Source organism: Panulirus ornatus, chromosome 14, assembly GCF_036320965.1.
Source record: "Panulirus ornatus isolate Po-2019 chromosome 14, ASM3632096v1, whole genome shotgun sequence".
In the NCBI taxonomy this organism is placed as follows: Eukaryota; Metazoa; Arthropoda; class Malacostraca; order Decapoda; family Palinuridae; genus Panulirus; species Panulirus ornatus.
In genome coordinates, this window is record NC_092237.1 from 62834600 (window position 1) to 62978778 (window position 144179).

Genomic DNA, 144179 nt, shown 5'->3' on the forward strand with positions numbered 1-144179 from the left:
ATGTTGATCAGAAGAGGTGCCGAGATTCCATGGCTGTAATGGTTTCACTGGAAGAGACGCTCTTACTGATGGTCTGGCCAGTGTATAAGACTTGGTCTAAAGAGCTCTTGAAATGTCCTGATCAAGCTGACGTAAGGGCGTGATGCGCTCACTGGTTGGCCTCCTGTGACGATGTGCTCTCATTACTGGGTTCATGAAACGGCGCTGTCCCTGTGCCGAGGTTAGACTGACGGACCTCTGTTCATCAGGTCATAAACGAGGTCATCTATTGAGGTGTCAAGAGCCACACTATCTGGTGATGTGGCCGATCTGGATGACTGATGACTGGACAAACATATCTAGTGTAAGTCGTGTAAAATCAGACAAAGATGACTTATCGCTCATCGCAGAAATAAAGCCATGAAGTCTCCTAGCATTCCAGACAGGTTCCTGATTGTCACACCTGTGAATCTGAATTGACAATGAAATATATTTCAATGAAATGTTTTCTTTTAATCACGAGTCGCAGAGCAAAATCATTGCATGGATGGTCCATGAATGAACTGCTCGGCGACGACTCTCATATTGACAGGTTAATGGCATTTTTAAACAACTTAATCTTGATTATAAGTCTTGAAATCCAAACTATATTTTGAATTTTATAATCCAATCCAATCCTAGCTTCGCACAGCTAAAATGATACTGTGAAGATTTTTCGAAAATGTTGAGAATTAATGCTGTGTTCCTACATACCGTCACGTAATCTGGTCGAGAACAGTATCAACATAATCCCAATTATTTAAGTTTACTTGTGAGCATTTCTACCCACTTCAGCACGGCACTCCAAACACTGAACGCGATGGTCCGTTTTTAACAGATGGCCTTTTTTCTGAACATAGTATTAAACCAGGTACGACACAGAACTCTCTTAGGGTAAGGTCCACGACTCCTCTAACCTCTTCATCCCTCACTTCTGCAGCTATGGAGACGTGTGCTGTTAAGTACCGAGCGGCGGTGGGGACACTACTGGTGTTGCCGTGGGCTCTCGGGTACATGTTGGTTCCTGGGATCGCCTACCTTGTGCGTCAGTGGAAATGGCTCCAATTCACCTACTCTATTCCAGGCCTGTCAGCTATTGTCTACTTCTGGTGAGTCTCATACATCCTATCAATATCTGGCTGGCCAGCTCGTTAAGTCTTCAATCAAGAAATATGAGTTCTGTTGGTCCTGGATGAGTCGAACAATCATTCTTTTTCTTTGATGACATTCAGGAGGTAAATCCTTCGTATCTCTTTCAGAAATGCTTTTGATTATTACATGATATCTTTCGAGCACAGCGGGTGTCACATCCTGACATAATAAGTAACATAATCACGGCACATGAAACAAATGAATGAATCCCAAGGTGTGACTCTCGAGTTAAATTAGTTATATTTATCACTTAACAGGGTAATAAAACTGCCTTCTGTAGGATTTCATCTATTCCCATGCCACCTAAACAAGGATTGTATCCAACGCCTTGGTCTTGATCACTGTGCGATACCTCAGACGTAATTATGAGTATAATGAGATGAAATCACATGTGTCCCAGCAATGGTGAATGATAGCTGTTGACATATTCACGTCATCCCTAAGAAAACATGAAACATATACCTACCACTATACGGCAGGTGGTTTCCGGAGTCTCCTCGTTGGCTCATTGTTCACGGCCGCAACCAAGAGGCCCTGAAGGTCATGACCTGGTCAGCCAAAATCAACCGGAACACGCTGCCCCCCGACCACGTCCTCCTTGCTTCCATGAAGAAAATGGAACGTCAGGTCAGCTTAGAGATTACAAGTTTTTGTCTTATGTAACTTTTGTATATCCTTAAGATATTCTAATTTGTATCGGAATTTTCGATTCTATAACATATTCCATTATTCTAGGGATCCTTGAAGAAGGGTGAGATGGCCAGTAGTGGCGGGAACAACTTCTTATCTCTCGTCTTCTCTAAGCTTAAACACATCATCATATTGTGTATCATTCCTCAGCTGCGAGCAAGAACTCTGGTTTCCATGTTTTGTTGGCTTTCTGCCGGTATGGTTTACTACGGTGTTTCCCTCAATGCCACCAACCTCAGGTATGTTATCCTGTGAGTTATGGTTGTTCATCTAGTTATTCCATTCTCCAATATATGGACAAATTTTCATGCTCGAGGTTCCATTTCATTACTTTTTACTCCCTACCAGTAACTCATAACTCATTCTTTCTTTTTCAGAGGTGAACTTTATATCAGCTACTGTCATTCCAGCATCGACCACTTCCTTTCTCTTTTTGTTTTAGCTCTAAATTCAATCTTTGCTTACGTCGTTCCTTGTTTGAATCCTGCCGTTGCCCATCTAAAGTAACCAGTCAGCTGTTTTCACGACAGTAGAAACATCTGACTCTACCCTCGTTATTCAGGAATTAACCTTTTCTTATGTTACATTTATTATGAAATTGACCTCATTTTGTTTTTCTTTTGTTCCGGCGATGACCTCAAACAAGGACTGTTTTGTTTTGATTCGAACCCCTTATCTCTCGCCTTACGACTGACTTGCAACTTGTGATTCAAACCTGATCCATGCCATAATTTTTGTTATCTTAGTGCTGACCTCTGTCTTGTTATTATCATTCAAGCATGCCACGCTATCAGTCTTGATTACCTCTACTGTTATCAATGCGGCACTGAACTCAGAATTAGCTGTGTCATTCACTGATTTTTCCCCTTCCTGTCTCAGCACTAATCCATGCGTTAGTTTCTGTCACTTTAACGTTAGCCTCTTGTTCCTTCATTAGCCTTTTCTCTTTCTCTTCTTTCAGCACTGACCCTTACTTGTACATATTCTTGGGAGGGCTGTTGGAGGTACCAACGTACCTCCTCCTGTGGCTAGCCCTTATGTTCATAGGGAGGAAGAAGTCTCTTGTTGCACTGTACCTGGTGTGTGGCTTCTTCGTCATACTTGTCATGGCACTAATGCTCCTCTACGCTGCTGGTAAGGATCTTACGTTTCAACAGTGATGATTGGCCATGTTTAATGATAATAGTAGGCTGCGATCAGAGTGATGCCTTTTAAACCACAAGCCTACTGATAAGGCAAGTATATCATTCTAGTTTTTTTTCGAATTAATGTTTAAATGATAGTTGCTAATGATATCCATTAATTGTTAACATCATTATCACCATTATCATAAATGTTCTCATTATCATAGCACCATCATCATCAATGTTGTCCTCATCCGTGTCACCATTATCATAAATGTTATCATTATCATTATCACCATTATCATCAATGTTATCATTATCGTTACCACCATTATCATAAATGTTATCATTATCATTATCACCATTATCATCAGTGTTACCATTATCCTTACCACCATTATCATAAATGTTATCATTATCATTATCACCATTATCATCAATGTTATCATTATCCTTACTACCATTATCATAAATGTTATCATTATCATCGTGTTATCCTCTTTCCATCGGTGAACATGACCAGTATGGTCTGGTCTTTGACCTGGAGTATAAAGGTCAACTCAAAAGTTAACGTTACTGAGGATGTAGTGAAGACAAGTTTGTCGAGGTGGGAGTTAAATGTGCGTTCTCTAGAGAGTGGTAATTATGCGTTTGTCGAGGGTTAAGTCAAAATGCATTTGATGGAGGGACACAAAATGCATTCGCTAGCGAATACTTGAGTCTCTGGTTATGATTGTATGTATCATTTTTGTTGCTATCGTTATGATTACAGTTACATTTTCCATCTGAATTTCATTAACTCTTCCTATTATGAATATTTCATTCGCTTGACACATGTGATACTGCAGATGCTGAGGGCGTCAGGGTATTCCTGTCTCTGGTTGGCAAAGTAGCGGTGACGGCAGCATACCAAGTCATCTGGATGTACACAGCTGAGCTCTACCCGACAGAGTACCGCTCCCTGGCGGTGGGCGAAGGCAACTCCTGGTCCAGGATGGGCAGCACCTTCTCCTCATTCATCAACGACATCCTGGTGAGTGGTGATCGCAAAGGGACTGTTGAGGGCAAGGTACTGTGTACAGCTTCTCAAAAAAAAAAGAAAAAAATAATAGTAATAAAGTAACAAAACTAATTTTCTTTAATCATATCTCTGTCTGTCTGTCTGTCTCTCTCTCCCTCCAGGGTCAGTCACCTGTTGATGTTACTTCACTAATGCGGGAAGTGGCAAATATGTATGGAATATATATAATTGCCTTCCTCGTTGTAGGGAAGTAACGTCAGAAACAAACTAACAATAGCCTCATTTGCAGACAGTCAGTCTGTGGCAGGGGCCTATCTAGGGGAAATGGCAAGCACTGAAACTGCTCCCCTGGCTTGATTGAAAATATACATACAGTGGATGTATATAAGAATATATACGGTGTAATTATGAAATGTTGAAGAGTTAGGCCAAACTTGAATTTCATAAACTCTTGAAGACTTAAAGTTAAAGACTTATTTGATCAAAATTGTAACGTAGAAGTGGTAATGCAACTGATAGTGGCAAAATACTACTATAGTTGAAAAGTAGGCGAGTTTCTTTTTTATCTCACAAAACCAAACCGTTAAAAATATCACTAGGGTAGCATATGTCAAAAATATCAATAGGGTAGCATATGTCAAAAATATCAATAGAGTAGCATATGTCAAAAATATCAATAGGGTAGCATAAGTTAAAAATATCAATAGGGTAGCATATGTCAAAAATATCAATAGGGTAGCATATGTCAAAAATATCAATAGGGTAGCATATGTCAAAAATATCAATAGGGTAGCATATGTCAAAAATATCAATAGGGTAGCATATGTCAAAAAACAGACCTGTTGAGTGGTGTCCCCCTTCAAGTGGCGCCCAGGGCACCTGCTTTACCTGCCATACCCTAGATACACCACTGTAACTATTACCTTCAATTTTCGGTATTTTTCTCAGAAAATAAGATTTCCTTTAAAAACTCATTATAAGAAGTATTTTTCATGATGAATATAAATCTGGTGTTAAAATAACGTTTAGTCCTCTTAATGACACCTAATTAAGCTGTTAAATGGTCAATTTTGAAATATTTCTGTTTCTTTGCATCTTATTTACTGAATATGTATCGGTAACAAAAAATGTTTCCTTTAAAAACTCATTATAAGAAGTATTTTTCATGCTGAATACTTAATTAAGCTGTTAAATGAAGTCAATTTCAAAATATTTCTGCTCCATTGGATCGTATCTAATGAGTATGTATCGGTAAATGAGAGCATTATGATATATTCTCCATGATTATTTCAAGTATAAAAGTGTTTGGATATCTTATCTTTTAGTTTTGAAGCAAAATGTATTTTGAGATAAAAAATACTCCTAACTATTCAGAGGCGTATCTAAGGGAAATAGCGGTTATGGCAAGCACTGAATTTGCGCCCCTGGCTTGATTGAAAATGTATGTACATTGGATATATATATATATATATATATATATATATATATATATATATATATATATATATATATATATATATATAAATATATAAGAAATATAACTTGAAGAGTTAGGCCAAACTTGAATTTATATAAACTCTTAAAAACTTAAAGACTTGTTTTATCAAAATTGTAACGTAGAAGCGGTACTGCAACTGATAGTACCGAAATATTACTATAGTTGAGAAGTAGGCGAGTTTCTTTTTTATCTCAAAAAACCAAACCGCTAAAAATGTCAGTCTGGTAGCATGTCAAAAAACAAACCTGTTGAGTGGCGGCCCTCCTTCAAGTGGTGATCAGGGCACCTATTTGATTGCAGTGCTCTCGTCATGAGCACGACGATACAACTATTAGTCTCAGAGAGAGAGAGAGAGAGAGAGAGAGAGAGAGAGAGAGAGAGAGAGAGAGAGAGAGAGAGAGAGAGAGAGAGAGAGAGAGAGAGAGAGAGAGAGATTTCAAAGGATACCGTTTCTTCTGTGCGCTTCTAGTTCTACCAAAGAAAATCGTCTTACCCCAAGAGAGTTCAAGGGCTACCTATAATAAATAGAACACCGGCAAATTCTTTGATAGTTTTCTAACTTCAACAAATATTTAAAATCTTACACTGGTACGCCCTTTAGTTCACCTTAGTATATAGAAAAAGTTTCAAGTTTTTAGCCGTTATCGTAACTGATTTATGGTCGTGACAAGCCCCATTAGAACCATGAGCAATGAACGGCTGAAGGTCCTCCAGCAGTTTGTTTATCATTTCCAGTAATTTCAGAGTTTTTTCAAGACCTCCTTCTCATTCCATCTCACTGGTGCTTTCCACTGTGAAACTGATTTTCAACTCGTCATTCTTCTCCTTGCATATCTTTATGTGACCGTGTACAACTCTTCCCTCTGAATTCCTTTGCATGCTTAGCTGCTCTTTAACTGACTATCTAGTACTGACGACTTTGTAAAAAGGTTTTGGATTTTTCCTATGTCAACAGTGTTCTTGTCATAGTCACTCTGTTCCTCCTTTATTATCCTGCTATACTCATTCCTTGCTCTTTTTTTATACCTTTTCAATGATGGCTGGCTATAATGTCGCCTATGTCTCCGTTGCAGTGCATTCTTAAGGGCTTTCTTTCTTTGTGTGTGTGTGTGTGTGTGTGTGTGTGTGTGTGTGTGTGTGTGTGTGTGTGTGTGTGTATGTGTGTGTGTGTGTGTGTGTGTGTGTGTTTTGTGTGTGTGAGTGCGTGTGTTATGGGATATATGGGGCAAACCCATGCAGAAGGTGGGGGACGCGACTTTATGGAGCATGTGTGCGAGAGAAGCACAAGGTATTGACGGACACTTTTGATGAGTCGGTCCGAGGTCGTGTTTTCCGTGTAGACTGACGCAATGTGCATTCCCTTTTTACGAGCTGTGTTGTACCTTGCAGGGGGAACACTTTATATGGGCACCGTCAGCACTCTTTGGTTTGATGTCCCTAGTGTCTGCGGCGCTGACCCTGCTGCTACCAGAGACCAGGCACTGCGAGATGCCTGAATCTAATGACTTCATTTAGAAAGAAGGAACGCCGGATGTCAGCATGAACGAAGTGAGTCAGGATGTCATCAGTAGTCTGTTAGTAATGCAGGGACAGAAGAGCCGCAGACCACAAGAGCCATATGTCTTAGATTATATTGCTTCAAGGCCAAAGAAAGAAAGAATAAGAAGAATTCACCAACTTATGACATTGCACGAAGCGCAAATAAACCAGAACGTAAGAAGTTCAGGGTCTTTAATCTGAACACCAGTGTGGTTGTGTAAGACAATATTCATCGATGAAATCTTTTACTAAAGTTTGGTCATAAGGATCCGATTTCCAGCTTCTCTTTTTTGACTTTCTGCTTTCACTCTGTTCTCTTCTAGCCAGATTACTCTGTGATCAGTTCTTTCCCATGTTGAAGGATTATTTTTTCTTACTTTCTGTATCACCAGAGACGTTCCTCATAGCTCTGTCTTTCTTTTACCCTCTTCATTTTAGCAGCAGCTGTTTATCTTTGATATACGTATAACACAGTCCACATATGTGCTGATGGAACAACTCTAAACTCGTGGTACAACAAGATAACTTGCTGTACATTATACCTTATACTGGATTTATAGATATTACTATGGGGATACAGGGTGAGGTATGGAAAAAGTATCAATGAACGTAACACATACAGGATATGGAATGCGGCTGCAAGGCCACTAACCAAGGTGGTAAAGAAGTGAAATGAAGTATGGGAACTGAACAATCGAATGGAAAGGGCCTTGATAGTGGCTCTCATTTGCATAGGACATGAGACTATAACCGTGTTTGTTTCGCACGATGGGCTACAGCAGCTACGAAAATGGCGGTGCTGGATTGTAGGGACACAGGGCCGGGGGCTGGGGGAGCTGGAAGAATGGGGAAGAACAGGATGCGACTTCCAGCGAGGTGAGGATCGGCCTCTGGGTATTCAGTCTTATGTTTTTGCATTTCAGTCATTCCCTCTCAGGAAAGCTTCTGCGCAAGCCGATATGTTAGAATAAGATTAAAGCTCTCACCTGTTTACTGATCACCCGAGTCCGCATGCTCACCGTGATTAATTATACGCACATGCACACACACAAACACCCACACGCATATACATAATTTTTTTTTTTTAAACTATTCGCCATTTCCCGCGTTAGCGAGGTAGCGTTAAGAACAGAGGACTGGGCCTTTTTTGGAATATCCTCACCTGGCCCCCTCTGTTCCTTCTTTTGGAAAATTAAAAAAAAAAAGAGAGGGGAGGATTTCCAGCCCCCCGCTCCCTCCCCTTTTAGTCGCCTTCTACGACACGGAGGGAATACGTGGGAAGTATTCTTAATCCCCTATCCCCAGGGATATATATATATATATATATATATATATATATATATATATATATATATATATATATATATATATATATATAGGCTAAGGTGAAGATTTGTATGGGTTTTCAGAAAAGAAGAGTGAATGTTGGGGTGAAGAGGGTGGTGAGAGTAAGTGAGCTTGAGAAGGAGACCTGTGTGAGGAAGTACCAGGAGAGACTGAGTACAGAATGGAAAAAGGTGAGAACAATGGAAGTAAGGGGAGTGGGGGAGGAATGGGATGTATTTAGGGAATCAGTGATGGATTGCGCAAAAGATGCTTGTGGCATGAGAAGAGTGGGAGGTGGGTTGATTAGAAAGGGTAGTGAGTGGTGGGATGAAGAAGTAAGAGTATTAGTGAAAGAGAAGAGAGAGGCATTTGGACGATTTTTGCAGGGAAAAAATGCAATTGAGTGGGAGATGTATAAAAGAAAGAGACAGGAGGTCAAGAGAAAGGTGCAAGAGGTGAAAAAAAGGGCAAATGAGAGTTGGGGTGAGAGAGTATCATTAAATTTTAGGGAGAATAAAAAGATGTTCTGGAAGGAGGTAAATAAAGTGCGTAAGACAAGGGAGCAAATGGGAACTTCAGTGAAGGGCGCAAATGGGGAGGTGATAACAAGTAGTGGTGATGTGAGAAGGAGATGGAGTGAGTATTTCGAAGGTTTGTTGAATGTGTTTGATGATAGAGTGGCAGATATAGGGTGTTTTGGTCGAGGTGGTGTGCAAAGTGAGAGGGTTAGGGAAAATGATTTGGTAAACAGAGAAGAGGTAGTGAAAGCTTTGCGGAAGATGAAAGCCGGCAAGGCAGCAGGTTTGGATGGTATTGCAGTGGAATTTATTAAAAAAGGGGGTGACTGTATTGTTGACTGGTTGGTAAGGTTATTTAATGTATGTATGACTCATGGTGAGGTGCCTGAGGATTGGCGGAATGCGTGCATAGTGCCATTGTACAAAGGCAAAGGGGATAAGAGTGAGTGCTCAAATTACAGAGGTATAAGTTTGTTGAGTATTCCTGGTAAATTATATGGGAGGGTATTGATTGAGAGGGTGAAGGCATGTACAGAGCATCAGATTGGGGAAGAGCAGTGTGGTTTCAGAAGTGGTAGAGGATGTGTGGATCAGGTGTTTGCTTTGAAGAATGTATGTGAGAAATACTTAGAAAAGCAAATGGATTTGTATGTAGCATTTATGGATCTGGAGAAGGCATATGATAGAGTTGATAGAGATGCTCTGTGGAAGGTATTAAGAATATATGGTGTGGGAGGAAAGTTGTTAGAAGCAGTGAAAAGTTTTTATCGAGGATGTAAGGCATGTGTACGTGTAGGAAGGCAGGAAAGTGATTGGTTCTCAGTGAATGTAGGTTTGCGGCAGGGGTGTGTGATGTCTCCATGGTTGTTTAATTTGTTTATGGATGGGGTTGTTAGGGAGGTAAATGCAAGAGTTTTGGAAAGAGGAGCAAGTATGAAGTCTGTTGGGGATGAGAGAGCTTGGGAAGTGAGTCAGTTGTTGTTCGCTGATGACACAGCACTGGTGGCTGATTCATGTGAGAAACTGCAGAAGCTGGTGACTGAGTTTGGTAAAGTGTGTGGAAGAAGAAAGTTAAGAGTAAATGTGAATAAGAGCAAGGTTATTAGGTACAGTAGGGTTGAGGGTCAAGTCAATTGGGAGGTGAGTTTGAATGGAGAAAAACTGGAGGAAGTGAAGTGTTTTAGGTATCTGGGAGTGGATCTGGCAGCGGATGGAACCATGGAAGCGGAAGTGGATCATAGGGTGGGGGAGGGGGCGAAAATTCTGGGGGCCTTGAAGAATGTGTGGAAGTTGAGAACATTATCTCGGAAAGCAAAAATGGGTATGTTTGAAGGAATAGTGGTTCCAACAATGTTGTATGGTTGCGAGGCGTGGGCTATGGATAGAGTTGTGCGCAGAAGGATGGATGTGCTGGAAATGAGATGTTTGAGGACAATGTGTGGTGTGAGGTGGTTTGATCGAGTGAGTAACGTAAGGGTAAGAGAGATGTGTGGAAATAAAAAGAGCGTGGTTGAGAGAGCAGAAGAGGGTGTTTTGAAGTGGTTTGGGCACATGGAGAGGATGAGTGAGGAAAGATTGACCAAGAGGATATATGTGTCGGAGGTGGAGGGAACAAGGAGAAGAGGGAGACCAAATTGGAGGTGGAAAGATGGAGTGAAAAAGATTTTGTGTGATCGGGGCCTGAACATGCAGGAGGGTGAAAGGAGGGCAAGGAATAGAGTGAATTGGAGCGATGTGGTATACCGGGGCTGACGTGCTGTCAGTGGATTGAATCAAGGCATGTGAAGCGTCTGGGGTAAACCATGGAAAGCTGTGTAGGTATGTATATTTGCATGTGTGGACGTATGTATATACATGTGTATGGGGGGGGGGGGGTTGGGCCATTTCTTTCGTCTGTTTCCTTGCGCTACCTCGCAAACGCGGGAGACAGCGACAAAGTATAAAAATATATATATATATATATATATATATATATATATATATATATATATATATATATATATATATATATATATATATATATATATTCCTATGAGTCCACAGGGAAAATGAAACACGTTAAGTTCCCAAGTGCACTTTCGTGTAATAATCACAACATCAGGGGAGACACAAGAGAGAATATAACAGTCAGTTGACATACAACGAAGAGACGTAGCAAGGACGTCATTTGGTAAACATGTGTTGTCCAAGACAGACAGCGAGCGTATCATACACTTATTATGTGGACAAGAAGGTGAATTGTTTTCAAATTTCATCAACAATAAGGTTATCCAATTTGTATAGACCATCACTAATATTAAGGTTATCATTTTTTGTGTGTTTAATTATAGAAGATTCAATGATTTTCTCGTGGTACTGTGTATATGTTATTCACGCCGAAGAAAATACAAAGATCATAACACTAACGTAATGTTTTGTCATTAAACGACATAGGATGAATGATAAACCTCCTTGTGTCTTCTCCAACGGTTGTCTCCCTGTATTGATTTGATCCTATGCATCCTAATTGCTAAGAGTCTTTAGTATTAACTCCCTGCATCTTTATTACCTACGGTTTGACTCTATCTATATCAAGTACTCTAGGTCTGATCCCCGCGTTCATTAACTACTTTGTGACTGATCCTCTGTATCTGTGGTGGTGGTAGTACTGATGGGCATATTCGATCAAGCAAACTTTGAAACTGATTGATGACTTGAGTCGGCCGCACCACTAATGTCACTCGGGTGAATAGCGGAGACCTCAAGGCCAGCTCTTCAACAACAACAATGAACAATGGCGGAAGACGCGCAGCAGCAAACCGTAAGGGTGCATCCACACGGTCGAACAAGTGTCCGTCAGACAAACACTGTTACCAGTTAACGCTGAAAGCGGAAAGGGTCGCTGATGACGTCAGAAGCGAGCACCTAGAGGTGTGCCGGACACTATCCATGTTCGTAGTATCGGAACTTCGGACACTGTCTGGTGGGACAGAGGCGTGGAAGTATACGGTACAGCTAGGCACACGATGAACAAAGTTACTTGGTTACCGGATTTTCTGAGTCTGTTTGTTGATTAGTTTTCATCATGGCATTCAGCCTCAAACGACTCGAGGGGGGGAAAAGATCTTTAGTCACTGCCGAGAGGCATGAAGTGCTTCAAGAAGCGCTTCATCAACTGAGACAATTATCTCGATCGGAGAAAGAGGATAGCGATGATGAAAGTGCTTTTGGTGATGTTGTTACCAATGATTTACGAAAGATGCATGAAGAAAATAAAATCCAGGGACAAAAACTAATTTCTGAGGTGCTTTTTCTAGGAAAATTAGGCAAGCTCTCCTATTCATCAAAGGTTGTTGAATAATTATTCCTATTTTCAACATGACGATATGTTTGTGCTATAGAATAGTCATTTCTATTGTTAATATGATGATATGGTACGAACATAATTACAAGTGTCTGTGTATTCAAAATTACATGCAAATATACTCTCTGAATCATTTGAATTAAAGCTTAGCAAGAAACAACAGTCGTAGTTTGTCTATATCCCATGTTTAGAAACAATATTCATCAACAACTTTACATATGTGTAAAGATTATCTCGTTTTATCTGCCAGATCGCCCCTCAAGTTGAGTAATGTCTAAGCACCAAACTCCAAGCAAAACAAAGTGTCTTTTCCGATACAGTTGACAGGAACTATACTGTGTATAATATCAATCTCAGGTCTATGTGCTCAGTAGTGGGACTGTCCTTCACACTATGCATGTCATTATTATTACCTGCCTTTAACCTGTCACAAAGAAGCATTGCTTACGTTTAAGTATGGATCCTGAAGCACATCATAGATGGTTTGGCACGTATCAGGAATAATTGCAGACAGACTATGTTTAGATGTTCTTGTTCTGTATTGAAGGGAAGTGTAGGAGTACCCGGTGGAAAGGTAAATCAACATTGCCTCTAGACGTGCTTCTGGTGAAATGCTCTCTCTCATACAGGTGTCCTGCTTCGTTATAAAAGGTTTTACCTTCTCAAAAAAGTCTTAGAAGCTGTTTGGGTCCATCCCCATATAGTTTGTGAAGTCTGATTCATAACCAATTCGCAGTTCATGTAAAATGGTTGCATGGCTTCCCCTTTCGCTTCGTTTCTGTAACCAGTCCTTGCACCATTCCCTTCTTGTCACCTCCTTGTCCTCACATAGTGTAGCAATTATCATGCCGCATAGTGCAATTTTCTTGGTTTTGTTTTTTATCTTCTTTTGCACCATGGTAATGATGTACCACACTAGACGCTGGCAACGACCACCTGTCGCCCAAGTCCACACTAACACTGATTTGAATACCTGTGTGTTGCCAGCGCACATCAGCTCCGAACATCGTCTGCCGGTCTTTGCCTTGTGAACACAGTAGACACTGTGGTATACAACTTCATATGGTACCACTGCTTGTGCCATATCAAGTTCCCTCGTTTCGACGCTTATGACGTCATCCTGCTTCGCCTTATGATATGGTAACAGTGATTGTCCGACACACTGATCGACCGTGTGGACGTAACCTTAGTAAAGGGAACTCAATCCGTCCTTCAGCTAGCCGGACCTGGAGTCTCCCCAGTCCCTCAGCTTGCCGGCCGGGAGCTTCCTCAGTCCTTCATCTGGCCGGCCTGGGAGTCTACCTAGTCCCTCAGCTGGCCGGACTTGAGTCCGCTGAGGATAAAACGAAAAAGTCTGGAAGCAAGAGAAAGTACAAAGGCACTTATATGGTTGGTCGTCACCTACGTACATGGACGACGTTAAAGCTAGAAATCCTTCACATCAAGCGCATTAAACACAAGGTCAATTAATTCCTCGCAGTATTGTAAGCAATACGAAAGACTTGTTTACAACAACAACAGAGGTGACTTTCTTCAGGTTACTTATCGGTTGTCAGTATAATATGGAAGCTCACGTGTAAAGTGGTCCTTGGCAGTTAACTTATTCCACAACAAGAATGACGACATTTACAGAAATGCTTTATAGGAATGGAGAAAATATTTCTTTTAATCACTCACCTGACCAACAATATATAATCATCAATACTGAGGCTCAATGTGATGCAAAGCATAAATTGAACATAAAAAAACAGTTTAAATCCTTTGGACTTAATGTCTGTATCGTCTTACTATTGAATCAATTCTCGCGACAGAAGCTCCTGTTTGGGTCCTTTTATGTTCTGCGAAAAAACTCACAGGAAAATATCATATAATCGAGCATTTCTTGGAGTTTCATGTATTCAGCTGGAGCATCGTGCCTCCAACATGCACTCCCGCTTTGTATGATCTGAAGTTACGGAAATTTCGACACCCCTTGATTTACTAACATTATCACAGAAATATCGGCATTTACATAGTATTCTGTGCATTGGGTTAGGATCCAAGCCTCAAATAAGTGCAATCATGCTAATGCTTTATTGACCATTGTAACTTCTAATTAGGACCGTACACTATAATGCAATACAAAAATCTATTGCGTTGATTGTTTATAGTTACGATGCTTACTAGACTTCTGATAATAAAATCAATGCATAATCAAAGTAAGAAATTTTATGTTTAATTTTGTTTTATATTCGACGTTTCCACTCGAATCCTCTCTCTACGCGGATTGAAATCTCTGGTGACCACAGCTTGATTTTTAAGGTGGCAGCAAAACTGTGATGCCAGACGCATGGAGCAATGTAGTCGTATAATACGAAAAGTTTATGTTAATCTTAACTAATAAATTTATCTACAATTGAAGAAATATTCTACAATGTTCATATCAGAGAAAGACACGATTAATGTGTATGGGTTCCGTTGACACTTAAGTGAATAGCTCGTACGATAACTTCATGAACGGTTTGGTTATGTAGCGCTTACAAATGAACTCGCACAGTGTATTTACATCACCCCCAGGATTGTGAGGCTCAGAAGATTGTGCGGTGCAACATAGCGAAAAGAACGGTAAAGGTAGGGTTATGTAATAGCAGAGACGATGTTTTCTTAGTGTGTTTCCGACGATTCAACATAATTAGATGATTACGTAGTACCTATATTGTGACTCGGAGACGTTATGTATTTTTAGGATTCTAGTGGATCCTTTTGGAATGTCTGGACCGTATTTCTTAACCCTTCTTTTAGAATATAGATGATTTTCTTTCCATGAACATGAAATCTCTGTTGCCTGTATATTGACTTATGAAATGTGAATATGGAACTGCTAGTGAGTCATGAAATCATACAATTACGTGTTGCAAATAGACGTTTCTATCAGGCGGGGTTTGACCTGGGTAGCTGGTTGTGTCTTGGACAACTTTTTTATGTTTTTGTGTTTTGTTAGTTCTCTCATAATGATTTGATTAATGCTAGGATGGGCTTTAAAATTGCCAGGAGGCAAATTAAAGTTCTAAGTATTAGCAATTAAGACATTAAATGACGTTGCGAGTGGCATAATCAGAAGAGGGGTATAAGATAAAGGGATTTTTCAAGACCTATGAGCTGATCATTTTCACGACAATGTTTAGCGATCGCATTTTTGTGGTCATCCTGCGTACTGATTGACGGTGCCAATAACGCCTATCCGTTACAGTTTTGCCTGCCTGATCTCCATAGATATATTTACATGCCTTGCATTTGACGGCGTAAACGCTCCAATTGTTGCATGATGTGGCCTACTATGTAGGCATACTTGTTGTGGATGAGAGAGCTTGGGAAGTGAGTCAGTTGTTGTTCGCTGATGATACAGCGCTGGTTGCTGATTCATGTGAGAAACTGCAGAAGCTGGTGACTGAGTTTGGTAAAGTGTGTGAAAGAGGAAAGTTGAGAGTAAATGTGAATAAGAGTAAGGTTATTAGGTACAGTAGGGTTGAGGGCCAAGTCAATTGGGAGGCAAGTTTGAATGGAGAAAAACTGGAGGAAGTGAAGTGTTTCAGATATCTGGGAGTGGATTTGGCAGAGGATGGAACCATGGAAGCGGAAGTGGATCATAGGTTGGGGGAGGGGGCGAAAATTCTGGGAGCCTTGAAGAATGTGTGGAAGTCGAGAACATTATCTCGGAAAACAAAAATGGGTATGTTTGAAGAAATAGTGGTTCCAACAATGTTGTATGGTTGCGAGGCGTGGGCTATGGATAGAGTTGTGCGCAGGAGGGTGGATGTGCTGGAAATGAGATGTTTGAGGACAATACGTGGTGTGAGGTGGTTTGATCGAGTAAGTAATAATAGGGTAAGAGAGATGTGTGGTAATAAAAAGATTGTGGTTGAGAGAGCAGAAGAGGGTGTTTTGAAATGGTTTGGTCACATGGAGAGAATTAGTGAGGAAAGATTGACCAAGAGGATATAGATGTCAGAGGTGGAGGGAACGAGAAGTGGGAGACCAGATTGGAGGTGGAAAGATGGAGTGAAAAAGATTTTGAGCGATCGGGGCCTGAACATGCAGGAGGGTGAAAGGCGTGCAAGGAATAGAGTGAATTGGAACGATGTGGTATACCGGGGTCGACGTGGTGTCAATATATATATATATATATATATATATATATATATATATATATATATATATATATATATATATATATATATATATATATATATATTTCTTTCAAACTATTCGCCATTTCCCGTGTTAGCAAGGTAGCGTTAAGAACAGAGGACTGGGCCTCTGAGGGAATATCCTCACCTGGCCCCCTTCTCTGTTCCTTCTTTTGGAAAATTAAAAAAAAAAAAAAGGGGAGGATTTCCAGCCCCCCAATCCCTCCCCTTTTAGTCGCCTTCTACGACACGCAAGGAATACGTGGGGAGTATTCTTTCTCCCCTATCTCCTATATATATATATATATATATATATATATATATATATATATATATATATATATATATTTTTTTTTTTTTTTTTTTATACTTTGTCGCTGTCTCCCGCGTTTGCGAGGTAGCGCGAGGAAACAGACGAAAGAAATGGCCCAACCCCCATACACACGTACATACACACGTCCACACACGCAAATATACATACCTACACAGCTTTCCATGGTTTACCCCAGACGCTTCACATGCCTTGATTCAATCCACTGACAGCACGTCAACCCCTGTATACCACATCGCTCCAATTCACTCTATTCCTTGCCCTCCTTTCACCCTCCTGCATGTTCAGGCCCCGATCACACAAAATCTTTTTCACTCCATCTTTCCACCTCCAATTTGGTCTCCCTCTTCTCCTCGTTCCCTCCACCTCCGACACATATATCCTCTTGGTCAATCTTTCCTCACTCATTCTCTCCATGTGCCCAAACCATTTCAAAACACCCTCTTCTGCTCTCTCAACCACGCTCTTTTTATTTCCACACATCTCTCTTACCCTTACGTTACTTACTCGATCAAACCACCTCACACCACACATTGTCCTCAAACATCTCATTTCCAGCACATCCATCCTCCTGCGCACAACTCTATCCATAGCCCACGCCTCGCAACCATACAACATTGTTGGAACCACTATTCCTTCAAACATACCCATTTTTGCTTTCCGAGATAATGTTCTCGACTTCCACACATTTTTCAAGGCTCCCAAAATTTTCGCCCCCTCCCCCACCCTATGATCCACTTCCGCTTCCATGGTTCCATCCGCTGACAGATCCACTCCCAGATATCTAAAACACTTCACTTCCTCCAGTTTTTCTCCATTCAAACTCACCTCCCAATTGACTTGACCCTCAACCCTACTGTACCTAATAACCTTGCTCTTATTCACATTTACTCTTAACTTTCTTCTTCCACACACTTTACCAAACTCAGTCACCAGCTTCTGCAGTTTCTCACATGAATCAGCCACCAGCGCTGTATCATCAGCGAACAACAACTGACTCACTTCCCAAGCTCTCTCATCCCCAACAGACTTCATACTTGCCCCTCTTTCCAGGACTCTTGCATTTACCTCCCTAACAACCCCATCCATAAACAAATTAAACAACCATGGAGACATCACACACCCCTGCCGCAAACCTACATTCACTGAGAACCAATCACTTTCCTCTCTTCCTACACGTACACATGCCTTACATCCTCGATAAAAACTTTTCACTGCTTCTAACAACTTGCCTCCCACACCATATATTCTTAATACCTTCCACAGAGCATCTCTATCAACTCTATCATATGCCTTCTCCAGATCCATAAATGCTACATACAAATCCATTTGCTTTTCTAAGTATTTCTCACATACATTCTTCAAAGCAAACACCTGATCCACACATCCTCTACCACTTCTGAAACCGCACTGCTCTTCCCCAATCTGATGCTCTGTACATGCCTTCACCCTCTCAATCAATACCCTCCCATATAGTTTACCAGGAATACTCAACAAACTTATACCTCTGTAATTTGAGCACTCACTCTTATCCCCTTTGCCTTTGTACAATGGCACTATGCACGCATTCCGCCAATCCTCAGGCACCTCACCATGAGTCATACATACATTAAATAACCTTACCAACCAGTCAACAATACAGTCACCCCCTTTTTTAATAAATTCCACTGCAATACCATCCAAACCTGCTGCCTTGCCGGCTTTCATCTTCCGCAAAGCTTTTACTACCTCTTCTCTGTTTACCAAATCATTTTCCCTAACCCTCTCACTTTGCACACCACCTCGACCAAAACACCCTATATCTGCCACTCTGTCATCAGACACATTCAACAAACCTTCAAAATACTCATTCCATCTCCTTCTCACATCACCACTACTTGTTATCACCTCCCCATTTACGCCCTTCACTGAAGTTCCCATTTGCTCCCTTGTCTTACGCACCCTATTTACCTCCTTCCAGAACATCTTTTTATTCTCCCTAAAATTTACTGATAGTCTCTCACCCCAACTCTCATTTGCCCTTTTTTTCACCTCTTGCACCTTTCTCTTGACCTCCTGTCTCTTTCTTTTATACTTCTCCCACTCAATTGCATTTTTTCCCTGCAAAAATCGTCCAAATGCCTCTCTCTTCTCTTTCACTAATACTCTTACTTCTTCATCCCACCACTCACTACCCTTTCTAAACAGCCCACCTCCCACTCTTCTCATGCCACAAGCATCTTTTGCGCAATCCATCACTGATTCCCTAAATACATCCCATTCCTCCCCCACTCCCCTTACTTCCATTGTTCTCACCTTTTTCCATTCTGTACACAGTCTCTCCTGGTACTTCCCCACACAGGTCTCCTTCCCAAGCTCACTTACTCTCACCACCTTCTTCACCCCAACATTCACTCCTCTTTTCTGAAAACCCATACTAATCTTCACCTTAGCCTCCACAAGATAATGATCAGACATCCCTCCAGTTGCACCTCTCAGCACATTAACATCCAAAAGTCTCTCTTTCGCACGCCTGTCAATTAACACGTAATCCAATAACGCTCTCTGGCCATCTCTCCTGCTTACATAAGTATACTTATGTATATCTCGCTTTTTAAACCAGGTATTCCCAATCATCAGTCCTTTTTCAGCACATAAATCTACAAGCTCTTCACCATTTCCATTTACAACACTGAACACCCATGCATACCAATTATTCCCTCAACTGCCACATTACTCACCTTTGCATTCAAATCACCCATCACTATAACCCGGTCTCGTGCATCAAAACCGCTAACACACTCATTCAGCTGCTCCCAAAACACTTGCCTCTCATGATCTTTCTTCTCATGCCCAGGTGCATATGCACCAATAATCACCCACCTCTCTCCATCAACTTTCAATTTTACCCATATTAATCGAGAATTTACTTTCTTACATTCTATCACATACTCCCACAACTCCTGTTTCAGGAGTATTGCTACTCCTTCCCTTGCTCTTGTCCTCTCACTAACCCCTGACTTCACTCCCCAGACATTTCCAAACCACTCTTCCCCTTTACCCTTGAGCTTCGTTTCACTCAGAGCCAAAACATCCAGGTTCCTTTCCTCAAACATACTACCTATCTCTCCTTTTTTCACATCTTGGTTACATCCACACACATTTAGGCACCCCACTCTGAGCCTTCGAGGAGGATGATCACTCCCCGCGTGACTCCTTCTTCTGTTTCCCATTTTAGAAAGTTAATACAAGGAGGGGAGGATTTCCGGCCCCCCGCTCCCGTCCCCTCTAGTCGCTTTCTACGACACGCGAGGAATACGTGGGAAGTATTCTTTCACCCCTATCCCCAGGGATAATATACATATATATATACATACACACACACACACACATACACACACATACGCACATACACACACACACACACACATACATATATATACATATGAAAATGTAAGAAACAATTTAGAAAACAAACTTTTAGCTTAAAATGAATGAAAAAATGAATGTCACATAATGGTTCAACCTCTGGCTATGGAAAAGGAAATGTACAATTTATTCACACAAACGTCAATAGCAGTTCTCATCAATTTCACCACTGTATCAATAAGCTTCAATGTCTAAGCTACATTTTTCTCCAACTTCACTATTTTCTTGTCAAAAACACCATGCATGAAAACTATCACTCCAGTAACACAACTATAAACATTTACTTCCCCTTTATATATATATATATATATATATATATATATATATATATATATATATATATATATAAAACCAACCACCAACTCTCTCGGGGAAAGAAGGCACTGGCCTTTGCCTTGCGTTTCAACAACCAATACTCATAAATACCTCCTCTCTCAATAAACACGATAATGACAAGATATGTGACACTGAAATAACTCTGACAAGCAGTTAACACAAGCCCTCCAAACCCAGTCTTAATCAATACCTTAGCAAATGTAAGCCTATCTTAAGACTACGCTCCCCAGGCATGTAAGGGTTACACTTTCTCGTCGGCCTTTGAACAACATTCATCTTTTCAACATTACAAACACCATTTCAACATATCACGAGACCTCTTGCCCAATATGCAACTTCCACACTGGTAGGCACTGAACGCTGACCCCTTCCTTAGTCGCCCTGTGTTCAACCAACAGTGACTTACACATCAGCACACTGTAGGACCTGTGGTTCCGGCCTGAGCGCAGCACGAACCCCACAGAGGAGGTATCCTGGGGCAGCAGAGTAACCTACCGTTGGAAATATGGAAGACTTAGACATAATACCGTTCTTCCTGCGTGTCGTAGACGTCAACAAAGGAAGTGGTACCTGCGGGTGATAATTCTCCTCCTCAATTCTATCAGATATTTAATAATTCTCCTCCCCAATTCTATCGGTATTTAGAACAGGGAACAGGAGCGAAGAGAGGATTTTCCTATATGGACTGAGTATTCTGGTGTTCCTCACTATGGCGGGTAAAGGCGAATAGGTATGATTCATATATTATCTTCATGTAACCGTAAGACCTCTTCTCCAGGGACATCTGTAGCTTCAAGGCTGCGCTACCATCAGTAGAAGGAAGGGACGGATTCCTCAGAGGTGGGAAGTTTTTCGACGATTGTACTCCCATGGCACAGTACGAACGAAATATATATATATATTTTTTTTTTTGTCGCTGTCTCCCGCGTTTGCGAGGTAGCGCAAGGAAACAGACGAAAGAAATGGCCCAACCCACCCCCATACACATGTAATACATACGTCCACACACGCAAATATACATACCTACACAGCTTTCCATGGTTTACCCAGACGCCTCACATGCCTTGATTCAATCCACTGACAGCACGTCAACCCCGTATACCACATCGCTCCAATTCACTCTATTCCTTGCCCTCCTTTCACCCTCCTGCATGTTCAGGCCCCGATCACACAAAATCTTTTTCACTCCATCTTTCCACCTCCAATTTGGTCTCCCTCTTCTCCTCGTTCCCTCCACCTCCGACACATATATCCTCTTGGTCAATCTTTCCTCACTCATTCTCTCCATGTGCCCAAACCATTTCAAAACACCCTCTTCTGCTCTCTCAACCACGCTCTTTTTATTTCCACACATCTCTCTTACCCTTACGTTACTTACTCGATCAAACCACCTCACACCACACATTGTCCTCAAACATCTCATTTCCAGCACATCCATCCTCCTGCGCACAACTCTATCCATAGCCCACGCCTCGCAACCATACAACATTGTTGGAACCACTATTCCTTCAAACATACCCATTTTTGCTTTCCGAGATAATGTTCTCGACTTCCACACATTTTTCAAGGCTCCCAAAATTTTCGCCCCCTCCCCCACCCTATGATCCACTTCCGCTTCCATGGTTCCATCCGCTGACAGATCCACTCCCAGATATCTAAAACACTTCACTTCCTCCAGTTTTTCTCCATTCAAACTCACCTCCCAATTGACTTGACCCTCAACCCTACTGTACCTAATAACCTTGCTCTTATTCACATTTACTCTTAACTTTCTTCTTCCACACACTTTACCAAACTCAGTCACCAGCTTCTGCAGTTTCTCACATGAATCAGCCACCAGCGCTGTATCATCAGCGAACAACAACTGACTCACTTCCCAAGCTCTCTCATCCCCAACAGACTTCATACTTGCCCCTCTTTCCAGGACTCTTGCATTTACCTCCCTAACAACCCCATCCATAAACAAATTAAACAACCATGGAGACATCACACACCCCTGCCGCAAACCTACATTCACTGAGAACCAATCACTTTCCTCTCTTCCTACACGTACACATGCCTTACATCCTCGATAAAAACTTTTCACTGCTTCTAACAACTTGCCTCCCACACCATATATTCTTAATACCTTCCACAGAGCATCTCTATCAACTCTATCATATGCCTTCTCCAGATCCATAAATGCTACATACAAATCCATTTGCTTTTCTAAGTATTTCTCACATACATTCTTCAAAGCAAACACCTGATCCACACATCCTCTACCACTTCTGAAACCGCACTGCTCTTCCCCAATCTGATGCTCTGTACATGCCTTCACCCTCTCAATCAATACCCTCCCATATAGTTTACCAGGAATACTCAACAAACTTATACCTCTGTAATTTGAGCACTCACTCTTATCCCCTTTGCCTTTGTACAATGGCACTATGCACGCATTCCGCCAATCCTCAGGCACCTCACCATGAGTCATACATACATTAAATAACCTTACCAACCAGTCAACAATACAGTCACCCCCTTTTTTAATAAATTCCACTGCAATACCATCCAAACCTGCTGCCTTGCCGGCTTTCATCTTCCGCAAAGCTTTTACTACCTCTTCTCTGTTTACCAAATCATTTTCCCTAACCCTCTCACTTTGCACACCACCTCGACCAAAACACCCTATATCTGCCACTCTGTCATCAGACACATTCAACAAACCTTCAAAATACTCATTCCATCTCCTTCTCACATCACCACTACTTGTTATCACCTCCCCATTTACGCCCTTCACTGAAGTTCCCATTTGCTCCCTTGTCTTACGCACCCTATTTACCTCCTTCCAGAACATCTTTTTATTCTCCCTAAAATTTACTGATAGTCTCTCACCCCAACTCTCATTTGCCCTTTTTTTCACCTCTTGCACCTTTCTCTTGACCTCCTGTCTCTTTCTTTTATACTTCTCCCACTCAATTGCATTTTTTCCCTGCAAAAATCGTCCAAATGCCTCTCTCTTCTCTTTCACTAATACTCTTACTTCTTCATCCCACCACTCACTACCCTTTCTAAACAGCCCACCTCCCACTCTTCTCATGCCACAAGCATCTTTTGCGCAATCCATCACTGATTCCCTAAATACATCCCATTCCTCCCCCACTCCCCTTACTTCCATTGTTCTCACCTTTTTCCATTCTGTACACAGTCTCTCCTGGTACTTCCCCACACAGGTCTCCTTCCCAAGCTCACTTACTCTCACCACCTTCTTCACCCCAACATTCACTCCTCTTTTCTGAAAACCCATACTAATCTTCACCTTAGCCTCCACAAGATAATGATCAGACATCCCTCCAGTTGCACCTCTCAGCACATTAACATCCAAAAGTCTCTCTTTCGCACGCCTGTCAATTAACACGTAATCCAATAACGCTCTCTGGCCATCTCTCCTGCTTACATAAGTATACTTATGTATATCTCGCTTTTTAAACCAGGTATTCCCAATCATCAGTCCTTTTTCAGCACATAAATCTACAAGCTCTTCACCATTTCCATTTACAACACTGAACACCCCATGCATACCAATTATTCCCTCAACTGCCACATTACTCACCTTTGCATTCAAATCACCCATCACTATAACCCGGTCTCGTGCATCAAAACCGCTAACACACTCATTCAGCTGCTCCCAAAACACTTGCCTCTCATGATCTTTCTTCTCATGCCCAGGTGCATATGCACCAATAATCACCCACCTCTCTCCATCAACTTTCAATTTTACCCATATTAATCGAGAATTTACTTTCTTACATTCTATCACATACTCCCACAACTCCTGTTTCAGGAGTATTGCTACTCCTTCCCTTGCTCTTGTCCTCTCACTAACCCCTGACTTCACTCCCCAGACATTTCCAAACCACTCTTCCCCTTTACCCTTGAGCTTCGTTTCACTCAGAGCCAAAACATCCAGGTTCCTTTCCTCAAACATACTACCTATCTCTCCTTTTTTCACATCTTGGTTACATCCACACACATTTAGGCACCCCACTCTGAGCCTTCGAGGAGGATGATCACTCCCCGCGTGACTCCTTCTTCTGTTTCCCATTTTAGAAAGTTAATACAAGGAGGGGAGGATTTCCGGCCCCCCGCTCCCGTCCCCTCTAGTCGCTTTCTACGACACGCGAGGAATACGTGGGAAGTATTCTTTCACCCCTATCCCCAGGGATAATATACATATATATATACATACACACACACACACACATACACACACATACGCACATACACACACACACACACACACATACATATATATACATATGAAAAATGTAAGAAACAATTTAGAAAACAAACTTTTAGCTTAAAATGAATGAAAAAATGAATGTCACATAATGGTTCAACCTCTGGCTATGGAAAAGGAAATGTACAATTTATTCACACAAACGTCAATAGCAGTTCTCATCAATTTCACCACTGTATCAATAAGCTTCAATGTCTAAGCTACATTTTTCTCCAACTTCACTATTTTCTTGTCAAAAACACCATGCATGAAAACTATCACTCCAGTAACACAACTATAAACATTTACTTCCCCTTTATATATATATATATATATATATATATATATATATATATATATATATATAAAACCAACCACCAACCCTCTCGGGGAAAGAAGGCACTGGCCTTTGCCTTGCGTTTCAACAACCAATACTCATAAATACCTCCTCTCTCAATAAACACGATAATGACAAGATATGTGACACTGAAATAACTCTGACAAGCAGTTAACACAAGCCCTCCAAACCCAGTCTTAATCAATACCTTAGCAAATGTAAGCCTATCTTAAGACTACGCTCCCCAGGCATGTAAGGGTTACACTTTCTCGTCGGCCTTTGAACAACATTCATCTTTTCAACATTACAAACACCATTTCAACATATCACGAGACCTCTTGCCCAATATGCAACTTCCACACTGGTAGGCACTGAACGCTGACCCCTTCCTTAGTCGCCCTGTGTTCAACCAACAGTGACTTACACATCAGCACACTGTAGGACCTGTGGTTCCGGCCTGAGCGCAGCACGAACCCCACAGAGGAGGTATCCTGGGGCAGCAGAGTAACCTACCGTTGGAAATATGGAAGACTTAGACATAATACCGTTCTTCCTGCGTGTCGTAGACGTCAACAAAGGAAGTGGTACCTGCGGGTGATAATTCTCCTCCTCAATTCTATCAGATATTTAATAATTCTCCTCCCCAATTCTATCGGTATTTAGAACAGGGAACAGGAGCGAAGAGAGGATTTTCCTATATGGACTGAGTATTCTGGTGTTCCTCACTATGGCGGGTAAAGGCGAATAGGTATGATTCATATATTATCTTCATGTAACCGTAAGACCTCTTCTCCAGGGACATCTGTAGCTTCAAGGCTGCGCTACCATCAGTAGAAGGGAAGGGACGGATTCCTCAGAGGTGGGAAGTTTTTCGACGATTGTACTCCCATGGCACAGTACGAACGAAATATATATATATATTTTTTTTTTTGTCGCTGTCTCCCGCGTTTGCGAGGTAGCGCAAGGAAACAGACGAAAGAAATGGCCCAACCCACCCCCATACACATGTATATACATACGTCCACACACGCAAATATACATACCTACACAGCTTTCCATGGTTTACCCCAGACGCCTCACATGCCTTGATTCAATCCACTGACAGCACGTCAACCCCGGTATACCACATCGCTCCAATTCACTCTATTCCTTGCCCTCCTTTCACCCTCCTGCATGTTCAGGCCCCGATCACACAAAATCTTTTTCACTCCATCTTTCCACCTCCAATTTGGTCTCCCTCTTCTCCTCGTTCCCTCCACCTCCGACACATATATTCTCTTGGTCAATCTTTCCTCACTCATTCTCTCCATGTGCCCGAACCATTTCAAAACACCCTCTTCTGCTCTCTCAACCACGCTCTTTTTATTTCCACACATCTCTCTTACCCTTACGTTACTTACTCGATCAAACCACCTCACACCACATATTGTCCTCAAACATCTCATTTCCAGCACATCCATCCTCCTGCGCACAACTCTATCCATAGCCCACGTCTCGCAACCATACAACATTGTTGGAACCACTATTCCTTCAAACATACCCATTTTTGCTTTCCGAGATAATGTTCTCGACTTCCACACATTCTTCAAGGCTCCCAGAATTTTCGCCCCCTCCCCCACCCTATGATCCACTTCCGCTTCCATGGTTCCATCCGCTGCCAGATCCACTCCCAGATATCTAAAACACTTCACTTCCTCCAGTTTTTCTCCATTCAAACTCACCTCCCAATTGACTTGACCCTCAACCCTACTGTACCTAATAACCTTGCTCTTATTCACATTTACTCTTAACTTTCTTCTTTCACACACTTTACCAAACTCAGTCACCAGCTTCTGCAGTTTCTCACATGAATCAGCCACCAGCGCTGTATCATCAGCGAACAACAACTGACTCACTTCCCAAGCTCTCTCATCCCCAACAGACTTCATACTTGCCCCTCTTTCCAAAACTCTTGCATTCACCTCCCTAACAACCCCATCCATAAACAAATTAAACAACCATGGGGACATCACACACCCCTGCCGCAAACCTACATTCACTGAGAACCAATCACTTTCCTCTCTTCCTACACGTACACATGCCTTACATCCTCGATAAAAACTTTTCACTGCTTCTAACAACTTGCCTCCCACACCATATATTCTTAATACCTTCCACAGAGCATCTCTATCAACTCTATCATATGCCTTCTCCAGATCCATAAATGCTACATACAAATCCATTTGCTTTTCTAAGTATTTCTCACACACATTCTTCAAAGCAAACACCTGATCCACACATCCTCTACCACTTCTGAAACCACACTGCTCTTCCCCAATCTGATGCTCTGTACATGCCTTCACCCTCTCAATCAATATCCTCCCATATAATTTACCAGGAATACTCAACAATCTTATACCTCTGTAATTTGAGCACTCACTCTTATCCCCTTTGCCTTTGTACAATGGCACTATGCACGCATTCCGCCAATCCTCAGGCACCTCACCATGAGTCATACATACATTAAATAACCTTACCAACCAGTCAACAATACAGTCACCCCCTTTTTTAATAAATTCCACTGCAATACCATCCAAACCTGCTGCCTTGCCGGCTTTCATCTTCCGCAAAGCTTTTACTACCTCTTCTCTGTTTACCAAATCATCATCCCTAACCCTCTCACTTTGCACACCACCTCGACCAAAACACCCTATATCTGCCACTCTATCATGAAACACATTCAACAAGCCTTCAAAATACTCACTCCATCTCCTTCTCATATCACCACTACTTGTTATCACCTCCCCATTTGCGCCCTTCACTGAAATTCCCATTTGCTCCCCTGTCTTACGCACTTTATTTACCTCCTTCCAGAACATCTTTTTATTCTCCCTAAAATTTAATGATACTCTCTCACCCCAACTCTCATTTGCCCTTTTTTTCACCTCTTGCACCTTTCTCTTGACCTCCTGTCTCTTTCTTTTATACATCTCCCACTCAGTTTCATTTTTTCCCTGCAAAAATCGTCCAAATGCCTCTCTCTTCTCTTTCACTAATACTCTTACTTCTTCATCCCACCACTCACTACCCTTTCTGATCAACCCACCTCCCACTCTTCTCATGCCACAAGCATCTTTTGCGCAATCCATCACTGATTCCCTAAATACATCCCATTCCTCCCTTACTTCCATTTTTCTCACCTTTTTCCACCTTTTTCTCACCATATATATATATATATATATATATATATATATATATATATATATATATATATATATATATATATATATATTGTTGTTCTGGAAGGAGGTAAATAAAGTGCGTAAGACAAGGGAGCAAATGGGAACTTCAGTGAAGGGCGCAAATGGGGAGTTGATAACAAGTAGTGGTGATGTGAGAAGGAGATGGAGTGAGTATTTTGAAGGTTTGTTGAATGTGTTTGATGATAGAGTGGCATATATAGGGTGTTTTGGTCGAGGTGGTGTGCAAAGTGAGAGGGTTAGGGAAAATGATTTGGTAAACAGAGAAGAGGTAGTGAAAGCTTTGCGGAAGATGAAAGCCGGCAAGGCAGCAGGTTTGGATGGTATTGCAGTGGAATTTATTAAAAAAGGGGGTGACTGTATTGTTGACTGGTTGGTAAGGTTATTTAATGTATGTATGACTCATGGTGAGGTGCCTGAGGATTGGCGGAATGCGTGCATAGTGCCATTGTACAAAGGCAAAGGGGATAAGAGTGAGTGCTCAAATTACAGAGGTATAAGTTTGTTGAGTATTCCTGGTAAATTATATGGGAGGGTATTGATTGAGAGGGTGAAGGCATGTACAGAGCATCAGAGTGGGGAAGAGCAGTGTGGTTTCAGAAGTGGTAGAGGATGTGTGGATCAGGTGTTTGCTTTGAAGAATGTGTGTGAGAAATACTTAGAAAAGCAAATGGATTTGTATGTAGCATTTATGGATCTGGAGAAGGCATATGATAGAGTTGATAGAGATGCTCTGTGGAAGGTATTAAGAATATATGGTGTGGGAGGCAAGTTGTTAGAAGCAGTGAAAAGTTTTTATCGAGGATGTAAGGCATGTGTACGTGTAGGAAGAGAGGAAAGTGATTGGTTCTCAGTGAATGTAGGTTTGCGGCAGGGGTGTGTGATGTCTCCATGGTTGTTTAATTTGTTTATGGATGGGGTTGTTAGGGAGGTAGATGCAAGAGTTTTGGAAAGAGGGGCAAGTATGAAGTCTGTTGGGGATGAGAGAGCTTGGGAAGTGAGTCAGTTGCTGTTCGCTGATGATACAGCGCTGGTGGCTGATTCATGTGAGAAACTGCAAAAGCTGGTGACTGAGTTTGGTAAAGTGTGTGGAAGAAGAAAGTTAAGAGTAAATGTGAATAAGAGCTAGGTTATTAGGTACAGTAGGGTTGAGGGTCAAGTCAATTGGGAGGTGAGTTTGAATGGAGAAAAACTGGAGGAAGTGAAGTGTTTTAGATATCTGGGAGTGGATCTGGCAGCGGATGGAACCATGGAAGCAGAAGTGGATCATAGGGTGGGGGAGGGGGCGAAAATTCTGGGAGCCTTGAAGAATGTGTGGAAGTCGAGAACATTATCTCGGAAAGCAAAAATGGGTATGTTTGAAGGAATAGTGGTTCCAACAATGTTGTATGGTTGCGAGGCGTGGGCTATGGATAGAGTTGTGCGCAGGAGGATGGATGTGCTGGAAATGAGATGTTTGAGGACAATGTGTGGTGTGAGGTGGTTTGATCGAGTGAGTAACGTAAGGGTAAGAGAGATGTGTGGAAATAAAAAGAGCGTGGTTGAGAGAGCAGAAGAGGGTGTTTTGAAGTGTTTTGGGCACATGGAGAGGATGAGTGAGGAAAGATTGACCAAGAGGATATATGTGTCGGAGGTGGAGGGAGCAAGAAGAAGAGGGAGACCAAATTGGAGGTGGAAAGATGGAGTGAAAAAGATTTTGTGTGATCGGGGCCTGAACATGCAGGAGGGTGAAAGGAGGGCAAGGAATAGAGTGAATTGGAGCGATGTGGTATACCGGGGTTGACGTGCTGTCAGTGGATTGAATCAAGGCATGTGAAGCGTCTGGGGTAAACCATGGAAAGCTGTGTAGGTATGTATATTTGCGTGTGTGGACGTGTGTATATACATGTGTATGGGGTTGGGTTGGGCCATTTCTTTCGTCTGTTTCCTTGCGCTACCTCGCAAACGCGGGAGACAGCGACAAAGTATAAAAAAAAAAAGAAAATATATATATATATATATATATATATATATATATATATATATATATATATATATATATATATATATATATGATCATATTCTTTTTGATCGCAGTTTCCTGTGTTAGCAAGGAAACGCCAAAACAGACGAATATAGGCCGCATCCGCTCACATCCATCCTCTAGCTGTCATGTGTAATGCACCGAATCCACAGTTCTCCAACCAGGACTCATAAACTTTTCCAGGGTTTACCTCGGCTGCTTCTCTTGCTTTGGCTCAGTCCAGTGACAGCACGACTACTCCTGTATAACACATTATTCCAATTCGATCCATGTCGTGCACGCCTTTTACCCTCTTACATGTTCAGGCCTCGAGCGCTCAAAATCTTTTCACTCCATCCTTCCATCTTCAATTTGGTCTTCCGTTCTTGTTCTCTCCACTTCCGACACATATATCCTTTTTATCAAACTTTCCTCTTTCTCCATCTCCATTTATCCAAAACGTTCAAGCACACCCTTTTCAACTCTATCAACCACACACTGTTTATTACATTTGCCTCTAACCCATTTATTACTTACTCGATCAAACCCCCCTTCACACCACATATTGTCGTCAGATATTTCAGTTTCATCACACACACACACACACACACACACACACACACACACACACACACACACACACACACACACACACACTTTCACTTTCTGTTATACTTTATCGCATTAGCGAGGTAGTTCCAGGAATAGGCAAAGAAAGGCCACAGCCGCTCACATCCATTCTCAGGATCTCATGTATAATGCGCCGAAACCACAGCTCCCTATCCACATCCAGACCCCACAGCCCTTTCCATGGTTAACCCCGGACGCTTAACATGGCCTGGTTCAGTCCAGTATGCCACATCGTTCTAGTTCAATCTATCCAGTGTACGTTTTTCACCCTCCTGCATGTTCTGGCCCCGATCACTTAGAATCTTTTTCACTCCACCCTTCCATATCCAGTTTGGTCTTCTCCTTCTCCTTGATTCCTCCACTACCGACTCATGTATCCTCTTTGCCAACATTTCCTCTCTCATTCTGTACATATGGCCACACTGTTTCAGCACTTTCTCTTCTGCTCTCTCACCTCACTGTTATATACTCTTTTAGGCAAAAAATTGGGGGTCGACGTATGCATGGGTATTAGTTTTGTTTAGTTGAAATCCGTGCATGATGGGAAGGGCTAAGAACACCTTTTAAATTTAGACATAAAAAATATTTATCACTTACTGCCACTAAATGGAAACGTAAAATATACACCATTTAGTGATGAAAAGCTGTGCAGTGCCTTCAGCAGATGAAGCTCACCAACTTACAGTAGGGCTAACTTACATTACAACGTGCTTTCGGTAGTCTTAAGTCAAACTTCTTGGCTCAGGCCAACTTATCATATCGTATACGGTACTATAGTACCCAGAGATCTAAAAAAAAAGTAATAAAAACATTTAGGTATTTCGCACTTTAATATAATAATCCACCTCAGTCTCGTATTGTTTATAACGGTACACAACGCTCCACTAGATAGTGAGAGTTGGCACAGTTGCCAAGGCAGATCTGCATCATCAGAGCAAGCCCAAAGTGGCCAAATGCATGTTTCTGAAGCTGTGGTGAGGCAGGAAAGGAATTCAAATGAAAATGTTCTTTCCTTATTCAGAGTCTGCCTTCTGTTGACATAAAGTTTGAAAAGAAAACTTGATATCATTAGTTTTCTGTGAGTCATTATCGTAATTACTTTTTCTTGGTTATCTTATGCAAGTGATGCTGCCACGCCTTGAACCAGCGGGACACATCCCATGGCGAAGGGGCGAATCCTCTGTAGCCTTGCCAACAAAAGACCGGCCTCGGGAAAATTCTGTTGACTCACCATTCCAGGAAGACCTGTACTTGGTTTATTTACCTTTGGTCAACAGTGTTAGATGATTGGGCAACAGGACAGGGGCGGCATCACCTGTTGGTACACCAGACACCATTTCACTTAGGGTGGAGAAACTACATCCTTGTTGGTGGTCGGTAAATAGAAAGGTTAAGATTTCTTCTCTGCGTCTGTGTTTTTCATCTGTCTTGTAATTCTTCGTTCAAGTAGGTTAAAATCTTAATGAAATACGTGCATTTAGACTGCAATGAAAATCTTCATGAAATACGTGCATTTAGACTGCAATGAAAATTCTGAGATAGATGTAAGCCTTCTTTATGTTCCGGGTGCGTTTATATCAACGACGCCAGGGACGTTTCTCACTCTGATTTATGTTGCTAGATCGCTTATGATATCGAGCACTAGTTACAAGCAAAACAGATGAACTCAGAAACTTTAAGTCAGGTAATATCTTAATATACAGTGTACCGAGGTAGGGAAAAAGACCGTTAAAAAAACGTTGAATAACATTATAGATAGATTATCGGCAGTACATAGCATTAGAAATAACACAAACAAACGCAAGTAATTAATGTAATTGATTCTTGTCATTTTCTGTTTTTGTATCCGGAGCAATGCCCATACCAGCATGATCTGAGACAAGTTCTTCCTCAGATGATATCAAAATTATTCTTGAAGAAATCTGGGGATGGGAGAATGTTGCCGTACTCATAGAGCCCAATTGATTGATTTTTGTTTTATATTTTTCCTCATTTTTGTTTTTCTAGCGTTACGGGGGGGGGGGGGGGATGCTATTTCATGTGTAGTGGGGCGGCGACGAAATGGATGAAGGCAGCAAGGATGAATATGTACATTGTATATATGTATATATATATATATATATATATATATATATATATATATATATATATATATATATATATATATATATATATATATATATATATACATGTATATATGGGTATGTACACGAATGTATACGTTGAAATGTATGGTATGTATATATGTGTGTGTGGGCGTTTATTATATACATGTGTATGTGGGTGGGTTGGGCCTTTCGTCTGTTTCCTTGCGCTACCTCGCTAACGCGGGAGACGGCGATTAAGTGTAATAAAACATATATAGATTATTCCTCCTTTATTGCATTGTTGTCATTGTTTTCTGAACTCTCTTACTTATCTTTATTTGCTCAGCCTTTATATGAGTATGATGTGTCACACACTTCCTCTGCTATCTTATCACTCACTCCGCTGTCCACTGTACCGTCCAGTTTCTCTCCTGTTCTTTTATCAGTTACTGCACCATCGTGTCATCAGTCATAGTCTGTGCTATCATAAAGACTGTAGAACATATTTCACCAGTTGTCGTATATCCCATTTTGATTCGGTATTCTTACTCCCAACCAAAGACAGTCACAGTACTCTGTATATTCTGAAGGTTGCCGTTTTGCTTCTGAGATAACCAACACAAAGTTATGTCTTGATGTTCGAATTCTTTCTTAGTAATGCGTTGCAACCATTCCTTCATCTTTTTCTACGACATCCTGGCATACAGTTACCGTAGTAAGAACCTGGCAGGAACTTGGCTTGTCCTCACCATAGCTGGGATGTGCGTCACGATTAAAAGTTCGTAGGATCACTTATAAAAGTTTGTGGGGTCTCCTCCGTGCGTGTTATTAGGACTACCCAACCGATGACACATGACTAACAAACATAATCCCTTCTTACTTTATTACATCAACGTTACAGTTCTGCCATGTGTGTGTGTGTGTGTGTATGTGTGTGTGTGTGTGTGTGTGTGTGTGTGTGTTGTTACGATGTACAGACTCACCGTCCAGAAAGGGGTTGGGACTGCACAGGCCCACACACACACATGGACCCTCACGAACCTTCATGAGCGACTGTACCATGATCTGTTCGTTGTTCCGGATGTGCGGTTCATGAGCGCTCCTCCCACTTGTCATATTATATCCGCTGTAGTAATGATGGCCGCTTAATACGATCACTGTTGGGTTGCTTGGGATGATATATGAAGGTTCGTTTTAAACACGACGGTCAGTAACAACAACAATAACAACAACTGAGGAACCAATATACGAATATCAAATAAAGTGAGTTTTGTCACGCACAGTTTGTTTAGTTATTCCTTTTTACTCTCAAAATAAACCTCTTTATGCGCCAGATAATTCAGTGTTCGTCAATAAACGATGTGTTGTGGCAGATTAGTTGGAGGTTATCTTAGCGGTAACCTAACGCGGAAAATAAAGGTTAGTTTGTTGAGGTGCGCCACCAGCTGTCTCCCACAGGAGGTATTAGTTTCGATGATGAATACAGTTTGAAATTTTACAAATTTGTCCAAATGACATCAGGACCATTCGGTTTGAGAGAAGTGAGGTCAACGAATCTTAAGCAGAAGTATTTAGAATGTGCAGTCACAAGAACATAGTCATTTGACGCTGAACTTTACAGGGAAGAGGTTGTGGTGATGTCAAAGCGGCACAGTGAACAACTTAATACTCGAAGTGTTTGATCACGTGACTGGCAGTACTGTAGTGGCTCAGAAGATCAGAGTTAGTGCACGAGTAGTCCAGGTAACACGCCAATGAGAGGGGGCTGGGTGCAGGGGGTATATCGTTCCTGGGCCCGGTGGTCCATAAGGGGGACCCGGAAATTTCCTGGGATCTCAGATGTTTGCATATATTGAGGACTAGCATTCATATTTTGTGTGAACCTACAGTGTTAAGATATTCTTAAGCGCATGTGAAGTAGACGCTACTGAACTGGAATACGTAAGTGAACACTGAACAGAAATAATGAACATTTTCTTAAAGCACAAATAAAGTAGACTCGTTTCACCTCGCAACTTAGCGTAGTGGCCTTTGATCACCCCCAAAATAAGTCATCCTAGGCTATAGGATATAGGCTTGTATGAAGATGAAAGGAAGGAGGCGTGTGTGTGTGTGTGTGTGTGTGTGTGTAGGGTGGGGGGGGGGGTGTGAGGAGGAGGCAGCAAGGATGCATAGAAACGCATCATAAAAATAACCCTCTTATGATTATCATGGAGGAAGTATAGGATCATAAGGTCCCAAATGCAGAAAATCAGTAGAGCGCTACATTCCACCCCTCTCATCTTCCTTACCATTTTTGTCTTACGTCTCATGGCATTAAACCGTAGTGGAGAAATACAGGATGACCCATGGAGAAGGAAAGGGGACCCGAAAAAAAAACTTTGTACACCCAGATAAAATTCATCTCGGAGGCCCTGCTGGCAACACCACCTTAGTTAACAGTCCAAGTTAACAGCCCAGGTGACGCCATCCTAGGGAAAGATTAGGTAACACCATTCTAGGGAACAATCCAGGTTACATCACTCTAGAGAACAGTAACTGTGGAGACTGAGTCAGTAGTATCTTTGTTGCAACGAGATGGTCAAATCTTCGATGATATTATTTCTCGATTTATGAACCGTGAACTACATGTCCTTAGGGAATCCTACACGATGTTAGACAAGAACGAAGAGAGAGAAGAGACTCCAGAGGAAAATCAGGAGGCGATTGAGGCTAAGCACCCTGAGGATAACTTGGAGTGGGTGAACACCTTCGAGGACTTGCTGGAGGTAGTGGGAACCAAAGGCCGCTGGAACGTCCTCATCTTCCTTCTGTGTTCACTAAGTAAGTAACAAGCTTTATTAATGATTACCCAGCTCAGAGGTTAGTACCTTCGTTACAGTAAGTACTTAGTTTAGAGTTACTAAAAAGCTTAAGATTTCAGCATTTCATAGAATTTGATTGATTTAGACGACCTACAGTAGATATAAAACAAACCTCGTCTTAGCTTTGATAAAGAAAACATGTAGAATGTAGTAGAATTACTTTTTGTTGTAAAAAGAGGGTAATTTTATTAGATATTCTGTGAAAAATGGTTTACCTTTAGATTACATTGAGCGTTTCATCCGTAAGACAATAACTTTTTCGTCAAGTGAGAAAGAACTGGATCCCGTGCCCAACGAAAATTGATTTTCTGAGGCTACCATATCCTGTGTGAAGATATACCAGGAGAGATTGAGAGTAGAATGACAGAATGTGCGAGTAAATGGAACTAGGGGAAAGGGTGAGGAATGAGGGGTATGTAGGCAAGCACTGCTGACATTTGCGAAAGATGCATGTGGTATGCAAAAGGTAGGAGGTGGATAGATTAGAAAGGGTCGTGAGCAGTGGGATGAAGCAAAGTTGCTTGTCAAAGGGAAAAGAGAGTTGTTTGTGTGATATAGGGAAGAAGTGCGAATGATTGGTGAATGTATAGGAGAAAGCGGCAGGTCAAGAGGAAGGTGCGGTCCTTGAAAAAGAGGGCAAATGAGAGTTGAGGTAAGTGAGTATCAGTAAACTTAAGGGAGAGAAAGATATTTTGGAAGGAGCTTAATATTGTGCGAAAAACAAGAGAACAAGTAGGAACATCGGGGGGGGGGGGGGCAAAGGGCAAATGGGAAGTGGTAACAGGTAGTGATGAAGTGAGAAGAAGATGGTGAGTATTTTGAAGGACTGTTAAATGTGTTTAATGATCGGGTTAGAGAAGAGGTGGTGAAAGCCTTACAAAAGATGAAATGAGGCAAGGCGGAAGGAGTGGATGGTATTGCACTTGGATTTCTTAAGAAAGGGGGTGACTGTGTTGTTGATTGGTTAGTTAGGATTTTCATTTTATGTAAATATTATCGTGAGGTGCCTGAGAACTGACGAAATGGAAGAGGCAAAGGGAATAAAGTTGGGTGTTTAAACTCGAGAGGTATAAGTTTGTTGAGTGTACTTGGTAGGTTGCAAGGGAGAGTAGTGATTGGGGAGGAACAGTGTAGTTTCAGAAGTGGCAAAGGGTGTGTGGATCAGGTGTTTACTTTAAGAAATCTGTGCGAGAAATATTCAGAGAAGTAGATGGATTTATATATGGCATTAATGGATCTGCAGAAGGCATATGATAGTTTTGATAGGACGCCTTGTGGATGGTCTTAAGAATATACGGTGTAGGAAGAAAGCTGCCAGAAACAGTAAGAAGTTTCCGTCAAGTGTAAGGCATGTGCACGAGTAGGAAGAAAGAAAAGTGAAGGGTTCCAAGTCACGCTTGTTCTGGGGCAGGGGTGTGTTATATTACCATGGCTGTTTGATTTGTTTAAGGTTGGGGTAGTGAGGGAGGTAGATACGAGATTCTTGGAGAGATGGACGAGTATGCAATCAGTGGGTAAGAAAGGGCTTGGAAAGTGAGTTAGTTGGTGTTTGCTGATACAGCACTGGTCGTAGATTCAGGTGAGAAACTGCAGAAGTTGGTGACTAAGTTTGAAAGAGCGTGTGGAAGGAGAAAGTTGAGAGAAAATGTGAATGAAAGGAAGGTTTTAAGGTCTAGCAGGATTGAGGAACATGTTTGTTGGTATACGTATGAGTCTGAAAGGAGAAAAATTGAAGGAAGTGAAGTGTTTTAGATACCTAGGAGTGTACACGGCAGAGAATGGAACCATGGAGAGGGAAGTGAGTCACATGTCAATGAATGGAACAATGTAAGCGGAAGTGAGCCACAGGATTGGGGATGGGGCGAAGGTTCTGGCAGCACTGAAGAATGTGTGGAAAGAGGGATCGTTATCCAGAAGGGCAAAAATGGTTACGTTTGATGGTACAGTAGTCCCAGTAATATATGGATGCAAGGCATGGGCTGTAGATGAGGTTATGTGGTAATACAGAGTGTTGTTAAGAGAACTGAAGAGAGAGTGTTGAATTCGTTCAGGCATATGGAGAGAATGAAAGAGGAAAGGAGGGAACGAGGAGAACGGGGAGACCAAATTGGAAATGGAAGGATGGAGTGAAAAATATTTTGAGTGACCGGGCATGAACATGTAGGAAGGTGAGAGGTGTGCACAGGATAGAATAAACTAAAACGATGTGGTATGCAGGTGTCAGTGTTCTGCCAATGAGATGAACAAGGGCATGTGAAGCGGCCTGGGTAAACCATGGAATGGTCTTTAGGGCCTGGTTGTGGAAAGGGAACTTTGGTTTCCGTGCATTACACATATCAGCTGGAGAATGAATGTGAGCTAATGCGGTATTTCTTTTCTGCTCCTGGCGGTACCTCGCTAACGGGGGACACGGTGGTCAAGTATGAAAAACAAATTATGTAACTACTTTTAACTGTTACTAGATGATAATGGCCAACCTCTGCATCTCCAGTTTCTTTTGGATCTTCATTGCATTCTATGTCGTACCAATTTCTGGGAGCCACCCCCGACTACTGGTGCCACGTAGCGCCTCTGGTGGAAGCCAACTGGACGCAGGAACAGATCCTCACCCTTGCCATCCCCTACAGGTATTCAGACTATGCCTCTTCGCTTCACCTGCTTTGGTTTTGTAAGTGCGCCGTTTGTTCTTGCACATAAATCTGGTCCTACATGTTGAGAGACAAGCTAAAATCTTTCTTAATTCTCTTGAACAAGATCCAGTTTAAACTTTTGTGCTTTACCAGCCACTCGTCCCACATTTCCAGTCTCTTGCTTCATTATATCCATCATACAGTCATTCCACAACTATGGTCATTGTTAAGATGAAATGTATCCCTTCACTGTACAGCCTGTTTGAACTAAACCCACCTCATCACCACTAATTATAATGATTATGTTCTAATTCCATTCATTCAAACGTCCTCTCCTTGGATTTTCTACAATTGGTCTGCGTTTCTGAGCAGTTTCACTTGTACTTATGGTGTTCTTTCTGCATTAAACCGACAGTTGTTTAGCTCCCTATTCACATCCAAGCACCACAAATCTTTCCATGGTTTACCAAGGACACTTCGCGTCCCCTGATTTGGTGTCTTAACAGCAAGTCGATCCCGGTATCCCTCATCATTCCAGTTCACTCTATCCTGAGCACGTCTTTCATCCTCCTGCATATTCAAGCTCCGATCGCTAAAAATCTTTTTCACTCTATCCTTCTATCTCCAATTTGGTTTCCCCATTCTTCTTGTTCCCTCCACTTCTAACACATACACCCTCTTTGTCAACCTTTCCTAACTCATTTTCTCCATATATCCAGACCATTTCAGCAGACCCTTCTCAGCTCTTAACCACATTCATTACCACATCTCTTTCTTACCCATTCATATCTTGCTGGATCAAACCTCCTCACACTACACGTTGTCCTCATACATTTAATCTCCAAAGCATCCACCCTGCACAGCTTTATCTATATCCCATGCCTCACATCCATGTTCTTGATTATAGTATACCACCAATCATACCCATTTTTGTCCTCCTAGATAACGATCTCTCTTTCCACACATTCCTCAGCGCTTTCAGAACCTTCATCCATCCTATGACTCGCTGCCACTTCCATAGTTCCGTTTACTATCATGTCCACTCCCAGGTATCTGAAACACTTCATTTCCTCCAGTCTTTCTTTTTTCATGCTCACACCCCAGCTAACCTGTCCCTCAACTCTGCTAAACCCAATAACTTGTTTTTCATCTTATTTAATCTAACTTCCTTCTTTTAATCTATTCTTCCAAATGGAAGATCATCTGTTCCTCAGCCAAGAAAAAAGTGGTGGAACAACATACACGAAATCTTGTGTGGACAAATTTGACAGATTGGATAGACTATGAGAAGAAAAGGCTCTCCTAAACCTTAGAATGGTGGCACCTATGCCTTACAAACATGATGAAAAAATTTAAAGCTCACAATTGGTAGCCAAGCATAAAACGTGCATGGTTGCCTTGCTGCCTCCATCCTTGCCGTAAGCCTAAATCACTTTGGGTATCTTCTTCCAGTACCTGAAAGTAAGGGTTAAACTGCAGTTCACTCGGTATTTCTTTATTTTGGTGCCAGACAGACTTTTCCTCAAGGAATTTAGGCTCCACGATTTAAATTCATCTGTCAAGCAAGATCTTAAACTGATGTACATATGATCAGCCTTACCTTGTGAGGAATGGTTCTCTCCTACATAAGTGGGTGCAGAAGCCCAAGATCTCTGCTAAGGCCACTGATTTTACTTCTCAGTTTCAATAATGTTAATTCTAGATATTCATATCTTACAGACTGCTCCAGCTCATGATCACTAAGAACCAGGCTGCACTGTCCTGGATTTTGCCACAAGACCATGAGCATTAATTTTTTCTTCACTTTTATTTGGTTGAATTTCAAGATTTCATCCTATCTATCAACTCACCTTTGAGTTTTTATGAAATGAATTCTTCGACTTCCAATGTTTCCGAAAGTTTTTGTTTAAGAAGTCTGTTAAATGCATTACGTAAGTCTATAGATAGATTATAATTTTCTTATTTCCACTCCTATCTATTAAGAATAATTTTCACTGCTTAATAAACCCATCATTCCTTTCATTAGTCTAACGCTCTGCTGCCAGTCCACCTTTATAGTTAGAGAAAAAGGAGATGGATTTAGTTCAGCACCTGTAACTGACAATTTTTAGCTAAATGATTGTTACTAAAATCTAATACTACTGATATTAAGTACAATTAGGAATATAGCTAATGAAGACAGTTGGTAATGAGTAATCACTTGTATAGCATGTCTACATACAGCACTGGAGGAATAAGTATAGAAATGAAAATTAGTGTACATGAGATCCCACAGGTCTGGATGTAATCCTTAATTTTTACCCTATATGTGACTTGTCAATACTATAAATAAATATGTCATTAATCATTGTTTTTCCGACTAATCGTTAATTCTGGGAATGAAATTTCGCTTGACTTTGGATTAAGGATAGAAACTAAATTCATGATGGTTTCTAAAAGCAAAGTACGATCGTGAAGATTCACTTTTCACGGTCGTAATAATTCTGCTGTCGCACATCTTTCTTCTGTGGTGTGTCAACTGCAAGGTTAGTGGCTGCTAAATCACTCTTGTTCCCCGAAATGATAATTGGTACATCTATCATCTCTGTTCTTATCTAAGTCCTTTATATCCGTTGGCGGCTGAAAAGAGAGGTTGTCACTGACGGAGTACACCACAATGTTGCCATCAGCTAGGGCATGATGATGCAGTGTGCCACTTCTCAGAAATCATATCCCCACAAATTTTACCTCGTTCCTCACACAGCTTTGCATGATAGACCCCTCGATGTTTCCCACAAAACTCGCAAAAGACGTTTTTGAATACTAAAACATAAGTGGTTCCTTTTTATTATGAGATAATGTATTAAAAAAACAATAAAACTTTCCAACTTAATTGTTCAATGACGGTGAGGAAAACGTCAGAGGTATCTAGAGGGGAGGGACGTTTCACATCCTCTGTCGTCCCCACCATATATATATATATATATATATATATATATATATATATATATATATATATATATTTTTTTTTTTTTTTTTTTTTTTTTTCAAACTATTCGCCATTTCCCGCGTTAGCGAGGTAGCGTTAAGAACAGAGGACTGGGCCTTTTTTGGAATATCCTCACCTGGCCCCCTCTGTTCCTTCTTTTGGAAAATTAAAAAAAAAAACGAGAGGGGAGGATTTCCAGCCCCCCGCTCCCTCCCCTTTTAGTCGCCTTCTACGACACGCAGGGAATACGTGGGAAGTATTCTTAATCCCCCATCCCCAGGGATTCCCCCATCTATATATATATATATATATATATATGTGGCGATGGGAATGAATAAAGGTAGACAGTGTGAATTGTGTGCATGTGTATACATAAATGTGCCTGTATGTGTATATATATGTGTACATTGAGATGTATGGGTATGTATATTTGCGTGTGTGGACGTGTATGTATATACATGTGTATGGGGGTGGGTTGGGCCATTTCTTTCGTCTGTTTCCTTGCGCTACCTCGCAAACGCGGGAGATAGCGACAAAGCAAATTAATAATAAATAAATTTATATATATATATATATATATATATATATATATATATATATATATATATATATATATATATATATATATATATATATATGTGTGTGTGTGTGTGTGTGTGTGTGTGTATGTGAATATATCGTGCACCAGAAGTCCCTTTTGTTTTCTCTTGGGTTCCTGCACCATCATATGAAGAATAAGAAAATAATCACAGGAAACACTTCACATTCTATGCACAACTTTTGATATATTTAGGCCCAACTTATCCCTAAAGGAATTCCTTAAAGGAGGATCAGTAATTTGGAAGGATATCTTGTTTTATTATACCTTTTGTCAATGACGCCAACTATATTTGTAGAAGTAAGACAAGTTGTTTTTGATGCAGGAACAAAACTGGGAAATACGATGGATGCCACATGTACGATTACAACTACACAGCGGTGGTGGAGGTCGGTTACGAGGCCAGCGTCAGAAATGTGTCTGCTCTCAGAGATGGAAATGGCGCACTGGTCAAATGCTCGTCAAGGACCTTCAACTACACTCAGTATAAGTCTACTATTGTTACCGAGGTAACGCACACCCACAGCCGTCATCGTTGTCTTGCAGATGTGTTCATATCATTAGCTCCTCATAATATACTTACCTGCTGCTTACAAATATCATGGACCAGTACAGGATTTGAGTGATCTTTTCTAGTTAGAAATTTCTCGCATCATAAATTTCCAAGAACTGTCCATAGTTCCATTTGCTGCCTTGTCCACTTTCATGTGTGGCGGGGTGGCGATGGGAATGGATAAAGGCAGCAAGTATGAATTATGTACATGTGTATATATGTGTATGTCTGTGTATGTATGTATATGTATACGTTGAAATATATAGGTATGTATATGCGTGTGTGGACGTGTATGTATATACATGTGTATGTGGATGGGTTGAGCCATTCTTTCGTGTGTTTCCTTGCGCTACCTCGCTAACGCGGGAGACAGATATCTAAAATACTTCCTCCAGTCTTTCTCCATTCAAACTTACCTCCCAATTGACTTGTCCCTCAACCCTACTGTACCTAATAACCTTGCTCTTATTCACATATACTCTCGGATTTCTTCTTTCACACACTTTACCAAACTCAGTCACCAGCTTCTGCACTTTCTTACCCGAATCAGCCACCAACGCTGTATCATCACCGAACAACAACTGACGCACTTCCCAAGCTCTCATCCACAACAGACTGCATACTTGCCCCTCTTTCCAAAACTCTTGCATTCACCTCCCTAACAACCCCATCCATAAACAAATTAAACTACCATGGAGACATCACGCACCCCTGCCACAAACCGACATTCACTGGGAACCAATTACTTTCCTCTCTTCCTACTCGTACACATGTCTTACATCCTCGATCAAAACTGTTCACTGCTGCTAACAGCTTGCCTCCCACACCATATATTCTTAATACCTTCCACAGAGCATCTCTATCAACTTTATCATATGCCTTCTCCAGATCCATAAATGATAAATACAAATCCATTTGCTTTTCTAAGTATTTCTCACATACATTCTTCAAAGCAAACACCTGATCTACACATCCTCTACCACTTCTGAAACCACACTGCTCTTCCCCAGTCTGATGCTCTGTACAAGCCTTCACTCTCTCAATCAATACCCTGCCATAAAATTTTCCCAGGAATACTCAACAAACTTATACCTCTGTAATTTGAGCACTCACCTTTATCCCCTTTGCCCTTGTACAAAAGCACTATGCAAGCATTCCCCCAATCCTCAGGCACCTCACCATGAGTCATACATACATTAAATAACCTTACCAACCAGTCAACAACACAGTCACTCCCTTCTTTAATAAATTCCACTGCAGTACCATCCAAACCTGCTACCTTGCCGGCTTTCATCTTCTGCAAAGCTTTTAGTACCTCTTCTCTGTTTACCAAATCATTCTCCCTAACCCTCTCACTTTGCCACACCACCTCGACCAAAACACCCTATATCTGCCACTCTATCATCAAACACATTCAACAAACCTCCAAAATACTCATTCCATCTCCTCACTACATGTTATCACCTCCCCATTAGCCCCCTTCACTGATGTTCCCATTTGTTCCCTTGTCTTACGCACTTTATTTACCTCATTCTAAAACATCTCTTTATTCTCCCTAAAATTTAATGATACTCTCTCACCCCAACTCTCATTTGCCCTCTTTTTCACCTCTTGCACCTTTATCTTGACCTCCTGCCTCTTTATATTATACATCTCCCAGTCATTTGCATTATTTCCCTGCAGAAATCGTCCAAATGCCTCTCTCTTTTCTTTCACTAATAATCTTACTTCTTCATCCCACCCCTCACTACCCTTTCTAATCTGCCCACCTCCCACGCTTCTCATGCCACAAGCATCTTTTGCTTCCCTAAATACATCCCATTCCTCCCCCACTCCCCTTACGTCCTTTGTTCTCACCTTTTTACATTCTGTACTCAGTCTCTCCTGGTACTTCCTCACACAAGTCTCCCTCTCAAGCTCACCTACTCTCACCACTCTCTTCACCCCAACATTCTCTCTTCTTTTCTGAAAACCTCTACAAATCTTCACCTTCGCCTCCACAAGATAATGATCAGACATCCCTCCAGTTGCACCTCTCAGCACATTAACATCCAAAAGTCTCTCTTTCGCGCGCCTATCAATTAACACGTAATCCAGTAACGCTCTCTGGCCATCTCTTCTACTTACATACGTATACTTATGTATATCTCGCTTTTTAAACCAGGTATTCCCTATCACCAGTCCTTTTTCAGCGCACATATCTACAAACTCTTCACCATTTCCATTTACAACACTGAACACCCCATGTACACCAATTATTCCCTCAACTGCCACATTACTCACCTTTGCATTCAAATCACCCATCACTATAACCCGGTCTCGTGCATCAAAACTACTAACGCACTCACTCAGCTACTCCCAAAACACTTGCCTCTCATGATCTTTCTTTTCATGCCCAGGTGCATATGCACCAATAATCACCCATCTCTCTCCATCCACTTTCAGTTTTACCCATATTAATCTAGTTTACTTACACTCTATCACATACTCCCACCACTCCTGTTTCAGGAGTAGTGCTACTCCTTCCCTTGCTCTTGTCCTCTCACTAACCCCTGTCTTTACTCTCAAGACATTCCCAAACCACTCTTCCCCTTTGCCATTGAGCTTCGTTTCACTCAGGGCCAAAACATCCAGGTTCCTTTTCTCAAACATACTACCTATCTCTCCTTTTTTCTCATCTTGGTTACATCCACACATATTTGGACGCCCCAATCTGAGCCTTCGAGGAGGATGAGCACTCCCCGCGTGACTCCTTCTTTTGTTTCCCCTTTTAGAAAGTTAAGATACAAGGAGGGGAGGGTTTCTAGCCTCCCGCTCCCGTCCCCTTTAGTCGCCTTTTACGACACGTGAGGAATATATATATATATATATATATATATATATATATATATATATATATATATATATATATATATATATATATATTTTTTTTTTTTTTTTTTTTTTTTTATACTTTGTCGCTGTCTCCCGCGTTTGCGAGGTAGCGCAAGGAAACAGACGAAAGAAATGGCCCAACCCCCCCATACACGTGTACATACACACGTCCACACACGGAAATATACATACCTACACAGCTTTCCATGGTTTACCCCGGACGCTTCACATGCCTTGATTCAATCCACTGACAGCACGTCAACCCCTGTATACCACATCGCTCCAATTCACTCTATTCCTTGCCCTCCTTTCACCCTCCTGCATGTTCAGGCCCCGATCACACAAAATCCTTTTCACTCCATCTTTCCACCTCCAATTTGGTCTCCCTCTTCTCCTCGTTCCCTCCACCTCCGACACATATATCCTCTTGGTCAATCTTTCCTCACTCATTCTCTCCATGTGCCCAAACCATTTCAAAACACCCTCTTCTGCTCTCTCAACCACGCTCTTTTTATTTCCACACATCTCTCTTACCCTTACGTTACTTACTCGATCAAACCACCTCACACCACACATTGTCCTCAAACATCTCATTTCCAGCACATCCATCCTCCTGCGCACAACTCTATCCATAGCCCACGCCTCGCAACCATACAACATTGTTGGAACTACTATTCCTTCAAACATACCCATTTTTGCTTTCCGGGATAATGTTCTCGACTTCCACACATTTTTCAAGGCTCCCAAAATTTTCGCCCCCTCCCCCACCCTATGATCCACTTCCGCTTCCATGGTTCCATCCGCTGACAGATCCACTCCCAGATATCTAAAACACTTCACTTCCTCCAGTTTTTCACCATTCAAACTCACCTCCCAATTGACTTGACCCTCAACCCTACTGTACCTAATAACCTTGCTCTTATTCACATTTACTCTTAACTTTCTTCTTCCACACACTTTACCATATATATATATATATATATATATATATATATATATATATATATATATATATATATATATATATATATATATATATATATAACATACCATATAATATACTAATCTCCAACAGCCAGGATGGAACCCAGGACTCCTGCGTAGAAGCAGGAGCACTTCTGCCTCCTACGCAGGGGTCCCGGGTTCGATCTTGGCTGTTGGAGGTTAGTATGTTATATATAAGATGTAAGAGAGATGTGTGGAAATAAAAAGAGCGTGGTTGAGAGAGCAGAAGAGGGTGTTTTGAAATGGTTTGGGCACATGGAGAGAATGAGTGAGGAAAGATTGACCAAGAGGATATATGTGTCGGAGGTGGAGGGAACGAGGAGAAGTGGGAGACCAAATTGGAGGTGGAAAGATGGAGTGAAAAAGATTTTGAGTGATCGGGGCCTGAACATGCAGGAGGTTCACGTGAAAGGAGGGCAAGGAATAGAGTGAATTGGATCGATGTGGTATACCGGGGTTGACGTGCTGTCAGTGGATTGAATCAGGGCATGTGAAGCGTCTGGGGTAAACCATGGAAAGCTGTGTGGGGCCTGGATGTGGAAAGGGAGCTGTGGTTTCGGGCATTATTGCATGACAGCTAGAGACTGAGTGTGAACGAATGAGGCCTTTGTTGTCTTTTCCTAGCGCTACCCCGCACACATGAGGGGGGGAGGGGATGGTATTCCATGTGTGGCGAGGTGGCGATGGGAATGAATAAAGACAGACAGTGTGAATTGTGTGCATGGGTATATATGTATGTGTCTGTGTGTGTATATATATGTGTACATTGAGATGTATAGGTATGTATATTTGCGTGTGTGGACGTGTGTGTATATACATGTGTATGGGGGTGGGTTGGGCCATTTCTTTCGTCTGTTTCCTTGTGCTACCTCGCAAACGCGGGAGACAGCGACAAAGCAAAATAAATAATAAAATAAATAAATATATATATATATATATATATATATATATATATATATATATATATATATATATATATATATATATTTATATATGTAATCATTGATCTTGTTTTGCGTCTTATATTAAGAATGACACTTTCCACCAGCTGTACAGTGTGTGGCATGTATAACATCCTTGGATGCCTATTCACTATGAACCTAATGTTGCCCCATGGTCTTGGTATCAATAGTGGGACCTGGTGTGTGACCGTCGTGTCATCTATTCTACAACTCAGGCTGCGGTGCAGGGAGGCATCTTACTTGGTTCTTTAATCTTTGGCTACTTGATTGACAGGTGAGTGTTGCCATGGGCATGACTTAACAGATGTCTGTGGTCGCGAGTGTTTGTTTCTTTTGCTTTAGATATGTAGTTTGCAGTTTCAAAGTGGACAATTTAACTTCTCTCACAATACCATTTTTTTTTTGTTTGAAGATATAGTAGTCCCAACTTTATCATATGGATGCAAGGTATGGGCTATAGATAAGAACTGTGCAGAGGTATGGATGTGTTGGAAATTAGATTTTTAAAGATATGTGGTGTGAGGTAGTTTGATCATCTAAGTATTGAAAGAATCAGAGAGACGTGTGGTAATGAAAAGAGAGCTGAAGAGGAAGGATGTGCTGAAATGGTTTGGACATACAGAAAATAAGTGAGGAAAGGTTGATAAAGAGGATATATTTGTCAGAAGTACAGGGAACAAGGAGAATGGGGAGACTAAACTGGAGATGGAAGTATGGAGTAAAAAGTTTTTGAGTGACCGGGACCTGAACATGCAGAAGGGTGAAAGGAGTGGACGGAATGGAGTGAAATGGAACCAAGCGATATACAGGGTTCAACATGCTGTTGATGGACTGAACCAGGGAATGAGATACGTATGGGATAAACCATGGGAAAATCTATGGAGCCTGGTTGTGGATGGGGAGCTGTGGTTTTGGTGCATCACACATGGCAGACCGAGAATGAAGTGAGCAGATGCGGCCTTTCTTCATATTTTCCCGGTGCTGCCTTGCTAATGCGGGAAAAGGAGGTCAAGTATAAAAGAAGATAAATACCTTACATAATTTTCAAGTTAGGAAGAGAAGCCTCCCCCAACAACTTATTAGCAGAAATTAGATTGGCATAAACTAGCGCAGAAAGTAGTTAACAATATTCATATTCAGTCGTTTCTGTAAAATTCTAATGTTGTTCTGCTTCAGCAATAAATGACGTTTTTTTCCATACTTCGTCCTGTAGTTGCTTCTACCAGAGGATATGTAGACAGCATTCTTACTGTTATTCCATCCTGGCATCATCTATCTAGAAAAAAAATGTTAGCATATGATTTGGCAGTTAAACTCATCATATACCAGTGGGCCTTCTGTTATCTTTTATGCTATGTGACTCTGTGCAACACGTGTAACAAGTGAAGTTGGTATTCTGCAGGTGGGGACGGCGGCCTGTGGTCCTCCTGTGTTCGGTGTTTAACATCGCCACTGCATTCCTAAGTGCTGCTTCACCTACTGTTGAAGTGTACATCTTCCTCAAGGTCATGATCAGTTTATCAGGCTCTGGACAGTATTTGGCCCTCTTTGTCTATGGTATGCTACCTCTTTAACCTTTGGTATGAAAGTTGAAAAAATCAGGTGGAATTAGGGCTGGATTTACCTTCTTGGCCTCTAGGTAAACAATATGGAAATAATGTTTTTATTTAATTATTTACTACTACACAGAACTAAGGTCATATTTGCAGATAGGATTATCACTGCTCTGATCTTTCCTTCCCACACTCCTGCAGCAATGGAGACATGTGCTGCTAAGTACCGTGCAGCGGTGGGGACGCTAATCGTGATACCATGGTCCCTTGGGTACATGGTGGTGCCTTTGATTGCTTACTTAGTGCGCCCCTGGAAATTTCTCCAGATTGCTTACTCCATTCCAGGACTCTCTGCCATCATCTATTTTTGGTGAGTCTCCCATATCTTACCAGCACTTGGCTGGCCAACTTTCTGGCTTCCAACTACAAAATTAATTTAATTTTTCTTGTTTATGTACTGAGCCAAACAACCCATCTTTTTCTTTAATGAAATCTTGATGCAAACGCATATCATGGGGCATTTTGTGGTTTCTTTTGGGTATAATAGGTGTTCTCCACAACATAATATGAAACATAACCAGGGTTCGCAACAGAGATGAACGAATCCTCCGCCTGTATCATTGTTTGGCTCTTGAGCTATATGGCCTTTCAACAAAACAGAGCTTCCTTTATGATTTTATCTAGTCTAGCCTCCTACCCTCTGTACATTGCCAGTGCGGTGTTTTGGCCTCTAACACTGAGCAACACCTGAAATGTTATCGTAATATTGTCTTAATGATATTGTAGAAGAAATAATATTGTAATCGTATTGCAGTGATATTTATTGTCTCCCGGTAACCCAGACTCTGTGCTGTACAAGCAATTGTAACTTACACTGATGAGCATTTCACTGTACACAATGGATGCTGATGATTTATACAAGTCAACCCCTTAAGGGATGAGAAGTTTATGAAGTAACATATGGCAGGTGGTTGCCGGAGTCTCCCCGCTGGCTCATTATTCGAGGTCGCAACCAGGAGGCTCTGAAAATCATTACTTGGGCAGCAAAGGTCAACCGCAAGGTGCTACCTCCTGACCATATTGTCCTTCCTGCCATGGAGAAAATTGGATGTCAGGTCAGTTCAAAGATACTGTTTTTGAGATCTTTCATTTGCTTGATCTTTGTTTTTTGCTTATGAATTGTATCTTTTTTTTTTTTTACCATCATAACAGACAGCCTTGGAGAACAGCAAGTCAGCAACTGAAACTGGAAACAGCATCTTGTCTTGTGCCACATCTCTGTTGAAACAGATCTTCTCCTTATATACCTTACCTCAGTTTAGAGTAAGGACTTTGGCTATTCAATTTTGCTGGTTCGCAGCTGCCTTGGTCTACTATGGTGTTGCCCTCGGTTCTACTAACTTAAGGTACGTTAGACTGTGGGTTGGGATGGTTCATTTATTTTTTTCATACTCGTGTACACACATCTTCCTGTTGGAGGCTTTGTTGTATTTTTCTTTATTATTCTGTAACTAACGTGTAACTTTATGCCTTTCTTTCCAAAAGTGGCCTTTGTTTGTTTTTGTCTTTCCAGCATCACTCCCATCTTTTATTATTATGGTTTCAGCAATGATCCCAACCCTGACTCATATAGTTCTAGAATTAATCTTGCCTTTGTTCTTGTTTTTCCCAAAGTGACTCGTGTCTGCTATTTTCACTCAGTATACCTCTGAATTCCCTCTCTTTGGTTATTGGCTTTCAACAATGATCTTAACCTGTTACTTCCAGTGATGGCCTTCATCTCAGATCATTTTGTTTTAATCTTAACCTTAACTATTGGTTTTGTTCTCCCAATGCTGAAACTTTTCTGTGTCATTCCAGTATGACTACAACCAATCTTCATGCCGTTCCAGTATTGATTTCTATTTTTTTTTTATTCTTGTAATGCTCACTGCCCAAGTAGAGTTCACTTGTCATCCTGTTATTGATCTTTACCTTGGATTTCATCCCACAACTAATGTTACCCTTGCTCATGTTTTATGATTAGCATTTACATTTACACCAGCACTGCCCACTCTTTTTAATGTGGCACTGTCTTCTTTTCATCTTCTTAACCCAGAATCTCACTCTAATATTACTCCCTTCTCTTAGTGGTCCAGTATTGATCTTTACCTTTGCTTTTGTTTCAGCACTGGTCTATACTTGTACGTGTTCTTGGGAGGGTTGTTGGAGATACCCACATACCTCCTCCTGTGGCCAGCCCTTGTCTTCATAGGAAGGAAGAAGACCCTTGTGGCACTGTACCTTGTGTGTAGCATCTCCATCATGCTCGTCATGATTCTTATGATCTTCTATCCTACTGGTAAATGAAAAATGTCAGTTCTTATAACAGTGACTATCCAAGTTTTAGATTTCTTTTTATATCCAACTACCTTTTTCGTGCTTTTGCAAGGTAATGTTAGGAACAAAAGAGTAATGATTTTATTTCAACACATCCAAGTCTCAAGCTGTTGTGTATAATGTATTGGTAGCAGAGTGCATCATCCTCAACCAGGCCCTGTAGACCACTCCAAGGTTTACCTTGACTACTTTACAGGCCCAGATTAAGCCCACTGATGGCAAATTACTCTCCATGTACTACATGACTTCAGTTCATTCCATCCAGTGCATGTTACTCACTCTCTTCAATGTTTAGGCCCTTATACTGAAATCCTCTTTTACTCCACCTTTCCATCTTCTTGACATTATCATTTGGGCTACGTTCACTACCACACTTTTATCTGACACTCAGTTTTTACAGGATCAACCTGTCTCATGTCACATACTACCCACAGGCATTTCACTTCATGCACATCCACTCTGTTCCTTTCTTTTGCATTTAAGGTCTAAGGCTTTCATCTGTTCAACAGAGTCATAGCAACTCTAACTTCTGACTTACCCATCTTTGCATTTATAGACACTAACCTTTTCTTCCACATGTCCGTTGCAAACTGGATATTTATCTCCTTTTTCCATAGACTAATTTCAATACCTATGGTTCCATACATTGCCATGGCCACATCTAGGTACCTAAAACACACCACTATCTCCAACTATTCCCAATTTAAATTATCAATGAAAATAACCTTTCTGCACCTCATTCATTACCTTACCTTTGTTCACAATTACTCTCACCTTTCACCTTTTACAGTCTTACAGTCTCCCCCTAAGTCACTAGCTTCTGGAGTTTCTTTTTGAAGTCTGTTACCAGAGTTGTGATATCTGTTGGCACCAATTAATTCACCTCCCATGCCTTCCCCTAATCCAAAGTACTCCAGACCTGCCCTCTATTCCATGACTCTTGTATTAGAGTATCTCCTTTATCACACATAACATAAACAAAACTGCTCGCTATGGCATCATCAAACATACTTGATACAAGCTTACCTTCATGTAGAATCTTTTTTCTCCTCCCTCGCTACTTATGCCAATGGCTTAATCCTATTAGACTTCATTTTACATTTAACTCACAGTTATTTCTGTAACACCTACCATAAGATGTGTGTCAACCCTATTGTTTACTAACTCCAGATCTATGAATGCCACAAACTAATCATTCTATCATTGGTATTTTCTCAAACACATTCACCAAGGAAAACAACTGGTGTACACACCTTCTCTCTCACCTAGAACCACTTTGCTGCTCCTTATTCTGTTACTCTTTACACAATACCACCTTCTCATTCACTTCTGTACCCTGCACCTTCTTAACAGATCACATTTTACCTTGTACTTCTTAACTGATCACATTTTACCTTGTAAAAGGTTCATTCTACCTCCTCTATTTTCACCACCCCTTTCATTATGATTCTTTCACTCCGGATATCACTTTATCCCAGACACTGTAAAATTACCACCCTATCATCATTCAGTCCTCCTTTGAATCATTCTCTTCAACTCCTTTTTCATATCTGCGACTACTTCTCCATCCATTTTCCTAACTGTCACCTCACTTTGGTTTCTCACAGTATTTACCTACCCAAAAATCTTATTCTTTCCCTGTTTCTTCTTTGCTCTAGAGCTCTTGATCTCCCACTTCTTTCTCTTGTACCTCTTCTTTCAAAACACCATCTGTACACACTCCTTTTCTGGTTCACCACTCACCATCTCCTCTCACACATTCACCTCCCATGTTCCATACATTACAAATTTCATCTGTAACCGTAAACACTACTTCCCTAAATATCTTTTACTTCTTTTCTTTCATTTACTCTCACTCTGTGCCCTTCCTCAATCTCTCCAGATATCTCTGAACACAGGGTACTTTCCAGGCTTGCTCATTTTCACATGTAATGTTATATCCTGCTCTTGTAAACTCACCATCAACTTCACAGTTTCCTTTGTCAAGAAATTATTAGACATTCCATCAAAAACTCCTCCTTTGTTCACATGCAAAAATCCTCTCCCTTGCACTTTACTGAGTTAGCAAATAATTCATTGATGCTCAATGATCTCCTCCCCACCCATGTATATGTATTTATCTTTCCTTACCGATTTCCTGATCACCAATCATGTTTCGGCTCTGCTCAGCAGGCTTTTCCCCATTCTCATTTACATCAGGGGCCCCATGGCTGCATCACCTATCCTTGTTTTCAGATCCCCTGGCACCAGATTTGATCCCTTGCATTAAAATGCCAAAGTAGTCAGAAATACTGGTTACTTTTGTTCCAGACTGAATTCTATAAAGCTACTTGTCGCTTGTGGATAAGACAGGCATTTAAATTTTTTTTATTTGCAAATGAAATAATGGTTGTTGATATCTTTTTCACTTTTGTTTTATATTTTTATATCTTGTTATTGTTATTGATTCATTTGTACTACAATTTTTTTTAATATTTCAGTGTCTCTTGCTATTTTCATCATTTCTTTGAGTTGTCCTATGTTATATGACAGGGACCAAGGGCATTGTGGTGTTCTTGGCTCAGACTGGCAAGATAGCGGTGACAGCAGCCTTTGAACTTGTATGGATATTTGCAACTGAGCTGTACCCAACTGAGTACCGGTCCCTGGCAATGGGTGAGGCCAACATTTTTGCCAAGTTGGGTAGCATCTGCTCCCCATACATCAATGACATCTTGGTAAGTGGTCATTTCCTGTGAGCTCTGGTGAGAGCTGCATGGTATTAAGAAAAAAATGCTGATTTGAGTAAATGTGGAACTATTTATTTGATGCATTTTCTAAATCATCATCCTTGCCTAAAGGGATGATTTCTCTCTTTCTCTTTCTGATTACCACTGTCACTAAAAGTACTTACCTTGATAAACATAAGCAAACACAGAATTCTCCTCAAAAGATGAATCTCTGTTATATCATTACAGTGCATCAGGTCTTATAAATGCAATGGCAAGAAAATGACCTGGGTGAATGTGACTTTCATCGATTCTTCTGATTAAAGTTTAAAATAAACATTGCTGCACCTCTTTCCCCTTAAACCATATATTTCACCTGAATCTTTGAGAATCTCATAACTCTTCTGGACATTCTTAACTAAAGTGACCAAAAATGGCTTCCTTTTCTCTCTATCTATTCATGTATATCCTTGATGCCTACTCCCTTCAGGAACTCCCTTAATAGGAAGGGGGGGGGGGGGGGGGGAGCAAAATAGTCTTCATAACTAATGAACTCCAGTGCTACATCTTAGCCTTTTAGTGCCTCACCCTAACAGGCTGCTGGCAGAGGGCAACTCTAGTGCAATGTTTTTGGAGGCTTTTACCATATATTCCTTCCAACTACTTCTTCCTATGTTCCAACATACAACTTCTACCTAATACTCATCTAATGTTTGTACTACCTCTTTCTATTGCTCCTACCATTTTGTCAAAAGGCAGAGCTATCACAGTGCTCACTGCAGGAAAATCTAGAGATACAAAGAATGAGTCATGTAAGTTAAGTGGTGCCAAGTGCTATGCATAACAAGGAGAGAATGCATGTTTGTGGATAGAATACCAGCAGTCTATGTATGGGTGAGGCAGAAAGAAAACACAGCACTCTGGATCAGAGGAGTGTAACTTGATAGTCACTGAAGTGCTGGCTCACTATGCAGCCATCACCAGCCCTCTTGCTACCCAGGTGGGTAGTATTGGTAATATACCTCCCTGGTCAGTGGTTGCCTGCCAACTAATACCTACCTGGTAGGTCTTTTGGTGACCAAAAACTCGTTAACCTTCTCTTGGGACAGATAAGGGTTTACAAAATACCTATACTGAACTGTGATTTTTTTAAAATCATGTGATAGCTCAGCTAGGAGCCAACACTGTGTAAGAAAAATTGTGCTCAGAAAGAATTCTCCTACTCGACATTAAGGCACATCCACTTGTTCAGGTGAATATAGTCCTTCTGCCACTGTCTTACTTTAAACTTGAAGTAAAGATCCTATGTAAGGCATAAAAAAAGGCCAGTGATTCCAATATCTTTATTTAGTTACCCAAAAATTAGTCATGCAAGACTCAAAGAAGACATCATCATCTATTCACAAATATATTCCTTCCTGTTGAAAAGCATTTGAACTGATGAAAAAGAGCTTGGCATGCATATAAACCTATAAGGAGTATTCTAATATATAAAGATAGATAACAAGATTGTTAAAAAGTACAACATTGTAGGAGGTAACATAAGCTTGAAATTACTCTTCATAGATTCACATGTAAATGGCTTACCAAAAACCTGTGTGCCTTTAGTAAGAACAGGGTAAGAGGTTTCAAACAGCATTTCTGAAATGTAGAGATGTTACCAGGGCTGAATGGCCATATGATGGTTGATTGCTATTGATGCTTGAAGAGGGATGGTCTTAAGGCAACTCACAAGAAAAACAGCTGACCTGTAAACTGGACTTGCATTGCTGAATAGTTGCATTGTGAACATTTGAACTACTGAACATGTTACCAGTATATGTTTTCTATTTCTGATTGTATTTTCGGAGAAAGATGTACATTATGACCAGATGGTTTTGTTACTTTTCCAAAAGTGCAAATTTCAACATCATTTGTCAATGCAAAGTATGTAAGAGGACATTCATTAGGTACCACAAAGTTGCTTGGAATGTGTACAGTATGTAATAAAAAGAATACTGTCTATGTAGTAATAGAGAGCAAGTCAGAATTAGATAAGATTACAGATTTTTGTTAAACTACTGAAAATTGTATTATCCATTCAAAGACAATTGCAGTGACACTTAACAGTTTGTTAAGTGCAGCCAAAGGAGATAATACATATAATATATAGGCTGAGGCAGTGAAAAATGGATGGAGGAGTTAAACAGTCTTTACAAGAACATTAGGGTGGCAGTCTAATGATTATTGATGTTATCAATGGTTGGAATTGGGCTGCTTTTATAGTGGTTTGTACCAGCCTTGAATGAGCTTGATGTGTTTATGGTCCAGTCCCTAACTGCAACATAGGGCAAGGGATCTCTGGTGGCAAGTGGCATTGGTGGTGAGAGTAATGCAGTAGCTTCTTTCGAAAGTGACAGATGAGGATGTACGTGTTTGTTTGTGTGTACATATGACAGGAATGAGAGAAAGGGGATAAAAGGCAAAACAAAAGACAAGGTAGGGGACAAGAGTCAAGAAGCATGTATGTGAGAGTGAGCAAGAATAGGATGGGGATGTATATCCTGGCCATGGTGATGAAGGATACTTTTGATCAAACAGTCTCTGTTCTTCTGTTTCAAACCGACTTAATGTGTATATCTTTTTAACGGCCATTCTGTATCTTGCAGGGGGAATACATTGTGTGGACACCATCGGCACTCTTTGGGTTGGTGTCCCTAGTGGCTGCTGCACTGACACTGCTACTGCCTGAGACTGGACACGTTAATATGCCTGAGATCAATGACTTCATAAAGAAAGATGAGGGAGTGAAGGATATTGACATGGACAACATAAATCAGGGCATCACCAATGCCACTTTTGTGTCCGACACTCCAAGAATGGAACAACCACAAGTATCATCAGCCAAGTGATAGTTCTTAAATAGCTTTTGTAAATGAAAAAAAGAATATATACTTCACCAGCTCAGGGTATCCTGCAAAACAATTAAGCCATAAACTATCAAGTTAGAATTACAGTCACCTTGGAGACCGTATGTAACAGCAGTGTTCATACTGGTTGACCTGATTGTTTATGTTTTATGATTTCACCATCTGCAGTCTTTTTACCAATCCTCCTTCCACTGTTGAACATCACCTGGTTTGTAATTTTCCTAATATATCTTACTATTGTCTAAGAAACAACTATCTAAAATTGTTTCCACTTTTTGCTATGACAATGATCTACATCCACATTTCCACTCACAATATGAAATTCAGGGTGATTCTAACACTTTGCCTTATCCATCAAATACTGATGGCCTCTGGCTCAAGATTTCTAGGCCAGCTTTTATGTTTCACTTACCAGTCCATACTAACAATTTCATAACTTTTTCCTGCATATAAAACTATTGGTTTTGTTTTCTTGCTTTCATAAATTCTTCTATGGACAACTCTGACATTATTACTGTGGACTAATCTCTTACTAATTCAATGCCTCTTCCTATGATCTCTCATAAATCTAAAAGATACTTCTTTCTTTGGACACATGTAAGGTGTGTGAAGCTAATGGTATTCCATTTCATGTTTTAAAGGAGTGTGCCTCTGAAGTTGTTCCCGTGCTTGCTCGTCTGTATTGCTTTTGCCTAAAAACCATAAATTTTCTACCTCTAGTCTTTGAATTTCTTTTAGTCTCATTCCATTAGCATCTCAAATCCCACAGTCTTCTCAGTATTCACTAAAATGGTTTCCATGAGGTAAGGCTCACCAGTGACGTCTTGTATCAAAAATGCCTGGTCATCCTTTCTTATTATGAAAACCTTTAATAGGATATACCACAGGGATTCTCAAAGTTTCCCTTTCTTGGCTTTCCTCCCTTACTCTGTTCTTTTCTTTCCAGTTTCTCTTTGGTTGGTACATTTCCAAAATTGTACATGGATCAACCTCTCCCTTCCTCATCAAGAGAGTTGTTCCTCAGGGTCAGCCCTATCTCCTAACTTCTTTCTTCTTTTAACACTGTCCTTCCATTTTCAGAGAATAACCAAATTCACACATGTGCTACTGAATCACCTCTGCATTCTTTCATTTCTTGTCACCCACTGACTGCTGATATCCCATATATGGGATGCTCCACTTCCATTAGTTGACTACAAGTGTCCCACATGTGGGATCTCATATTTGAATAGTCTGTGTGCAGCTGGAGGAGTTTTTATTATTCAGAATTCATTCAGTGGCATCTCAAAGAGTATTTCCATATATTAATCCATATAATTTTCACTTGAATGGCCAAGAACAATTACAAAGCTGAAATGTATGATATAACAACTTTGCTCCACATGAGCTGTATAAAAAAACACATGGACTTATTAGATGTGCTTGATCCAACTATTTCAGAGGAGAGTGATGATGAATCAAGTGGATGTAGTGTTTATGATGTGGAAAATGAAAGCAAGAGGAAGAAGAGTATGATATTACCTGCAGTGAAGTAAAATGATCCTGGTCCCAATGTGAGGAGGGGAGATGGTTTGATACAGCCACCATTTGTTTTTGACAGAGCCAATAGAGGAAAAACAGGTGTTTATTCTGTTACCAAGAATTCTGAGAAGCTGGATTATATTATTTAGCTAGTGAATGAGTTTGGTAAAGTGTGAAAGAAGAAAGCTGAGAGTAAATGTGAATAAGAGCAAGGTTATTAGGTACAGTAGGGTTGGGGAACAAGTCAATTGGGAGGTAAGTTTGAATAGAGAAAAACTGGAGGAAGTGAAGTGTTTTAGATATCTGGGAGTGGATTTGGCAGCAGATGGAACCATGGAAGCGGAAGTGAGTCACAGGGTGGGGGAGGGGGCGAAAGTTCTGGGAGCGTTGAAAAATGTGTGGAAGGTGAGAACATTATCTCAGAAAGCAAAAATGGGTATGTTTGAAGGAATAGTGGTTCCAACAATGTTATATAGTTGTGAGGCATGGGCTATAGATAGAGTTGTGTGGAGGAGGGTGGATGTGTTGGAAATGAGATGTTTGAGGACAATATGTGGTGTGAGGTGGTTTGATTGAGTAAGTAATGAAAGGGTAAGAGAGATGTGTGGTAATAAAAAGAGTGTGGGAGAGAGAGCAAAAGAGGGTGTTTTGAAATGGTTTGGTAACATGGAGAGAATGAGTGAGGAAAGATTGACTAAGAGGATATATGTGTCAGAGGTGGAGGGAACGAGATGTGGGAGACCAAATTGGAGGTGGAAAGAGGGAGTGATAAAGATTTTGAGCGATCGGGGCCTGAACATGCAGGAGGGTGAAAGGCATGCAAGGAATAGAGTGAACTGGAACAGTGTGGTATACTGGGGTCGATGTGCTGTCAATGGATTGAACCAGGGCATGTGAAGCGTCTGGAGTAAACCATGGAGAGTTTTGTGGGGCCTGGATGTGGAAAGGGAGCTGTGGTTTTGGTGCAATATACATGACAGCTAGAGACTGAGTGTGAATGAATGTGGCCTTTGTTGTCTTTTCCTAGCACTACCTTGTGTGCATGCGGGGGGAGGGGGTTGTCATTTCATGTGGCGGGGTGGCGACGGGAATGAATAAAGGCAGCAAGTATGAATTATGTATGTGTATATATGTATATGTCTATGTATATACATGTATATGTCTGTGTATGTATATATATGTATAATTTGAAATGCATAGGTATTATATGTGCATGTGTGGACGTGTATGTATGTACATGTGTATGTGGGTGGGTTGGGCCATTCTTTCGTCTGTTTCCTAGCGCTACCTCGCTAATGCAGGAGACAGCGACAAAGTATAATAAATAAATATAAATATTGGTAATGATTCAGTGGATATGATATTTATTGTTTTTTTTTTTTTTTTTTCAAACTATTCGCCATTTCCCGCGTTAGCGAGGTAGCATTAAGAACAGAGAACTGGGCCACTGAGGGAATATCCTCACCTGGCCCCCTTCTCTGTTCCTTCTTTTGGAAAATTAAAAAAAATTGAGAGGGGAGGATTTCCAGCCCCCCCGCTCCCTCCCCTTTTAGTCGCCTTCTACGACACGCAGGGAATACGTGGGAAGTATTCTTTCTCCCCTATCCCCAGGGATAAATGAAATCACTTATAATGAGGAATTAGATGTCTCACGATCCATGTTTTGAGCATTTACTTAAAATAATTGGGTAAAGTGCATCAATATGTAAATATTTTTTCATACTTGATGGTTGTTTAGTGCATTAGCAAGGTAATGATGCAGATATAGATATTTGTGTGGGAAATGCCAAAACATCAGTCATTTGTAAAAGGAGAAATACCATTATTGAGTATTGAAATTACATATGAGTGTAATGAAATTATAGCACTGGTGTAGTACAGTATGTATATACATATAGCATCATTTGACAAGGGATGCAGTTTACAGCTGGTAGAGCTGGTCATAGCAATTACCTTGATTAAAACAAAAAAAAAAAAACATTCATTTGTGAGCCTTGTCACACACAAGAATACATATCTACCATATTGTCTCATGATATTAGATGTTTTAGAAAAGTAACTCTGATAGAGCATGGAATTTTCTTTCTTTTTGCAGTCCTACAGTGGGGGTATACATATTAAAAAGCTTAAGATTAATAACCATGATGTAAATGTACCACTTATTAGAAACTGGAGGGGAAATGAAGACTAGACCTAAAAAGCATTTCTTACTGTCTGTAAATATAGAATAAACACTAGGGAATGAGGAAATCAGAGGTGATGACAAGAGATTAATGTAAAAGATACTCAAAAATTGGTGGAGCATATGTATTGCTAACAAGACATTACCTTTTTATGTACCTTCTTGTAATACCAACATTCTTGTGTAAATCAATGGATAGGTTAATGTGTAAAAGACCTTGTAAGATAATTATACGTTATATATCCATCAATCATACTTTCCATCATCATAAGGTAATCATCACATAATATCTACCATCTGACCTATCATATACAGGTAACAGTGAATGAAAAAGCCTCTCAATTTTATCTGTTCATTGAAATGAAAATCTCTTTGCGATGTCTCACTGCTTGTTATATATACAATTTAGTACATATAATCTGTGTTCATAAGAGGTGTTACTTTAATGTAATCTTTTATGGTGCTTGTTATAAATACTGTTTTGCCATGGAACGGAGGAACCTGTGCTTGCGGACCTTGGCTGCTTCTCTCTGGATCTCATCATTGTTATTGGAGTTCACTTCAAGGAGTCCCATCATTTTCATCTAGAAACAAAGTAAAAGGAAATCAGAGTGAAGAAAACAGAGAAGGAAGTGTTCCATAATAATGCCAATGGGATCCTGGTCTAAATGTTGGTTTTAACTTTGAAAAGCTATTTATCTTGTTGAGGTAAAGCTTATAAGAACCCTAGAAAAAAAATGCAATCAGGCAGGCTAAAACACCATCTTATCTCCCAAGATGGTATATTTACCTAATTTTCACACTTGACCATTATCATATCTATTCGACCATCTAATGTCCTTTCACAGACCCAATAACCATAAAGCATACATTTCAAGTCTATGAAGTCATCAGTGCAGCCATTAAAACTTATCTTTCACTAACCTCTAGAGCCTGTGCCTTAAACTTGTTGCTGTTCAGGCTTATGAAATGTTTTTCAAAAGAAAACAGAAGGGAAAAGAAAATTAATGGATGCTCAAAGAGCTCTTGTCTTGAGTAAAGAAATGCTCTCCCACTCATCAGCAAAAACACTGGTCACCTGCATACAGAGCTCTAATAACCTTACCAACATGCTAATGATGGCATAGTTCTGGATGAGTTGCTGTATGGCTGTGGGGTCTCTGTTAATGAATACCTGATCTCACCAATATTATAATGAACTTCTCAAAGAGTGTGAAATCCATGTGAATGCAAACTACTTTTGCATGTGTAATGATGGGTTAACCCCCTGTAACCAAATACTCTCTAAATCTAGTAGGGTTGACTGCCCAGGGCTAGGAAAAAGGTATTCTACATTAGTAGGTGGATATGGTGAGATAACAACAGCCACTGATATGCATGATAAAAATTTAAATTTCTATAAAAACAAGATTTATACAAAACTCAGCCAATGATATGCATATTAAACATTATAGTATCCATAAAAACATAAGATTTATAAAAAAAACGAGTGAAAGGTGAGACTGACAGCCTTATCTCTGCGCTGCACCTCGCCGCGTTTCTGATGCATGTTGATGATGAACTCGATGAGTGACACATCCCACAGGCAACAATAATAGGCATCCATAGCATCTACACAATTTCTCTCTTGCAGACATCGTAAGGCTGTACTATAGTCAATGCTCTCTAAGAACTGGCACAAGATGGCTGCCTGTGGTAAAAAGAGGGTTAAACTGAAGTGCAAAATTATGAGGGAGAAAGTAAAAAGGATAAAGAAATTCATCTGTACATTAAAGTATTTTCATGTAAGTCACAGATCAAGGTTCAAAGCACAGAAAGGAATGTACTAGAAACTATACAAACTATACTACAGTTAGTAAAACAATATATCACTTGATAAAACACCTACATTATGCTGTCCTCAGCCTATTATAATAGTGTACTGGAATTATGTTACCCCCTTTCTCACTTAATCCTCTCATGCTGTTCCTTTCCTCATAAACATACTGCCCGATGACTAAGTTATGCCTTAAATATTCTTGGAAAGAAACTTCAGAAATGCTATGAGCAGCTAGCTATGCAGTGCAAATACAGCTAACATCATCTAAATACTAATTGCAGTACACTAAGTTTTGCAGATTGGGAGAAGTTTTTCTTCTGAAGCACAGTGTACCATGAACAATGAGATATTTCTTATCGGAAGGGTTAGGATTTTCTAACATGGCCATCACAAAAAAAAGGGTAGTGCTAGCTAGCTATATCTATTGCAATTTGGCCTGCCTTTGACTAACCAGAGATTGACATCATCATGACATTATTAATACACTTGTTTCTGGTGATTAACCCAACTAATAGCCCAGAATTTGTAGGTAGTGGGCATTAAGGCAAAATCAGGCATTGCCAGTAAAGAGTAAGGTTTATCAAAAAGAGAGGGGAAGAAATGGCAGGAAAGGAAAAGCAGAAAATTGTTTACAGGACACTGCCTCAGAGTAAAAGAATTTTTAGTGTTCAAAAAGTACATTTCTCTCCTTCAGTGGTCTGTCTCATGAACAATGTTGGCATACCTGTAAGAAGGAGGAGGGCTTAAAAAGAATAACTTTCAGGTACAGCACCACTCACAACAAGTCTTCCCACAAACCACATCATGGTATAAACACTTGTAAACAGAGTCTGATACTGCATCTATTTTTTTTAATACAAGCTTGTCATTTCCCATATGAGTGAGGTAGTGTTAAGAGCAGATGGCAGAGCCTTAGAGGGAAAATTCCTCACTTCACTCTTTGTTCCATTCCTTCTTTTGGAAAGTAATACAAGAAGGGAAGATCTTCAGCCATCCACTCCCACCCCTCTTGGTCACCTTTTATGAGACGCAAGGGATACGCAGGCTGTATTCTTCCTCCCCTATTGTGTATGAATGTGAGCATATGTGGCCATTTTGTCATCTGTTTCCTGATGCTACCTTGCTAATGCAGGTGGTAGTGATGCTGTTTCCTGTGAGGTGTGGTGGCATGGGGAATGGATGAAGGCAAGCAAGTGTGAATAAGCACATGTGTATGCTGTATATGTAAATGTACCTCTGTATTTATTTATTTTGCTTTGTCGCTGTCTCACGGGTTAGCGAGGTAGTGCAAGGAAACAGACGAAAGAATGGCCCAACCCATCCACATACACATGTATATACATACACATCCACACACGCAAATATACATACCTCTACATCTCAATGTATACATATATATACACACACAGACATATACATATATACACATGTACATAATTCATACTGTTTGCCTTTATTTATTCCCATTGCCACCTTGCCAAACATGGAATAACAACCCCCTCCCCCCCTCATGTGTGCGAGGTAGCGCTAGGAAAAGACAACAAAGGCCCCATTCGTTCACACTCAGTCTCTAGCTGTCATGTAATAATGCTTTATTACATGACCTATGTATATATATATATATATATATATATTATCCCTGGGGATAGGGGATTAAGAATACTTCCCACGTATTCCCTGCGTGTCGTAGAAGGCGACTAAAAGGGGAGGGAGCGGGGGGCTGGAAATCCTCCCCTCTCATTTTTTTTTTAATATTCCAAAAGAAGGAACAGAGGGGGCTAGGTGAGGATATTCCAAAAAAGGCCCAGTCCTCTGCTCTTAATGCTACCTCGCTAATGCGGGAAATGGCGAATAGTTTAAAAGAAAGAAAAGAAAGATATATATATATATATATATATATATATATATATATATATATTTTTTTTTTTTTTTTTTTTTTATACCTCGTCGCTGTCTCCCGCGGTTGCGAGGTAGCGCAAGGAAACAGACGAAAGAAATGGCCCAACCCCCCCATACACATGTACATACACACGTCCACACACGCAAATATACATACCTACACAGCTTTCCATGGTTTACCCCGGACGCTTCACATGCCTTGATTCAATCCACCGACAGCACGTCAACCCCTGTATACCACATCGCTCCAATTCACTCTATTCCTTGCCCTCCTTTCACCCTCCTGCATGTTCAGGCCCCGATCACACAAAATCCTTTTCACTCCATCTTTCCACCTCCAATTTGGTCTCCCTCTTCTCCTCGTTCCCTCCACCTCCGACACATATATCCTCTTGGTCAATCTTTCCTCACTCATTCTCTCCATGTGCCCAAACCATTTCAAAACACCCTCTTCTGCTCTCTCAACCACGCTCTTTTTATTTCCACACATCTCTCTTACCCTTACGTTACTTACTCGATCAAACCACCTCACACCACACATTGTCCTCAAACATCTCATTTCCAGCACATCCATCCTCCTGCGCACAACTCTATCCATAGCCCACGCCTCGCAACCATACAACATTGTTGGAATCACTATTCCTTCAAACATACCCATTTTTGCTTTCCGAGATAATGTTCTCGACTTCCACACGTTTTTCAAGGCTCCCAAAATTTTCGCCCCCTCCCCCACCCTATGATCCACTTCCGCTTCCATGGTTCCATCCGCTGACAGATCCACTCCCAGATATCTAAAACACTTCACTTCCTCCAGTTTTTCTCCATTCAAACTCACCTCCCAATTGACTTGACCCTCAACCCTACTGTACCTAATAACCTTGCTCTTATTCACATTTACTCTTAACTTTCTTCTTCCACACACTTTACCAAACTCCGTCACCAGCTTCTGCAGTTTCTCACATGAATCCGCCACCAGCGCTGTATCATCAGCGAACAACAACTGACTCACTTCTCAAGCTCTCTCATCCCCAACAGACTTCATACTTGCCCCTCTTTCCAAGACTCTTGCATTTACCTCCCTAACAACCCCATCCATAAACAAATTAAACAACCATGGAGACATCACACACCCCTGCCGCAAACCTACATTCACCTATATATATATATATATATATAGGAAGAGAGGAAAGTGATTGGTTCTCAGTGAATGTAGGTTTGCGGCAGGGGTGTGTGATGTCTCCATGGTGTGTTTAATTTTTTTATGGATGGGGTTGTTAGGGAGGTGAATGCAAGAGTTTTGGAAAGAGGGGCAAGTATGAAGTCTGTTGGGGATGAGAGAGCTTGGGAAGTGAGTCAGTTGTTGTTCGCTGATGATACAGCGCTGGTGGCTGATTCATGTGAGAAACTGCAGAAGCTGGTGACTGAGTTTGGTAAAGTGTGTGATAGAAGAAAGTTAAGAGTAAATGTGAATAAGAGCAAGGTTATTAGGTAAAGTAGGGTTGAGGGTCAAGTCAATTGGGAGGTAAGTTTGAATGGAGAAAAACTGGAGGAACTAAAGTGTTTTAGATATCTGGGAGTGGATCTGGCAGCGGATGGAACCATGGAAGCGGAAGTGGATCATAGGGTGGGGGAGGGGGCGAAAATCCTAGGAGCCTTGAAGAATGTGTGGAAGTCGGGAACATTATCTCGGAAAGCAAAAATGGGTATGTTTGAAGGAATAGTGGTTCCAACAATGTTGTATGGTTGCGAGGCGTGGGCTATGGATAGAGCTGTGCGCAGGAGGATGGATGTGCTGGAAATGAGATGTTTGAGGACAATGTGTGGTGTGAGGTGGTTTGATCGAGTAAGTAACGTAAGGGTAAGAGAGATGTGCGGAAATAAAAAGAGCGTGGTTGAGAGAGCAGAAGAGGGTGTTTTGAAATGGTTTGGGCACATGGAGAGAATGAGTGAGGAAAGATTGACCAAGAGGATATATGTGTCGGAGGTGGAGGGAACGAGGAGAAGAGGGAGACCAAATTGGAGGTGGAAAGATGGAGTGAAAAAGATTTTGTGTGATCGGGGCCTGAACATGCAGGAGGGTGAAAGGAGGGCAAGGAATAGAGTGAATTGGAGCGATGTGGTATACCGGGGTTGACGTGCTGTCAGTGGATTGAATCAAGGCATGTGAAGCGTCTGTGGTAAACCATGGAAAGCTGTGTAGGTATGTATATTTGCGTGTGTGGACGTATGTATATACATGTGTATGGGGGTGGGTTGGGCCATTTCTTTTGTCTGTTTCCTTGCGCTACCTTGCAAACGCGGGAGACAGAAAAAAAAAAAAAAAAAAAAAAAAAAAAATATATATATATATATATATATATATATATATATATATATATATATATATATATATATATATATATATATATATGTAAAAGTATTCTTTCTCCCCTATCCCCAGGGATAGAAAGAAAAAGAAAGAAAAGAAAATGCATGTGTATTTGGGTGGGTTGGATCATTCCTTGTCTGTTTCCTTGCGCTACCTCACTAATGCAAGAGACAGGAGTCAAGTATAATAAATAAATAAATAAATAAATACATATATTCTACATTGTGTCTATAAATGCACATGTGTTTGTAAATACAGTGTAGAACATATCTATAGAATCAAAAATTATATGATAAGTGAAGGTGCCTGAATTAGTGGTCAATATGTATGCCCTCCTTGATATCAATTATCTCACTTGTTGCTTTATTGTTTAGTGGTGAATTAAGATACCTAATCATTAACGAAAAGAACAATTCAACTATGGTGCATTTTTCTCCAGATAATCCTATAACTGATATATCACATATTACAGTTTTACTTACAAAATCAATACAGCTTATGAAATGAAGAAAAAACATGAAATAAAAAATTTTCTTTTGTGTTTATCTTGTCCCTGATACTAACTAACCTGCGTATAACAGTTGAGGTTCATGCAGCATCGGATCATTCTTCTGATAATACTGTCAGTTAATACAGACTGATCAACTCCGTTGTCATTTCTGAGGAAATCAGTGGCAACAAACACAGCAGTCAGATAACCAGCTAAGGCTTTATGGTACTGATCACTCATATAAGCAAGGTCTGCCTGAGACAAATGCCAGGAAGTACACAGGGCTGCACTTGTCTGTTGGGAAAAAATGTAACATGTTAGGACAATGGTAACAAAACCATGCAGTACTTCATACAATCCCCTTCCATATACAATGTTTATCCATGTAATATATTGCATACAGAAATCCAAATACGTATATCTCCTTACATAATCCTTTTTTCTCTCCTTTGCTACAGTCACACACACACACACACACACACACACAAGATGAAGGCAACTAACTGGTAAAATTGGTCTTATATTTAGGAACAGTACCAAGAATTCATTTTAAAGGTCTATTGTTAGTAGCAGATTCAAATGAGGCACAACAGAAGTTGGCATCACAGTTTGGGAGAGTTTGTGAAACAAGAGAGTTATGAGTAAATGTGAACAGAAGCAAGGTTATTAGGTTTTGCAGTGGAGGGAGAGAAGTTAGTTGGGGTTAAATGGGCATATTAAATGGTAATGGGGAGGGTGAATGTATTGGAAACTAACTGTTTAGGACAATATACGGTGTGAGGTGGGTTGATTAACTTATGGTAAGAGATGGTGTGGTAATGAAATGAGTAATACTGAGGGAACTGATGAGGGTGTGTTGAATGGCATGTGTGTGTATCTAACAGTCATTAGGTGAAATGAGTATAGTACTGTCAGGGAACATTTTATCCTAAAGGAATCCATTTTACCCTGTTTCTATATGTATTAGATATTAAAGCTCCAGGAATCCTAAAAAAGAGGTCCTGTGCCTGCAAAATGAATAATTAATATCAAAGCAAACACTAAAAAAGTAATAAGACTTACATGTGTTGCTGTTGGATATAATCTGGTGGCATGATCTACTACCCAAGTCAGTGTCTCTCTCACCATCTCCATTGAAACAGTCCTACATAAGAGAAATATTTGTTAAAAAAAAAGCTTCAGTTATCAATGTTAAGTTACAGTAACATTAAATTCATCAAATCTGTGCAATAATAAACACATATACAAAGAGGATAAGTTGAAGAAAACAAGAACAACACAAACGCATAATCATGCATAAAGATCAGAATGTTTGCATCCAAAACTGATAGTTGGTTTCGGGTCAATACTTTTATTATATCAATAATGAAATTTATGGGGTTGATGTTCTGACATTCACGAGCAATTTTGTCCAGTTAAAAAAATGACACTATATTTACTGTAAATCTATCACCTTAAACTCTTTCCCCATTAAATATGGTGAAGATGAAGCAAACATAGCCTTGCAGTTTGCTCAAACAAACCCACAACATATAACCAATATGCTACACTGAACTGTGCTCTACAATATGTTGCTCAAAGTCAGTTATCTCCCATTACTACTGAACTTCATAAACATACTTCCATAGTTCGATCCTTTCACAGGTCATACATAAAGATAGATTTGCATATCTTATATGCAGTCACAGATACAATGCTTAAAATCATGAACACATGCACCTTTTGGGAGAATTTACTTTGCAAAGCTGGGGTACCTAACTCTAAAGGATAGCTATGGCCAAGCAAACTCATTGTGTGATGTCTATATGGTTGTTTAATTTGTTTATGGATGGGGTTGTTAGGAAGGTGAATGCAAGAGTTTTGGAAAGAGGGGCAAGTATGAAGTCTGTTGTGGATGAGAGAGCTTGGGAAGTGAGTCAGTTGTTGTTCGCTGATGATACAGCGCTGGTGGCTGATTCATGTGAGAAACTGCAGAAGCTGGTGACTGAGTTTGGTAAAGTGTGTGAAAGAAGAAAGTTAAGAGTAAATGTGAATAAGAGCAAGGTTGTTAGGTACAGTAGGGTTGAGGGTCAAGTCAATTGGGAGATAAGTTTGAATGGAGAAAAACTGGAGGAAGTAAAGTGTTTTAGATATCTGGGAGTGGATCTGGCAGCGGATGAAACCATGGAAGCGGAAGTGGATCATAGGGTGGGGGAGGGGGTGAAAATCCTGGGAGCCTTGAAGAATGTGTGGAAGTCGAGAACATTATCTCGGAAAGCAAAAATGGGTATGTTTGAAGGAATAGTGGTTCCAACAATGTTGTATGGTTGCGAGGCGTGGGCTATGGATAGAGTTGTGCGCAGGAGGGTGGATGTGCTGGAAATGAGATGTTTGAGGACAATGTGTGGTGTGAGGTGGTTTGATCGAGTAAGTAACGTAAGGGTAAGAGAGATGTGTGGAAATAAAAAGAGCATGGTTGAGAGAGCAGAAGAGGGTGTTTTGAAATGGTCTGGGCACATGGAGAGAATGAGTGAGGAAAGATTGACCAAGAGGATATATGTGTCGGAGGTGGAGGGAACGAGGAGAAGTGGGAGACCAAATTGGAGGTGGAAAGATGGAGTGAAAAAGATTTTGTGTGATCGGGGCCTGAACATGCAGGAGGGTGAAAGGAGGGCAAGGAATAGAGTGAATTGGATTGATGTGGTATACCGGGGTTGACGTGCTGTCAGTGGATTGAATCAGGGCATGTGAAGCGTCTGGGGTAAACCATGGAAAGCTGTGTAGGTATGTATATTTGCGTGTGTGGACGTGTATGTATATACATGTGTATGGAGGTGGGTTGGGCCATTTCTTTCGTCTGTTTCCTTGCGCTACCTCGCAAACATGGGAGACAGCGACAAAGCAAAATAAAAAAATAAAAATATATATATATATACATACACAAGTTTAAATTTTACATATTTACATATTTTAATGTATACATACATATACATACACAGACATATACATATATACACATGTACATATTCATACTTGCTGCCTTCATCCATTCCTGTCACCACCCCATCACACATAAAATAGCACCCCCCTCCCCCCGTGAATGCGGGAGGTAGTGTTAGGAAAAGACAACAAAGGCCACATTCTTGTTAAATCAGGAAACATTCTATCTGACATAAACATATGAAGACCTTCTGTCTCATACATATCAACAAAAGCATAAAGATATATAATGATACCAAAGTATGGAATCACATACACGTTAACAGATGGAGGCCACATAGCAAGATGATCAATGTGGACTTCATTACTTGGTTCTTGGTTAAGAAGGTTGAGGACATGGCCAAGGAGAGAAATGATGATGGAGAGGCAGCTTGGCTCACATAAATTCTCCAGAAAATCCAGAAACGCAGATCGGCTCATAACAACTGTTTAAAGGAAATTTTAATAAATTACTGTAGACTGTATCACTGTAAAGCACTAACAAAATTATTAAACATATACCCTCACAAAAAAAATCACATCATTGATACATAATAAACAAAAGAAAGTTGAGGAAGATTGACATCTACTATGCTATTCCCACCAAATGGAGAGATAACCCGTGAGAAATGATGCTTACTTGTCATTTCTAGGTTGATAACAGGTTGAAAAATGAACATGAAAACAAATCTGACCATAAATCCCAATCATGAAATAACATGTGTTCACATGTACAAGGAAATATCTTTCATAGGCTAAAACTAGAGTATGCACCAAAAGTTTGGTAGAAGCAGCATTAGGAAGAAAAGGTAGGTTGAAACATTGGGTAGAAACATTAGGTAGAAATAGTTAGTGGGAACATTAGGTGGGAGCCTCTGAAAACACTGCACTAGAGTTACCCTCTGCTGGTAGCATGTTAACGATAAGACATCAAATACTAAAAAGCAGTATTAGAGTTCACCAGTTATGGAGACCCTTTTGCAATGGCCACTCCTGTGAGGGAGTTTCCAAAGGAAGCAGGTATCAGAGTTATGGACAGATAGGGTTATGGAGAAAGGCTAAATATTTTAAATTTGCCCGCACTGGAAGAAAGATGAGTGAGTGGTGATATGAATACAGCCTTCAAGTTTTTCAAACTTACTATGATGTGGACAGTGGATAGTTTTTCAAAAGATGAAGGGATAGATCAGACACAGTACATAAATGAAATTGAGCAAGCAACTTGTTAAAAAGGATATATTATAAAGAAGTACTTTTATAGCAAAAGAGTGGTAGATGACGGACAAAATGATTGAGAACATGGTTAATGCAGACAGCACAAAAATATTTATGATGTCAGCATCTTGACACTAGAATGCTGATTTTCTATGTCCAAAAATAACTGAAGGTTTATTGAGAGAGCAAAACATATCAAAAATCAAAACATAAAGCCCACTGCTTAATAGATGAGGAATCTAAAACAAGAAAGATCTTACATTTACCTGAATCATGATGACGTTCAATTGGCGTGGACTGGCCAGAACTGGATCGCTTGTGTTGTACACTATTGGCCAAAATTCCAACCACTGAGGAAAAAAAGAGAAAAAACTAACAATTTCACTTCACTTCCTTACTTTAATCAACCTTAGAATACATACTGTACAATGAAGTTCTTAATACAAGTGAGTGCACATTATGCTGCCTCTTATATGACTCAGAAATATGAAGTTTGAAAATGTATGGCTGGTTTGGGGCTCTTAGCATTTCTCAGTAACACATATCATATATGTATATGCCCAGGAAGCATTTCAGGGGGGCTCCTGCAGATACAAGACTCAACTACATGTGGGAGCAGTCAGGGCTCCTCCTCTGAGGGGGGAGAAGTCCACAATGAGACTGTACTCTTCTCAGGGCTGCTGGTAAAATTTTTCTCTCAGAGTTACCATTTGCATGCAGAACCCAGGAACATGCGTGCATGAAATCCTTTTAGACTAGTTTCATCATACAGAATGTATGGTCGACTAAGAGCATACAAGTAGATAACAGTACAATGGAAAGGTTGAATGGTAGAAGGGGAAGAAAGATTACTTCAAGGAAGTGCATGTACCATCCATTATGCTTGACTCCAGGGTTGGGGCTGGGAACTCCAGCCTGGTGAATATTTTCTTTAAAAGGTTTACAAGGCTTTGGACAAAAGCAGCATGTCTGGTCTACTTCAGGGAAATGAACACTAAGGTAAATGATGAGTAAAAGGATTAATGAAGTGCATTAGTAGTTGGAAATTACAGATTCTTTCTGAGACGGAGAACTGGACATGTTGGGTTTGTATGCCTGAGGAATAACTGGGATAGTATGTGAAGAATGTATGTGAGAAATACTTAGGAAAGCAAATGGATTTGTATGTAGCATCTATGGATCTGGAGAAGGCATATGATAAGAGTTGATGGAGATGCTCTGTGGAAGGTATTAAGAATATATGGTGTGGGAGGCAAGTTGTTAGAAGCAGTGAAAAGTTTTTATTGAGGATGTAAGGCATGTGTACGTGTAGGAATAGAGGAAAGTGATTGGTTCTCAATGAATGTAGGTTTGCGGCAGGGGTGTATGATGTCTCCATGGTTGTTTAATTTGTTTATGGATGGGGTTGTTAGGGAGGTGAATGCATGAGTTTTGGAAAGAGGGGCAAGTATGCAGTCTGTTGTGGATGAGAGAGCTTGGGAAGTGAGTCAGTTGTTGTTCGCTGATGATACAGTGCTGCTGGCTGATTTGTGTGAGAAACTGCAGAAGCTGGTGACTGAGTTTGGTAAAGTGTGTGAAAGAAGAAAGCTGAGAGTAAATTTGAATAAGAGCAAGGTTATTAGGTACAGTAGGGTTGAGGGTCAAGTCAATTGGGAGGTAAGTTTGAATGGAGAAAAACTGGAGGAAGTGAAGTGTTTTAGATATCTGGGGGTGGATTTGGCAGCGATGGAACCATGAAAGCGGAAGTGAATCATGGGGTGGGGGAGGGGGCGAAAGTTCTAGGAGCATTGAAGAATGTGTGGAAGTCGAGAACATTATCTCAGAAAGCAAAAATAGGTATGTTTGAAGGAATAGTGGTTCCAACAATGTTATATTGTTGTGAGGCGTGGGCTATGGATAGAGTTGTACGGAAGAGGGTGGATGTGCTGGAAATGAGATGTTTGAGGACAATATGTGGTGTAAGGTGGTTTGATCGAGTAAGTAATAATAGGGTAAGAGTGATGTGTGGTAATAAAAAGAGTGTGGCTGAGAGAGCGGAAGAGGGTGTTTTGAAGTGGTTTGGCCACATGGAGAGAATGAGTGAGGAAAGATTGACAGAGAGGATATATATGTCAGAGGTGGAGGGAACGAGGAGAAGTGGGAGACTAAATTGGAGGTGGAAAGATGGAGTGAAAAAGATTTTGAGTGATTGGGGCCTGAACATGCAGGAGGGTGAAAGGCATGCAAGGAACAGAGTGAATTGGAATGATGTGGTATACCGGGGTCAACGTGCTGTCAATGGATTAAAACAGGGCATGTGAAACGTCTGGGGTAAACCATGGAAAGTTCTGTGGGGCCTGGATGTGGAAAGGGAGCTGTGGTTTTGGTGCATTATTATATGACAGCTAGAGACTGAGTGTGAATGAAAGTGGCCTTTGTTGTCTTTTCCTACTGCTACCTTGCTCATATGAGGGGGGAGGGGGTTATTTCATGTGTGGCGGGGTGGTGATGGGAATGAATAAAGGCAGACAGTATGAATTATGTACATGTGTATATATGTATATGTCTGTGTGTGTATATATATGTATACATTGAGATATATAGGTATGTATATTTGCGTGTGTGACGTGTATGTATATACATGTGTATGTGGGTGGGTTGGGCCATTTTTTTGTCTGTTTCCTAGCACTACCTCGCTAACGTGGGAGACAGCGACAAAGCAAAATAAAAAAGAAATAGTAGTCTGTCTAGGTAGTTTGTATGAATGGAAACATTACAAAAAGCTTTAGTGTGTAAAGGGAAAATTAAGAACTTTTATAAGTGTGGAAGTCCATGTTTCACATGGGGTATGGGTTGAGAATGTGTATCAGTGATGTGGAGGCTGTATGCACCTGATCTACTCCACTAACCAGGAAATAATGACAATAAACAAACATACATATGATAGAGAGGAAGGTGGAAGGAGGAGAGGCAGACCAAAGAAGAGATGGATGTATGCAGAGAAAATATTTTTTTCTAAAGATGTCTCAGATAAAGATGTTACAGGAATATTTGAGGATTGGAAGCAATGGAAGCATTTTGATTATGCAGGTGGTGTGAATGCATATATCTGTCTCACTAAATAAGTGTGGAAGATCATATTTCACTTGGAACACTAGGCATGGGTTAAGGATATGTGTGAGTGACATTCAAAGGCTGCATGTACCCAATCCATCCCAATGAATTGGGAATGAGGTTAATGATGATATACAGAGAATATTCTTCCTAGCTTCCTTAGTTCTAGTATGACATTAACCATTTTCTCCATCTCTACTCTCCCCCTTAACCAACCCTTATTTCTAATCTCAAATCCTTTATCTAAACACTTTGAACATAAGTAATATTGAGATAAATAATCAACAAATATATGTTCAAGACTAGGCTCCATGGATAAGGCCCACATGCATTCATAATTAAAGCCATATATCATAGCTAAAAGAGATCAAATAAAATGTAATATCATTGAAGTGTGTTAACTTAGAAATTATGGAAGCAATAAACAATACTACTTTAAATGTGAAAAAATTAAAGGATTGTGAAGTTCATCAGAGATTAGCGACTTACCTACATCCCACAGATCATACCAAACAGACTTATTGGTATGCTTCTCTCTCAGAGCATGAGCTGTTGCTGCCAAGGGCTTGACCAATGCCAGCAGGTAAAGGTGGGAGGGAAGTGAGATCCCACCTAGTAGGTTGGTCCACTCACCAGCATTAAGGAGCAGAAGGATGCACCTGATATTGGAACAACATTCTAAACATCTAATTCTTTTGAAGAAAAATTACATACACACAAAAGCATGGAATCAATTTAAAGATCATGATCAGTGTCATGAGAGGAGAGAAAAATTCTGATAATAAAACCTTGAGCAAATGATCATGAACATAGTTTTATATCGGTTGAGGGAGTTGGTAAAGTAAATAACCTAAGGAAACAAGGTAAAGTAGAAAAGGTCTATTGATGCTATTCTAGATGTCCATGATATTGTTTAACGGGGAAATATCTGTAACATGGAGAACAGAAATTCCTGAAAATAGTGGGCAAGAATATGCAGTTTCTGGGACTTGTCAACACACTTAGAGAATATTGATTGATGCAGTGGACAGAAGCTTGGGACACTGAAACTGAGGTTACAAGGGCATTGAATGAAGCTGTCTGAGCAGAAAAAACTGTTAAAATAAAATTTTCATGACCAAAGCCCTCTATACCACACAAGCCTAAAGCAATATCTTTTTATACAAAATTCACAAAATGTATAAATTCATATTAACCTGCACCACTAAGATTTACAAGTTGGGGATGCTCTCTCATACAAATATTTCATAAAAATCACTTAATAAATCCTTTTCTTTTAATGAAGTTAAAGAAAGAATGATTTCTCCTGCTCAGGTCAAGAGCAATACCTATTCATAAAAAAGATCAATTCATCTTTCACACTAGGTAACTTTAAAATATACGTACAGAGGTTTTCTTCCACACAATCCTGTGGCGCTTCTGCCACTCTTTGATATAATGCTCAAGAATCCAGAGATGCTCTGGTGAGCCATTTGCATTGATTGAAATTTGGCTGGCTATCCTAGTAAAAACAAAGATGAACAGTGATCCATGCAGATTTCACTCATAAGGCTGAAGGCTCTTTCACACTGTAGTACCAACAAGAAGGATTTTGATGCAAGCTTGTAAATTTTTCACACTCTCTGGTGCAGAAGTGAAATCTTCGACATACTGTTGCACTACTAGTACAGGTGGTGGGGCATATAGAGTGACTCTCTTGAATCTCACCACAATGCAAAGACCGAGCTGGGAAGCAAGATGTTCAAATCTGAGAGTACCTCTCTGGATCAGGAAGTGACAGTTTGGCTGGGGATGTTCCACTTCACACAGCCTCTTGCATGATGTAACATTAAATACATCTAGGAAATCACTACCACAGATAATTTCTTTACAAATCAAGAGTTCAGCATTCTTCGGTTCAGAAAAATACCTTGTTTATCAGACTGACCACTCCTAAGTACAGACAGTGGGGATTCAACTGCCAGCACAATGGGGAGCAGAAGCTCAGCAGTGGGTGGTACATCGGGAGCATGGTGAAAGGCACCAATAAAGCAGGTTGTCCCAGGGGAATTTGTGTGACTGTCCACTAGTAGGTTACTGAAGCCTCTAGGTTCCTCTTGCGACTCATTCTTGGTTTGGGTTATCACCTATGGTTAGCCATCAGAGCCTACAATGAGTGTGGAATTCAACTTGTGGCAGGGAATTAAGTTAATAAACAGATGCTAACAACATCCTGCTATACAAATGCCACATGAGACCTACAGCACCAAAACTGTTAAGCAGAATTTTTGAACTGCTTAAGAACACATGACAGTTACAATTTTGCTTGTACAAGCCTGATGGTGTCATTTTCATTCATGTGCTCTCTTGAACTCTCTGGGGTAAACCCAGTGATTGCAAAGTCACTGCATGAGGAATGAGGCAAGTAACACGTTAGTTTAAAAACACTCCACCATTCATACTAAGGTATCAGTAAGAGATTTCATTACTAATACAGTTACACTCACTGGCTTGTTACATCGACACTAAAGGAAAAGTAGAGAAACTCTACCTACAAGTTTAATCCCGAATGAAGTATCTACATATCTGAACTGAAATTAAGAGCTGATAGGAGTTACATGGTTGTTTAATTTGTTTATGCATGGGGTTGTTAGGGAGGTAAATGCAAGAGTTTTGGAAAGAGGGGCAAGTATGAAGTCTGTTGGGGATGAGAGAGCTTGGGAAGTGAGTCAGTTGTTGTTCGCTGATGATACAGCGCTGGTGGCTGATTCATGTGAGAAACTGCAGAAGCTGGTGACTGAGTTTGGTAAAGTGTGTGGAAGAAGAAAGTTAAGAGTAAATGTGAATAAGAGCAAGGTTATTAGGTACAGTAGGGTTGAGGGTCAAGTCAATTGGGAGGTGAGTTTGAATGGAGAAAAACTGGAGGAAGTGAAGTGTTTTAGATATCTGGGAGTGGATCTGGCAGCGGATGGAACCATGGAAGCGGAAGTGGATCATAGGGTGGGGGAGGGGGCGAAAATTCTGGGAGCCTTGAAGAATGTGTGGAAGTCGAGAACATTATCTCGGAAAGCAAAAATGGGTATGTTTGAAGGAATAGTGGTTCCAACAATGTTGTATGGTTGCGAGGCGTGGGCTATGGATAGAGTTGTGCGCAGGAGGATGGATGTGCTGGAAATGAGATGTCTGAGGACAATGTGTGGTGTGAGGTGGTTTGATCGAGTGAGTAACGTAAGGGTAAGAGAGATGTGTGGAAATAAAAAGAGCGTGGTTGAGAGAGCAGAAGAGGGTGTTTTGAAGTGGTTTGGGCACATGGAGAGAATGAGTGAGGAAAGATTGACCAAGAGGATATATGTGTCGGAGGTGGAGGGAACGAGGAGAAGAGGGAGACCAAATTGGAGGTGGAAAGATGGAGTGAAAAAGATTTTGTGTGATCGGGGCCTGAACATGCAGGAGGGTGAAAGGAGGGCAAGGAATAGAGTGAATTGGAGCGATGTGGTATACCGGGGTTGACGTGCTGTTAGTGGATTGAATCAAGGCATGTGAAGCGTCTGGGGTAAACCATGGAAAGCTGTGTAGGTATGTATATTTGCGTGTGTGGACGTATGTATATACATGTGTATGGGGGGGGGTTGGGCCATTTCTTTCGTCTGTTTCCTTGTGCTACCTCGCAAACGCGGGAGACAGCAACAAAGTATAGTAAATATAAAATAAATAAATAGGAGTTACATTTTACATACTTAGCATTACACAATAATCTGATTTCATTTGGAGACTTCTAACACTAACAATAGACAATGAATGGAGGTTTAATCAAACAATGAGACACTCTTATCTGCAAGTATAACTCATGATCTAAGGCTTTTCAATCTGAAATAACTCATATGAAATAATGCTAAAATTTGGTAGCAAAGTTTGCAATTTAGGGTTTATCATCAACATAGATTGAGTGATAAGAAATTTCTCTTGTAAAATATATCTCCTTTGTTCTTATTTCACTGGTTTAATGGAAATAGAGGAACTATTTCATCCCTACCTCTGGAACTATTTCTTCCCTACCTCTCTGATATTCCTTACTTTCAGCAACTAACAGTAGCATCTGTGTCTAAAAGTCTGAAAGTTGCTAATATCAGAGCTGTACTCACTTTCACATCAAACAATTTCACGCTCACAATGGAAGCCCATGTTGATAACTGTCACAGAATACCATTGTCTCTTAAAAAATCATCACCCTCTCAAGTGAACTGTCTAAAAAGGCTGAGGCATAGTAATTCTTTTAATAGTGACTGACATGGCAAAGGCAAAAGATCCTACAGTCAAAGGCAATCTTTGGTGAAATGGAAATGTATGAGACAAAGAATGCAGGTACTTAGGGTTCTGCAGATGTTTGCATACCCATCTCTTTAAGGCAGAAAGGTTAAAAAAAGAGGGAATGATGAAAGGAGAATGCCACAGATAAGCTCTTCAAAAAAAGAAGTTGGTAACATAATGGTCAATCTTTACGGAGATGCTAGTTTCTAATATCACCAGGTCTTGCTATAATGTTCTTACAGTGACATGATATAATTCTTAAGATGAAGGCTTATTTACTCCTGAACTATAAAAAACAATCAAAAGCTTCAAGAAATATCAAGACCCTGCTTCATAGAAGAGCATGAGTAATCCATTCAGCTTAAACATCACACATCTCCACATTTCCAGCTGCATTATCCTCAGCGCTAAAATATAAAGCAGACAGCTGATACAAAAACAGATGTAATGACTGATATTTGAGAAGTCTCCCATACTGAAAAAGTCTAAAAAGATTGTGAAACTTGACTGATAAGTAAAACACTGAGAAGCCATGGCAGTCTCTGAATGTTATGCAAAACTCGAGAAGCTTAAGATGCCCAGAAGAACCAAGGTCAGCTCAAAACTTGGTGAGATTGCATTAGTAAAAAATAAGAGGATGCATGACCTAAGAAAAACTGATTTACTATTCTATTCATCCTGCAAACATTAGAATTTAACTCTTGTATTCATACAGAGTAAAAGTATGTTCGTTTTTCAACTGAAATATGAATGTGAAAAACAGACTAATCAAAGTGAAGATCCAGCTGATCTACTACCAGTAGCAATGTAAAAGGAAGTTAATGAAAAAAAAATTGATAGTTGTACCAGTTATTGACACCAGTCCAGGGAGCAATACCATCCCGTCCACTGTGTGCACTTAGGCATTGCTGGGCTTCACTTGTCAGTTCACCCATCAAAGAATCTGAAAAAAAAATTTAATTTTTGTGAAGAGAATATGAAAAAGATTAAAAAAGATGAACATATGAAGTTTACACTGATATACAAAACATATGGTATAGGATGCTAAAAGGAAAATACAAAAATCAGTTTGATGTCACCCCCTGGACCCCTTCCCAAGGAGTTCCCACACCTTCAAAGATGCACCACAATCAAGGGAATGATGGGCACCTTTGGAATGAGAAATTCTTCAACAAGACTGTACTCTGGTGACACACCCTAGTCAAAGGTGACATTTCATTTGCGGCATAACCACAAGCAATCCAGTACTGCCAAAAAATATTCTTCTTCTTCTTTTAACTATTCGCCATTTCCCGCGTTAGCGAGGTAGCGTTAAGAACAGAGGACTGGGCCTTTTTTGGAATATCCTCACCTGGCCCCCTCTGTTCCTTCTTTTGGAAAATTAAAAAAAAAAGAGAGGGGAGGATTTCCAGCCCCCCGCTCCCTCCCCTTTTAGTCGCCTTCTACGACACGCGGGGAATACATGGGAAGTATTCTTAATCCCCTATCCCCAGGGATAATATATATATATATATATATATATATATATATATTTTCACTCCATCTTTCCACCTCCAATTTGGTCTCCCTTTTCTCCTCGTTCCCTCCACCTCTGACACATATATCCTCTTGGTCAATCTTTCCTCACTCATTCTCTCCATGTGCCCAAACCATTTCAAAACACCCTCTTCTGCTCTCTCAACCACGCTCTTTTTATTTCCACACATCTCTCTTACCCTTACGTTACTTACTCGATCAAACCACCTCACACCACACATTGTCCTCAAACATCTCATTTCCAGCACATCCATCCTCCTGCGCACAACTCTATCCATAGCCCACGCCTCGCAACCATACAACATTGTTGGAACCACTATTCCTTCAAACATACCCATTTTTGCTTTCCGAGATAATGTTCTCGACTTCCACACATTTTTCAAGGCTCCCAAAATTTTCGCCCCCTCCCCCACCCTATGATCCACTTCCGCTTCCATGGTTCCATCCGCTGACAGATCCACTCCCAGATATCTAAAACACTTCACTTCCTCCAGTTTTTATATATATATATATATATATATATATATTTTTTCTTTCAAACTATTCGCCATTTCCCGCTTTAGCGAGGTAGCGTTAAGAATATCAGTGAAGGGGGCTAATGGGAAGGTGATAACAAGTAGTGGTGATTTGAGAAGGAGATGGAGTGAGTATTTTGAAGGTTTGTTGAATGTGTTTGATGATAGAGTGGCAGATATAGGGTGTTTGGTTGAGGTGGTGTGCAAAGTGAGAGGGTTAGGGAGAATGATTTGGTAAACAGAGAAGAAGTAGTAAAAGCTTTGCGGAATATGAAAGCCAACAAGGCACTGGGTTTGGATGGTACTGCAGTGGAATTTATTAAAAAAAGGGGGTGACTGTGTTGTTGATTGGTTGGTAAGGATATTCAATGTATGTATGACTACTGGTGGGGTGCCTGAGGATTGGTGGAATGCGTGCATAGTGCCATTGTACAAAGGCAAAGGGGATAAAGGTGAGTGCTCAAATTACAGAGGTACAAGTTTGTTGAGTATTCCTGGGAAATTATATGGGAGGGTATTGATTGAGAGGGTGAAGGCATGTACAGAGATTCAGACTGGGGAAGAGCAGTGTGGTTTCAGAAGTGGTAGAGGATGTGTGGATCAGGTGTTTGCTTTGAAGAATGTTTGTGAGAAATACTTAGAAAAGCAAATGGATTTGTATGTAGCATTTATGGATCTGGAGAAGGCATATGATAAAGAGTTGATAGAGATGCTCTGTGGAAGGTATTAAGAGTATATGGTGTGGGAGGCAAGCTATTAGAAGCAGTGAAAAGATTTTATCGAGGATGTAAAGCATGTGTACAAGTCGGAGGAGAGGAAAGTGATTGGTTCTCAGTGACTGTTGGTTTGCGGCAGGGGTGTGTGATGTCTCCATGGTTGTTTGATTTGTTTATGGATTCGTTTGTTAGGGAGGTGAATGCAAGAGTTTTGGAAAGAGGAGCAAGTATGCAGTCTGTTATGAATGAGAAAGCTTGGGAAGTGAGTCAGTTGTTGTTTGCTGATGATAGAGTGCTGATGGCTGATTCAGGTGAGAAACTGCAGAAGCTGGTGACTGAGTTTGGTAAAGTGTGAGAAAGAAGAAAGCTGAGAGTAAACGTGAATAAGAGCAAGGTTATTAGGTACAGTAGGGTTGAGGGACAAGTCAATTAGGAGGTAAGTTTGAATGGAGAAAAACTGGAGGAAGTGAAGTGTTTTAGATATCTGGGAGTGGATTTGGCCAAAAAATATAAATAGTATATATATTAACTTCCTGCACAGCAATCCCTTCTAACTGTATGAAACTCCAGCAGCACTCAGGAAGTAGGACATGTCCACCTGGTGGGACCATAGGTAGTGTAGTGATGTATGTGAATTGTGTGGGGAGACAGTGGGGCATATGAGCAGTAATTGTTTGGTGTCTTCCTGTGGTTGTTGCACTGTGGACATGAGAGGTCCTCGGAAGTCCTGGATCAGTGTTTGTAGTAAAGTAAGGATGGGTGATGTCCACAGCGTAGGTGGGAGATTCTGATTTGTATTTCTCTGGGGTGTGTGGTTGCAAATGGATACATGTCTAATGAGGTGGTGTTTAAGACTAAGTTCAGAGGGCAGAGATAGGTGTGGTAATAAGAAAAGTAAAGATGAGAGAGCTGATGATAGTGTGCTAAAATGATCTGGACATATGGAGAGAATGAATGAAAAGAAGCTGAAAAAGATACATATTTCAAAAGTGGAGGAGACAAGAAGAATGGGGAGATCAAACTGGGAATGGAAGGGGGAAGTGAAAAGTTTTTAAGCAGTTGGGGCCTGAATGTACAGGAGGGTGTAAGTCATGCACAGAGTGAATTGGAGTGATGAAATATATAGGGAGTGATGCTGTCAATGGACTGAACCAGGTCTGTGGGTCTGGCTGTGGAAAGGGGACTGGTTTTTGGTGCTTTAAACATGACAGCTAGAAACTAGATGTGAGTGAATGAGGCCATTTCTATGTCTGTTCTTGGTGCTCCCTTGCTAATGCATGAAATATTCACCAAGTATGTAAAAAAGTATGAATATATCTATATATATGGTTAAGAGAGATGAAGATGTGCTGAAATGGTTTGGACATAGGGAGAGAAAGAGTGAGGAGAGGCTGACAATGAGGATATAAGTGTCAATAGTGGAGGGGGCAAGGAGAATGGGGAGATGGAAATGGAAATATGGAGTGAAAAGATTTTGAGGGACTGGGGCTCGAACATGCAGGAGGGTGAAAGGTGTGCACAACATAAAGCGAATCGGAATGATGTGGTAAACATGAGTTTGATGTGCTGTCAACGGATTAAACCAGCGTATGTGAAGTGGCCAGGGTAAACCAAAGAAAGGCCTCTGGGTCCTGGTTCAGGACAGGGTGCTGTGGTTTCCGTACATTACATATGAAAGATAGAGAGATAAATTCCAAAGAATCTGGTTCTCCAGCAGAATGAATGAGCATGCTGTCAATAGCCCAGCTCAAGCTCCATGGTGTGATGGTGAACTTACCTATGTTTAAATGTGGTGCAACTGCATTTGCAAAGCATTCTCAGTTTATGTAAAAGGTAAGTACAAATTTTCAAGGAAAATCCTAAAATTTCAACTCTGACTCATTTTCTAAGGGAATCCATATGACTGGAAAATCTAATGTTATGGCAATCTGGCTTTTGTCCTAAACTGCCAATCACAGAGCAAAAATATGGTGCTGATTCAGGCTGGTTAGTGCTTTGCAGATATGTGAACATACAATCTACTGGTCTTACATGAGTTACTGGTGCTTACTGTCAACACAAGGCAATTCATGCAGGCAGTGTTGTATCTTGGTAATGAGGATCATCCATGTCAGCAACTTGCAGAGGCGAACTGTTTCTCGGCCTGGCAGCTTGAATGCATGGCTACTTGCTTCTTCAAGTAAACCTAATGCACTCTGAAAACTCTGGAATGTATAAAGTTTATCAACATTTTGAAAATCCTAAATCATGCAAAATACTGATCATACAAAAGAAAATTTAAATCATTAATTTTTCTGGGCCTTATGCAGGTGAGGTTGAAACCACAGGGATATTGAAATATTGTCTGTGTGTGTTGCACCATATCTAATGGGAAAGTATACTAATTTATGTAAATGCTAAAAGTAAACCACTAACCATTTTAATATCAGCAGTCATTATAAAGTGACATTCTACCTGTAGTTTACCTGTAACACGCATAGAGAAAATTTACATTTATCCCATATATTCATAACATCTTCCACAAGGGACATCTATTATACCTGTCTCACAGTTTCTTCAGATCTATGATTGCTACATACAATTCATTCTCCTTTTTCAAGTACTTCTCACAAATTCTTCAAAAGCAAACACCTAGTCCACACACTCTCTACTTTTCTTGATGCCAGATGGGTCTTCCTTAGGCAGATGCTCTGTGCATGCTACAACCCTTCCAATCACCATTTTCTCATATACTTTCCCAGGTATACTCAACAGACTTATTCCTCCATGATTCAAACATCCATATTTGTGCCGTTTGCTTTTATACAAGGGCCCTATAAGTGCATTCTGCCAGTCCTCAGGCACTGCCCCTTACATCATACAAACTTTAAATTTTCAGATCAATAGAAGATACTTTCTTATGAGTGTATTCAAAATACTGTAATTCAACAATAAATTTTATGAGATAAACAAGTATTTCCAACTGCATCACAGTCCTCCTAAACATGACACAATATCAAGTTTGTAATAGGTGGAAACAGTATTTTGAAGAACTGATTAGGGATGATGGCACAAGAGACTGGGTACAGGTGCAGTAAGATAAGAGATCACGATACTGATGGATATCAAACACACTTCACTTAAACATGCAAGGAAAGCTTCCCAGAGTACCTCCAAAAACCTTACCGGTAGGCAAAATAGCAGGGATTCCTCATTCTCTAAGAGCAGACTTGGGACTGCTACTCTTAGTTATTACTACTAGTCATAAATATACCCGATAGTGTGCAATTTCTACTTGTCCATCCATTATATCCAATGTCTTTCTCATTTACATGGGTGGGTCATGAGCATCTACACACCATTTATGGGAATCTATTTCACAAAAGGGTCCCTAGCCATTATCCTGTAAATTGGGGAGTGGACAGGAATTCTATATTCCCAGATAAATAATTTCAATTCACGAAAACAAAAGAATCATTATGCTACACTACCAACCTTTGACTGTGACAGTTCTACAGCTTTTGCAATGTGTAAGAAGACGAGCTCCCTCTGAGGGGTCTGAGGTAACTTCATCAATGTGTTGTAGATAGGGATTGGCATCTCCCACTAAAAGGGAAGGAGGAATGTCTTTAAGATCAGAAAAAATGATGAATAAAGAGGGTAATACATAATTTGAGGTATTAGCACCTGTAATCCAGACCTATTTTAAAGAAAATTTAATATGAATCACTTAAAGAATATAAATCATCCTTTTCACCAGAGACAGATCTTACAATACAGTACTTTTATGTTTTACTCTAAACTACTGTCTGCTGGATATTTTCACTAATTCTAAGATATGTATTAAACTGTGCACAATTAATAACATTACCCTCATATCAAAAGAAAGATGCATGTAGGATACACTGAATAAAATCCTAAAGCCAGCTCATAATCTCAGTACATATCAACATACTGTTCATACACCTGACTGGATCAACTCATTACCTGTTGTTCCAATTCTGAATTTCTATCTCTTTTAATTTGAAAACTCTTATATATTTTGCATTCTTCAATCCACTGACAGCACGTCAACCCCTGTATACCACATGACTCCAATTCACTCTATTTCTTGCCCTCCTTTCACCCTCCTGCATGTTCAGGCCCCGATCACACAAAATCTTTTTCACTCCATCTTTCCACCTCCAATTTGGTCTCCCTCTTCTCCTCGTTCCCTCCACCTCCGACACATATATCCTCTTGGTCAATCTCTCCTCACTCATTCTCTCCATGTGCCCAAACCATTTCAAAACACCCTCTTCTGCTCTCTCGACCACGCTCTTTTTATTTCCACACATCTCTCTTACCCTTACGTTACTTACTCGATCAAACCACCTCACACCACACATTGTCCTCAAACATCTCATTTCCAGCACATCCATCCTCCTGCGCACATCTCTATCCATAGCCCACGCCTCGCAACCATACAGCATTGTTGGAACCACTATTCCCTCAAACATACCCATTTTTGCTTTCCGAGATAATGTTCTCGACTTCCACACATTTTTCAAGGCTCCCAAAATTTTCGCCCCCTCCCCCACCCTATGATCCACTTCCGCTTCCATGGTTCCATCCGCTGACAGATCCTATAATAATACTATTATTATCATCATGTTAAGCACTCAAGATATACAAACTTAATACTCCCAGGGTCTTGAGCTGGCTGACACTCCCATCTACTTAGGGTCTAGGGGTCTTGGTGGTGTAATTCATGCTGGTGCTAAACAAGTTTAAATTTTTTCAAATGATACATTCAAACTGAGATGAAAATGCCATATTTTCCCAAAATCATCATGAAAAACTTATCTAGAATTTCTTTTTATAAACAATTATGAAAAATGTACATTTCTGTATGAAATCATGTGTGATAATGTGTTTTTAATGTGCATACACAGAAACAACTTTGATATCATTTAAAGAAAAAATAAACTAAATTATGCTGTCTTTAAATTTTGTTAGAATTTAGGATAAATCAAGATATGGGATAAACAATTCAGAAACAACTCCTCTTGGCCTCAGAATCTCATTCAATGAAGTGAGGTTAAAACATCATCCTCATCAGCAACACTGCTTGAAATCATTTCAGTTCCAAAATAACTTTCAATTGTTGCCATCCTTGCATAACTTTTGGGTATTTATCAACATGGTCAGCACTGCAATTCTTTTGGTAAAATCAGTCTCCATTTGCTGCTTCTTGTAATGAGCACTTGTGGTGTTCATGGCATCTACATCAGAATGTTTAAACATTTGGACTGTTTGTACACCTGACAAAGATGCTTAGGGGCTATTGTCAATGTTCTTACATTAATTCAGACGTAAATAATTTTCACAATGTAACACTGAGGGGGGATGCAGTCTTGTGTGAGTGTGTTTATAATACTGAGAAAAATACTATTAAAGGTTTTAGAATTAATAGGTGGATATAAGATATTATAAGAACAAAAAAGAAAAAGCATGGTGGACAGATGTGATTAGAAATGCTGTGGAAGAGAAGAAAATGGCATACGTTTGGCTGCTCAAAAGGAATGTAACAGTGGAGTTCAGCACAAAGAAGGGAAGAATACAAGATGTGTAAGTGGAATGTTAAGAAGCTGATGAAGGACAGCAAAGAAAGAGCAGATGAAGATTCTGGAGGAAAGCTGAGTGAAAAGTTTAGGGAACTAAGAAATTGTACTGGAAGGAGGTGAAAAAATGAGAGGTGTAAGAGTGGATATGTTAATGTGAGAAATAAGGAAGGGGAGTTGCTGAATCAAAAGGAGAAAGCAAAATGAAGATGGAAAGAGTATTTTGAAAAAGTGATGAATGCTAGGGAAAGTGAGGCTGCAAATGTTGCATGTGTATAAAGGACTGAAGGAAAAGGATACAAGCACATGGGCCAACACCAAGAATGGAGGTAAAATTGGCAATAATGAAGATAGGAAAGGCATCTGTAGTGGATGGGATTATGGTTGGAATGTTGAAGTATGGAGGAGAAAGCGGACAGAGTGGATGCATTTGATATGTAATTCAGCATATGCATTTGATATGTAATTTAGCATATGCATTTGATATGTAATTTAGCATATGCATTTGATATGTAATTTAGCATGGAAACAGAAGGTTGTGTCTGATGATTAGGTGAAAGTTATCCTTGTTCCTTTATTCAAAGGAAAAGGTGCAAAGTATGTATATAGCATTTATATGGGAATAAGTTTGAAAAGTACATCAGGAGGAGTGTATGCAAGCACACTGATTGGTAGTGATAGAAGTAATTGAACGCAAAATAAGTGAGGAGCAAGGAAGCTTTAGGAAAGGCAGGGGATGTGTGGATCAGATTTTTGTGATGAAAATGACAGTGGAAACGTATCAAGTGAAAGGTAAGATGCTGTAAGCAGCTTTTATGGATCTGGAGAAAGCATATGACAAAAGTTGAGTGGGACGTGTTTAGGATATAAGGGGTAGGGGGAACAAATGTATGTGTAAGAGTGGATATAGAGTTGAGTGAAAGTTTCAGTATACATATGGGTGTAAGGCAGGGCTGTGTGATGTCACCAAGGCTTTTCATTATACATATGGATGGTGATAAGTAAGGTGAAAGCAAAGTCGGGAAAGAGGATGCATAGATGGAGTGAGGTGGTGAGGCATGGTGGCTAAAGACAAGCCTGTTCATGTGTTATTTGTTAAGAGTGATGAGGAGTTGCAGAAGGTTGTAACTGTGTTTTATGAAATGTGTAAGCAAGGCGATTGAAGGCAAATGCGAGTACAATAAAGTAACAGTCTATGATAGGATACACTGAAAGTATAGATTTTGTAAAACCCTACAGAGTGAAAGAAGAGAGTGTACTAAACTGTGCTACAGATATGGGGGAAGAAAGTCTGGAAGAGGTAAGGGAATTTTAGTATTCAGGAGCTATCTTGGGTAAGTTTGGTGATATGGTAGGACAGATAAGGGAGAGAGCATTACAGGGTATAAGAGTAACTATGTCCCTGAACAGAAAAATGAAGGGTCGAAGTGTAAGTATGGAAGTGAGGAAAGGCATAAGGGTCATTATAGTCCTCCCAACCCTAACCTATGAAGCCAAAACAAAGACATGGAATGAGCCACAGAGGTAAAAAATCCAGGCTGAGGAATTGAGCTACTTGAGAGGAGCATGTGGCATGACTAAGTGGAATGAGGAAAGAAATGAGGGGGAGTATGAAAGAAGTGGTATGGCATGGAATGCACAGGGAATGAATTGTCGAGTGGTAGAGTGGGTAAAACATAATACTTTGAGATGGTTTGGGCATGTGGAAAGAATGCAACACGGGGTGTTTAAAAGGAGAGTGTATGATAGCATAATTAAAGGGGTTGGTGTGAAAAGAAAGCCTGTGATGAAGGGAAACTGAGTGGAGGAGTACTGGAGGGAAAGAAATGGTAGAAGAATGCATGGAATGATGTATGTGTGAGAGGCATGTAAGGACAAGGATAAGTGGAGACTCTTTTGCTGCAGTCATCCCCTTGATGAGAGTTCCTGGAGGGAATGAGCATCAGAGATATAGACAGAGGTAGATATATAGATACAGAGTAAAAGTGAGAAAAAACCCAAGAGAGTTAACAAGACAATGTATGCAACTTTCACAATAAATTCCTTCACACAGCATGACTATCTTTCAAAAACTTTCATAAATATCTTTCCTTTATTCCATACTGTATGCTGATTATCTATGGGTTAAAAATATCTCAATTCATTACTCACACACTACTGCAAGGCTATTATTTCATGCAAATTCTTGTATGAATAAAATGGTCAAGACTAGTCACAATAAGGTACTCCTAACTTTCCACCATAATGATCCTTAGCAAAATTCATGAATTGATCTAATCAACTCACCTACTCCTTGCATCCATACTAAGCTGGTATGCTTGTGGTGGATCAAGTATGCACAGCACTAAACAATGCACATATTAAGAAGAAAATCTGAATACCATAAATATTAATCTCATGCAACTATAAAAAATAAGGAAAATATTACCTTCACATTCAAATCAGGGATTTCTTTCTTTGGCATGTCAGGCCTGGTTGGTATGGCATTCTTATAATACATCACAGCATCCTTGAGCACTTCAGGGTTGTATGAATGTATCAATTCCCATATGATATCATTAAGATTATTTGGATCTGTTTGCCAAAGATAACAATCATTTGATTAAAATGATTACATAGATAAATGAAATTTTCACAGTAAATATTTCTTATGAAGCTCCTTATTCCAAAATCTAATAAATATAATTTGTCTTTCTCAAACCAAACTTATAAAATGGTAAGTTTAAAGCTTATGTCTAGAGAGGGAAGTAAATAAGCTTAAAAGCTTGATGAACAAGAATAATCTAAATTACCAATTAAAAATGCATCAGGGGACTTTTTTGCAGAATTTGTTCTTGTCTCTTCATACTGTGGCCACATTGCTTGCAATTCATCTTGCGAGAAGAGAGTCTTGACTAGAGAACATGCAGCAATGGTAGGGACCAGCACCTCACCCACATTCAAAGCTAAGCTGACAGTCATCAAAAACATGCGTATCCTCTCCTTCTGAGAGCTACTAAACATTGAAAACTTCGATGCTAAAGCCTGGAAAAAATTGCAAGATGTAAGGTGTATTCAACTATGATCATTATCAATACACTATTACAGGTATAGAAAAATCTTTTAGGATTATTTTCCTGTTTCATAAACACTGCAATGTAAAAGACTTTGCAATGATGTCTTGTGAATTTACCTTTAGCAAACATTAGAAAAAAGTAACAGCTGTCTCTTCCAAATGAAGATGACAAGTTGGGTTTTATGGACCTTCCAGAAAAGATAGGTAAAACTAATGATGATAATCTTCATACACTGCACAGTATGAGCTATGTGTGCTACTATCAACTTCTGGAGGATGTGTAATTGCAGTTAGAAAGGGTGTAACTGCTTTTGCCACTTCAACAGCTAATTCACTGTGCACTTCATGCACATACTGTTTAAGGCAGAACAAAAAGAAAGCAGAGGTAACAGAAGGTATAAACAGACCTTTCAGATCCTAAATGTTCAGTGGAGAAATCTAAAAAGGGTTTGGAAAAGTATCTAGAAAAGTAGTGTATAATACAAACCACAATGCAGTAATTAAATAGGCCTATGGGATGTGGCCCAGGGCAGCTTGAAAGAACTGGGGAGTAACATGGCAACTTGGTTGTGGATAGAGCTCTAGTGGCAAAGATTCCGAAATCATCATATGGGATATGGTAAACTTATCATACAGCAGAAAAACATATGATTATCCTCACTACAAAATCTGATTGCTGTTAAATGCAGCTGTACTAAATATTCAGCAGTTTTGATGTGGAATTTATAAAACCTGAAATCCAATTTCAAAGATGAAGGGAAATTAAAAAAAGCCAATGCCTTAGGAAAAACTGGCAAGAAATGCCAATTTCTGTAATTGTTTTTCACACATATTCACCATTTCCCACATCAGCAAAGTAGCGTTAAGAACAGAGGACTGAACCTAAGATGGAAAATCCTCACTTGGCCCCCTTCTCTGTTCATTATTTTGAAAAAGTAAAAACAGGAGGGGAGGTTTCCTGACCCCTGCTCCCTTTCCTTTTAGTAGTCTTTTATGATAGGCATGGAATACGTGGGAAGTATTTTTTCTCCCCTTTCTAACTGCTAGAAATCTAAACACAGAAATATTGAAACCTGCAATTTGTTAATGTGCAGAAATCTAGGTAAAGCACTACAGCTAGACCAAGGGCTGTTCTGCAGAGTAACTACTGTAATTTTCAACAAATAATCAAGATTCCCTTTAACCTTGTGCACTAAATTTTCTTTCTTTAAGAAAACAGGTGTACCACCAGGAATTGTCAATAACCAAGTAGAAACAGTAAAGTAAGAACAGTCAACAGAGTATCAAGAGATAGGCAGAAATGAGACATTTTAGGAGTTACTCTAATTCAAAAGAATAAAGCCATTTCAAAACTTACAAGCTAAGGAAGATAATGTCATTAAGAAAGAATAAATTTCACATAAACTCAATTAATACTATTAGTAATTACTTACCTGAATCAGAAACTGAACTCCTGATCTGCCAGCTTGTGCTAAGGAAACAGGATAACTGCTGTTCCACAATTCTCCCTCTAGCACATTTCGAATGGTGTTGAGTGTCTGCACCTATAAGCATATTACAAATATAGAAGCTCATGAAACAAAAAATTACCTGAGATATAAATAAGTACTAGGAGAGACTAAGTGAAGAAAGGCAAAAGGTGAGAGTAAATGAAGCAAGGGGAGTGTGTGAGGAATGGGAGTTAGTTAGGGAAGCACTGCTGGCTTGTGCGAGAGATGCATGTGGAATGCAAAAGGTGGGAGGGAGGCAGATTAGAAAGGGTAGTTAGAGTTGGGATGAAGAAGTACAGTAACTAGTGAAAGAGAAAAGGGAGGCGCTTACATGGAAGGAATACAAATTATTGTGGGACATATATAAGAAAGCAGCAGGAGGTCAAGAGGTAGGTGCAGGGGTTGAAAAAGAGAGCAAATCAGAGTATCAGTAAACTTTAGGGGAATAAGATATTTTAAAAGGAATTTAATGATGTGCAAAAAACAAGAGCAAAATGGGTGAATCATTGGTTAAAGGGGGTAAAAGGGGAAGTGGTAACAGGTAGCGATGATAAGAGGGGAAGATGGAGTGAGTATTTTGTAGGACTGTTGAATGTGTTTGATCATATGGTGGCAGCTGTAGGGTGTCTGGGCCTGGGAGGTATGTGAAGTAAGTGAGTCATGGAGAGTGGTTTGGATAAGAGAGAAGAGGTGGTGGAGGGCTTATGTAGGATGAAATGTGGCAAGATGGCTGGAGCGGATGGTATTGCAATTAAACTTCCCAAGGAAGAGGGTGACTGTGTTGATTGGTTAGTTAGAATTTTTAGTGTGTTTATGGAGCATTTAGAGTGTTTATGGAGCACCAAACGACTGGTGGCATGTGGGTATAGTGCCACTGTATAGTGGCAAGGGGTATAAAGGTGGGTGTTTAAGCTACAGAGGTATAAGTTTGTTGAGTCTATCTTGAAAGTTGTGAGGGTAGTGATTCCGAGAGTGAAGGCATGTAGAAAGCATCAGATGAGGCATAAACAGTATGGCTTCAGAAGCGGGCATTTGGATTAGGTGTTGCACTGAAGAATGTGTGCAAAAAATACTTAAGAGAAGCAGATGGATTTGTGTGAGGCATTTATGAATCTGGAGAAAACATTTGATAGGGATGATAGAGATGCCTTGTGGAAGGTTTTAAGAATGTACGGTATGGAAAGAAAACTGCTAGAAGCAATGAGAAGTCATTATCAAGGGTGTAAGGCATAAGTACGAATAGGGAGAGAGGAGAGTGGTTGGTTCCAAGAAAAGGTTGGTCTGTGGCAACGTTGTGCGATGTCACCATGATTGTTTACTTTGTTTATGAATGGGGTGGTGAGAGAGGTAAATGCAAGAGTCTTGGATAGAGGGGCGAGTATGCAGTCATCAGGCAATAAAACAGTGTGGGTTTGAGTCAGTTGTTTGCTGATGATATAGCACTGATGGTAGATTCGAGTGTGAAACTGCAGAAGTTGCTGGCTGAGTCTGAATGGCCATATGAGAGGAGATTTTTGGAAGTAAATGTAAATAAAAGCAAGGTTAATATATCAAGTTTAGCAGAGTTGAGGGACAGGTTAGTTGGGGGTGTGAGTTTGAATGGAGAAAAATTGGAGGAAGTGGTGTTTTAGATATCTGGCAGTGGATATGGCATTGAATGGAACTATGGAAGCAGAAGTGAATCATAAAGTGGGTAAGGGGGTGAAGGTTCTGGGAGCACTGAAGAATGTGTGGAAAGAGATATTGTTATCTGGGAGGAAAAAACTGGGTATGTTTGAAGGTATAGTAGTCCCAAAAATTACTATATGGATGTGAGACATGGGCTGTTGATAAGACTGTGGAGCACGGTGAGTGCATTGGACATGAAATGTTGGAGGACAATATGTGGTATAAAGTTGTTTGACTGGGTAAGTAATAAAAGGGTGAGAGAGAGGTGTGGTAATAGAAAGTGTGGCTGAAAGAGTTGAAGAGGGTGTGCTGAAATGGTTAGGACATATGGATAGCTTGAGTGGGGAAAGGTTGATAAAATCAATATATGTGTTAGAAGTGGAGCAAACATGGAGGAAAGGGAGACCAAATTGGAGATGGAAGAATGGAATGAAAAAGATTGTGAGCAATTAGGGGCTGAACATGCAAGGGGGTGACAGGCATGCATTGGACAGAGTGAACTGGAACAATGTGGTATACAGGAGCCATGTGCTCCATGGACTGAGCCAAGGAACGTGAAACATCTGGGGTGAAACATGAAAAGAAAGGTCTGTGGGGCCCGGCTGTGGATAGGGAGCTGTGGTTTCAGGGCATTACACACCAGCTAGATAATTTATGTGATTGGATGCTGCCTTTCTTTGTCTGTTCTTGGTTCTACCTTACTAACATGGGAAATGGCAATCAAAAATGAAGTGGAAAAAACAGTAGTCCTTAATGGAAGTGATACAACTCAATCTAGTTCTTCTGACACAGATATGTGGAACTCAGAAGAAGAACACACAGAATATACTCAAGTAAGATGGGTGTGTGCAAATGTACAGGAGCTTAAATTAAAAGTTCTGTAACACATCTGCACAGGATAAACCTATCTTCTGTTTCTCAACCATGCCTTCCTTGTCCAATCCCTTCCTTTTTTGCCTGAACCACCCATCCTAAAAAAAAGAAAGAAATTACATTACCTGCAAAAGAAGTCCTTGTGGAGCCTGCTCAGGTCTAGATTGCAAATCAAGCTCAAGATTCTTTCTTAAGTAGGATGGGATTTCAAACGCTAGATTATCCTCAGAGAGAACCTTGACCAAATCCTGCAAAATAAAGTTGAAAATATCTAATACTTTTTTGGTACTAACCTGAGATTTCATATACAGATGTATCAATCTTACTAAAAGGTAATGTAAATTTGAATGAATGAATGTAGGTTTGCGGCAGGGGTGTGTGATGTCTCCATGGTTGTTTAATTTGTTTATGGATGGGGTTATTAGGGAGGTGAATGCAAGAGTTTTAGAAAGAGGGGCAAGTATGAAGTCCGTTGGGGATGAGAGAGCTTGGGAAGTGAGTCAGTTGTTGTTCGCTGATGATACAGCGCTGGTGGCTGATTCATGTGAGAAACTGCAGAAGCTGGGGACTGAGTTTGGTAAAGTGTGTGAAAGAAGAAAGTTAAGAGTAAATGTGAATAAGAGCAAGGCTATTAGGTACAGTAGGGTTGAGGGTCAAGCCAATTGGGAGGTAAGTTTGGATGGAGAAAAACTGGAGGAAGTAAAGTGTTTTAGATATCTGTGAGTGGATCTGGCAGCGGATGGAACCATGGAAGCGGAGGTGAATCATAGGGTGGGGGAGGGGGGAAAAATCCTGAGAGCCTTGAAGAATGTGTGGAAGTCGAGAACATTATCTCGGAAAGCAAAAATGGGTATGTTTGAAGGAATAGTGGTTCCAACAATGTTGTATGATTACAAGGCATGGGCTATGGATAGAGTTGTGCGCAGGAGGGTGGATGTGCTGGAAATGAGATGCTTGAGGACAATGTATGGTGTGAGGTGGTTTGATTGAGTAAGTAATGTAAGGGTAAGAGAGATGTGTGGAAATAAAAGGAGCGTGGTTGAGAGAGCAGAAGAGGGTGTTTTGAAATGGTTTGGGCACATGGCGAGAATGAGTGAGGAAAGATTGACCAAGAGGATATATGTGTCGGAGGTGGAGGGAACGAGGAGAAGTGGGAGACCAAATTGGAGGTGGAAAGATGGAGTGAAAAAGATTTTGAGTGATCGGGGCCTGAACATGCAGGAGGGTGAAAGGTGGGCAAGGAATAGAGTGAATTGGATCGATGTGGTATACCGGGGTCGACGTGTTGTCAATGGATTGAATCAGGGCATGTGAAGTGTCTGGGGTAAACCATGGAAAGTTCAGTGGGGCCTGGCTGTGGAAAGGGAGCTGTGGTTTCGGGCATTATTGCATGACAGTTAGAGACTGAGCGGGAACGAATGGGGCCTTTGTTGTCTTGTCCTAGCGCTACCCCGCACACATGAGGGGGGAGGGGGATGTTATTCCATGTGTGGCGAGGTGGCGATGGGAATGAATAAAGGCAGACAGTGTGAATTGTGCGCATGTGTATATATGTATATGTCTGTGTGTGTATATATATGTGTACATTGAGATGTATGGGTATGTATATTTGCGTGTGAGGACGTGTATGTATATACATGTGTAGGGGGGTGGGTTGGGCCATTTCTTTCGTCTGTTTCCTTGCCCTACCTCGCAAACGCGGGAGACAGCGACAAAGCAAAACAAATAAATAAACATTGAGATGTATAGGTATGTATATTTGCGTGTGTGGACGTGTATGTATATACATGTGTATGGGGGTGGGTTGGGCCATTTCTTTCGTCTGTTTCCTTGTGCTACCTCGCAAACGCGGGAGACAGCGACAAAGCAAAATAAATATAAATAAATAAATTTGAATGAGATTTAAAAATAGCAAGCTGCTTAACAATTCATCCTATGGAAGCACTACTGTGGTATAAGTTGAGAAACTACCTTTTCTCCTATAATAGTTCTTCTTTTTGCCATCTCCACACTGCAGCACCAGCTTCATAATCTATCAAGCAATCTACTAGTCCAAAGTATCCTTCAAACAACATTATTTTTCCTTTCTCTTCATCTTTACTCATTTCTCAATATTTCTACCTGCTATCTCTTCCTTTTCCCCTTATTACTTTCCACTGGTGGACATCAGAAAAAGCAACTTTTATTCCTTTCATATATCCTTATTAAATAATGAAGGTAAAAGGTACCTTCTTCTTTCAGATGCTGGCTAATCTCGTATACAGAAATTAATTAGCATACTTTAAGGACCTCTGTCCCATCTTCAGTATTCATATATAGATGGGTGGGTGGCCAGTAAATGAGAAGCTCTAGGAATATCCTACACATACCACCCAGCAAAGACAGCAGGAGAAGTCACGGAGAAAAACTATAATGTGAAAATAAGTACATATTTTTTTAAAAAACCAGTGAACTGTGCTATCTTTGGTTCTAATTACACTTTTACCTTCACATATAAATCACAAAAGCACAGATTGCCTGTTACCCCTAATCTACAAATTTTCTGTATGCTTACAATTCTTTGATTTTTGTACATGCTCACCATTTCCCAATTGTGCAAGGTAGTTACAAGAACAGATAACTGAATCTTAGATAGAAAATTTCTCACTTAGCTCCTTGTACTGTTCCTTCTTTTGGAAAGTAATACAGGAAGGGAGGCTTTCTAGCCACCTGCTTCTGCCCCTCTTGGTTGCCTCCTACGACACACAGGGGATACATGGGCCGTATTCTTTCCCCATCCCCAGAGAAACAATTCTTAGATATCACTACTATTTCCATCTGCTTATATCTAACATATCAAGCATTTCTCAACATAATGTAAACAACTATGCAATGACTGCGCTGACTTCCAAATTCAAAGTCTGCTCATCCTTTTTTCATGACTCTTCTTAGAAATTCCACCTCAACTTACTATCATTTTCATTATACAATTCAAAGACCCTTTAATGGGAATCCTGCAGCTTTAAAGCTGCATTCAACACTGGAACAAGGAAATGATGGGCTCTTTTGGAGAGAGAAGGTCATTGATGAGTCTGTACTCCCTTCCATCCACTAACTACGATACAGCCTTGCCAAAGGTAACTTCTACTTGCAGTGCAACCACTTACAAGCAAATTCCAATAATAATACACCTTATCAGTTCTGTGCCCACTGTTATTTAATCAGTCTGAATAAATTGCAAGCATTATAGAAACGAAGAATGAATTAGTTAAATGGTCAATAATCAAAACAATAATAAATAATAAAATCTCTTACCATGTATCCATTACCAATAGAGTATTGAAATCTATCATATATAGGCCTCTGATCAACGGGTGTCGATCGGCCGCACAAGGATGCACAACTGTTGTAATAACCATTAAGCTTGCTCTTACTAACAGAGCAATATTCTGGATGCGATCCTAATTCTGGGAACAGTTTACATGCTTCTGCAAAGTGAGAATATGCATCTTCGTATCTTTCTTGAAGGAAGTGATAAGCTCCTAGGTCATAGTGTATCTGCAAAAATCATTAAATCAACATGTTATGGCTGAATGCAAAATTTGACATTGAATTTTCAAACATTTTTTTTTTTTTTTTTTTTTTATACCTCGTCGCTGTCTCCCGCGTTTGCGAGGTAGCGCAAGGAAACAGACGAAAGAAATGGCCCAACCCCCCCCATACACATGTACATACACACGTCCACACACGCAAATATACATACCTACACAGCTTTCCATGGTTTACCCCGGACGCTTCACATGCCTTGATTCAATCCACTGACAGCACGTCAACCCCTGTATACCACATCGCTCCAATTCACTCTATTCCTTGCCCTCCTTTCACCCTCCTGCATGTTCAGGCCCCGATCACACAAAATCCTTTTCACTCCATCTTTCCACCTCCAATTTGGTCTCCCTCTTCTCCTCGTTCCCTCCACCTCCGACACATATATCCTCTTGGTCAATCTTTCCTCACTCATTCTCTCCATGTGCCCAAACCACTTCAAAACACCCTCTTCTGCTCTCTCAACCACGCTCTTTTTATTTCCACACATCTCTCTTACCCTTACGTTACTTACTCGATCAAACCACCTCACACCACACATTGTCCTCAAACATCTCATTTCCAGCACATCCATCCTCCTGCGCACAACTCTATCCATAGTCCACGCCTCGCAACCATACAACATTGTTGGAACCACTATTCCTTCAAACATACCCATTTTTGCTTTCCGGGATAATGTTCTCGACTTCCACACATTTTTCAAGGCTCCCAAAATTTTCGCCCCCTCCCCCACCCTATGATCCACTTCCGCTTCCATGGTTCCATCCGCTGACAGATCCACTCCCAGATATCTAAAACACTTCACTTCCTCCAGTTTTTCTCCATTCAAACTCACCTCCCAATTGACTTGACCTTCAACCCTACTGTACCTAATAACCTTGCTCTTATTCACATTTACTCTTAACTTTCTTCTTCCACACACTTTACCAAACTCCGTCACCAGCTTCTGCAGTTTCTCACATGAATCCGCCACCAGCGCTGTATCATCAGCGAACAACAACTGACTCACTTCCCAAGCTCTCTCATCCCCAACAGACTTCATACTTGCCCCTCTTTCCAAGACTCTTGCATTTACCTCCCTAACAACCCCATCCATAAACAAATTAAACAACCATGGAGACATCACACACCCCTGCCGCAAACCTACATTCACTGAGAACCAATCACTTTCCTCTCTTCCTACACGTACACATGCCTTACATCCTCGATAAAAACTTTTCACTGCTTCTAACAACTTGCCTCCCACACCATATATTCTTATACATAAAATCTTTAATATTTATTTATACAATACTGAATCTGCATAATACAACAAATTCATTTTTCTATATTTCACCAATAAGTTCTAAATCATCAATCATTTTTCAGGAACCCTACCACTTACTCTAAATACAGCATTTCCTTTTCTATTCATAATTACTCCAAGACCTCTTACCCATGAGCTCCTGCAACCCAAGGCTGAGCTACAATTAGCAACAAGGATTCTTTTGAGGTGAGAAGTTCTTTGATGAGATTATACTTTCTTTCATCATCTGATGATACACCCTTGTCATGGGTGATTTTTTGCTTGTGACTAACCTCAAGCAGATAGGGTCCAGTAACACCACATATTTCATTATGAAAAAAAATCATGAGATACAGTAATGTTAATTTTACAGTCATTTAAATGGAAAATTTCATATACTTTACTGCTAAACTTTTCCATTCAAACTATTTCAATCTGAACAGCAGTACAATAAGTTTAGCAAAAGAGGATCTGAAATGTTCCACTTCAGACTGCACAGTTTACACTACAGTACTTTATGAAAATTTAGGCTTTTTCTTTACTTTCAGTCTTATCTAGGATCAAGCTGCCATACACTGTTGATCTCTTGGGTAGTAAGGCTGTCTGAGACTGAAGCCTGCAGGTCTATGTATCTAGAACAGCCTACTGTTGATGTTTGTTTAATGAGTTCCTAAATGATACATTTTTGGACATTTTGATAGCAAGATGAATAGCATCCAGCCCCTCTTTTTAGAGCGCTTTCTCTTATTATATCAAGGGTACCTATAGATTTCTTTGTGTAGACTGGGGACCAGGTATTCTAAAAGTTTCATTATGTAAATCATGGGAAAACTTTCCTCTTTGCAACCTAGGGAACAGTTTTAATGATTTTAGTCATTCCAATAGTTCTGTTTTCCAGTTCACTTTGGGCTGAGTAACATATTTGTACATTAACATCTAACCTCTCTTGAAAGGGCATGTTGGCACATAACAGTTTCGCCTAAAGTGTACAAGCTCTTTGAAGATTGTTATCCGGGGTCTATTTTCCTCATCTTGAAGGTTTGCAGAACCCAGCTTACTATCTTTGAAGAGACAGACAGCAATATTTCAAGTTCTGGCACAATAACAAGGCTTGGTATAAACAACCTGGCCAAAGTAACAAGAGCTCTTATAGCTCTGGTTCTTTGGAAATGCTTTAGCATGAGGATAGTAGATATTTTGACAACACTAGTTGGCCAATTCTGCAGTAATTCTTGCAGACCATTTTGCTACCTTTGCCACCATTGAGTCTTCAAACTAATAGTGTGTGGCCAAGCTAAAAAGCTGTTTACAGCATCAGTATTTCTCAGTAATGATCAAGCCTTCAATGGACAACTCTTTTTTCTTCAACAGAAAAATAAGTATACTGATATGTTATTTGGTTTGTGGCTAAGAGTTGGTCATAGTTTGAGCTTTACATAATTCAGACAGAAACTGTGGCTTGGAAGTGAGTTTTTGAGGAACAGCTGAAGAAAGAGATCTTGCCCGCAAGTCAAACTCTTAAATACTTTTGCAGTGATAATACACACAGCATCTTTATCATTTTTAGTACCCTGACTAGACTTCCTGGAAGCACTCTTTATAAGAAAGAGATGTTCATTCCATACCTGAAATAACATTCAAAATCTAAAGTATGATGCAAAATCTTGGTTTTCAAACTAGCATACTAAAAATCAGAATTTTCCATCATGGAGTGGATAAAGGAAGTACTTCTGCTTTGTTTGCATTCTGAGCCATTTTTTGTAACATTTTGCAAATCCCAAGGTTTCACATGAAACCCAATGCTCCCTTCTATTTATGGTATATTGTTATTTTGCATAGGTGATGCTAGGCACTGCTGAATCTATGAGCAGCAGAAATGGGAGGGTTACTTTATGAAATAATCTATTCTAGACAATAAGCAAAATATTTGCAATTTACAAATATACCATTATACAGTAAACCCAATTCATTTCCTTAAAAGTATGCTATCTAATATACCTCAAGTGATATGGCTTACTCCAAGAATAAAAATTACCATATATCAGTGACACAACAAAAGTTTCATTTTGTATTAAATATCTAAAGGCTCTGCATCCACCCTGATGAAAATTTCAGTTTCTAATGTGCCAGAATAACCATTTGAAAATCATTGTATAAAGCATTTCTATTCTTGCTCTTTTCCTGCATTCCGTAAAATGTTACCTGAATGGTTTAAATTTTCTACCTTATGCATTTTCCCTAATACAATCTATTATAAAGCAATCATTTTTTTTTTTTTTTTTTTTTTATACTTTGTCGCTGTCTCCCGCGTCTGCGAGGTAGCGCAAGGAAACAGACGAAAGAAATGGCCCCCCCCCCCCCCCCCCCACCCCCCATACACATGTACATACACATGTCCACACACGTGTATACATACCTACACAGCTTTCCATGGTCCACCCCAGACGCCTCACATGCCTTGATTCCCTCCACTGACAGCACGTCAACCCCTGTATACCACATCGCTCCAATTCACTCTATTCCTTGCCCTCCTTACACCCTCCTGCATGTTCAGGCCCCGATCACACAAAATCTTTTTCACTCCATCTTTCCACCTCCAATTTGGTCTCCCTCTTCTCCTCGTTCCCTCCACCTCCGACACATATATCCTCTTGGTCAATCTTTCCTCACTCATTCTCTCCATGTGCCCAAACCATTTCAAAACACCCTCTTCTGCTCTCTCAACCACGCTCTTTTTATTTCCACACATCTCTCTTACCCTTACGTTACTTACTCGATCAAACCACCTCACACCACACATTGTCCTCAAACATCTCATTTCCAGCACATCCATCCTCCTGCGCACAACTCTATCCATAGCCCACGCCTCGCAACCATACAACATTGTTGGAACCACTATTCCTTCAAACATACCCATTTTTGCTTTCCGAGATAATGTTCTCGACTTCCACACATTTTTCAAGGCTCCCAAAATTTTCGCCCCCTCCCCCACCCTATGATCCACTTCCGCTTCCATGGTTCCATCCGCTGACAGATCCACTCCCAGATATCTAAAACACTTCACTTCCTCCAGTTTTTCTCCATAAAGCAATCATGCTTCACACAATTTCCTGATCAAACTTTATGATCTCAACTATGCTTAACTGTTCTCATTTTGCAAATTTCACTTGCTCCCTTTGGTTCCTTCATGGGAAATGTTACTGGAAGCCACATAATATAGCTTATTAAAACAAACCTGGCATTTGAATTGCTCATCAGCAACAGATTTGCACCGGTCCCAGGCATGAGTTATGACTGAGCTCTGATGAGTGTGGACACTGAATGTAGCTACCACTGGTGCACGTACCTATTGGCAAAAGAAAAAAAGCATGACTAGGTTTCCATCTGAACCTAACAAGTGAGATACCAGTTAATACCAAATCCCACATATAAGGAATAAAAGGATCTGTAACTCTTTGCCAAAACTAGCTTTCAAAAGATAAGATCACGATATCTACAAATCAGATGATTGATCTTGGGATAATGATAGGTGTATGTGCATGCACCTTACTGTTTATGTATAACTGCCTATGCAGTAAGGTAATACATAGCTTTGACCATAACGGAAAACAACCATTAGAATATAATTTGAATCTCCCTACATGAAAAAATGGAGCAAAACTGAATCAATGTGGGAGAGCCTACCTGACCTGTAAGACTGGGAATCAGCTGCAATCTTCCCCAAGACTATGAAACCATAATGTATTTTTGGACAGCATGAGTCACATATGATAAGTTGAGTGACACTCTCATTCAAATGTATACACATGCAATCCACACACAAGATAATATTTATTGTATATTATACATGCACAAACATTCAAATACACACCTAATGATCCATACAAAACAGGAGAATTTCAGGGGAAAATAAGATATCTAAAAAAAAAAATTATGTAAAAAGAATCATAAAACACCACTGATTACTATACTTTCTACCAGATCCATTTTGACTGCATGTGAAAAATATCAAACTGACCTTAAGTAATGAGTGATGATCAAACAAGCTAAGCTGACATTGCAAGTACCCTGAGTGGGTGACTAGCATCTACTGCTAAGATTCAGGTTCAATTCCAATGAAACAGTTCATGGGCTTTACAAGCATTTGTAATTTACCAGAAGATATATGACAGGTAAAAGGACAGCTCCATTACTTATACTTAATGGACAGTAAGGCAATACAAGCATGTATGCACGTTTTGCTTTCTAACAACTATGTACAATACTAATATCATGATATTTTCCCTAACATGCTGCAAGCACTGAAACTTCCCATGACCATGTTGAAGCCTTACCTCTCCAGCTCCAAGTAACTGTTCCAAAATCCTGACTGACACATCTGATCCTCTTTCCAGGACACTCAATATGCCCTCCTGAACTTCACGAGACTCTTGTGTAGGATCTTGCTGCCCAGGACTGAAAATTATGTCTTATAAAATTGTGCAAACAGTACTGTCATGATATAAAGCACTTTTAATTATTCAGCACACTATTTTCACATATTGCAATAAAAGATAAACATATCTTTATCCTTAAATATCGGGCTTGGTCCAAAAAGTCTATTGTATTTTGAGAAAAAAGTCCTTCATTAAATGAGACTGATATGCAAAAGCAAAATAAAGTAATAAAAAATTAGTATAAGTTACTTTGTGATGACCTGGTTCAGTGCTAAGTGAGTGGGCAGAGAACTTGAAAGTGTTGTTTCTTTCTTTCAACTTGGTTTCTTACTCTACTCTTATTTCGTACACAGAAAAAGCAATGCTGGTGAGCAATATGAGTATATTCAGTAACATTTCATTATATACACTTTTAGTACTCAAGGACAGTTCACAGGAAAGTCAATCAATTTTCTAACCATCAAAGTACAATCCTGTCAGTACAATATGATATAACTTTTGCAAGTATCCTTTGATATGTTACTTTATCAAATGCTTTCTAAAAATCTAAGCAAAAAATACACCAACCACTTTACTTCCATCATCCATGTTGATTATATGAAAGAAATCAAACAGATTTGTTAGACATGAATGATTTCCTTGAAAACCATGCTGTTTATCATCGCTTATTAATTGATCCTCTGGAAAATTTACAATCTTGCCTTGAATGATGGTTTCTATACACCACTAACACAGATGTCAAGCTTATCAGGCAGTAATTTCTGAGCAGGAACTTACTCCCATTTGTGAAAAGTGAAGTTGCACTGGCAAACTTCCAATCCCCCAGAACCTTCCCTGCAGAAAGGGGCAGTTGATAAGCTTTGGATGTACTAAATTTTCACATTTCTTTCCTGACAACAATAACCCATATCTTTTCTTAAATGCATATCCCCATTTCCTCACAAAAATCTTTGATTAATGTTTTGCATTTTTTCTCTATTTCTATGCCTTTCCTGGTCTCTTACAGGGGTTGGATTAGATAAAGACTTTTTTTGTGACCAGAAACGTTGACATAAGAGAAAGAGGTATAGAGGAAAGAGTACTGGTACTTTAAACTGTCTTTGCAAAAAGGTCATGAACTTTAGAAGGAGAATTTAGATTTTCCATGATGGTCTGAAGAAGCTTGTAGGCAACACACAACACTTAATTTGTGTTCTGACTGCTAGGAAGAGCAAACTGAAAAGTAAAGTAAGTCTGGCTTATCTGAACCTTTTTCTTTTTATCTTGACTGTGTCAACAGTTCAAAGAACCCAATCCAAAGGGCTGTTAAGAAAAGCTGAAGACCAGATATTGCTCTAGTACTTCTCATCAAAGAAATATCAATGGCCTAAGAACTGAAAATAACAGTTACACATAATATCAGATCCAGATCAATAAAAAATCACTAAAAAGAAGGAAAGGCAGGACTGTCAAAATGATAGATTTTCTCCTATGTTCTATCTTTCAGTAAAAAAAATTACAGAAACCTACTTACATAGGAATATTGGACACCTTGATTGGCTTAGCTGGTAATTTAGCTTGGACAAGTGCCCTAAGAGCATAGCGATGGTACAATGCTACGCTAAACAACTGATAAGGAAGCAAAGGGCCTGTGTCTAGTGTCCCATGTGTTGTTGGACTACTCATCTCCTCTAATGTTTCGTGTAACAGAGCAACGAGAAGAGCATCTTGCATATGCAGAGGTAATCTGAAAAGTATGAAAATTAATGTATTATTCCTTTACGTTTATCATACTTAATCGCAATTTCCCGCCTCAGCAAGGCTGCCAGGAAATAGACAAAAAATGGCCCATCAACTCATTTTTATTTTATTCATTTATTTTGCTTTGTCGCTGTCTCACGCGTTAGTGAGGTAGAGCAAGGAAACAGACGAAAGAATGGCCCAACCCACCCACATACACATGTATATACATACACGTCCACACACGCAAATATACATACCTATACATCTCAATGTACTCATATATATACACACACAGACATATACATATATACACATGTACATATTCATACTGTCTGCCTTCATTCATTCCCATCGCCACCTTGCCACACATGGAATAAAAACCCTCTCCCCCCTCATGTGTGCGAGGTAGTGCTAGGAAGGACAACAAAGGCCCCATTCGTTCACACTCAGTCTCTAGTTGTCATGTAATAATGCACCAAATCCACAGCTCCCTTTCCACATCCAGGCCCCACAGAACTTTCCATGGTTTACCCCAGACACTTCACATGCCCTGGTTCAATCCAATGACAGCACGTCAACCCCGGTATACCACGTCGTTCCAATTCACTCTATTCCTTGCACGCCTCTCACCCTCCTGCATGTTCAGGCCTCGATCACTCAAAATCTTTTTCACTCCATCCTTCCACCTCCAATTTGGTCTCCCACTTCTCCTCGTTCCCTCCACCTTCGACACATATATCCTCTTGGTCAATCTTTCCTCACTCATTCTCTCCATGTGACCAAACCATTTCAAAACACTCTCTTCTGCTCTCTCAACCATATTCTTTTTATTTCCACACATCTCTCTTACCCTTACATTACATACTCGATCAAACCACCTCACACCACATATTGTCCTCAAACATCTCATTTCCGGCACATCCACCCTCCTGCGCACAACTCTATCCATAGCCCACACCTCGCAGCCATACAACATTGTTGGGAACACTATTCCTTCAAACATACCCATTTTTGCTTTCCGAGATAATGTTCTCGACTTCCAAACATTCTTTAAGGCTCCCAGAATTTTCACCCCCTCCCCCACCCTATGATTCACTTCCGCTTCCATGGTTCCATCCGCTGCCAGATCCACTCCCAGATATCTAAAACACTTTACTTCCTCCAGTTTTTCTCCATTCAAACTTACCTCCCAATTGACTTGACCCTCAACCCTACTGTACCTAATAACCTTGCTCTTATTCACATTTACTCTTAACTTTCTTCTTTCGCACACTTTACCAAACTCAGTCACCAGCTTCTGCAGTTTCTCACATGAATCAGCCACTGTATCATCAGCAAACAGCAGCTGACTCACTTCCCAAGTTCTCTCATCCACAACAGACTGCATACTTGCCCCTCTTTCCAAAACTCTTGCATTCACCTCCCTACCAAACCCATCCATAAACAAATTAAACAACCATGGAGACATCACACACCCCTGCCACAAACCTACATTCACTGAGAACCAATCACTTTCCTCTGTTCCTACACGTACACATGCCTTACATCCTCGATAAAAACTTTTCACTGCTTCTAACAACTTGCCTCCCACACCATATATTCTTAATACCTTCCAGAGAGCATCTCTATCAACTCTATCATATGCCTTCTCCAGATCCATAAATGCTACATACAAATCCATCAACTCATATATATACATAAATACCCATACATGCACATTACATACATATACATATCAACATATACACATATACATACATATACACAGACATATACATATATACAGATGTACATATTCATGCTAGCCTTCATCCCAAGTTAAAAATATTCCACAATCTCTTTTCATACTGAAAAGAAAAACTTATTTTTCAGAAAATAATTTACATTAATGAATCACTTACCCTCACAAACATAAAGTTTCCACTAAATTCTTGCATTACTGCTGAAATACTGATAAGCCTATCACTTCATATGCTCCCTTCCTTCATACTTTCAGAAACTCTAACACTAATTTTTCATAACACCAAAGTCTAAGTTGTCAAAGTAATACAAGCATCTAAACACCCTCCTAATGTTTTTCTCACTCTACATGACTTTCACAATCATTTCCTTTAAACTATTTGTTCTCTTAATTCTTATGTATGGAATTCCTCTCATCCATCTCTACAATTCTTATCTAAGGTTGGATGTGCATCCATTCCCTAATGTTGGGTGCGAACCTATCCATAAGAAATAAAAAAAGCACTGCAATACCCTAACCTCTAGCATAATGTACTCTAAAAAATAATATACCAAGGTTCTCTAAGCACTCCTAAGTCTTTTTTTTGTACCAATTGTATCCCCAATTTCTGCTTTGTTATATAAATTCTCAGGGAACAAAAATTCTCAAAAACTAACTCCAGCATAGGTTCAGTTTCTTCACAATTTAAAATCATATTATACTGAGACGGACTTTATTAAAAATGAGAACCTTACTCCTGGTATGTGCTTTAACTAACTTCCTGCTGTATGCATACCTAATTGATCAACAATTCTGCTTCGCCTGACAGATTAGTATTATCTCCATACAGCAACACAGACCAATTGCAATGTCTTCTATATCTAAATCATGGTTTTCTGAGCAGGACTTTTTAAGCACAGCCGTTATTACATATTACAAATGTTTAATGTAAGCTTACTTCTGCTCAAAGACCTCCAAGTTCCAATTCAGATGAGCTGCTGTCCTGAGAGCAAGAACAGACAGTGCATTTTTCTTCTTGTTACTTTCCTGCGTGGACATGTCAACTGTCTCCACCTGCAGGACAGATACATCAAAAATGTAGGTTTCAAAGGTTGAAAAACCATTTCTCTACCATAGGCAGAGCTATACAAACACTGCTTCAGCCTTCAAAGTGAGGTGCATGGATAAGAATTCACCTCAAGTATATGCAATAAAACCTCAGAGTTTGAGACAACAGCATTAGAAGAAAATTATGATATAACAGCCATTCCCAAAACTTGGTCAGAAAAAAAAAAGACATTTCCTCGCTGAATATCTAATTTCAGGGTACACTGTTTAATAAGGGCAGGGAAAACAAAGTAAGTGATGGTGTCTTGCTCTCTGTTCAAGCTTATCTAAATCCCATAGTTGCAGCCACTGAGAATGCTGACTTCATTTTTGTTGAAATGAAAAACAAACTTTGCAAGAAAATAACAGTAGGACTAGTTTATAGGCCCCTTGCACAGAAAACAATTAGACAAAAGATATTTTGAAAGTTAGCAGAAATTTGTAATGAACATTTTCTGCCAGCAAATGTTTTTAAACTTCTGTATGCTGTCTGTGTGTTACCACAATCCAATGTAATATTATTTCACAAAACATGAAATACATGCTTAAAATACATGTTTAATTTGTTTATGGAAGGGGTTGTTAGGGAGATGAACGCAAGAGTTTCGGAGAGAGGGGCAAGTATGCAGTCTGTTGTGGATTAGAGAGCTTGGGAAGTGAGTCAGTTGTTGTTCGCTGATGATACAGCACTGGTGGCTGATTCTGGTGAGAAACTGCAGAAGCTGGTAAAGTGTGTGAAAGAAGAAAGCTGAGAGTAAATGTGAATAAGAGCAAGGTTATTAGGTACAGTAAGGTTGAGGGACAACTCAATTGGAAGGCAAGTTTGAATGGAGAAAAAGTGAAGAGTTTTAGATACCTGGGAGTGGATTTGGCAGTGGATGGAACCATGGAAGTGGAAGTGAGTCACAGGGTGGGGGAGGGGGTGAACGTTCTGGGAGCGTTGAAAAATGTGTGGAAGGCGAGAACATTGTCTCGGAAAGCAAAAATGGTTATGTTTGAAGGAATAGCGGTTCCAACAATGTTATATGGTTGCAAGGCGTGGGTTATAGATAGAGTTGTGTGGAGGAGGGTGGATGTGTTGGAAATGAGATGTTTGAGGAAAATATGTGGTGTGAGGTGGTTTGATCGAGTAAGTAATGAAAGGGTAAGAGAGATGTGTGGTAATAAAGAGTGCGGTTGAGAGAGCAGAAGAGGATGTTTTGAAATGGTTTGATCAAATGGATAGAATGAGTGAGGAAAGACTGACAAAGAGGATATATGTGACAGAGGTGGAGGGAACGAGAAGAGGGAGACTAAATTGGAGGTGGAATGATGGGGTGAAAAAGATTTTGAGCGATCGGGGCCTGAACATGCAGGAGGGTGAAAGGCGTGCAAGGAATAGAGTGAATTGAAACGATGTGGTATACTGGGGTCGAAGTGCTGTCAATGGATTGAACCAGGGCATGTGAAGTGTCTGGGGTAAACCATAGAAAGTTTTGTGGGGCCTGAATGTGGAAAGGGAGCTGTGGTTTTGGTGCATTATAGCACCACATGAAATGGCACCACCCTCCCCCTGCGCACGTGTAAGGTAGCACTAGGAAAAGACAACAAAGGCCACATTCGTTCACACTCAGTATATATATATACTAACCTCATTATTTCCCCCATCACTCCTCTTGATGCTATTGTATATAAACTGGATGATTAGATTGATTGCAGATGGCTCTGAAAACAACATGTTGATTTTACAATAGGTGTTTGGAAATATATTTACTCATAATTCCTATTTCACTGACTGATAACCAGAAGAATAAAGTCATAGTTCAACTGTCATCTTGATACCCTCTCATCTCATTCATTACAAGTATTGTGTACTTGGCATTTATTTGATTGCCTTTAATTCTTTAATTATACCAATAATAGTTGGGTGAACTTGAGGCAAACCAGCCTAAAGTAAATCTACCAATATGCCACTATACTTGGTGTTGAAACCCTTATATCAAAGTACTGTAGACAGTGCTATCAGACAAAAGATATATATATGACGCAATTGGATATCACACAGAAAAGGTGTTTGTGCACATTGTGCATACACATGAAAAATAAACCACAATATGTTAACTACCTCTTTACATTTCTAGTCTGAATATAAAGACTCACCAGGGTAGGTCTGATTCAGATGGGACTCCAGTAATGCTGGATTTAGGAGAAACTCAAACCATGCAATAGATTCTGAAGCCATACTTATTCTTCAACATCTGCAGAAACTCCAATAAATTAGTAACTGGAATCTTCCTATTACAGGTCAAGCAGAAATTTAAAGGTTAAAAAAAAATCCTATAAACATAGATAGGGAGGTCAACAGAGAAGGTGAACATGAAACTACATGATCCATACATAAGACTTTCCCTTGTTCATAACTTAAAGGTAGCAACTTTACTGAGCTATTGTAAGTGTTAAATTGGTGTAGTTGATAAAGATAATCAGTAATGCAGTAAGCAGTCCTGATTAAGTCTGTCAATTGAATTAGCTGGCAAGACTTTCCTGCACACTACCGGTGCTGTGAGTAAGACTTTCCTGCACACCACTGGTGCTGTGGGTAAGAGCCCTCCTCCAAGGACCCCTGCTGGACTTTGTTTAATTTTTCAATGCATTCTCAGTACTGTTATTTTCTTTGCTCTGACATATATCATGTCAATTTTTAATATTCATACTAAGTTTTCTTCTACAGTGCAACATGATAAAATTGCCAATAAGGTGGCACTAGTAAATGCCATCAATGTTAGTATATTTGAACTGAAATATTGAAATTATGATATATTTCTGCTATGAGAAAGTTAGATAAGGTTTGCATTGGTTCTGCTGATTTCTACAGCATTCCATCCACTTTTATAATAATTAATCCACATTTTCCTTGATCTTCATTGCCCTTCCCACTACCACATCATCATCATTATCATTCATTTCATACATATTCACCATTTCCCATGTTAGCTAGCTAGTGTTAAGAATAGAGGACTGAGCCTTAGAGGGAATATCCTCACTTGGCCCCCTTCTCTGTTCCTTTTTTTGGAAGAGTAAAAATTGGAGGGGAGGATTTTCAGCCCCCTGCTCCCTCCCATTTTAGCCACCTTATATGACACGCAGGGAATACGGGGGAAGTATTCTTTCTCCCCTATGCCCAAGGATAATATAATCATTATCATTATTATTGTCATTATAATCACCATCATTAATATCTTCAGGCAGCAGCTACAAGTATGCAGATGTACCCACATTCTGCTTTCCTATTCATATTCTGAGCATACCTGTAGCCACTGCCTCTATCTAATATCCTAGTCCAAATTCTCATTACAATATTCTAATAGGGAATATAGTTATTGAAGAGAAGAAAATTATGTAAATAAGAAAAAATATAATCACAATCAGCTTATACATTGACTTCATCCAAGTGGGAATAAATAGAGAGGTGAACAAAACAAGTTATAAGGTACACTGACATTGTAATTACAGAAATACTTGTGAAGGACCATTCTATTTTATCTATCATATAGAAAAATATGGTGATAGTTATATATCTAACAAATTGCACATTTAATTAATGCAAAAGTAGGTAATACAATTGCAAAAACAACCATCGGAACTTATGTAACCTTCATAACAGCCAAGATTCATTTAAATGTTTAATACAGCATTCTACTTGTAGTATACTTGTCACACTTAAAGGTGCATGTTAGCAAACAGACAAAAGTGAGTGACCATGCAATCCCTATCAGGAGACAAATGTATCAGTGGTATATTTCATCTCCCATTTCAGGCCACTTCGCAAGGTCAGGTGAAGTTTAAATAGGTTCCATTGATATTTGCATGTGCTTTACCTGCTTTTATATTAATCAACCTCACATATTCCTTGATATACATACTTTTATCACCTTATCTGTAAGCCAGAAGCTATGGGTATGCATGAAATACTAATAGCAAAACAGAATGTGGATACATCGGCATATCCGTATTCACTGCATTACTACTATGACTAAGTGTTATCATAATCATTTCTTAATTATTACCATTATTACCATTATCATTACAATCATCACTATCACAATTATATAATATTACATCATTATCATTTTCTTATTATACTTGATCGCTGTTTCCCAGGTCAACGAGGTAGTACCAGGGAACAGACGAAGAGCAGCCCATCCACTCATACACACATATACATACATGTACAAATCAACATATATACACATATACATGCATAAACATACACAGACATATACATATATACACATGCAGATATTCATGCTTGCCTTCATCCATTTCTGGCACTTTCCCGCCCTACAGGAAACAGCATCACTACCCCCTGCTTCAGCAAGGCAGCACCAAGAAAACAGACAAAAAAGGCCACATTTGTTCACTCAGTCTCTAGCTGTCATTTATAATGCACCAAAACCACAGCTCCCTATCCACATCCAGGCCCCACAGACCTTTCCATGGTTTATCCCAGACGTATCATATGCTCCGGTTCAGTCCACTGACAGCATGTCGACCCTGGTATACCACATTGTTCCAATTCACTCTATTCCTTGCATGCCTCTCACCTTCCCATATGTTCAGGACCAAATTGCTCAAATTCTTTTTTACTGTATTATACTATATTATATATTGTATGATTATTCAACATCATCTTATTTAACCAGCATCATTCTATGTCACTTTTCTTATACATAAAGACTCAATAGATATGTATTTTTCTGATTGTATTAGTTGTTTCTGCATTACTTTCTCCCTTTACGATACAAAATTCCCTCTGTGATACAAAATGTTCATAATGTATACATTAGCATTTACAATGTAATTCAGATTTGGAGGTATGGTAATTCTAACATCAACTGAAAATCAAATTAATGGATTCTGCATAGTTCATAAAACTCCTATATCTCTGATGCCTGTTCCCACCTGGAACTCCCTTAAGCGGGTCATGATACTAGTCTCCACAATAAGTGAACTCCAGTGCAGCTTCTTCGCCTTTAGTGTCTCAATCTTAACAGGCCACAATCAGAGGGGAACTCTAGTGCAGTGTTTTCAGAGGCTCCTACCTGATGTTCCTTCTACCTACTTTTACCTAATGCTCATCCCAAATGCCTAAATCTTCCGAACTACTGCTTCTATCTATTTTGCCAAAAGGCAGGGCTAGCGCACTGTACTTACCACAGGAAAATCTAATCAGCTACTGGGTCAGAGGAGTACAACTTGATAACCACTAAAGTGCTGGCTCACTACGCAGCCATCAGTAACCTTCTCAACGCCGTGGTGGGTACTACTAGTGATATACCTCCCTCGTCATTGCTGCCTACCAACTATTTCACCTGTAGGAATCTCTAACAAATATTAGGTTATGTATGGCTATGTTTAGTGTAATTTCTTGGGCTAAAATTGTCTCTCTTTTGAACCAGCATGCTATGCTGGGTTTCTTGGGTTGAAATTAAATTTTTTCAAATGTATCTGTTGTATCTGTTATCTCGGAAAGCAAAAATGGGTATGTTTGAAGGAATAGTGGTTCCAACAATGTTGTATGGTTGCAAGGCGTGGGCTATGGATAGAGTTGTGCGCAGGAGGATGGATGTGCTGGAAATGAGATGTTTGAGGACAATGTGTGGTGTGAGGTGGTTTGATCGAGTGAGTAACGTAAGGGTAAGAGAGATGTGTGGAAATAAAAAGAGCGTGGTTGAGAGAGCAGAAGAGGGTGTTTTGAAGTGGTTTGGGCACATGGAGAGAATGAGTGAGGAAAGATTGACCAAGAGGATATATGTGTCGGAGGTGGAGGGAACGAGAAGATGGAGACCAAATTGGAGGTGGAAAGATGGAGTGAAAAAGATTTTGTGTGATCGGGGCCTGAACATGCAGGAGGGTGAAAGGAGGGCAAGGAATAGAGTGAATTGGAGCGATGTGGTATACCGGGGTTGACGTGCTATCAGTGGATTGAATCAAGGAATGTGAAGTGTCTGGGGTAAACCATGGAAAGCTGTGTAGGTATGTATATTTGCGTGTGTGGACGTATGTATATACATGTGTATGGGGGGGGGTTGGGCCATTTCTTTCGTCTGTTTCCTTGCGCTACCTCACAAACGCGGGAGACAGCGACAAAGTATGGTAAAGGTAAAGTAAAGTATCTGTTGTTTTAGAAAAGAGACAAAATACCACTCACCTACCAAACTCTCAAGTAATTCTTGTAGTTGGAATAAAGTTTTACAGATTATAATGAAACTATTCATAAATTTTCATACAAGTTATTTTGCCAACTGACATGTTGATAACTTAGCACATAAGGGTCAAACGGTTCTATGCCAATGTTATCGTTAACTTTTTCAGGATTCTTGCTCTAAGTTCTTAAACTGTCACTCATCTTTGGAGCAAGCTGAAGTAGGACAGGGTTATGAGCAAGGATGGGTAAGGGTGATTGGTTTGACGTTTTAACACTTTCCTTGCACATCAAGATAACGACAGGTTACAGTTCTCTGCTGACTCTTCATAATCTATAAAATCAAAATTCATCTCTTTTCTCATTAGACAATATATTTGTCGGGATTTGCTAAAAAACTCAATACGAGACTGACAAATGTATTCATGAATATAAGAAAAAACCGATATCGGCATCAGTGATATCATTTGAGCCATCGGCAACGACAAATCGGCAAAATAACGAACATTTGACATTAAGAGATCTTTATGTTAAAATCGCGTCACCCAATAGTACAATACGAACCCACATACCCATGAATATCCGACTGCCACAGAGATTTGCATTCAAACCAATGGACTAACTAACTTACAACTATTGTAAGTTAGTTCTACTTCTTGCCTTATATGCATAATTAAATTCCAGGAGTTGGGATTACTATGAACTATGATAATATTTACATTAGTCACTTTTGTTTGTGTTGTTTATGAATTGAACGATCACGAGCAGCAACCACATCCAGCGATCATTAATGGTAAGACGGTAATCCAGCAACCACACTCAGCCAACGCTCGCGGTAATAGGCAAAGACTTTGGTAAAAGGATAGAGCAGCAACTACATATAAGGAACACGAACAAGTGAAAACTAGTGCACATAATTAAAACTGAAAAATCATTTAAAACTGTGAGTTCTCTTTAATATGTATTCATTTCCACCTGAATTAATTTGCATTCACTTCCATCTATTCATGTCTTAATTCCTTTTATTGCTTTTCATTATCTCATTGCGGTACACATCTGTTTTTCTGCACTTTGATAGTGGTCACAGTCAATCTATTTTGATATAATGAAAAAATTATACCAGTTCTTTCTCAGCAGGTGGCGATAATTCTGCTCACTTAGAGAGAGAGAGAGAGAGAGAGAGAGAGAGAGAGAGAGAGAGAGAGAGAGAGAGAGAGAGAGAGAGAGAGAGAGAGAGAGAGAGAGAGAGAGAGAGAGAATGGCTTTAAAGAGAGTTGAAAGGTGAAGTCACTACAACTCTGAGGAACAGCAGAGAAGTGCCTGTAGCTCTGAGGCACGGTAGGGAGGTGTCTACAGATTCGTGGAACGGTAGGGAAGTATCTGAGGAGGTCTCTGAAGAATAGTAGGGAGGCATCTGTATCTGAGAGACGTTAGGGAAGTGTCTACAGCTCTGAGTCTGGGGAACGGCAGAGAAGTGTCTATATCTCTGAGGGGAGTAATAAAAAAAAGAGACTGCAGGTGTTGGAATGTTAAAAACATACTTCAGTCACCTCCGAAACCTGACAATGAAGATGGATATACAGCAACAGAATGACGTTCAAGGGCGGCACAAGTTGAGATGATAGAAACTATGATTTTGTTTTTCGTTGAGTGGAATATAGCGGGCAAGACGATGGGAAGGAGAGATACGGAGCGTATGCTTCTGTGTATATATACATCTACACATAAAACATTTACAGGCATATATATGTCTTGATTTCTCGTCTGTCTCTTCGCATCGCCCTCTTTCTTCCAACCTCCCATTTTTCTCCGAGACTTTTCATATATGTCTTTACACTGCATTCATGTGTCACTCTGTTAATCTCTTTCCCTGGTAAACTGTCGCTGTCCTCCGCTGCCTTACTCCTTATGAGTCAGCGGGAGTCAGCCGTCATCACCTGGTCCACAAAGATGGATGACGGGAGGACCGTCTGCACCACACCTGAGCGGCGCCACCCAAGGCCTCCGTGGCCAATGCATGCTGCTCTCTCAGGAGGAGGCAGTAACCATTACCGTCACACGTTCGGCTAATTATGCGTTACGAAATAGAAATTTGCGGATCTGGTGCAACGGTGGTGGAAGCAGGATATACTGTTACTTTTTCTCTCTGACGACGGCAGAAGCAGTAGTAGAAGGAATGACAAGAAAGATAATAGAAACAGGGGACTAAATCCCTCCTAGCGGCAACACATCCCGGAGACAACACTAGCATCCTGTGTCTGAGGCTGTCCGTCTTGCACCAGCCTCGCCCAGCTGGACCTCAAGACCAACTTGGCGCCAGGCGCTTCACGCCCGCCGGACATTCGTGTCATGATCATAGCATGGTGTCCGGCAGTGCTGCAGCTGGCTACACACCACTGTTACCAGACATTTTTCATCCTGCGTTTCCAAGACGATTAATCCAACGCTGACAACTTTGCTTACCTGCTGTGTGGGGAAGCACCAGCAGGTCTGTATTTAGGTCTTCTTCCGCAGGGCATGCATTTGAGGTTCTTATACGAGGGTGACAACTCACTGTAGCTCGCCATTTGTATGACTGGAACGTGTACACATGATATTTACTTGCAACATAAGTGGTTTACCGATAAACCCAACAGTAGTGGTCCACTAACAGCAGTGGTGCATCAACTATTGATGCACCACTATTGATGGTGCATCAAAAGTAGTGGCGCACATCTTGTTACTGGCTGTGTGACAACCCCTGCTACGGGCTGAGTGTGAGAAATCTTGTTACAGGCTGTGACAAACTCCCGTTACGGACTGAGTGTAACAAACCTCGTTACTGGCTGTGACAACCCCTGTTACTGGCCGAGTGTGGCTACCCTTAATGACCGAGCGTGGCTATCCTCGTTACTAACTGAGTGTGATCAACTTCGTTACTTGCCGTGTAACAACCCTCGTTACGGACACATAATTCTAGTTTGTTAACAGATATAAAACAGCCGCCAGTCTTACCCCTGAAGTAGTTCCATGAAGCCCAGACAGCTTGCTCTCACAGAAAACGGGGTTTAATGTATGTATGACTAAGCTACTTCTGCATTCCAACTGTTCTGAAGTAGTTCTTTTCTTTCCAGACAGTGCGGATGGCATATTCATAGCTAAAGCACGTGCAGCTGTAATATTCGTCTGTGTTAACCAAGGTTACTAGTAGCCCTTGTCACGATACATTTTGTGAAACAGGAAGCTAATGAATATATATATAATCTATACCATGATTATCTAGCAAGCATGCAGCTTCTCTCTTCCACAGTGGCGCTGTAGATGCCAACAAGCTGCTGTGAGAGCTTTTCTTCATAATTCAAAAAATAGATACAATGTGTGACACACACACACACACACACACACACACACACACACACACACACACACGAAAGAAGCACCATCAAGGCGGACGGAAAAGAGTGGTTGAGGAGAGAGAAAATAACGTGAAAGGATCTAATACCACTCCAGCCACTGATCTATCGTCTTCATTCCCCATGTTGATATGCTTGGTTGATTGATACTGGATACAGAATGTTTCTTCTCATCATTCAGGCATCTCGGGCGCTCTTCTTCACCGGATCTGATTATTCTGTTCTATCTTATCCCTGTTCTCAGTGGTCATATTGCGACACGGACCATGTCTCGGGCCCCATGGTAGACTAACAGGCAACTGCCAATTTTGAGCTTATTTTGTCGGCGATATCAAGATGTTGATGGAGATAAAATGGGAATGTGAGACAGAGAAAACAGTGAAAAGTTGACATGATGACCAAAACATAAATAAACATCGATCGACACGAGAAAGCCATTAGGTTGCGTAGGTGATGGATCACGCTGGAACACCAGCTCCAGCTTTCACAGTGTTGGACTGAGTATTCGTTCCAAGTCATTATTGATGCTGGTAGCATGTGTCCTTATGCCGTCCAATCCATCCGGCGTCGTAATGTGGACATGGACACTGCCCTACCCTCAACAGTGTCGTGTGTGGATGTGGAAGTCCTGGCTTTGGGGATTACTGGTTGCATAGATGATTTAACAGGAGCCTGGCCTGGTTACGTGATAGGAAGCAAAGAGTTGTAATGAATGGTGAATCATATCAATCATTATCTCTTGAAATACTTACTTCAAACTCTCTCTTGGCTTGCTTGATGTGTCTTCTTACGTTTCCTCTTAACTGTGCTATTCTGAGTTGCATTACTTAAGTCATAGTCTGATTTCTTAAGCTTGTAGAGTATATTTCTGCGTCGTACAGCTCTTGCGGTACCTGAGGATAACCATTCAGGCATGTTGTTGGATTTATTGTTTCTGTCGTGCATGGAAACGAATGTGTTTCGTTGGTGCATAAACTGACGCTTAAAACTGGCTCATAATTCCTCTGACCATGAAGCAACAAGGGCGAGACTCAGAGAGAGAGAGAGAGAGAGAGAGAGAGAGAGAGAGAGAGAGAGAGAGAGAGAGAGAGAGAGAGAGAGAGAGAGAGAGAGAGAGAGAGAGAGAGAGAGAGAGAGAGAGAGAGAGAGAGAGAGAGAGAGAGAGAGAGAGAGAGAGAGACTACTAATACAGTAACACATTGGAACAAGTAAGTAGCATTTGTCGCTGCCAGCCTGGGGAGCGTCCAGCAGAGAGAAGCACTTGCCCTGATGGTAATACATTAATCTCTCCGTGTAGTTGTTGTCTGGAAGTCCCCAACTGTTTCTCTGCTACTATGACCCTGCATGGCTGATCCTCTCCATAAGTCCTGCCAATGAAGTTTTCCTTTTTACTCACCATAAACCTTGTTACTCTTTAACTTCGCTGGGGAGCATGTTGCTGCCAAGGGAATCACAGGCTATGCTTTTACTTCATCTGGCCTGGAACTCCTCCGACACTCAGCAGAATTTCTTGAAAGGTGGGAGATATCACACGATATCAACCAGCTTTGTGTCATATAACTATCGTCAAATATCGCAGGTCAAAGAAACGATAAATGAATATAGAAGGATGTTGCAATGAAAATCCATAGACTTAACCTGTGTGACGTCTTGTTAATGTATTTCACCGCAGTCAAGAAGCTGAATTGAACTGAATAAAGAAATAAGAATGATTGGTCGGGAATAAAACATGTTCATATCCTGATGGAAAGATGATGGATAGACAAAAGTATTTCAGAATGGGGAATTTTTCAGTGTTGGATGTTGATGGATACAGAAAAAGAATGTTTGAAGGGGAAAGAGTGTAGAGAAAGTAAGCTGAAGAAAATGTGAAATTATCAGAATGTGATCCATATTTTGAATAGGTTCCATTGCACATATAAGTCACCAGAGAGCAAAAAGTATTTTAACACGAGAAGAAGAAACGCTTTACTGGTCAGAACAGACATCACGGCATCATTCAGTGCAGCAACCACTTTGTAAGTCATGAAAACAAACTGTCTTCCCTCCAGAGGAAGAATCAATTTACCAGTCACAACATGAGCCAATGTACCAGTTAAAAATCATCCAAACAACCAGTCTTAACAGAACCGTTCGTCTAGTTAGATCACAAACCAGTGTACTAATCAGAACAACAAACTATTCAGCCACCCAGATGAATTAGAGCAACATTATGTGGTGATCTGATGGTGGGTGTGTGTGTGCTGGCAGCCTCCGGACGCGCAATTAATCAGAGCATGGAATTTACCCACCCTCAGCTGCGATCGGAAATTCGACCCCAGAACCTGACGCTGACCTACGTGGCGTCATCTATCTGTGCCTCCACCCAATTCACCCTTGGAAATGTAGGCGAAGGAGTAGGTTAATGGGGAAGGAAAGGGGGAGCTGGGGAAGGAGAGGGAGTTGGAGAAGAGGGATGAGCTGGAACGGGAAGCCGAACAAGCAAGATATGTAGGTCTGGTGACCGTCCGCCGAATGTACTGGTGTTGTGATCCTGTGATATGGATGAACAAGTTGTAGTCATAATGGCCGGTTGAACTATTGATTTTTTCATTTGTTCTTTTTGCGCATTATCAAGAATAACAGTATTATGATAACAAATGTTATTTCTCAACGTGTCTGTTAAGATGCTACTTGTTCTTTATGAGAAAGGCAGTGTACGTTTGATTATATCCTGGTGTTTTTAGAAAATGTAGAGCTGCAGGTGTTTGAGCTGGTAGCAGTGCTGTTGGTAGGGGAAAACTGGTAACATTGCTGATGGTACCCGACGGGAGGGAAGGAGGGACTGGTAACACTGCTTTTTGTAAGGAGGAAATTGGTGCATTAGAAATGATAAGAACAACAATCCAATTTACTTATTTCTAATGAATGAATATGTGTAGCAGTGCTATGTGTATGTTGAGGGTTAGTATGGGCGGTGTATGGTGAACGTTAGCAGGAGCGTCTGTATTATTTTCTTTTTCTCTCTTTTTACAGTGAATGCTTCAGTCACAGACAAAAGTCTATATCAAGGTTGGACATTAATGGAAATGTAGAGAGGATCATGAAAATGAAAAAAGAAAACAGGAGGAAAAGTAAATACAAATTTTGGAAGAATTGACTGAGGGACAAAGAAGGAGCAACTCTGAGAAAGTGAAAGGAACTCACTTTAAAGCACAATGTAGCAATCTTGTGTGTGTGTGTGTGTGTGTGTGTGTGTATGTGTGTGTGTGTGTGTGTATGAGAGAGAGAGAGAGAATGAGAGAGAGAGAGAGAGAGAGAGAGAGAGAGAGAGAGAGAGAGAGAGAGAGAGAGAGAGAGAGAGAGAGAGAGAGAGAGAGAGAGAGAGAGAGAGAGAGAGAGAGAGAGAGAGAGAGAGACAGAGAGACAGAGAGAGAGAGGTTATTTCCCTTGAGGTATATGAAGAATAATATTGGTTGTTGGGATGCACGTCTGAAGGAGATTTTTTCTTTTTTGGTGTGAAGGATATGTCCCAGCTCGGGGTGCTCCTATAGAGGAAACGATGATCAAACAGGGATGCTCTCGCACCGAAGGTTGTACTGCCATCCAAATCATAACTGATTTCACTTAAAGGTGAGTGAGATTGATATTGCTTCATGAAATACTCTTGATTGTGGGAAACAGACAGATGGTTAGCATCCTCCTCTTAACTGTGGAGTTCTCGTGTTGACAGTCTTCATCGCCACTAAAGCTCTCACTCACCTCACAGGACGATGATCAAGGACTTGATTGAATTTCTGAGCGTTTAAGCGTAAAGTTTGCAGGAGGATATACCTAACAGACCAACTCAAGAGGTGGTGATGTTGGTGCCGGCTTATCAAATCCGCAGGGACGATGATGGCACCTGTTGCGGCGTCACTTCCTGGACTAACTGATGTCCTTTGGGACGGTTCCTCTTGTATGGTGAGGCGTCGGGTCCTTCCTGTATGGTGAGGCGTCGGTGGTCCTTCTCGTACGCGATGGTATTTCTGACACTGAGATACGCTGAGTTGTGCTTTCCGCGGTGGAAAGCTCTGGTGATTCATCTACAATGGTAAGGTTCTGCTGGTCCTGTCGTGATGAGGCGCTGATACTTTCTCTTGTATGGTGAGGCACTAAAGTTAAACTGAAATGCTCGATTGCTTTTAAACACAGTTGCAAGGTCGTTGGTCTGTTGTGGTATAGCACTATGGGATGGTGGACAGGTGAGCAGTATTTTTGCCCCAGTGTTAAATTTCAGGACTGTTGCATCGCTGGATCTGCTGTAAGGATGACGTGTTGGGTTGTCGAGCCCTTAGCTCGCTTGGTTACTGGATCCGAGATAACTGGACTGCTGGATGTACATGATGTTTGGTTGCTTTACTACTAAGCTATGGGATTACTGGGCTTCGAAGCAGTGGTCCCTCCGAGCACAAAGCTGTCGCTTTAGAGGAACGCTGGGTTGCAAGGGCACCAAGATTTTGGGCCACTCGTGTAAGGTAGTGTTGTCCTGCATGATTTATGATATCTTGCCTACTGTTCTAATCATCTGTTGGGTTGCTTGGCTTTCATATCGTTGGCTTATCTTGGAGATTCAGCTGCTTTATTTCCAGGCTGCTTGGCTGCTGGGCTTCAGAACTACTGAGCCGTCATGTGACTGTTCACCGGGAACACCTGACTAAAAAGGATCTAAGGCAGTGAAAGATTGTTGTTACTTACGTATCGGTTAGCAATGATCTTAATGAGCGGATGTCGGAAAACTATCATCGTTTAGCAGTTTATCGTCAGGGAACTATCATCCTCCTGCAGAGTTTTATGCCAATTGTCAGTTATTTTCTCCCAAGATGCACCTCTCCCTTTCATGCCCATCACTATGAACAGTCACCCTATCCTTATATCCTCGTCTTGCTTTCATCCTCCCAGCCACTGAGTCTCCGCTTGTTGGGTCCCAATTATGTGAGCGATGCCTTGACATTTGACCTGGCGCTCCCAGGTGTACCCAATTTCCTTTCCAACATATCGACTGTTATTCCGACAAGTCCTGTCAATATTAGGTTTGTCTCCTCCCATCCAGCATGTCGTCCAGTGGACTTGTTATCTATGAACGTAAATGCCCACCTAAACACGTTCGTACACATCAACTGTTTACATACGGTGGTGCTTCCTTTATGTGCTCATCTGGAGGAGCAGCTTACTAGCGGGTCAGCATGAGTGCTTTACTTGACCCAACACCTGTTTATTCTTAACACATGTACCTTATCATTAAGCTACATTCAAGCAACAATATTTAGTTTGATTTACGTTAACTGGGCAAGCACAAGATGACACAAATATCCAGTGCGATATTTGCATATATTTACATCAGTGTATATATCTACAGTGTGTAGTTCAATGACTGCAGACGATTTCAATCTTTGAATTTTTTTAGGAAGTTTTCATTCACGTTTATGTCCTTGGGATCTGAGTCCTGAGAAGTATAGGTAAACAAGACGCTTATTTACCACTACTCATCCACCTAAACCGGCTGCTATATTCGAAGAAGTCCAGTCACTCCGGACTAAGTTAGTTCATCCGCCTTTGTACCTTACATTAGGTTGCTCACCGGGTCACAGCTGTGGTGTTTATACTTGACTATCAGGTCAGCCGCCTGTGAACCCAATCTGATCTTTATAAACTTCTCTTTCTTTTCCGGTTATCGCATTTCACTAACTGAATACGAAAATACCATCCGGATATGGACAAACGGGAGATCCGGATACTACAGCGACCATTACGATAATGGATTAGATACCCAGGCTAGTCATTCAGATAAACAAGGGATTTGGATAAGTGAACAGCAGTTTAACCGGAGGGGGAGGGGGGGGGGTCTACTGCACGGTACAAACATATATCTTGCCTGGCTACACTCACGACCACCATACACTCACGTCACGTATAGTGGGTGTGTGTGTATGTGTGTGTGTGTGTGTGTGTGTGTGTGTGTGTTGTCATCGCAAGAAAGTTTGTGACATGTCAAGACCATAAAGCTATGTCTGACAGACAGACCGTCAGGATCTGGTCATGCGACAGTTCACTGTCACCACCATGGCAATCACCACTTCACAACCACCTCACACACCACCACCGCATATACCACAAGCACAGATTCCACACCTCATACTTCACTGATTCGCAGTTCACCACCTCACAATGCTTCGCCTCTTAACTCGCCACCACTTTAATGCGAAAGCGATCAAATCTGGCAGTGTCTCGTATATTTTTCCATAATATTGATGCATATTGCAGCTCTACAATCCTCAAGTTATGCATGACTATCAAACCTGAATATTATATATTAGATTCTAATCTTAGAGTAATATATAGCTTGTAATGATGCCCTTCCCTCTGGCCACGAAAAAACATTTTTACTCTGTGTACGACGTGTTGGTGTGAGAGTCTGGTGTTCGAAGCGTCGTGAGAGGATTTACTGCATAATCTAAACGAAATTATGGTCACATTATACATACATTATGTAGTGGTATCCTGCCCGTCTCATTATATTCATCAGTCTTGCAGAACTGGATAATGTGTGGTTCTACTTTTCATTTTCTGGATATCTTAAATGAAATTTATATTGATGTGTATGTTTACAGAGGATAGTGGAAACGCTATGCATCCCAGACACTGAGGTCTTGTGGCTCCCAGACAGTCTTCCCATGAGTACACCAATGGAGTCTGGACTGCTTGATGTACCAAGTTACAGGAATAAGAACCCGATAATAGACAACGAAAAATATCGTAGAGACAAATCTATCGCCCAATTTCGTAAGGACAAAATTGTCTAGAAACGAATTCTGGTGACATACAGACGCACAGAGAGCCAGGGAACAAAACCCCATTGGATAATTTTCGTTAACATAATATAAGGAAAGACAGCATAACAAGCACAATGCTGGTAGAGAACTTACTGGATTCATATGTTAGAAAATAGTTGGGTACTTTGACATTTTGCCGCAATTTTTTTTTTTTCATTCCGGCAACGTGAAATAAATGCTTTCATGAAATTAAATTATGATACCATATCTACAGTCGGACTGGACTCGGTGAGGTAGGGACATGTATATCAGCTGTGGACACAAATATGCAGCAAATCTATTGTGAGCAGCGGAAACATTGTTTTCGTTTGGTCCGCCTGTGGCCTGCCTATATAACTTCTGATAATCTGAGTTATTGGCTCATTGAATTAACTGCAGTCAAAGGCTGAAAATATGTCGATAGAGAGATGGTCATTAAAGAGAATTCATGCTGGCAATTCCAATGTCTTAAATCTTTACAAGGCGTCAACTGCACGGAAGTCAGTGGACTGAAATAATGAAATGATTTAATGAAAAACTATTTAACAACATACACACTCCCACCCACCCACCCACACACACACACACACACACACCCACACACACACCCATATATATATATATATATATATATATATATATATATATATATATATATATATATATATATATATATATATATATATATATATATATCAACAAACGCATACACACGCATTCCTCGGCACATTCTCAAAATCATCAGAAACATGTTCTTTATTTATTCAGTAAATGCATATCATATTCTGTATTTATGTACCAGAATTTTTCCTTGTGGAAACGACAAACGAAAATACTCATTGTAATGGGAGAGCCTCGACAAGCACTCCTGAAGACCAATACACTTCAAGACACTGAGAAAGATGAATGAGCGACGTGTTGAACAGAGAAGGCTCGGGGACCAGGGAGCAAGACGACCCTGCTGACTCCCCCAACAGAGATGAAACTCCCGTGGCACGACCTTGAGGGTCTTGCATGGTGTCCAGGAGCACCACTTGACGTCTCTGCGAGAACTGAGGGACAAGATCAACATGTGTGACAGACGAGGACTTCACGTCCCCGCTCACGTCTGCTCAGTCTCTTCTGAAAAACATAAGGATTTCATAACACACAGTTGAGTGTCGTAAAGTTCCAAATATGTTACCTATCAAGTCTCCCGGGAAGAGTTTGGATATCTTCTCTTTAGATTCCGATTAAAGGGATATGTGTAGTTGCATAGCCATTCACTACGTGTTCTCTACAAAACTCAGTCGTCAAATGATGGCCATGGCATATGTGAAGCATTAGCTTATAGCAGAAGGGACCAGCAGGGTCAAGTAGTCATTTCAGAGAACCAGCACTAGCAAGCGGGGACAAACCATCATCTGTGCACACCTGAAAGGAACAACAGGGATCCGAGAGGCAATCACTAGGTATTGCCGACAAGAACCACAAGCCAGAAAGGAGGTCCGGCAGCGACCACCAGCAGGGATCAGCAGGAAATGGAGAGGAAAAACATCTATGATATAAGAAGAGCCGACCACCTGGATGAAATATAAGAACCAGGAAGACCAGTCAGGGCTTAAGTGTAAGCTGTGACCTGTCAGGGCTGTAGTATGGGCTTGAACCGGGTGAGGGTGTGGTTCAGGCTGGCCCAGGTTGGGCTGGGCCGGGCTGGGTTGGGCTCTTGGATCCTAAGATATACGGAACCCCTTGTCAGTAGACGAACTCCAGATCAGTAGAAACAGGCGCCACGTGCGATACTTGTGGACTGTCAACTAGTCGTTACCAAGGTTCACTTGCATCCAACCTAACTTTATCTAACCTGAAGAACAATGAAAATTGACTGATCTTATCATATCCTGGAGATTCGTCATTTTTTGAAATATAAGCTAAATGTTATTTTCAAGTAAAAATGGAAAAGATGAAGAATAGACAACCCATCGTTTTACAGACAGATTTGCAGGGTATACACGAGCAGATGACCATGACCTTTGGTGGTTCACGGTGGCCAGAAGTTCAGGGAATAAAGAAGAAAACTCCAGAGTTGGACTGAGCATCGGGGACCAGGAGACAGCGTTGCCAGCAGCTGGCGCCTGACCGTCAGGCTGACACGATGCTTCATTCATATCCGTCTACTGTTTATGTAGGACTTGACGCTTGATCGTTGAGGTCGAGAGGTTTGCAGGCTATGACGCGTCTTACCAGTGCATGTTTTCCTCTGTACAAGTTTAAGAAAGAACAGCAGTCATACACAGGTACAACATTTGTTCCGACACAAATCAAATCTTTTGCCCATAGGTATGTTATACAGGCGCATGTATCTATATGAATGTATCTATGCTTATCTATATATGAATACGACTTTACATATACTCATGTGCATTTAAAGAAACTTATAGATATACATAAATGTGTAGATGTGCTTTAATAAACTTAAAGAGGAGTATACCTCTACACTTATACAAACATACAGATGCCTTCACACGCGCAGGAAGATCACGACCATTTTCGTTGTTAAGTGAGATGGATGAGCCTGTAGGTCATGGTAACGTATGATGCTGGCAAGATGTACTGTAGCCACCACGGAGACCTGGGACCCAAGTGGACGATCAATATTTGCTCAGTAACCTCTAATCTGACGCCTTTCAGAAGGCCTCTCACTACCCCTGAAGGGGTTCAGGGTCGTGGGCACGCTGGATGGGTGTCGAGGATTTACGTTTCAGATCTATGAAATACTCTTTTTCTCTGTCTTTCATCGTGCCGGTGTGGCGGACGTCTGACTGATCATAATTTCCATGGACTTTCTTTCCATGTCTGCCCCTGTACTTCTTTATGTCCTGCTCTAGTCCTGTATTTTTCCTGGCTGTCTACCTCCCGGTTCCTCCTGCTTCTTATTTCTCATCTTGTACATCTTTCTGTTTACTGTCTTTAGGATCCTTCTATTAATAATCCGTCTTCTCATGACTCTCCTTGCGGGTAGACCAGCCCGAGGAGAGCCCCAGCACCGCACTCAGATGGCAGTGGGCGCGGCGCGCCAGGTACCGCGCCCTCCACAGCCATCTATGACGTGCGAGGAAGCTGTATCGACCACTTGTGTTGGCAACACCGCACGACTCTTTAGAGGCAGGTGTCTTCATGTTCACGGAAGGCCTGCATGACTTGCCCTATACGTTCATGAACCTTCCTTGGGACAGCGAAAATTGAAATTTTGTGGTATACAGGAGGCGACGTGCTGTCCATATAACTATACCAAGAAATATGGTGTCAGGCTTGGCTAGGGTGTATTCTTCTATCTATCTAATTATCTGTCTATCTACTCATCTATCTCTCTTCTTACCTACCTACCTATCTATCTATCTATCTATCTTTCTATTCATATAGATTGAGATATACTGCATAGAGACCGTGGTTAGCGTCTAACCAAAATTATTGTCCTTGGTAATTCATCCTGATGGAAAATCTGCAGCCTAAACAAATTCAAACCGGCTCTAGCCGGCATGCCCAGCCCCACACCAGCCCAGGTCGGAGGGGATGACTGCGTGACTCTGTGTTCAAGTCTGCTGTGTCTGTATTATGTCGTTTACACTCAGACGATCACCTGTGCGTAAACTGTAAGACTTTGGTTTAAGAGTCTGTGAAGAAAGTCCTGTTTTGGCGTATTGCCTGAAGAAATGATCCTTTACAGGAACAAACTGTTTAAGCCCTGACTCTTCCTTTGACACACACATACAAACACACACACACACACAGCATATATTAGGGGAGAAAGAATACTTCTCACGTATTCCCTGCGTGCCGTGGAAGGCAACTACAAGGGGAGGGAGCGGGGGGCTGGAAATCGTCCCCTATCGTTCTTAATTTTCCAAAAGAAGGAACAGAGAAGGGGGCCAAGTGAGGATTTCCCTCAAAGGCTCAGTCCTCTCTTCTTAGTGCTACCTTGCTGACATGGGAAATGGCGAATAGTATGAAGTGAAATATATATATATATATATATATATATATATATATATATATATATATATATATATATATATATAATATATATATATATATATATATTTAGTTGGGTCAATAACATTTTACGATCACCCTCAGAAGTGGATAAAAGGGTAAAGAGGGGTATCGGCTAGCAGGAATCCTCCCTATGCGTAATTTTCAAAAGTAAGTAACCAGAGAATTGCCAGGTGAGGTATTTATGCTAGTTGTGTTACAATTAAACGTCTACCCCTAATGGGTAAACGAACATATGTGGACATAAATCAACAGTATTAAATGTACATAGTATACAATATACAGTTAAGTTAATATATAATGAAGACTACATACTTCAGTTAGCATATTACCCCATTTTACGATCAACCCACAGTGTTGCAAGAGCTGTTGACTGGGTATCTGCATCGCAGGATTGAACTTGCCCAACCGGTCAAGGACGAAGCCGTTTACACCAGCCAAGACAGATTTGTAGTGTGAAATGAAAAAAATATATATTATTCAAGTGTGAGTGAAACACGTATTACACTGGAAGGTGACAATGGACGGTGGGAAGCGAAGTTCCTGGCTGGTTCAGTGACATAGTAATGTGACGTAGGAGGGAGGGTGGTATGCTTGGAAAGGTAGGGGGAAAAGGTTTGTGATGGAAGATGTAGGTGAAATGGGGTGGGGATGAGGACATGCTGGTTGGGGTGTGGGAGGGTGAGTAGTGATGGAATTGGGGGGGTGGATGGTGAGGTCATAAGGGAGGTGGATGGGACAGTTGGTAGTCGACAGCAGACACAACTTGCCTCCCTCCCTCCCGTGCTGAAAACCTAACCATGAGAAGACATGAAAAATAAAGAGGTCTACAGTTTGAGAAGCTTCGCAACAATGTATTACTTGAGGAAAAAAACATAAAGAAGAAGAAAACTTCTGTTCCATCGTGTACCTGAAAATCTCGACATCGTGTTTTTTTCGGATATGAATTTTACCGACAAAGAACATTTGAGGAATAACCACTTTTCCATTTACCCCGAATTTTACTTTCACTAAATCAATTAATGAATTTACATCCACCTGTAAGTGTGTGTTTTCATGGAAACATTATTTGAATAGTTTTGATTCATTCTAATCATTGATTCATACACTTTCATGAAGTAATAATTTCTTGAAGTTACGGATGTAAAGTTCACGAAACGTTGGTTGACAACAGAGCAGGAGGAACTGACGGTGTGGCGGCCTGACGTTGTGTGGAGAGCCTCACAAGGCTCACTCTAAAGACCACTGGACTCGTATCGCCAGACAGCTTGCTTGTGGACGGACGAAAGAGCATTGAACAGCGTCAGTGTGACTACCCAACACATGCTTTCTGACGCCATACCGAGCTGTTACACTCACAGCGTGCTCTGAAATCGACACACACACACACACACACACACACACACACACAACTCTGTTACATGCCAACCACCGCTACTCCTCATCCCATTGTTTATTTTTCTGCGTATGAGAACCAATATCCTTTCGCCTCCTCCCATCCCATGAAAGGAAAACCGCTAACCCTCCATTGATAGAAAAAATATGAGCGGATGACCAGAGTTTGTGAAGTAAGTGACTAAGTTGGCTACACGAGTGATAGACAAGCCTGAGAATCAGTCTTGCAAAATCCGCACTTATCTACTCTACGTCACTCTATCCAGCGGATATACAGTGCTATTCATAATCATTTGTGCTTCCAGACGAATGTCCAGTTGTATGTTGATACAATCACGCAGTTCCACGGTGAGCTGTGAGCTAACACAACAGCTAGGCAGCAAATAGCATCACCTGCGGATACAAACACTCTTGTGTACGACTGTTTGGCAGGCTGAGGCAGTCACCAATTGATGACGCCAGCACCACCCCCAGCACACACTGACCTTTGTTTAGGTAGCTACGTCCGCCACTGCCTTCAGAATACCCACTCTATCTTATCTCCACATTCTCATAGATTGTTACCACTTCCCCATCCACTCTGGTTACATTGTACACCTCCTCCTAAAAGCATTTTCTTATTTTCTCTGAATTTCATCATTCTCTCTCTCTCTCTCTCTCTCTCTCTCTCTCTCTCTCTCTCTCTCTCTCTCTCTCTCTCTCTCTCTCTCTCTCTCTCTCTATATATATATATATATATATATATATGTATATACATATATATATATGATCACAGAAAGTGAATGTAACCCAGGCAGGCATGACCCTTCAAACCCAGTTGGTGATAAAAACACTCAGAAGTGACAGAAGAATGCGCTTTGTGCGCTCGACCACAATAACAGTTTCTAAGAAGTTTTGTTGTGATTGATGACGATATGAGCATAATGTGTTGCTAAATAAAATATACAATAGTAAATTCCTTCCTGAAGTTTTCATATATTCTTTTGTAATACATGAGTGAAACGGAATATTACTTCGAAGCAGCTGACCTCGTCAAATGGATCAGACACTTTTTATGATTTTGTTAATGATTTTAAGAGCTATGCACTTGATGCTGACGCATGAAGCTAATCAAGCACTGATGCTGTTACCACAGCATCAGATGGTATTACTGGCATGGCTGAGCTAAGCTACGAGACTAGTGTGCGGCGCATCTTATCCTGATGGCTCTTTGAGCCCGAACTAAGGCAGTAGGGGCATAAGGGTCGAGTACTCCCTGGAAACTGGTGTCGCTGGCAGCATTACGTCTGGAAGAGTACGTCCTTGGGGTAAGGAATGTGACAACCATATCACTCGAAGATTTGGCAGGTCCATCAGTCCTCCAGGCAGGTGTCTGAGTTGGACTCATGACTGATGCAAGTCCGGCGTTCCCCCAGGCAGGTGCTTTGACTGGGCGGGAGATACGGACGCCAGAGACACAGCTCCTTTATTGCTGGTAAAAGTCTGCGCCGGGGGCGCCAGCAACGTCAGCGCTTCGCATATTTTCAGAGAACGCCAACAATAATCCAGCCAAAGTAACTCAAGTTGAATTTGATGTAGTCGTTGAAATAACTTTCAGAAATTTTCGAAAGCTGGCGATAGGCATTAGTCATATCTCTGGAAGTACTGGATTCCAGTGCTTGTGGTATTTTCATCAGCGATAGAAGAGTTTAACGGCTGATTTCCATCGTAGATGACTCGGGTATGTTGCCTCCAGCCTAACTGGGGTTAAGCTGAAGGAGCCTCCGTCCATCCTACACATCCAGTCTGTGGCTATAATATGACCACAACAATGCGCTGCCTTAGTGTATGTTGCTGTTTCTCGCGTGACATTTTTGCGTTATTGCAGGAGCCAAAGGGCTCTAGATTTCTTGCAAAACAACTGCTTGATTTACACAAACCATGAAATTCGACCTCATTGCAAAAACATTTGGTTTTCTAGTTTGTCACCGCTCAGGAATATTACAGAGTTGACGGTTTTGGGAAAAGTCAAATCATGCGAGGAGTATGTGTGCGGCAGTAGATGTGCAATTTGACACATTAGTTGTATCAAATGCCTCACTTAACTACTGACAGGAAATGGTGTTGACACACAGGGCGAACCTGTTGTTTTGTCTATAACTTAAAAGCTTCTGTTCTTTCGAGGTTTCTTTGGTAACCTGGGTAGAGACTACAAGGTATGATGCACTACGTTATCAGAGGAAGACGCATCGTGCTCAGCTGAAGGTGATGCAATATTCCACAAACTGATTATGATGAAATGATTTGAGTTTGAGTGTTGCAAACGTGTGGTGGAACCTTTTTGGTTGAGCTACCCATGTGGGACTGGAAACCTCGGTTCTCGAGGTCCTCGATAAGGAACAAGTTCCATGTGGTTAGAATGACATGCTAAACGAGAGACAATGGACTGAAGATGGTCTTCCTCAGCATTCACAAGAGTCAGGTTGAAGAAGAGGAATTTACCTGGTGCACTGCTACTACAGACTCCACTACCGAGCTCTGGACGACCACGAGAGACGAAGATCTGCTGAACCTGCGTTAAAGAGGGCCAGTCCTGCTGCGGTTCTCCTTCAGCCACAGGTAGTAAATACCTTAGCTGTAACGGACCTGAGCCCATCTCTGCGGGAAGATGGCCAAACGAAATGACCAAATAAAGAAGAGACACGCACAAAAGACGGCAAAGGAAGGCAGGAGCAACAAACTCAGTAATGAGACTGCCAGACACGAGAGTAGTCAGCCGTAAAAGTCCAAACCTCACCATTAACGCTGCCGAACGAGCTGTCAGCGAAGATTGTCATGTATTCTACTTGCCCTTATTTGCAACCCTGTCCAGTCAGGAAGTTTCAAGAAAGAAGCCAAAAATGTATTTGCTCCTGAATGGACGACCGGCCATCACCTCCGCCCGCCGGGGATCAGGTGGAAGGACTTAAGGATCATGAATGATGGATCCGGAGGCTCCTAGCAGAGCCATCAGTTGTTGCAGACTTCACCTTCGACTGGGAGGATGTGTGCATCGACAGTAACAACCAGTCTATGTAAATACCTATGTATCTACCTAATCTATCTATCTATTCATCACTATATCTACACACACACACACACACACACACACACACACACACACACACACACACACACACACACACACATTATTCACATTAACGTCTATAGATATTTTTCTATACCTCTTTACCTTACCCTATACAGAGAAAACCTGTTCAACTTTTAGCGTCTCAGTTCTCGTTACACCCATGCTGTTCTCTAAGTCATCTTCTGTTCCAGGCAAGTGATGGTCTCCGAGCAATACGTATCACCCGAGAATCCTACGACCCTCCATTAAGACCTGTCCTCACTGCCAAGTCTTCCAGTTCCTTCATGTTACTGCCCACAGACAGACAGACAGACAGACAGACAGACAGACACACACACACACACACACACACACACACACACACACACACACACACACAATAAGTTCTTTCTTTAACCGTTCACACGATAACACGTGTCCTTATGGGCTTGCTAGTCAAAACCTGATTAAAGGAAACATTCATGACGCAAATCTGGTAGATCTTCCACATTTCCATTCTTATACCTCATCTCATCTACCTACAGGAATTCAGTCACATTACTTACTCGCGAGCCCGTAACAACTACAATAACCATTTCTTCCCCTCCCATCGACGAAAACAATTCAGTCATACAGACCTAAACACTTTTGCTCATTCCTCCGTTCAACTATTTGATCATGGCCTCCATTGATCCTGTCTTCAACCTAATCCCAGATGACCACGAACTAATTTGTTATCTTCCACAAGTCTCTCCCACCGCACCCATCTCACACTCACTGCCACTCCTTCCTTACCTCGGCCACCTTCCTCCTGACCACAGGTATTACCTGTTGCCTTTTAACCTTTTCTTTTCCACTGAATTCCAGTCGAACTTCTGGCATGCTAATCAATCTTATCGAGGGATAATTCATTTTCTCCTTCCTCAATATTCACCACTTAAGTCTCTTGTATTTTCCACACATTTGCTCAAATATTTCCTTGACTGATCAAGAAACTGGAGAGACTGTTACCCGCTACTCCCGATCACAATGACCTGCAGTTAAGGTTCAGTACGAGCCTTCCAGGATGACATGCATTACCTCATCTACGACGCTGAACACGAGTCACGAATATAAAACAGATCTTTTCCTGCAGACATTGTGTACGTATCCACCTGACGGGACTCCTCAGGTGAAAACGCACAACCCTGACGTAATCACTTGGACCATCGAGACATAAATCCAGTAGTGACACAATGGCAGCAAATGACAGATCATTCTTTATGGTAACCGCTCCGAGAATTCCGATCATCCGCCCGATTCTCTGGTGATGTTAAGCCACTACATATGGCCAAGTGAGGCACGTATTTACTCGAGAAACATAAAGAAATGGTTAATGAGCAGCATTTTGAAGGATTATGTCAAAAGGGAATAATTTTACTGAAAACTCTCCTACTTATTAAAATACATACAAACACTAAGCTGCGTCGAACATGTAAAGGCACACACACACACACACACACACACACACACACACACACACACAGTGTCAACGAGGCGTACTGACGTATCTCATCCTAAAACGTCCAGCGTCAGCACTTGTGAGCGCACCATAACTTCGAATGAGGTCCGTCGCAACACCAGCCTCCCCGGCAGCACAACTCGCCCAACACAAGAAGACATTTTTGATCTTAGTGTATGCTTAACCATCGTCCTACACGAGAGAGCACATAAAGTAGTTTCTGAATATTCAGATGTATGAAAATAGCGCAGTAAAAGTGCCTATCATGGGTAACTATTATATTTAAATTGTCTCTTTATATTCAGGTCTGATATGTTGCTCGTTTTACGCACCTGTTCGCGTCTGGCTGATGGTGTGGTCAAGCCCTCTTCCGGCACCCTGGGTAGTGCTACTGAGCCATGCCTCTCTCTCCTCTTACTGTTGTTACTGTTTGTATCTTACTATTCCTGCGGCGTCTTTTGCTTCTGTTCCTAGAGCAGTTGTACCCACAATCGTTGTTCCTGTTGATGTTCTACCAGTGCCGCCTCTGATACTACTACCAATGTTGGTGCTTCTGTAGATGCTGCTGATAGCATCACTAAAGCTGCTGCTCCTGCCGCAGTCTCTGCAGCTGCTGCTTCCAAGTGACTTTCGCAGTCGCTTCTGTTTTTCAGTGGTGTTGTTTTTGCTACTTATTATAGCTATACGTGTAGACTGTCAGGTTCCTATGCATTTTCCACTCCACTCGCACTGTGCAGCCTCCCACCTGCACTACACACATTCTTTCCAAGTGAAATTTACATATCTTCAAATCTTATATTTGCTCAAAAAGGGAACATTCCACGAATAGAATCCATTACTGAAAACCAGGTTCTCTTTATTCATATATTTACAATACGTAAAAACCCCGTTACTTATATCCCTCGAAATGTGTGAGAAATGCTCAAAATGCTCATATTCTGTACATCATAAAACTCAAAGGCAAAAATTGTTTGTCCGGTATCTGACATTGGATTTCAACAAGACCAGAAGAGACAAGCTACGTTTAGCCAGTTTTAACTTTGTCCTTATATATATATATATATATATATATATATATATATATATATATATATATATATATATATATATATATATATATATATATATATATATATATATATTTTTTTTTTTTTTTTTTTTTTCTCGTCTTTGTACAAAGACTGGATGGAAGTGTGCTGCTGATCTGTGATAATGTTTACAATGATTGTGATGTAATCTTAGTGGTTCGTGCTGGAGCTCGGATGGATTCGATGTAGTTGTGGTGCCGAACACGTGAGACGGGGGATCTCTAGTGGTAGGAGTGACGGTGGCGAGAATGTTCAGTAGTTTCATGTCGAACTGTTGGAAGAGTTCTATGTGATATCTGGGGAGAGATGGGAGGGCGAGTGTGGGAGTGCCTCTTGATAAGTGATGTATGAGGGACCAAGGGTAATTTGCATTCCCTTTCTTGTCTGTTCTCGTAGCCTATGTTAAGTTAAACAACAAAGCTTGTTTAGATGTTCTTGAGTGTTGGGTCTGGAGTATAAGTGACCTGAGTGTGTAATGAATGGTGGAGCGAAAGTCGGATGATTTGATGATCATGCTGACGTTTTCCTTCAAGCTTAGGTTATCGTCCAAGGTGACGCCGAGAACATTGGTGATACCTGGAGGCGGATGGGGACTAATGGGACACGAGTGTGTGTGTGTGTGTGTGTGTGTGTGTGTGTGTGTGTGTGTGTGTGTGTTCATATATACAGTACATGAAGGTAAATGTGTGAAATTTTGTTTATGCTCGGTATGTAGATGTTGTATCCTCTAGTGTATCCATACTGATCCTCTGTTCTGGTCGCTACTTGTGAGAATATTTGTAACCTCCAAGTCCAACATATTCTATAGACCATTACTTTGCTAGCAGACTCTTCCTGTTAGTCTAAAGTCATTCCTAGACTCCGGATGTAAACAGACAATACGTTTATCTATCCATATTTTGAAAAAATATAACTTTTGAAACACAATAAGCATATTTATGAGTATAATTATCTTTTATAGCCTTTGAAGACTACGAATTTCCTTAAAAGGTCAACATTATGAGCTCTTAATGCCCTCATTTAGATTTAACAAGCAAAACATTATAACTTTGGAAACACGTCACTCAGACCTTATTGGTAACCCAGCAAACCTGTGGTTCATCTCCACCTTGGCTCATGCCGGACACTCACCTCACGCCTCCAGGTTAACACCTTTGTTCATCAACTGCGTTTACTGTGAACCTCTACCGCCGCCTCTTGAGGTCGACTGCTGACCCACGAGAGGAGGAGGAGGAAGAAGAGGAGGAGGAGGGCAGTGTTGGCATGTGAGAGTGGGGCTGGTGATGGCAATGTCAAGGGAACGAGGTGAGGACTGGGTTGGTGGACAAGGAATGGTTTGAAAGTTTTGCCAGTCGTTGAATCTTTCCAGCGTCGTATTATTGAGTGAAGTGACTTACTGAAAGCCTACAACATCTTCATTGTAGCTGTTGCCATGCGTATTTAAACCAATTTGATGTATACATGTCAATCCTGTCGTCTGCTACTCACTGGTGATTTGTTAGACAACTTCCAGGTGCATCTGTTGGTCATCAGTGGGCACGTCTTAATTCATTGGTCAACACTGATCATTCTCCAATACAGTTTATCTGTTGACTTCTCTTTGGTTTGCTCTGTTTACTGTTGCTCAGAGTACTGAGTAACGACCATCATGATAGCCTTTCCCCAGGCCTCAGGAAGCCTCTGACTCTAACCTAGCATTTACAAGATCGTGGTGGTGATGGAGGTGGGGTAGACAGACGGGTGTTAGTTGTACCGATGATGGATAGACAGCATCAGCTTCAGCCTAACATGCCCGCGGGAGACCGCTCACTCATCTTGTTGTAGCCTAACCCGTAGGCGTGCACACCCACCTGCGTCAGCTTCACCCGTGGGCGGGCACTCCCACCAGCGTCAGCCTCACCCGTGGGTGGGCAAACCCACCTGCTTCAGTGCCTCGCCTGCAACATAAACATTTCCGGCGAGACACGACGGCCTTGCCATGTGCTGTGATCTCTCACCGAGGTCATGGTTGTGATGCAGGCCGGGAGGAGGATGATAATGAGGTGTGGTGAAGCCGTGGTGATGCCATCTGCTTGTTTAATGGTTCAGTAGTACCAATCAGGGCAGCAGGCCAACATCACCTCCACTCAAACTGATGAAGGATATTATTTTTGCTGATTTCAGGTGGAAGCAAATTGGTATAAATGACTTTCCGAGCAAGGTCAAGAGTGTTGGGGTTAATACCGGCAAACAGACAGTTGTTCCACCGGTATTCTCCGTCAGTCTCCCATCACTCCCTTCTGATGACAGCCGTCACCAGTCGGTGAAGGTGAGGCACATCCTCAGTGATCACGGTGGCCTCACACTCGCATGCTTCTGCACGAATGATGCATATTGACTGTTGCTTAAGAATATGACTTCATCCACCTTCAGGGGATTTGAAAAGCATACATACCTCACCGCTGAGAGACCCTTTGACCTCTATTGGTCGTCATCAGTACGGACCAGCTGGCTAGTGAGGCTAGCTGGCTAGTGAGGAATAGCTGGCCAGTGAGGAATAGCTGGCCAGTGAGGCTAGCTGGCCAGTGAGGATGCAGCTGACTGAGATAAGCGCTGAAGGCCACGCGCATCTCACGTGGTAAATAAGTTCCGAGAAATTAATTTGTTCTGATCAACAAATACAAGGGACTTTGAGAGGGGAGAAGATGCACCGGTGTTTATGAATGTTGCACAGGCTGTTGAAAAATGAGGCAAAAACACGAAGATATTACATTGATTTCCAAAAAAGTGGATATTGTTGGAGACATTCTGTACAGTAGCAATGGAGTTAGTTTTGTGTTTTTCTTACCCATCGAGGCTAATACTGTTGGTCGACCACCGTTTCTCGGACACACGCCGACATACTCACAGGTGTGGAGGTTCCATGTCTATTACTGGGATAGTGGCGAGGTTGAGGTGGTTTGGTGAGGGAGGTGGTGATGAGGGAGTTAATGAAGGAGACAGTGTTGGTACGTGGTGAGAGAGGTGGTGGTGAAGGAGGTAGTGGGGGCAGACCAGGAGGCTAGAGAGAGGGTGGGAGGGTGGGAGGCGGGGTCTCACCACCCTGGGTGGTAGGGAGGAGCCTCCAGCACCGCCATGCGGCGGGAGACTCCCTCCTCAACGCGTCTGTAATCCTCCTGACATCTCGCTTGCCAACATAACGCCACAATTTGATGAATCTGACAACATAACCAATGAATATTAATTCAAATGAAGAAAATGGAGAAGGTTTTACATTTCCACTCCATTACGCTGTTATTTCTTTTCATTTTCGTAGTAAATACGACACGCTTGTTTTCCACTACTATTCACAAAGGTGATTACCAAGTCAAACGTTTGTTTATATGTTAATTGTACCTGACCAAGTTGGTTCTGCCTGGAATGCAGGGAAATAATTGCCACATTAATTTTCTGTCACACCTCAGTGTCTCGCCCCACCAGCGCTTTGTATATGTTGTGTACCACAGGCAGATGGCCGGCCACTGTGTACCGCCTCATGTATACCGACTACTGTGTACCGGTCAATGTGTACCAACCATGTACGCAGGCCAGTGTGTACTAGCCTTTTTGTTTCGGCTCCCACAACACTCAGGATGCTAGCCACGTCCACCGGGCAGGACCATAGATCAAGAAATTTAGTGACTGTGTTTGTTGGCTAAATGTAGGACAACTGTGGTTTTGGAAAAAATCGGTGGTGTAGTTTCGGACAGATGTCTGGAGATTGATCAGTGTTGCTCGAGTCAATACAGTGTGAATGCTTTTGTCATTAATCAGCTTATTGAGGGAGGGGGTCAGAGTTTTGTGAGTATAAGTTGCTGAAGATGGGTCGGTTGGGGTGAGTTGAACACTGTTGTTAAGAACCTTTCATGTATGTTTCTTTTTAGTTAAAACTGGTTAAGCTTCAGTCTTTGCCCTCCATTCTCCATTATTTCCTTATACATTTAGCTTTTCATGTATCTTATTCTTTATATCCGCAAGTCTTCCTCCACTGTCGGACGTCATTTCTACTGCAGTTCCTCCACACTAAACATTGAAACTTTCTTTCACTTTTCCCGCAGCCTTGGTTCGTAAAGTCATCAGGGCCCGTTACAAGACTTCAGGTACCACAAAATGCCACCAAGGCAAGACATTTCAAGTGCCATCACGGTTCTTCATGTGCCACAGTGGCACTCTAGATGTCGCTACAGCTCTGTGAGTGCCACCTTGGCGCTCCGGGTTTTCATCCCGGTTTTCACTCGGTATTTCTTGGAGGTAGAGTTATAACACTTGATTTCTTTAGCCTTGTAGCCTTCAGCCTTCGTAATCTGTTCTTCACCTTTTTGACCCAGACAAACTAGTATACAGTCCTGACCTTTATAACACTCTCACATAATCCGATAAGCTTCCATTAATCTTGTATCATGTACGCTCCTTATCATGGTCTTTCTCACCCAAATCATATTCCTTTCCTCTCGTCGTACCTGTGACTATATATTTATGTCACGTCAGCTGATAAGCTTCCACCTCACTCCCTCGTAGATGTCGTCTCATGGCCACTACCTGTCACATTCTTTCTTACCATAAGGAACGATAATATTCTTTTTTGCACTGTCTCCTCTGTGCCACAGCCATGTATATTCCAGGACATCCTTGTGTTGAAAGCATGCATTAGCAACACAAAGACCCGATGATGCTCACCTTGCTCTTGTGTTATCATCATCATTGCAAATCTGTGATTCTTCACCCATCTGTCAACCGTGTCCTTCATCCCTCCTCTTCCTTAACCTTTCGTACCACCTAAAGTGAACTTCTCTCCTACACTGCTGTTTATTATTCCTTTACACTGCTTTCCTATCCTTCTTTACCTCTCTCTGTTCACTCTACGGTGTTTAGGTAACTGTTACAATTAGTTAAAAGTTATAGGTGTTAATGTTCTTTCTTTTACTCATTGTTAAGATTTTATATGACCGTACATTTACTCAAACTTCTTTTCCTACCGTACATTTACTCAAACTTCTTTTCCTACCGTACATTTTTTAGTCAAATGTCTCTGTAATATCGTACAGCCATCTACACCTCTAACAAGCTCTTTAAAAACGTTTTTGCCCATAAAACACTCCATGTATACACGAAGAGGGAAAAGAGGAGAAGGAAACGGAATAGATATAAAGATAGAAATAAGTGGATATAGAAAAGAAATCAGATACGGGGAGATACTTATCGCTGAGGTATAGCGCCGGGTTTAGATATATGTACCACACTACTAGGCTGTGTGTAGTGTCTGGGAGAAGGATAGAATCATCAGTGGGGTAACCAATATAATGCCTCAACAGAAGAACAAGCTCAGTCGATGTTTCATCTGATCATATAATACTTAAAGAGATGTGCATTGCGTTAAACCTTTTATAAAAGTGTCTTACACAGTGATAATGAAGTTTGTAATAAATTAAAAAGTGGTGTAAATGTGGTCTATGTTATAATAACTGTGGTACTATACAATACCATCGTGTCCTTCCAGCTATGGAGGAAAATCTAAAGAAACCAAGATATGACCTACGATGGCTCAAAGTTTTGCTGCAACTTGAAGCATTGTGCAGCTCTAGTTTGGCTTCCTCTCTCATGGTCTGTTACGGTCGGTCTGGAAATAATACGTCTCACCTAGTTTTCCTTCTACAGAACTACAGTGCATCATTATCTGGTAATTACAGGCTTATTCCTTTTAAGCTAGGTATTTGATTTCATGGTACATTGCTTATTCACTAACGTACGAAGAACCTGAGTTATGATCAGCAAACAAAGGGGTCCATAGGGAACGTCACCCTCCATCTGTGGAGAGTATGGTGAAACTGTCGCCCACTGTATCTCGTTGCGTCAAAAACATTTGTTGAAGCAGAAGTCAGGACTGCTCAGAACATTGTTAACTCATGAAGTTTCCCTGCGATCTTCAGGTATCAATACGTATCATTCTGGTTTCCTGATGCGAGTTATGAAGTGGAACAGTAAATGGCTTCACTATGTCGTCTCAGGCAATAGGGTTTGATCATCAGGCCTGTCTAATTTCTTTCTTATTTAGATTCCTCGACGAGAGAGTTTAGATCCCGCTGAAAGGATTCCTCATAGAAGGTGTATGTGTCAATGTTCTCGGCTATTTTAATCATCTTTCAACTGCACTGCCAGTGGAGCTATGAGGAAAATAAGTGACATAAGAGCACTTTGGTGCTGCATATAATTCGTATCATTTTTTAATTACTGCTAATGTGTTTTTCTTTTAATTACCACTAATGAGTTGTGTTAATTTTCTGCTCCTTACAGCATTACAAATCCAGTATAGAAATAGACTTATTTGGAAAATGTATTTTTGTCGAGAACTTAGAGAAGAAACTTGGGCGGTGCCTTATTACCGTTCACCTCAATTAGCAACATAGGTGACCTCGGTGGAGGCTCAGTAGCGGAAGCTAACGATATCTTAGAATATTTTTGGTATTCTACGCTTGAGCTGCTCAGTAATTCGTGTCTTAGACTCTGTGGCCAGAAATACTTGGTCCTTCATGATGATGTTGTAGGTGAGGTAAGTGGATTAACTGCTCCATGTTTAGTGCAGGTGTCGCTCCCGGTAGGATAGCGGTCTGGTACATGTTTCAGGTGTTCATCCAGGTACCACAGAGGTCTGGTACTCCATGTTCCAGACGTCCAGCTAGATGCCACAGTGCTGTGGGTCTTCGTGTTTCAGGTTTTCATCACAGTAACCCGACTGGTCAAGTCCTTCACAGTTCACACCGACGCTTGGACCAACGGTTAGTCACAGTCAGGTACGAGGGTTCCTCATACAGTAGAACCCAGGGTATCAGTCCACTCTTCAGGAAGCCTTGTGCATAGATATTCTCTTGAAGAGAGAGAGAAAAAAAATTACGAACGATGACCTTACTAGGAAATTTGATCTCATTAAGTTATTAAAGTAGTTTAGGGATGGTCAGTTGCAAGGTAACCTGACATTAGATGAAATAAACCTTGGACTTTATATTCTTTCTTTATGTGCAAAAAAAAAAAGTCTGAAGTTATGTGAGTCAATTGCGCTGGGCGGCAGTGTGACCAACTCTCATGTAACTTGTGTCTCAACTGTCTTGCATCTTTTGTTACCTGAGACTTTGTCTTGTTTGTATATGGTAATGTGTTAGTCTTCTCTCCCTTGTATTGAGCTCTGTGCAGTTGTCTTAGCCGCAAGTATGTGATCTTGAATTATGATATATATATATATATATATATATATATATATATATATATATATATATATATATATATATATATATATATATATATATATATATATATATATATATATATATATATATTATATATACACGTATATACCAGACACCCAGTCAGTCGCTTTCCCTGTCTGAAACGCACGTATAGTGACATAAATCAGTCATAAATCCTGAATATCTTAAGAACAAACGTTTGATTATTTGATCCATAATGTACTGATTAGAATTTAGAACAAGACAGATATGGTATAACCGACGAAAAGAGTAAACTGTAAGTTCTAAGACAGATCTAGACAACTGGGTAGTGAGACAGACCTTCAACAGGGAACATGGGTTTCGTCAGGTTTGTGGAGCTTACAAGGGTGACTGGCGTCGTCCAGGGCGTTTATAGGGGTGAGTGTTGATAGTGGGACTACATCGAGCTGGGGAGAGGTACCTTACGTGAAGGAAAGGTGCCTTGCGTGGCGGAACGGTACGACACGCTGGGGGACGGTACCTTGTTTGAAGGGACGGGACCTCGAGTGGCGGGACGGTATCTGGCGTGCGACAAGGGGCCGTCTGGTACAACACACACTGGACGCTGACAGTGGCGGGTACAGGCCGGCCTTATCACGCCTCCTGTCTCTTGGCTGTCCATCACTTTATATGTTTGTTGACACTGTGGTCGTGGAGCCTGTGGGCGGGCAGGAGTGCACACACCTGAGTATATCTAAAGGTCTGGCCACAGTCTACTGCCGGGGTCTGTAGGACACTCAGGATGGAGGAGGCGGCAGGGTCTCCAGTAGGAACTTGTAGATCATGCTTAAATTGAGGGTGCGGAGCGAACTGACTCTACAGTTGAAATCAGCACATCAGGAAGAATGCAGCAAACTACCAGAGACACAACTCGACACCACAACCATCGTCTAAAACACCACAACCGTCACATAACACCAAAAGTAACACCAAACTCGCCACAACCGCCACATAACACATCAATCTCGGCAGCTGTACTTAAAACTTCCCAGAGTGTTAGCGGTTATGGCCTCACCTGGTAGCTTGCTTCATTCATCTACAATTCAGTTTCCGTACCACTGTTTACCTATCTCTTTGTTTAGCCTAAATTCGAAGGCGTTTCTCTCCTGGACCATACCGCACCCTTCACTATGTTCCTACCCTGCGCCATACCGCACCTGTGGACCATAATGCACCTTTCCCAGTCACGCGCCTTTTGAAAATCGTGATTATTCCGAAAATTTGAATTACATTTATCCAGCTGA

The 144179-nt window shown here is 40.8% G+C and overlaps 3 protein-coding genes across 8 annotated transcripts in view; 2 read left to right on the forward strand and 1 right to left on the reverse strand.

Moving 5' to 3' along the window:
* LOC139753103 (organic cation transporter protein-like) overlaps nt 1–8320 on the forward strand; it is an 11279-nt gene extending 2959 nt beyond the window's left edge. Inside the window, exons 5-10 of the mRNA XM_071669191.1 lie at nt 959–1127; nt 1650–1797; nt 1906–2099; nt 2822–2994; nt 3833–4017; nt 6893–8320. Of these exons, the coding sequence (XP_071525292.1) occupies nt 959–1127; nt 1650–1797; nt 1906–2099; nt 2822–2994; nt 3833–4017; nt 6893–7018 (995 nt within the window). The 3' untranslated portion in view covers nt 7019–8320. The remainder of the gene's footprint in view (nt 1–958; nt 1128–1649; nt 1798–1905; nt 2100–2821; nt 2995–3832; nt 4018–6892) is intronic.
* A 6439-nt stretch (nt 8321–14759) lies between these two features.
* Nucleotides 14760–57008, forward strand: LOC139753504 (organic cation transporter protein-like). 3 transcript variants are annotated; one of them, XM_071670148.1, is made up of 12 exons: nt 14760–14839; nt 35662–35846; nt 38379–38514; nt 42409–42592; nt 47648–47751; nt 48880–49034; nt 49232–49400; nt 49998–50145; nt 50243–50436; nt 51199–51371; nt 53942–54126; nt 56766–57008. In XM_071670148.1, exons 2-12 carry the CDS (start codon nt 35675–35677, stop codon nt 57006–57008), a joined length of 1863 nt encoding a protein of 620 aa, XP_071526249.1. In that variant the 5' UTR covers nt 14760–14839; nt 35662–35674. The 3 variants fall into 3 exon arrangements, with proteins under 3 accessions (XP_071526249.1, XP_071526250.1, XP_071526251.1); XM_071670149.1 differs by having other exon boundaries at nt 14783–14833; XM_071670150.1 differs by lacking the exons at nt 14760–14839; nt 38379–38514 and having other exon boundaries at nt 35716–35846.
* IntS8 (integrator complex subunit 8) lies at nt 55447–115188 on the reverse strand. Of its 4 annotated transcripts, XM_071670146.1 has the most exons (23): nt 115052–115106; nt 113342–113499; nt 110288–110385; nt 109779–109852; nt 108000–108115; nt 105113–105325; nt 103498–103618; nt 102399–102509; nt 97588–97830; nt 94419–94541; nt 91696–91806; nt 90000–90231; nt 89636–89781; nt 85100–85210; nt 83676–83829; nt 79705–79801; nt 75061–75230; nt 71745–71828; nt 70541–70709; nt 68368–68449; nt 67384–67599; nt 62237–62419; nt 55447–61313 (listed from the first exon to the last, which is right to left on the reverse strand). In XM_071670146.1, exons 3-23 carry the CDS (start codon nt 110367–110369, stop codon nt 61197–61199), a joined length of 2955 nt encoding a protein of 984 aa, XP_071526247.1. In that variant the 5' UTR covers nt 110370–110385; nt 113342–113499; nt 115052–115106; the 3' UTR covers nt 55447–61196. The 4 variants fall into 4 exon arrangements, with proteins under 4 accessions (XP_071526247.1, XP_071526245.1, XP_071526248.1 ...); XM_071670144.1 differs by lacking the exon at nt 113342–113499 and having other exon boundaries at nt 115052–115188; XM_071670147.1 differs by lacking the exon at nt 113342–113499 and having other exon boundaries at nt 114339–115096.
* Nucleotides 115189–144179: the final 28991 nt, after the last annotated feature.

What these genes read in the sequence shown, in the direction of transcription:
- IntS8 (XM_071670144.1), bottom strand. Translation starts at nt 110,369, where the DNA reads ATGGCTTCAGAATCTATTGCATGGTTTGAGTTTCTCCTAAATCCAGCA. An exon ending in TGGACTGGTGTCAATAACTG is followed by an intron (nt 75,231 to 79,704) that starts GTACAACTATCA and finishes TTCCAATATCAG; the next exon opens with GTGCATCCTTCTGCTCCTTA. An exon ending in TGGCCTCCATCTGTTAACGT is followed by an intron (nt 68,450 to 70,540) that starts GTATGTGATTCC and finishes TCTCTTATGTAG; the next exon opens with GACTGTTTCAATGGAGATGG.
- LOC139753504 (XM_071670148.1), top strand. Translation starts at nt 35,675, where the DNA reads ATGTTAGACAAGAACGAAGAGAGAGAAGAGACTCCAGAGGAAAATCAG. An exon ending in TTTGGCCCTCTTTGTCTATG is followed by an intron (nt 49,035 to 49,231) that starts GTATGCTACCTC and finishes ACACTCCTGCAG; the next exon opens with CAATGGAGACATGTGCTGCT. An exon ending in TATGATCTTCTATCCTACTG is followed by an intron (nt 51,372 to 53,941) that starts GTAAATGAAAAA and finishes GTTATATGACAG; the next exon opens with GGACCAAGGGCATTGTGGTG.